The 122,383-nt window shown below is 36.8% G+C and overlaps 2 protein-coding genes across 4 annotated transcripts; both read right to left on the reverse strand.

The window, feature by feature from the left end:
- Positions 1-16,532: 16,532 nt before the first annotated feature.
- On the reverse strand, positions 16,533-92,404 carry LOC132141386 (zinc finger matrin-type protein 4-like). 3 transcript variants are annotated; one of them, XM_059550847.1, is made up of 7 exons: positions 92,245-92,404; positions 76,398-76,499; positions 66,717-66,806; positions 54,479-54,635; positions 44,082-44,306; positions 29,959-30,055; positions 16,533-17,008 (listed from the first exon to the last, which is right to left on the reverse strand). In XM_059550847.1, the coding sequence occupies exons 1-7, from the start codon at positions 92,329-92,331 to the stop codon at positions 16,981-16,983; spliced, it is 786 nt and encodes a 261-aa protein (XP_059406830.1). In that variant the 5' UTR covers positions 92,332-92,404; the 3' UTR covers positions 16,533-16,980. The 3 variants fall into 3 exon arrangements, with proteins under 3 accessions (XP_059406830.1, XP_059406832.1, XP_059406831.1); XM_059550849.1 differs by lacking the exon at positions 29,959-30,055; XM_059550848.1 differs by lacking the exons at positions 16,533-17,008; positions 29,959-30,055 and adding an exon at positions 43,816-43,956.
- A 14,611-nt stretch (positions 92,405-107,015) lies between these two features.
- On the reverse strand, positions 107,016-117,485 carry LOC132141388 (secreted frizzled-related protein 1-like). The gene is made up of 3 exons (XM_059550850.1): positions 116,739-117,485; positions 114,063-114,143; positions 107,016-108,503 (listed from the first exon to the last, which is right to left on the reverse strand). The coding sequence occupies exons 1-3, from the start codon at positions 117,244-117,246 to the stop codon at positions 108,178-108,180; spliced, it is 915 nt and encodes a 304-aa protein (XP_059406833.1). The 5' UTR covers positions 117,247-117,485; the 3' UTR covers positions 107,016-108,177.
- Between the last annotated feature and the right edge of the window lie 4,898 nt (positions 117,486-122,383).

Genomic DNA, 122,383 nt, shown 5'->3' on the forward strand with positions numbered 1-122,383 from the left:
CAGAAGGAAAGATAAGGAAATTAGAAATTTTATAGATTTTTTTTAAAGCTAGATTTATAAATTTTCTCCATTTAGGAAATTAAATAGTAAATGATTGATTGATTGCTAGAGAAAACTAGTATTTTGTGCAGTAATATGTTGTCTCTTAGCATCTGCATTCTTACATGCCTTCTTATTTAAGGATCCATGGCATCAAATCATTTAAAAAACCTGTCTTAATTGTTTCTGATCTCTTCTTAATATATGTTTTGTTTTGTTTTTTAAAAACAAACAATACATTGTAACTTCACCATTTAACTAAATCTGATATTTTGTTTCAACTGCAATTAGATCCACCAACAGGTTCTATATGGACCTGGGCCTCAGCTATGTAATGTAGAAAACTTAATAAGGGTCAGTGTTCATCTTGTCTCCTCTCACATCTAAAGACCACCTGATACTTGACAGGGCCTGTTCAAAGGTTCCAATAGCTCATATCAGCTATCCAGCATGCCAGCCGGTCAACTAGAAGCATGTCGACATGTTCCTTCCACATCACTGCTGGGGACAGTAACACAGCACCAATGCTGAGAGGAATAACTGGGCTCTGGAGCCTTTGTCCTGTATTATCCAAAGGTTATGTTATGACCTCCTTCTCTTAAAGCACAAGTAACTTTAAAATACCTCTGAAACAAGCGAATAACAAGCAGTTGTAGGCTAAATGATACCAAAACTTTCAAACTGCTAAAGACAAGCTTGGTCATTAATCTATTATTTGTTCTATTATTTGTATTATTATTTAATAAATAATATTGTATATGAATAATAGTATTTATTGATAGTATTTAGTTTTGAGAAACGTGTTCATGATGGTGATTTTAGAAACAGAATCAGAATCAGAATGAGCTTTATTGCCAGGTATGTTCACACATACGAGGAATTTGTTTTCGTGACAGAGCTCCGCAGTGCAACATAACAGCGACAGAACAAAAAACACAATAAGGAATATAAAATACAAAAAAATACAAATAGGTGGGTAAGGATTGACAATATACAAATTGACAATGTATGGCAGGTATATTAAAATGAGCATTTATGTATGTACATGTATATTATGTGGAAAAATTTTAACTGTACGCTAAGTATGTGTGTTTGGATAAATAAGTGTATGTGTATATAAATATAAATATAAGTAGTATAGTGTGTTCCATGTATGTAACATGTATATTATGTGCAAAAGATTTACGTGTACGCTAAGTATGTGTGTTGGATAAAAAGTGTAGTGTATATAAATATAAATAGTGTAGTGTGTCCCACAGTTATTATCAGCTGTTCATAAGATGGATTGCCTGAGGGAAGAAACTGTTCCTGTGTCTGGTCGTTCTGGTGCTCAGTGCTCTGTAGCGTCGACCAGATGGCAACAGTTCAAAGAGGGAGTGTGCTGGATGTGAGGGGTCCAGAGTGATTTTAACAGCCCTTTTGCTCACTCTGGATAAGTACAGTTCTTGAATAGATGGGAGGGTTGTACCGATAATTCGCTCAGCAGTCCGGACTACCCTCTGTAGTCTTCTGAGGTCCGATTTAGAAGCTGAGCTGAACCAGACAGTTACTGAAGTGCAGAGGATGGATTTGATGATGGTGGAGTAGAACTGTTTCAGCAGATCCTGTGGCAGGGTAAACTTCCTCAGCTGGCGAAGGAAGTACAACCTCTGCTGGGCCTTTTTCACAATGGAGTCAATGTGAATGTCCCACTTCAGGTCCTGAGAGATAGTGGTGCCCAGGAACCTGAATGACTCCACTGCAGTCACAGTACTGTTCATGACGGTGAGTGGGGGGAGTGCAGGGGGGTTTCTCCTGAAGTCCACGATCATCTCCACTGTTTTGAGCGTGTTAAGCTCCAGGTTGTTGAGACTGCACCAGACAGCCAGCTCTTTAACCTCCTGTCTGTAAGCAGACTCGTCACCGTCCTGAATGAGGCCGATGAGTGTGGTGTCATCTGCAAACTTCAGGAGCTTGACAGAGGGGTCCTTAGATGTGCAGTCATTAGTGTACAGGGAGAAGAGCAGTGGGGAGAGAACAAAGCCCTGGGGAGCTCCGGTGCTGATTGTACGGGTGCTGGATGTGTATTTTCCCAGCCTCACTAGCTGCTGCCTGTCTGTCAGGAAGCAGTTGATCCACTGAGAGACGGAGGTGAGCACGGAGAGCTGAGTTAGCTTGGGCAGGAGGAGGTTTGGGATGATCGTGTTGAAGGCAGAGCTGAAGTCCACAAACAGGATCCTCACATAGGTCCCCGGTCTGTCTAGGTGTTGCAGAACATAATGCAGTCCGATGTTTACTGCATCGTCCACAGACCTGTTTGCTCTGTAGGCAAACTGAAGAGGATCCAGCAAGGGTCCAGTGATGTCCTTCAGGTGGGCCAGCACCAGTTTTTCAAATGACTTCATGACTACAGACGTTAGAGCCACAGGCCTGTAGTCATTTAGTCCTGTAATTTTGGATTTCTTTGGGATGGGGATGATGGTGGAGCGTTTGAAGCATGAAGGGACTTTGCACAGCTCCAGCGATCTGTTGAAGATCTTTGTGAAGATGGGGGCCAGCTGGTCAGCGCAGGATTTCAGACAGGCTGGTGTAACACAATCTGGGCCTGGTGCTTTTTTCCTTTTCTGCTTCCTGAAGACCTGGCGCACCGCATCCTCGCTGATCTGTATTGCAGGTGTGGGGGAGAGGGGGGATGCAGGAGGTGTGAATGGTGAGTGCGCTTGATTGGAGAGGTGTTCAGGGTGGGTTGCAGGAGTTGTGAGTGGTGTGAACAGTTGTTTGGAGAGGCATTCAGGGTTGGTTGCAGGAGTTGTGAATGGTGAGAGCGGTTGATTGGAGAGGTGATCAGGATGGGTTGCAGGAGCTGTGAATGGAGTGAACGTTTGTTTGGAGAGGCATTCAGGGTTGGTTGCAGGAGTTGTTATTGGTGTGAACGGTTGTGTGGAGAGGTGTTCAGGGCAGGTGATGGGTGTTCTTTCAAACCTGCAGTAAAACTCGTTCAGATCGTCTGCCAGTCGTTGATTTTCCACAGTGCTGGGGGGTGGTGTCTTGTAATTGGTGATCTTCTTTAGGCTTTTCCACACTGATGCAGAGTCGTTCGAAGTGAACTGAGTCCTTATTTTTTCAGAATAATTCCTCTTTGCCACTTTGATCTCCTTTTCCAGTGTGTATTTAGCCTGTTTATACAAGACATTGTCCCCCTTCACGTAAGCATCTTCTTTGGCCTGACGGAGCTGTCTGAGTTTTGCAGTGAACCACGGTTTGTCATTGTTGTAATTTAGTTGAGTCTTGGTAGGAATACACATATCCTCACAGAAACTGATATATGATGTTACGGTCTCTGTGAGTTCGTCCAGATCGGTGGCAGCAGCTTCAAAAACACTCCAATCAGTGAGGTCAAAACAAGATTGTAAATCCTGCTCTGCTTCATTAGTCCATCTTTTTACAGTCCTTAATACAGGTTTAACTGATTTTAGTTTCTGCCTGTAGGTCGGTATAAGATGAACCAGAAGGTGATCAGAACGTCCCAAAGCTGCTCGTGGAACAGAGTGAAATGCATCCTTTATTGTTGTGTAACAGTGATCCAATATATTACTGTCTCTTGTGGGACAAGTAACATGCTGTCTGTATTTTGGCAGTTCACGGGAGAGATTGGCTTTATTAAAGTCCCCAAGAATGATTAAAACAGAGTCTGGGTGTTGTTGTTCTATCTCTGTGATGTGCTCAGCGAGTTTCTGTAAAGCTGAGCTCACGTGCGCTTGAGGAGGGATGTAAACACTAACCAGAATGAACGAATGAAACTCCCGCGGCGAATAGAACGGCTTGCAGTTAATGAAGAGCGTTTCGAGATTTGAGCAGCACGTCTTCTTTAACACAGTTACATCTGTACACCACCGTTCATTGATGTAAAAGCATGTCCCGCCGCCGCGCGATTTCCCCGTTGATTCTGCGTCGCGATCCGCTCTAAACAGCTGAAAGTCCGGCAGATGGAGCGCGCTGTCCGGTATGGTGTCATTCAGCCAAGTTTCCGTGAAACACAGAGCAGCAGAGTGAGAGAAATCTTTATTTGTCCGAGAGAGCAGAAGCAGTTCGTCCGTTTTGTTGGGAAGAGAGCGGAGATTTGCCAGATGGATGCTAGGCAACGGCGTTCGAAATCCACGTTTTCTGAGTCTCACGAGCGCTCCCGCTCGCTTTCCCCGTCTGCGCGTCCTCTTGAAGCGTGTGATCAGGGCAGCCGCTCCGCCGACAAGAATGTCCAGCAAAACATCAGAATAGTCGAAAACCGGTGAAATATCGGGAGATGTGTGTTGCCGAATATCCAGCAATTCGTCCCTGGTGAAACTGATTGCAGGAATATAACTAAAGACAGGACAAACTAACAAAAACACAAAAACAACTGCAGAGCACGTCACGGAGGCAGCCATCCTGTATCGGCGCCACTCGAAATGAATTTAGTTACGTATTCCACCATTTTTTAGTTTTAATGCTGAGTGACATTGAAAGAGACTGATACAGGGTTGTAATCAACATCTTGTAAGATGCAGCCAACAAATGCACCAAGCAGTGCTGTGATCAGAAATTACCATAAAAAGATGAAAGCATAGTATGACAAAGATATCGCTTTTCTTAGCGGACCATTCGAGAGACACTAGCCCCGTTTCCACTGGCGAATGAATAAGCAGGCTATTTTCATAAGCGTTAGAAAATAAATAAATAAAATAGAAATAAATGTATTTCTGTGTGATTAATTCTGAGTCCTGATAAAATAATTCATTACGATCAATGTATCACTTATTCTACTATAGTAAATCATCGATGCCTTTGAATTTGAATATTTACCAAAGCATGCAAACAAACGGCAGCTTTTATCATGTTCGTGTGTGATCGTGCATGTTCCAGTGACTTATTTCTTAGTTTTCTGGTAACTTCTCTTTGTTGATGAAATGAAGGCGTTTCGTGAGTGACGTTGTTCCAAAGAGGCGTGTAAAGGGCGTGTTTTAGTGACGCGCAGCGGAGCTTCAGGCCTTGACTGTGGAAACCCTGCGCTATTCTGGCCTCGTGCTACTGGCCCGAGGCTATTAGCCCCGCCTGGCCCGTTTTAAGCCCTGGCTCGCACTGGCCCGACAGGGGAAATGCGGCTACTCAGAGCTAATGGCAAATTTCCGAACATCTGGCCAGATGGATCCAACTGAATTTCTTGTGGCTCTGTTTAGTGTCTTTTTTACGGGTTTAATTGCACAACCTATGTAACCCATTTAAACATATGTCAATGTCTTGATTATCACCATATGAAATTGTTTAGGTTTAGAGGTAAATTTGTTGTAGCTTCTTTTGTTTTTGCCTCCTGACAGAATTAAAAAGAGGTAACATTTAAATATGGAAGCATATGGGTAGCGATATTCAATTTGGAATGTAATATGCAAAATGACAATGCAATATGTAAAATGGCAATGCATTTCTGTATTTACATTTACATTTTCCAATACATTTGTGCAACGTTTGGTGCAAAATGAAAATGAAAATTAAATTACATAATTTTCATTTGGCATTTCATACACCAGTTTTAATATGTAAAATGAATACAAATTTTTAACGCTTTATAAGTTGCAAAATCAAAATGAAAATGTATTACAGAAATGATTAGATATGTATAACATGTTCAAGCAAAAACTGTGGCAAAATTATCATTTAAATGCTATTTTTCTTAAATGCATTAACACTCACAGTCAAGACACTTCGATTGCATTTTCATTCAATGTCCCGCAATGAATGTAGCAAAATTCAATGTGCACATTGAAAATGCATTCCGAGCCGATCACGTGTCCGCCCCCTCCCGCCATGTCAATCAATGCGTGAACAAGGCGGGGCTTGCAGAAGGTCAGAGACTCAAATCTCAAGAAGAGGATTCACGTGAGAGAAGATGGATAAGACCGTTGGTCCGTGTACGTTTTGATCATTTCGGTTTATGGCTTCTATATTACATTCACAATTGTGGGCGGCGCTGAAGCGCTCCTTTCATCTGATTGGTCGTATCGCTCCACCTTCAGCACAGTCTTTTCATTCTTTCAGGCAGAATAAGAGTCAGTGCGAGTGAGGCACTGTAATGTCTGAAACCACCGCTCACTGTTAATTAGCATAATATTTGAATCCGATGATGCTGGCCACATAATTCGTGCTGCTGCGACTTGCAAGAGACCCCGTTAAATTATTTCTAGGTTATAGTATTGTATAAATATTGTCCCACTGATAAAAACAGTGCAAATAGTTCTGTCTCATTGGATAACAGTGAAGTGGAAATAAATATAGTTACATTTATGAAATGAAATTAAATAGGAATTTTGGGGAAGGTAAGTCTGGCCAGTTATACAGCAACACGAGTCAGACGAGTCTGAAGATCTGAGCTGAATTTGGTGAAACATTAAAGTTCTAGTCTGTGTCAATTACTCTCATAATAAATAATAATAATAATAATAATGTTACCCGTATTTTTCGGTATAAGTTGCATCAGTCCAAAAATGCGTCATGACGAGGAAAAAAACATATAAATGACGCATTTATACAGAACCAAGAGAAAACATTACCGTCTACAGCCGCGAGAGGGCGCTCTGTGGTAGGCTACAGGAGAACTGAGCAGCATAGAGCTAATTTTACTATTTTTATTTCAGAAATGTAACAATATTAATTTTTACAATTATTTATTAATGTCACACACACCTAGTGCCTTATGACTTAAAAGATGAGAGTGGTAATTGTTACAGACATGGAACTGTTCAGACTATTATTGATTTTTATTTCCACTTCACTTTTTTCCAAAGAGACAGAACTATTTGCACTGTATTTATCAGTGGGACAATATTCATACAATACTACAACCTAAAAATAATTTCCAGGACTCAGCAGCAGCACAAATTATGTGCCCAGCTACATCTGATTCAAATATTATGCTAATTAACAGTGAGCGGTGGTTTCAGACATTACAGTGTCACACTCGCACTGACTCTTATTCTGCCTGAAAGAATGAAAAGACCGAGCTGAAGGTGAAGCGATTCGACCAATCAGATGAAAGCAGCATTTCAGCTCCGCCCACCAGTGTGAATGAAATACTAAAACCATAAACTGAAATGATCAAAACGTACACGGACCAACTGTCTTGTCCATGTTCTCTCACTTGAATCCTCTTCTTGAGATTTGAGTCTCTGACCTTCTGCAAGCCCCGCCTTGTTCACGCATTGATTGACATGGCGGGAGGGGGCGGACACGTGATCGGCTCGGAATGCATTTTCAATGTGCACATTGAATTTTGCTACATTCATTGCGGGACATTGAATGAAAATGCAATCGAAGTGTCTTGACTGTGAGTGTTAATGCAATTAAGAAAAATAGCATTTAAATGATAATTTTGCCACAGTTTTTGCTTGAACATGTTATACATATCTAATCATTTCTGTAATACATTTTAATTTTAATTTTGCAACTTATAAAGCGTTAAAATTAGTTTTCATTTTACATATTAAAACTGGTGTATGAAATGGCAAATGAAAATTATGTAATTTAATTTTCATTTTCATTTTGCACCAAACGTTGCACAAATGTATTGGAAAATGTAAATACAGAAATGCATTGCCATTTTACATATTGCATTGTCATTTTGCATATTACATTCCAAACTGAATATCGCTACCCATATGCTTCCATATTTAAAACATTGTGAACAGCTTTGCATCTTTGTGAAAATTAAGATAAGGAGAAATCTCACTATACTGATAACCAGTCTGATTACATTTAACAGTATTGTCCTGGACTGTGATACATTTAGTCATAGAATAAATCAATCACAACTCCAAGTGAAACAAGCCATTATATTAGCCTCTGTTATTTGAACAGATATAAGCTCCTTTCCCATAATGGTTCAATATTGCGGTGGAGGAAAGAGGGCTGATGTAAAGCTGCAGTCTGAAAAGAAAGTTGCAGGGAGGACTGAAGTGAGACATGAATGTGAATGGATGTGACCTAAATCCATTACAATAACACGCTGTAAAATAAATCTGTATCTCATAAATGTATTTCATGTATCTCATAATGTGGCTCCTTAATGGCCCATGTCCTCCCTCTTATTGCTGATGGTGGATCCTACTGAAAAAAACAGAGACCGTGTACAGAGACACTCACTGCTGAGTGGAAAAGTAACAACCATTTGAGAGCAATCCCAACCAAATGCAACCACCCTCTTTTATGCAATCATAATGCAATTAGAGGAGATTTATTACTTTTTGATATGAAACATGTTAATGGGGCCATTATTTGTTATGCATCAGTTAAATGGCTTTTAATAACTAAAACATGAGCATACGGCATCTTAATTTCAGTGAAATTCAGTTTGTGGAATTCATAATCACCCGGCCAACATTACACACTAATAACATATTTTTTTGTCACCTTACATATTTACAGTATCTGTAGATTATTGGAGAGAATCCAGATGTGAATGAAGGACTGTGTACCACGGTATGAGTCTCGTAGAGATGGAGCATCTGTTTTAAATTAATGGTAGATTTCATATTAATGAAAATAATTTCCTCTTTCTCTGAAGACATATGCAAATCTTGCCCTGATATGATGAAGCCCAGGTTTATTCACAGAATATTATATGCTGGTAGTGAAATTACAGCAGGTCAGGTGTAGCTGATGCTGACTACTTCTATTATTCATGAAAATGTTCAATTTTAAAATGTTAACCCCCGTGGGCATTTGAGTGTCCAGCTGGGTTAATTTACAACAAACTGCAAATGTCCTTCACCAAGGTCAAAAGCCCTCTATAGAGAATGCTAAGGCAAATATAATTTTACATTATACATTTATATACTGTATGTGTGTGTGTCCTATTTATGTATGTAAAAATACATCCCACACAAATGTTTCAAAGCTCTGCCTGGGCTGCCTGCAACCAACCTTTCCAAAGGAGCTGTAGTCAAACAAGTCACACACACTGTATCTAATTTAACTCAATAAACCAACATTATGCCATAATGTTTGGTAAAAATACTCCAAATTAGTCTATAGTAACGCTTCCTACACAGTGGCGGATCCAGAACGTCATTAATAGGTGGGCCTGGTGAATATACGGAGGGGCCTCGGGTTTTTTAATCTTATACACCTGATTACCGGGCTCTGTATTATAGAGCTTTCACACTGCGCGCGGATGTGGTCCGGCGATCAGTTCCATGTGCGGTGCAGTGCAGAGATCGTTTCCGCACCGAGTCTATTTCTGATGGGCTGCATGCTCTGAATTAAAGTGACAGGCTGACAGTGCATGGTTCGTGGTCTAAAATGAACACAGATTGACATGAAAATATAATAATCTCACCATAAATGCGTTTAATTAAATAAAATGTAGTAATCTCACCATAAATGCATTTAATTTAATTATACTCTTTTACATCTTTTTGTTTTACTTTAGAACCGGGGTAAAGCAAGGAAAAATAAAATTTACTTCAACAAGGCGACATACTGAACAACTCTCGTCTCATTCATGGTGGAGATGAAAAAACAATTTCTTTGTGACATGCAATATTTATTGTATTAAAACTTAAATGCAAAAGAAAAGGCATGATAGTCGGCTGTTTTTGTAAATTTTAAGTTTTAATTTGAAATGTTTGCGATTTTAATATAAGTACTACATGGTTAAATATTTAACCACTTGTTTGAGCAACTTAATATAAAAATCTATATAAGTAGCGCTGAATAATACGTTGTTTAAATTGTGTTAATACGTCTATTAAAGAGTGTATATGTACAAAGAGAATCGCAATGCTGACAAACCTTTTTTTTTTTTTTACTTTTTTAATAAAAGTTTCTGATAACTTCTGGATTTGAAATACAAATAGTGAGTATGTGTTTGTGGTAGCCTACAGTCCTGGATCAGTCACGCACTGCACACGGAGTATGTGTGTTTCACTGTGTAACAGTGGCATTACGCCACTTTTAAATCGGTGCGCGCACGGACAGCGTTTGGCCGGCCCATGCAGAAAAAAAATTCACAAGAGAAGGAGCTGTGATGCGTGATAGGATCACTGGACTATTACGTGATATGCCGACATAATATTTTTATTTTGTAGCTATTTTTCGTAGCTACTGTACTAAAATGTCCTCAGGAAACTATTAAAATTAAATTATTTATTAATTCGTTATTATTAAAATTAAAAAAATAAATAGTTTTTATTAATCTGATTGGGTGGGCCACCAGTCAATCTGCCCACCCATAAATCCGTGCCTGTTCCTACAGTGGAAAAATCCATTCTTTGTTATCCTCTTACATTCAAAATACATTGACATTTTTGTTTGTAACTGTTTTGACTGTTTTTGCTTGTAAACTGTGTTTGATCTGTCTGTATTTCTCTCCTGATTCAGATGAGACAACTTTTCATTGAACAAAGCAATATTAGAGGACACGTATTTTAGCCAGAAGCAACTTTTTAAGTTAGGAATGTCCTAATGATTGATTTGTTTCTTACAAACATGCAGCTTTTCATTTTTCACAAGATGTTGTCATGTGGATTGCTTGTGAATTATTGTGCTGTTTTTATTAGACTCGTTTTGACGGTACCCATTCATTGCAGAGGATCCATTGGTGAGCAAGTGATGTAATGATGAATTTCTCCAGATCTGTTCCAATGAACAAGCAAACTCATCTACATCTTGGATGGCCTGAGGCTGAGTCAATTTTTAGCAAATTGTCATTTTTGGGTGAAGTACTCCTTTAAGGCTTTATGACAGTATAACTAGATGGAGGTGTGGTAGAGAAGATGCACTAGATATACCTGTATATGTGCATGAGAAATTACAGTTTTTGCAACATACACTATACTAGGATTTTTCTGATGTAAGTACACCTTCATTTTGTTGAAAAAATAATGATTTATTGTGTCTCAAAGATGCATGACTTAAATAAGGCATATGAGTGAATTATTAAAGTCTACAAAACCTTTGTTCTGTTACCCTGTGCTCGATGTTCATCTAAACACATACGGTAGATGCATTAAAGTATTGAAAAAAATACAGATAAAGTGAAGTGGAATGAAAAATATAGGCTATGCTTTTAGATATGTAAAGTTCCGAACACCAGCACAGCACAAGCAGCTCGAGCTGACAGCTGAAACTTGCACATAAATTATGCTGTGCAGAATTATGGCCTTCATAAATTGAAAAATTAAAGGTTGCGATTGTATTTTACCTTTAGGTGACTCTGTTCTTGAATGCTAAGAGTGGAATACTTAAGCAGACAGATAGCTTGACCTTGATTTGAGGCCTCTATCTTTCTCTATTATATTCCTGCAATAACAGCTTGTGAAATGTCTTGTGCTCTTCTTCAATTAATCCTGATATCAACTGGGATATATTATACAGAGATCCACTGCAGCTTGAGTTTGTGTAAGACTGATCCAGCAGGGATGATGGAAAGGGCAATGAGGAGAAGGAAGAGCAGTTGCACTCTGGAGTAGCTGCTGGCCTTCGAACTAATGAATAATGGATGAATGGATATTTATTCTCTAAAGCTTGAAGAAAAGTTTCATAGACTAAGCTGAATGTTTTTCACTTAGGAATTCTGGATCATTTTAGGGTTTTGGACATTTTATGATTTATTTGGTAGCGCTGAACTACTGTGCACTGCCAATGTAGTCTGGTCTGCACAGCAATTTAAAATTTTTGAACCAGTTACTACTTCCGTACGCTAAAATTAAAATGATGAAATCATGTTGACTATGTAAAAAAAAAAAAATCTTCATAGACTGCAATACTGTAATTAAAAGAAAGAATAACAAAAAAAAAATCAGCAAAATAAAACTATAATAAAACATTGTGGTTTGTTCCAGAATTAGTGTTTTGTGTAAATCTATTGTGTAAATGATTCACGACTGGTTGCATCTGAATATGCAAACATCCCTACAACATAGTAGGTAAAAAAGGGGGCTGTTTCGTATTTTTACAACACCATAGGCAAACTCTACCTGGATGACCAACTATCAGCAAAATTCCAAAATGTGCATCCAGTGCAACACTTTACTATCCAAGGAGGCCACAGGAGAGGAGTTGTGAATGGCAGTGAACACCATAGGTCATGTAATAACGACAGCTTGATGGATTACATCTGGATGTCATTTGTAGCGCACACACATTCATACTATATAACATACATTTTAACAACTGCAGAGTAATTATTTCTAAGTACCTTGATTTTGGTAGTAGCAACAGTCAAGTTCCATTCCTGAATCAGTCCATTTGGATGAATCGGTTTAATGAGTTACTCAGTAAGACTCACCTACTGGACCTATTTAGGACTGAAACAAATTTATTTTTAATATGTGAAGTAATTTTACAAATTTAACACAAATAGTTAAATCTTCATGTTTTTCAGACATGCTTTCTTGTTCTCCATCACAAGTAGCTAAAAGTGAACACATGATTGGTTCTTCATTTGCATAATTTAATAATTCTGTTTAATTCAGCTTCGTAGTGTTCATCCTGAATAAACTGTGGTCTGGTGGATCATTAAAAAGATTATTAATGCATGTTAGAAAGCCACAGAACAAAATATCTGCTACTCAGGACAAGTTTAAGTCCCTGTGCTTCCTCACATTACGAAATAACAGTGTCTTGTTGATGGTTTTTGGAGTTACGGACAGTCATGGAAAACCTTGGGGGAAAAGGGGTTAAACTAAGTCTCCTGAAGGCGACCCTGAGCTGAGTATATTGGTGCCAGGGTGTACGGATCTGGCTCTCAGGAGCTGTGTGATGCTGACTGGCACAACAGCAGCAGAAACATTGGTCCGGTTTAGCCTCTGACTGCCGGCCCTGGCTGGTGGTGGTGAACTAACATACACTGACAGACATTCCACCCCCTCTGCCCACAGCATAGTAATGTCAGAGATGAGAGAGTGAGAGAGAGAGAAAGAGAGAGATTGAGCTGTTTACAAACACACACTTTTAAAAGCAAATAACCACTATACTGCCGCAAAGGATAGACACGCACAGGGGCAATGTGGGAGACTGTCCGGATGGATGTACCTTGACAACCTGGACGTCTCCCACTGGCTAAAGCCTGGGCTTCAGACATGCTAGACCTAACTGGAACAGACAGCAGCTAATCTATTCCGCTCTTTCCTCTTTTATAAACCTACTCTATATGACTCATTCCATTTACGCTCTGTGATTACGTATGAGTATTATGGTTCGTTGTTAATCATGATTTCCGTGTAGGAACAATCAAAACCAATTTTTCTGGATTAGATGTGGGCGTGAATAAGTTTCAGGTGTCTTGTCGGAGTCTTAAGTCAGTTTATATGATTGGACCAATGAAGTTTCCTATTCTGTATGGAGAATATCTACAAATATGCATTTTTGAAACTTTTTTTTTTTAAATTGGTTAATGATCACACGACACGGTTAATAAATATATATATAGTTATAGTAATATTTCATCATTTTAATAATTGTTATTTAGATTTTTTATTTTAAAACTATTAATTTTGATTTGACATTTTTATGATTTCATTAAATATAAGCTCTTTTTGTCTTTGCAACCCCCTGCAGTTCCCTCACAACCCCTCTGGGTTTTATTCATAATGAATTTATGCATAAAGGGAAAAAATATTAATGAATAATTAAAATGTTCATTTCTGATGGCTTGGATTTTTCAGAAACCTTTTAGGGGGAAAAAAAAAAGAATTTTAATAGCATTACAGATTTAAATGAAAATTGTAATTTACAGTGGAAACAAAATTAAACAATTATTATTTTTTATTTATATTTACCGTTAGCCAGTTTTCCTAATTTGTACTTGCTGTACATCACAAAAGAATGATCTTTTTGAAAGTTTATATTTCATTTGCCAGAAATATTTGTATTTTACAATAAATAAAATAGCGCTTTTCACAATACAAATGGTTGCAAAGCAGCTTTACAGAAAATAACGTTTATACAATATATTTAGTAGTAGCTTATCAGCGGTGACTGTCAGTTAATGTACATATGGCAGAAATTTACGGAAAAATCGATTAAAGACGTAATCTAACAGACGATCAACACTATTAACACCAATTATTATATGTTGCACTCAAACATAGCAAAATGTGGCATAACCACAAGTGACTTCCATCAACTGGAATCTCAGGCCATTCTTGTTGCTATGCACCAGCAAGACATTTTGGGTCTTGTTTTCAAACTACATTCTCACATGCAGTTATTTGGTAGTGAAAAACCATCTTATGGTTTTGGAAGATTGTTTACATTATGCACATCTACACAGGCATTCTCTGTTGACTTGCTTTGACTTCCTGTTATTTGTAGCTCAACACAAAGTGGATATCCTATGAAAACACAAATGTGGAAAAACAGATACTCCGATTTATACAGGCCTCCTATGGATCTGCTTTTCCAGCACGAGGGCACAGAAGAGGTGCTTGGAGCAATGGATTATTTATGGCTTTGGTGAGATGCGGTCTATGGGGCCTAAAAGGCACTTACCTGAGTACCAAAAATAACAATCAGGCAGACGTAGATAGCTCTGTACACCTGAGTGAGACTGAAAGTACATCAAATCTTTCACATTGAACTTCGGGATGAGTTACATACATACAGAGTTACATACATACATATACATACATACATACATACATATATATATATATATATATATATATATATATATATATATATATTGTCAGGCCAGTCACAGCAGGACTCTTTTGGGATGGACACAGCTGCTTTATTACACACTGTCATACTACTTTAACATCGTCACGTAGTCAGCTCACTTTTGGGAGAATTCTCCATTTATATTCCATTATTAAAATTTCCTCATGAGCAGAATTAATGACTTGGGCCTTCTGATGAGGTGCCGCCATTGCCAGCATCACTTAATTAGAATAATCTATCTCTACGGGTCAGGATGCATGAAAGGGGGGCACAGCATTGGAATGTTTCATTAGAAAAGTTCATTATCAAATAAATAGCTTTGACTCGCAAAGAGTCTGAAGGTGGAGAGGTGCTTGGAATGAACATGGCTGTCTGAATATCGGTCCTTTGAGAGGAAAAGGAGGATAGAAAAGTGCAGCAGCTGATTGTTTTTTTATTATCAAAGGTAAAGTATCGGAAGCAGAGCGGGGTTCTGGCAGGCAATTTCATGTCATGCTGCAGAATAATTAGTGTCAGAAATGGGATGTCTAAATGTTAATTACATTTGATGAAGGCTTATGCTCGCTGCAGAGTGAATTATGAACCTGTGCCACTCCTTGCTGCTCAAATTAGGAAATAATGATGTCCCACCGAGAAATAAACCACTGAGTATATCTACTGTACATTACTTAATGAAAGAGCTTAGAAATCAAAACAGTGTAACGGAAGTGATTTGAAGTGCCTTTTATTTTTGTTTCAGACACAGTTGATCGCATGACCCAGAGCACAAAGAGGGAGAGAACAGGACGTTGCTCTCTTAAAGGGAACACACACTAGTTCCAATGAAACAATGCATAAATTGATATTTCCATCTTTGTGAAGGAGCGGTGATTGTTTGTGCACTGAATTGCTCTTATATTAAAACCTTAATATACATTATGAGCGATTAAGTCTGACCACACTTGGCTAAATATGTCATGTTTTGATCTAAAGATCTGGCCTTGATAAAAATGTTTTAAGAGTCATTTAAGAGATTTTGCTATTTCTTGATTGTAAGAAAGAATAAACATTGTCATCTTTCTGTAATAAGGACCATTATCACAAACAAATTAACCCTGTCAGGTGTCTTTATCACTTTAAAATAGTTTGTTTTGTGATAATGACGATGTAACTGTACTTACATTTACATGTTTTGAGGTGATCTGGGTTGAAATGAATCTATATTTCTCACTTGTAGAGACAATAAAGAAACAGACTATGAGCACAGAGCAAAGAATACCTAGATGAGTTGCCATAGGCAATGGACAATATGCAGAAATATTTGACATTGGAATGCAAAAACTGACTAATCAGAATTAAGTATTTCAAAGAGCTGTGCAATAAAAGGTCATAAATTCAGTTTTAAAGTAAATCTTCCAATTGTTACTTTAACAGATAAAAATACAGGTAGTGCAAATGAATAATGACCTTTGAATAACTATATTATATTTTAAAATACCTTTTTAAAGGATTAGCTGCTTGATCTTCTGAAGACTTGTATGACTTCATTCTGTTTAAAACGTCAAAAATGTATTAAAAACCAGAGCAGAAATCTGAATAGGCTCACATTAGCTTACAAATATTCTCAAGCGCCCATTCATCATACAGCTATCTACAGATCACACATACACACAACAAACACATCTAATACATTTTGTTTCAATAGAACCCTTCCCCAAACGCCCATATTTATAGGCCAAAAACACATAGATATTTGTATAACGTGTATTGTTCACACACAAACAACAAATAGTGCATTAAAAATGAGAGACATAAACATAAATTTGGATAACAGTTTCTATAGAGTGCATTCTCTTTTTATGCTAAACTGTTATGTTTTTAACTATTAATTTGGCAGATTTTGGACAAATATTGCTTAGCTGAGAAAGTGACAATGAATACAGTATTCAGTCATGCACACAACAACTGACTGAGATTAGCTATATAAACTTCTGGCGTGAAAACAGAATAAGTACCGGATGGGTGCCACTGGATGAAGTCACATCTCCTCAGAGATTCAGAGTCTGATGTCTGTGTTCAAGTCATGAGGAGGAGAGCTGCTGTAGAGGAAGGGTTCAGGATGACTAAAGGCTGACTTTAAGAGGATCTTCTTTTGCAGTCAAGTTGAGAGTAAGACAACAGCATCGGTATGAGAGAGAGAGAAAAGGAGGACAGAATAGAGGCAGAAAATCCTGGGCAAGCTGATCACAGCTTGTCTGACATCAATCCAATCATCTTGTTTTTCCTGTTGGTTCACTGGACACACAGCTGATTTTTTAGGCTGGAAAGAGAAAAATAGGTTTCAGAAGGTCAGGTGATCCAATAGGATTCTATGGTCACTGCAGCTGAGAACCACTTCAATGTAGAAACATTTAAATGTTCACTAAGCCTGTCATTTCATCCGAAAACCTTTCAGGGGTTGAAGTGGATGGTGTTTAATCTGGTGTCTCTATCTGATAGGTTTAAAAGTTAAAGTCTAAAGTCAAAACACTGTAAATGTTCTCCACACTCCACACAGAAGAACCCATCCATTTCACCCTTTAATGACAGGGCTGTAAAAAATTTGGCTGGAACAAAAGATGATAATGTGCTGTGTAGACACATGAGGGTGTTATGCCATTACACATTACTATAACTCTGACTTTAATGCTCTACACCAATGCAGCTATAGACAAAAACAGGTTGAGATCTCACAGTACAAGATAAAAGGGAAATTATGCTTGAGGCCTGTAATTTGCCAGCAGAATCATTTCTATATCTTGCAAACCATGTTAAAATCTCGTTAAATATTTACACTGAAATATTGATAAGTGACTATCGCCCTTGCAAAAGAAAAATCTTCAGAAGGTACACAGTGGAAAATTGCTGTTATTTGTCTTGTGGTTGTCAGTAAATATTCTATGGCTTTGAACTGATTTTGTACCTGGTAAAAACTCACGGATGGTCAACAACTCACGGATGAAGACATTAAATGTTGTCATCTAGTATATGTTGGAATTTGTGTTTCTTGCAAGTTTTAGGGGTCTATAAAATATGACACTATATTTCCTTTTCTGGCTAATTCAAGGGTTCTTAAAGACAAGGACACTCTGATGGCTCGAATAACATTCCTTAAAGTTAGAGAATTGAGGGCAATGTTGATTTAACTAGCAAGAACAAGAGGCTGTTATCTACAGTTCCCAGATGTTGCTTACAACAGGTTGTCACTCCAAACTCACCGAACAAGATAAAGGCTTGGTCGGCAAGCTTAAGCGAAGCGATAATGAGCTGTAAAAGCTATGGAGGTGGTATAACAAAACAACCATGACAAAAGATGATTTTGACTAAGCTAAATTCAGAGGTATAAAACTATTATTAGATGATATCAAGAGCCCTTTTAACCTTAAATTCAGACTGCTTTTAATCAGCCTTGAGATTGTGCATCTCTAACAGTATGGATTAATAAATGGTTGTATTTGTTTTTAGACAATGACCCTAAATAGGCTACTAGATCATATGAACACTGGAGTAGCCCCAGAACATGCTACAATAATCCACATAATGTTCTGACATCAATCCAACTGAAAATCTGTATTTTGTATCTGTAAAACTAAAATTGTTTTCAGCTTTTTAAAAATGAAAGCATCAAGGAGGTGAAATCAGAGACTAGCACTGTATGTGATATATAATCGTGAACTAAAGCATGGCAGGTGAAATGCATTTGATGAAGAATTTTTATTGTTGCTCATTAGGTTAAATTAAGCACATGGTTAGAGTAGCACTGGAACTGATTGCATGGAGCAATAACAGCACCAGTGATAGCACTTCAGGCTTTAATTACAACCTTAATCTTTGATGCACCATTGTTGTAGCCAACGTAATCCAAAGAACGGCCACAAAACCCTGTGAAAACACCACTTCATGTGACATTTCGAAGGACTGTGCTGAGGTTCAGGTCACTTGATACAGTGAGAGGGAGAGGACTGTTTATCTTTGCCATAATGAAATACCCCAGATGCCTCTTCAAAGGACAATTTGCATTTCAGGCCTCAGCACTAAAACCATCCTTCAATTCCAAATGCCAGGCCTCAGAGGGTTATTCACATAAATTCTGCAGTACAAAATCTTTTTAAACCAGCCCAGTAAAATCTAGAAAGACCTCCCCACCCCCTACTTATCATATACCTACTTATATATATACTTATATTTACTTTTCTATCGCCATCTGCGGTTGAACCGTTTTATTCATCAGCTCTTCTGCATGGATGATCTGGTGGTTTGAGGTATATACATGATTGCCTGTGATCACCATATTAGAGCAGATCTGTCATTTTACACCAAGACCCACTGACATTAAGAAGAAAGTCAGTCCTAAAAGACTTGCATGTGAAAAATGTTGCCCGAGCAAGTAACATAAGCTGCCAGTACTCACTCGATAATAAAATGTAGTATTTTCACCTCAAAAACGCATGTAGTGCGCATTTAATGCACAACAAAGCTAAACCCTGGATAGGCAATGGTCTCAATGGAATTTGTCGACAAAGTAAAAAAAAAGCAAGATCAAAAGGATTATGATCACACACAGGTGTATATTTATTCAGTTGCTGAGGCAATTCAGAGCCCATGTGTATTTCAATGTGTTTTTATTAGGTTTTATTGCAATTTGCTGTTTTATCAGCAGCCAAAAAATCCAAGCAATCAAATCTCGGCCACATCTGATTGTTGCATTTTTCACAAAAAGTTTCACAAAAGTAAGCTTTATCTTACTTTCAAGATGTTTCTGATTACTTAACAGGCCAAGCTCACAAGCTGATGTTTACTCAGCAGAAAACATATAGGCCTTCCTTCATCATGAGGTTGTCATACAGCATTTGACTTGTTGCCACTCCACTTAAAATAGCTGTATTAAACATGCCATCCGTTGTTAATAATTTAGTGCTGACATCCCAAATTAAGCCAAAAATAAGTAGCCTGGAGCAAAATTTTACATAATAATCTTCACAGTTTTAGATCCCACGTTCAAATGAAATTGTTGTTGCCAAACCAACGCTGACCTCCATCCACCTTCTCCCTCCCACCTTCCATTCACTCCTCCCTCTGGTGTTGTTTTCAAGTGCTGAACTTAAATATGATGGAACAGTCCAGTTTTCGCCCGTGTGGTGTTTTGTGGTTTCACTTACAAAGCAATTGAGACAACTACATTTAACAATGTTATTTTCTTTTTTCAGTTTTGTGAGGAAAATAATGTTAAATGACACAAACCTTTCATAAAATGTCACAGTGACATTGTACTTTTGATTCTGAGGCCTTTCAGTTCCTACCAGAATGACCACTGGATCATTCTTGTGCGATTTCAATTACCCAGACCTCTGAATGAGCAGGACATGGGCAGTAGGACCCTGAAAGTGAGTGAGCTGCAGTAGTGATGATTCATTCTTCTCCTAAGGCAATGCTCAAGCAGCTTCCCTATTATGCTTCTGAGTGGAGGGTGGGTGTCTCAGGATAGAGACTTCAAAGAGTCATGGTCTGATCTTCTGCAATCGCAGCTGTGATGTAAAATGGAGGAAGCACTTGGGGCATACAATTTGCATAGAAACTGTAGGATTGTGTATGTTAAATGCTACTCTTCATGTGTAGGGTCCTCAAAATGGATCAGCCCACTATAGTGATACTGTACCATTTTATAGTCATTTACATTTTACAGTCATTTAGTACATATTAAATAGTCAACACTGAAATAGTTTTTCAGAAATCAAAATAGAAGATAACATTTTCTCTTAAGTGCAGCTTTATGTTGGATAAAGAGGCTGTTTTTTGGGGTTGGTTTCCACAGACCAAGAAGCTTATTTAGAAACTTTCAAGTCTAAAATCCAAGAGGCAATCCACATAATAATGAATAAACGGAACCTTCTTTGGGGAACTAAAGTCTGTTATCTTTATTTTTAAAATTGAAGCTCATAGTGAAATGCAGAAACACTACCTGTAAATGAGAGGAGGTAGAAAATAATATGTCAGAGCCATGTCTCCATAAGGTAGTGCACAGCTCTTGTCTTTTTTTAGATCATGTCAAAGCAAGTTCAAGTTCTTTCTCTCTCATCTTTACTTCCGTTTTAATGTATTTTCCAAAATAAGGCAGAAAGCCCATAAAAAGAAACCTAGGCATTCTGAGATCAAGTTTTCATCTGATATTCCTCAAGACAACCAATTGTGTATAAAAGGAAAGAAAATGCAAAACAAACCCACAGATCACTGACATGCTGATGGGAAATACTTTTACTCTTCAAAGAAATAATTAAATGGATGAATCAACCGTGTCTGTATAAAACAAACAAGTCTATACAAAGTGTGGCTTTTCAAGATGAAGTACAATTTTTAAGGAATGAGTCATCTGAAAATGCTACATCAGGTTTTTCAATGTCACATTTAAAGCCACTTTTCTGTAGGTTTACTGGTGGATAGTGACACGATCAACACCAAGGTCAAAGATTTGAGAGAACACAGACAGACTGATTGACAGTTGCTATGAATAAAAGTCCTGTCAAACCAATAAATGTTAAAGCAGAGCTGACGAAGCTCCACCATTCCTATGAGCCTGTACAAAGGATAAGTGGCTTGGAGAATGGATGGGAGGAAAGAGTTCACTCAAAACAGAAATTTTTTTGTACCCCACTGACTTTCATTGTATAGAGAAAAACAAAGAAGAAAGTAAATCATACAGGCTTGGCATAACATGAGGGTGAGTAAATGCTATATTTTATCCTTTTAATTTACAGCTGAACCAGGAACTTTGAACACAGCCACTATTAAACATTTGTCTTCTCCACATTGTAATTTGTCAAGAAAAGTAGCGTATCTAAGTTAAGTGGAGAAGAGAGTTTTTAAATTCATCAAATTGCTTTCATTTTCTCAAAAGACTATAGTCATCCGATATGATATAAATCATGTCAATGCTACTGAGTTTTGTAAAAGCTTTTGTAAAATTAAGAATTTACTGTGATATGATATTGGGATTAATGAGACTTAAGCACAGTGTGACACTGAAATATTGTTCACCTAAAAAAAAAACACAAAAAAACGTATAAATAAATAAAAAGCTCCATGCTCTACTTCTGTATCTGTTTTTATCTTCTGTCACACAAAATAAGTCCTCATCACAATATGATGCCAAAAGCAAACAATTTAGTTTGAAGACTGTCTTAGGCCATTTGTTTAGACTGTAACAAAATCAATGCTTCATGTTTTATCGCCACTTGGAGTGTAGACATGTTTATTTTACACTGAAAAATCAAGATTACCCTAGGGAGCTTACTTCAAGTGTGAGACAAACAAATCAGCCAAGATGGTGTTTGGAAAATGGGGCAAGCGAGATTGAAGGCAAATAGCTTGTTGCAGACAGGATGAGAGTGGAATCAAAGAGCTGTCAGGTGGCTGCACGGAGACATATCCTCCTGGCTGTAAGGTTGCTGCGCTGAAGAATTGAAGGGGGAATAATGTGATGGACAGGAGAGGGACCCAGAGGAAAGAATTTCATTAACCAGCAGGGTTAAAAGCAGCGGTTGGGGTAAAGGATGGCTGGGGGAGGGGGATGGTGATGAGAAGTTATAAGGCAGGCGTCTTACAGTTTACCATTCAATGTAATGAAAAGCACCTTTAATCATCACTTCAGCTGTGATGTGTTCTATGGGCACTTTCATAACCTTTAAGTTGTTGTTTGTGACGGCTAGTAAATTGAGATTAGTAGTCATCATGTGTGGGAGTCTTTTTATTTTACTCAACCTGTTGAGGCAAACATTTACAAAACAAATTAATAATGACAGGGTTTAAATAAAAAGGTGTTTGCGAGACAAATTAAGTCAAAAGTAAACACACTTTTGTACCAAAATAATACTGAATACTGAAATACTGAAAGTCAAAACAAATCTGTATTATTAGGTATTACTATAAAAAAAAAGTACTTAAAGACTACAGGGCTTTGTTTTAAAAAAAAGATTTCATTGTGGTTAAAGATTGTAAAATCATAAAATTTCAATGGTATTTGTACCAACTTACACCAAAAAAAACACTTTTTCATTTATAAAAAATCATGAAAAATCATATTGTGAAATCAATATCGTGAATCGTATCACATCGTGAGTTTAGTGAATCTTTACAATCATAAGAGTAACATAAAGGTTCTCCATCAGAATGTTGTTAGCTCTGAGACATAGTTTATGAAAAAACAGTTGCAGTTATCAGTCAGAAGGGCTGAACACTTGTTAAGAGAAAGAGTGTATTTGTCGATTAAGAGATAAAGGCATGATTCTGTATGTAGTAAGCATGCTGTTCCTGTGTTGGTAACCTATTTGATGGATGGTGCAGAATGAGTGTAGTGATGCAATGGTAATGAGCCTGTAGGCCATGGCTTGACCTATTGATACTGGAGTGGAGGAGGAATGAGTCTTTTACCTCTTTCTTATTCTGCACATATCCTATAGCCTCTGTTGTTTCTTCATCATCTGTCCTCTCTGTGTTAATCAGGAAATCACATGTACACGAACCCTTGTGGCATGGTTTACTTGCTTGTGTGTTTATAACCAGTGTTACAAAAATGTGTATCTTACAGAAACTTAAGAATAAAGAAGAGCACTGAATCAAGAAAACAAGGTAACACTTTTTCTTTACGGAAAGATTTCCACTACTAACTAGTTTCTTAATAGTATGCACATTAAAAGCATATTGGCTGTTTATTTTGACTTATAAAGCACATATTAATGCAGGGCTCCAGACTGCATTTTGCAACCATTTTTTTCTGCCAGTGCGACAAATTTTTGTGAGCAGGTCGCACTGGCATGACCGCCATGTTGCCCAACTCATAATCTCTGCCATTTCTGTTGCATTTGAGAAACATCAATTGGCAAACGAAATGAAAGTGAAGCTAAACCGCGCTATGTTTCAGCTGCGCAGCACGGACCGTTTATCAGCTTGGACCGCTACGCAAAAAACTTGTTCAAGCTCAGAACAGCTTTACTCGGGAGCCAAAGTTGATTTCGTGACACTGTTACTGCACAGATGCAACAGTGCTGCGAGATCCAGTGAGAAGCGTTTGAGTTTGCTGCACAATGATAAAGTTATTGCAAGATCTAGTGAGAATCATTCAAATTCTGCAACAAAATCTCTGTTATATTCAGTGCTCACATACGTCAGGAAACCAGAAGTGGTAACGCTAACTGTAACCATGGTGTCGTGGTAGAAATATTCGAATGCATTATATACCGTATTTTTCGGCCTATAAGTCGCACCTGAGTATAAGTCGCATCAGTCCAAAAATACGTCATGACAAGGAAAAAAACATATATAAGTCGCACCGGACTATAAGTTGCATTTATTTAGACCCAAGAACCAAGAGAAAACATTACCGTCTACAGCTGCGAGAGGGCGCTCTATGCTGCTCAGTGTAGGCTACAGGAGCACAGAGCAGCATCTCTGGCAGCATAGAGCTCCCTCTCGCGGCTGTAGACGGTAATGTTTTCTGTTAGTTAATTTCTCTTGGTTCATGTCAAATTAATTTTGATAAATAAGTCGCACCTGACTATAAGTCGCAGGACCAGCCAAACTATGAAAAAAAGTGTGACTTATAGTCCGGAAAATACGGTAATTCACTTCAGGGTATGTACAACCTTTTGAGAGATAAATCAAGAACTTTTCAATGACTTTCACTTTTTTGTTATTTTAATGGGATGAACAAAATATAATTTGTGGTAAACAAACAAGTCAAATTTAAATAATATCAAATCATAATTATAACCAGTAAACAGCAGCAGAGGAGCACTTATTGGCTTATTAGTCATTCATTTCTACTTTTTCTCTATATTTTGAAAATATTAAATCACTATTATAAAATATCAAATCTCAAGAAATCTGATTTTGTCAGAATTGTACACTTTTTTTGTGTATGAAGTGAGAAAAGTAACAAACTTTCATTTATTTTACAACTAAATCACACATAATCACTGAAGCTGGTCAGTTCCATATGCTAGAAAAATTAATGGTACATTTAATTAGAGTGGAATATATACATTTTCTGTATATAAAAAGTATCTTTTGTACCTGATACTGTTGTTAAAGTAGAATTTGTATGCATCTTAACTCACTTAAAGCTTAGTGCTTTACAGTCACATATGTATAAACAATAAACAAAGGAAAAATAAAAAAGAAATGAACATGAAATATTATAAGTAAGTGCTCACTTACTAATGCAAAACAATAGTAATTTTATGATTACTACCATTTTATGATTGCTACCAAATCTGCTCCTGGCGCCACCATCTGAAGAACTTAGTGGCATTGGTGCCACGGCCAGTGTTGTGCCTGAACGGGTTCATTGAACGATAGTTCATGAACTCGTTCATATTTTGGGCGAACGTGAACTGAACGTGCTGTATTAATGCCTGATGAACGTTACTGTGAACTTGTTCATTCTGGTGTCTGTGAACGGCACGCTCTCTCAGGTTAACTTCGTTCAATAGGGTGCCAGATTACTATAGAGCCTTCCAGGCGAAAACCCGGCTAAAACACACCGTAAACAGGTCTTAATATGTAGCGGAAAACACCCAATCTGGCAACACCAGCCACCAATGTCGCACCGCCGTCCGCCGCATGCATGACGCGTCATCAAAAAAAAACAGCAAACGACAGCAGCATGTAGCAAGAAGGCGTATGATCATTTAAAATAATTTTATGATGTTTATGACAAGGTCGGTGAGAATGGGAGACAAAGCATTAAAGCAACAATGGGGAAATGCTGTCCCCTCAATGCTAATGTAAACCCTGGTTGGATAAGGATTCAAAATTGGATATGAAGATGAAATCTTACGCATAGCTTCATTGTTAAAACTGATAAAATAATTGCTGTCTGTGATTCTATATGGGCTGTGGCAATAATTTTGAAAAATAATTGCTCGCAGCAACGTATGGAAAAAAAGAACTATGAACTAGTTCATTTTTGGAACTGTGAACTTTAGTTCAAAATTTTGTAGTTTGAACTATGAACTGAACTAGTTCATTTTAAAATTTGTGAATTGAACTTTGAACTAGTTCATGTAGAAAGTGAACTTCCCAACACTGGCCACGGCTCTCAAATGTTAGTCTGGAGCCCTGTATTTAATGCATTATTCCACTTTACTATACTTCACATCCTTGATGAACTCCATACCTAAACTTAACAACTAAACGTAACAATGTGTTCCCTGTCACAAATGACAGAATCTTTCATAACTTTATCATTTTTTTACTAATTCAAAATAAATGCTAAAAGTGTGTTTTCTGGTGGCTCAAGATTAGGATGTTAACTTAGAAACACTCAGATGTCAAACTGTCCAATGTGTTTCACATCAAACAATTTTTTTGTAGTATACAGAGCACATCAGACAACATATCAGACAACAGTTCACTGTTACCTTCTCCATCATTTCATTATAATAGATGGAGATACCACATTCATCAGCAATAAATGCCCTCAATGAAGAGAAGGAAAAAAAGTGTCTCCCCAAATTAAAATACTCTAATTAGTGTAGATAATGCATACATCCCTTAGAGCTGAACTGAATTACTGAACATAAGGTTGTTCTCAATTTGGCAAGAGAACAATATTTGGCTTGTTGGCTGGGAGTGTGCTTGACTGAATGAAAAAAGGAAAAGGCAGGAGGCTTGATTTAGTCTGTCTGAGGAGATGTGGAGTGTATCTATTGATCTGCAGACTTACTGATACTCTTAACACAAGATGGTCATTTGTTTCACCATCCCCCACCAAGAGTGCAAACTGAATTTCCTCATTGTACATGTGTGTGTATACTGTAATTGAGTTTCTGCGTATATCTGATGATTGTTTTTATCAAATGAAATGCTTGTGAAGTGAACTCTCAAAGCAGCTCCAGAGATGAAGTTCATGTGGAGTGTCTTTGATAAGAGGTGCTCCGATTGATCGGCTACTGATCACAATCTGGCGATAATCACTTTGGCATGATTTATCTGCGGTCTCTAAAAAGGCAGATCTCATAAAACTGATTTCAAGCTAATGATGCTGTGAGAGGTTTGGCATGACATGCAGCGTCATTATCTCAGTCTCTGTCTGGCACGGGTGAAATAATTACAATTCTTTATGTAAGGTTCAATTCATATTTCTTTATTAAATAACTTTTAGTCATTTGAAAAAGTTTCTGTAAGACATAATTTCATAAACAGTGTGAATGAATCACAGCATGATCTCTTTCTCTCTCAAAATACTTATGGCTTCAAATCACATCGCATCTGCACTATAAGTGAGCAGCATGCTGCACAGCCGACACAGGAATTGTCACATGCATCGAGGCAGTTTGCATCATCACAAAAGTTTGTTTTAATTCTTGCCAGTGTTTAAACCATTCAACACTCACACGCTCTCCTGAAGACCATGCGCTCATGCACACACATATTAATGCCAGGTTCACATTACTCCATTTGCAGTGCGTATGTGGTGCATATTTTTTCTGCACTCATCTTAACAGTTTAAAGATTTCACACTGCACACACGGTTGTGGTCTGGCAGAGTGTTTAATAGCAGTGCATCTGCAGTAGTGCAGAGATTGTGTCCCGAGTCTATTTTTTGCTGCGTGGCATGCACTGAATTAAAGTAACAGCACATTGTTTGCAATAATAATAAACATGCATTGACATAAAAATGTAGTAATTACACCATGAATGCATATACACATAGGCTATGTTTTTTTTGCTAGGTTTAAAGGAAAAGAGCACTTTTAGATAAACAAGGCAATAATTTAAAGTTCTTAAAGTTCTTGAAGAGGTCAGATGATGCTTTTTTAGAGATCATTATTTTGTGTATTTGGTGTAACAGAATATGTTTACATACTTTAATGTTCAAAAAATACTAATTATTTTTCAAATACTGTACATTACTGTAGGTCCTCTATGCCCCGCCTCTCGCAAACGCGTCGTTTTCTACAAAGTCCCTCCTTCCACAAGCACAATCTGCTCTGATTGGTCAGCTGACCCAGTGCATTGTGATTGGCCGAACACTGCAAGCACTCGTTGGAAATATAACGCCCCTTTCCATTATCGCATGCTTCATCTTTCAAAATAATAATATGGTCATCCATAAAATGCGTTGCTGTTCTGTTGTAAGTAATCTTAAAGATTCCTAAATGCATCTACTTTCGGAAGACCAAATAAAGTGCTTTTGCTTTAACAATAACAAGAATAACTGCGGTTACTGAAACCACACCTTCTTTGCGTGAACACATGTGGTTGCCGCAAGCTCCTTCGTAGAATCCACCGGCCGCGCTGTTCTCAAGCCGGCCCACCTCTGCTCACTCAAGTCGGCCTCTGCTCACTCTAGGCTACGGCTCACTCTAGGCCTCCAGCCTTCGCTCACTCAATGCTGCGGTGTGTGACGCTGTTTCGTTGAGAAAGCAAAACTACTTTGTTTGGCCTTCCAGAAGAGTACACGACTAGAAATCAAGTTTATATCACGTTTATAATGGGGTTTAATGTTTATGTCTCGTCAATCACAATGCACTGGATAGCTGGCCAATCACAGCACACCTCACTTTTCAGACCAATGAGCATTATGCGTTTCAGAAGGTGGGGCATAATGGAGAAACAATAATGTACAGTATGTGAAAAATAATGCGTTTTTTAACCTTAAACCGCATAAACACATTTCAGTATACCAAATACACAAAATAATGTTCTTTTTAGCAGCATCATATGACCTCTTTAAGCAACTTAATATATAAATCTAAAAGTAAATGCAAAAGAAAAAAACATTGAATAATTTATTCACTATAAATAATTCTACATGATAAAAAGAAAGCGTTAAAAAGATCGGTATCATGATCGGATCAGCAGATACTGCTTTCTGTGATCGGTGATAGTTCTCAAAAATCCTGATCGGAGCAACCCTATCTTTGATGACAACGTGTAGTAGACAAAACAAAGCATTAATGTCTTTTCACTGATTAATATTCACAAATATTAGTCCATATTGTAATTTAAGTGTACAACACTTATCCGAATTTAGCCAAATCCTGCATCACAGAAATCATATTATATGCTGCTTTGTGTGTTTGACTAAATGTTTGTGTGACAGTATGTATTTGTATCTCAGTCAACTCATTGAGGTGGTCCACACAAAAAACAAACCACCTAGATAAGGATCAGCAGGCAGAGTTCTGAACAGTACAGCCCCAAAACATATGCTACTGGGGAATGACAGGGAAGACATCCAATATGATGGCAGAAGGTGATAAAAGGTCTGGACATCTGACAGCTATGATGGAGTCAGGATGTACTTTATATTTTTTACAGGGCTCACAGTTATAGAGCAGCAGATTTTGTCTAGTGAGTAGCAACGGAGAAGGATTTTTAATAAGTGATGGACAGCTGACTCAGAGTCCAGTCTCAGTGCCCACTAAAATCTCTATTTTGGATGTGCTCCTGTTTGCCCGATTAATGAGCCACATGTGTGTGTAAACAGAGGAACTGGGGTCAGCACCAAAATCATGGAGTAATTGCTTCAAACACGCTTGGAGCAGAGTGTTGAAAGAAGGGGTAAATTCAGAACAAACGGTCAGACTGCCAAATCAGATGACTGGACAACTGTGAGCAAGCATAAGAGGTAGTATATCAAAGGGAAAAAAACTCCACTTTAGGGATAAATGAAAGAAGAACAGTCCAAAAATTCAATAACAATCAAGGAACATTCAAAAATGCCCTGGAACCTATATGTACCACCACATCTAGGAAATCTGTCTAGTAAACTAAACTATTGTGCTCCATTTGTATTAGTATTCATATATATATATATATATATATATATATATATATATATATATATATATATATATATATATATATATATATATATATATATATATATATATATATATACAGTATATATACATACACATACCATTTTGCTTCATTATATTAAAGTGAAATGGTTTGGTAATGAGTTTCAGAAGCTTTGAATACCTTATGCATTGAGATGGACTGCATTAATATTGGCATGTGAAATTTTATGCAAGATTTAATTTAGCTATTTTACTTATTTACAAAATATAAAATTGTATTAATTTTATTCATTTTAAAAATTTTTAATTTAGCTTTTTTTTATTGCTATTATCAAAAATACAAAATACATATTCCATAAATGAAAAACAAAAAAACAACCTCCAAAAACAAGCATTTTTTTGGCATGAGGTGCACGTTGGCACTTACTTGTTTTGGTGCTTGGAGCCCTGCAGGTGTGCATGATACTGTGCCACTGAATTCAGTGTGACGCTGCAGACATCACATGTGTAGCAGCGTTTTAGACCTACACAGAAAAGAGAGACATACAAATTTGTGTTTTTAGCAAGTGCAAATACAAATGCACATAATCTAACATTACAGTCGTAGTAAGAAAATTCAGCTGTGAAATCTCATTATGTATGTCATTCAGTGACATCACCTTTACAGCATTTAGAGGACAAAATGTGGGGTGAATTATAATAAAATAACATTACATGCATAAATGCATACATGTCTTTGACTATCTTTTGTCCACGGCCTCTGCACCACACTAAGCTGAAAGCAGAGTGGTCAATAAAGCCTTATCATGTAATTCCTGAGAACAGAAGGACTAACTGGGGAATGAGATAACGCTGGTCTCTATCTCTCTCAGTCAGCCGAGGCTCAGCACGGGTCACTGCTCGGCTGTGTTTCGCAGTTCTGCCTGATCAACTCTCATGATTACCATACCCTGAGGGAATGTGTGTGTTGAGAGAATCAATTAAAGAGATATAAATATAGAAATGTCAAGCCATTTTATTTATTTATTTTTGTTTTTAAGAACAACTATGAAATTACATTGGAAGGTCTCTCCATGAAATGCGATCCGTTTCTAGGGAGTTGGACCTTTGAGGAGGCATTCCTCTGTTCTTGTGTGTGTGTGTCAAGTGACATTATAAATATTTGAGAAGGCCATGTGGCTTGTAATCCAGTTTGGGATACTGATGTTGTTGCACCCGTAAGGGCAAGAGAGGGGAAGCTGCAAACTGTGACACTCTTGTGCAGCTATGCATCTCATAAGAAGAGTGAAATTTTGCCTAAATGAAATAACACTTCACATTATTATTCAGAGGGGAAGCCACTTTAAAACTTTAAAGTTTCTCAGAATTTTAAGTAGTTTTTAAACAGTCAGAATATACTTTAACATTAAATTGAACTTGTGCTTAATTTATATTCAAAACAACCAAGAAAGCTCATTTATATTACTGATTCAAAAAATACTATACCTCAAAACTTTATTTGTTGAATTATTTAAATAAACAAGTGTATTTATTATATATGACAAAAAAGACAGAGCATGTCTGATCACAGCCTCAGCTTGCCCTGCTATAAAATAAAATTAGACAAAAAATAAAGTAGGCTAATATAGCATTCTGTCACACTTCTACTTGTTGGAAAAAGTATTCACACTGCTAAAAAAATTTAGTTAAGTTAGTAGCATCACTACTTACAGTTAGTTACTTTCCTCTACCTATTTGTGTGTTGACTCTAGACAGCAAAAACCTTGTTACTAATGCGACACAGCAGCATTTTGGATCTCTATCAGTGCTGTTTCCCGCCTGCGCCCCCGTTATGGATTAAGCGTCCCGTGTAATTGCTGTCATGTTGCACTAATGATATTGCAGCTGAGAAATTGCCTCTGCAATCTCCTCCTCTCCAAATTGAGTTAAAACCATAAACAACATTTGCAGGAGAAGGGCATGGAGAAATTCATGTTGTACTGTTGATTTATCATTATGCTTAATTTTACTTATTCTCATAGATCTAGAGTTTTCTGCCTCTGTTGATACGCGCTTGCTGTGTATTACAGCAGGTTGGCAAAAAAAAAAAAAAGACTGACAGACCAGGAGCAAAGTCTTCCTTGTGTCTATCTGTGTTATACCCAAGAGTCTGATTATTTCTGCCACTGGGCAGCCAGCAGCAGTTTTTAAAACTTGCTAATCATATCAGAAACAGTGAAACTGAAAAGCACAGCAAAAAAATGGCATTTCCCTCCACAACTTTTTAAAGCTCCTTGATACATGGTCATAAACAAAATATTTTTTGACTTCAGTAGTTTTAACATTTGTACAAGGTGTCCATGGTTTGTCTCAGGCTGAAGGCCCAGAAGGAATTTGCATATTTTTATTGTGTTTTCTGCACTAATTTTTTGGGTAGAAATTTCTGCATAATTCTATATAAAAAGTCTGCTGAGTTTTGTGGGTACCGATTCAGCTGACCATATCATCAACTGTTTAGTTCAGCTGGTATATTTTATTGGTGGGATAGATACACCCACTTGCTTTATTCCCCACACACACTCTCTTGGGTTCTGACACTGAGAGGATGTGGCAGAGCCGTGGAGCTTGTGGTGACTCCCAGCTGGCCTTTTGCCTCTCAAATGCTTTTTGAAAAGTCAAGTCACCTTTATTTATATACCGCTTTAAAAAAAATACATTGCGTCAAAGCAACTGAACAACATTCATTAGGAAAACAGTGTGTCAATAATGCAAAATGATAGTTAAAGGCAGTTCATCATTGAATTCAGTGATGTCATCTTTGTTCAGTTAAATAGTGTCTGTGCATTTATTTGCAATCAAGTCAACGATATCGGTGTAGATGAAGTGACCCCAACTAAGCAAGCCAGAGGCGACAGCGGCAAGGAACCGAAACTCCATCGGTGACAGAATGGAGAAAAAAACCTTGGGAGAAACCAGGCTCAGTTGGGGGGCCAGTTCTCCTCTGACCAGACGAAACCAGTAGTTCAATTCAAGGCTGCAGCAAAGTCAGATTGTGCAGAAGAATCATCTGTTTTCTGTGGTCTTGTCCTGGTGCTCCTCTGAGACAAGGTCTTTACAGGGGATCTGTATCTGGGGCTCTAGTTGTCCTGGTCTCCGCTGTCTTTCAGGGCAGTAGAGGTCCTTTCTAGGTGCTGATCCACCATCTGGTCTGGATACGTACTGGATCCGGGTGACTGCAGTGACCCTCTGATCTGGATACAGACTGGATCTGGTGGCTACGGGGACCTCTGAATAAGAGAGAAACAGACAAATATTAGCGTAGATGCCATTCTTCTAATGATGTAGCAAGTACATCGGGTGTTATGGGAAGTGTTCCCGGTTCCGGTTTACCTAATTAATGCAGCCTAAAAATGCTTTAACGGATTTGGATATTAAAAGCATATTAGTATGTTATGTGTAAGCCAGGTTAAAGAGATGGGTCTTTAATCTAGATTTATACTGCAAGAGTGTGTCTGCCTCCCGAACAATGTTAGGTAGGTTATTACAGAGTTTAGGCACCAAATAGGAAAAGGATCTGCCGCCCGCAGTTGATTTTGATACTCTAGGTATTATCAAATTGCCTGAGTTTTGAGAACGTAGCGGACGTAGAGGATTATAATGTAAAAGGAGCTCATTCAAATACTGAGGTGCTAAACCATTCAGGGCTTTATAAGTAATAAGCAATATTTTAAAATCTATACGATGTTTGATAGGGAGCCAGTGCAGTGTTGACAGGACCGGGCTAATATGGTCATACTTCCTGGTTCTAGTAAGAACTCTTGCTGCTGCATTTTGGACTAGCTGTAGTTTGTTTACTAAGCGTGCAGAACAACCACCCAATAAAGCATTACAATAATCTAACCTTGAGGTCATAAATGCATGGATTAACATTACTGCATATGACATTGAGAGCATAGGCCGTAATTTAGATATATTTTTGAGATGGAAAAATTCAGATTTACAAATGCTAGAAACGTGGCTTTCTAAGGAAAGATTGCGATCAAGTAGCACACCTAGGTTCCTAACTGATGACAAAGAATTGACAGAGCAACCATCAAGTCTTAGACAGGTGAAATAATGGAGCAACGCCCAGGCATCCATCAATGTTAGCCATCCGTTCCGCTTGTTGCGCTGCCCACGGAACACATGAGCAATGAAGAGTCGACCAGTGGGCAGCTCCCATGAAGTCTCTCTCATCTGTGTCACCCCTGCCTCAGATTTATTACCTTTAGCACAGAATATCCTCTGAATGGGAATAGAGGAACCACAAGTGGAAAAAATTAGATGGAATGTTGCCCTTTTTACTATACATATATGCTGTATATTATTTTTCACATATGGATGGAGATGAACACTCACTTAAATAGAAAAGTAGAATTTTCAAGGAAATTATTTGTCTATACATTTGAAATTACATTTTGACCATTTGGCTGAGAGTGTTATTCAGAATAAAAATGTGAAGTAGATTGAATGGAACAAACAGCTTCCAGAATTCTTAGAACACAATAAAGTTTAATGATGCCTTCAGGGATATTATCACCTTAGGCTTCTGGCATTGTCAGGGATCATAACACCACTGAACTGGGACATGCCCTGGGACATACTCACTTACTGAGATTCCCATCTGTCGACCCTACAGTTTATCCAAATTAAAGTAGTTCGAATAATAGTTAGACACTTAGTCACTAATCATTACACTCTAAGAGTCAATTAATTTTGCCATCAATAATCACATAAGATACCAGGACACACTCACCATAGCTGGGATTTCAGCAGACACTAATGTGTAGCAACTAGGTGCTTTAGGACTCTGCTTCAAACAGGCTTTAGCTACATATTTACTCTTTTAATTTAAAAGTTATTTGCTTAGCCATTTTTCATTTCCTTCTTTATATAAAGTGAGGTTCAATGTTGGAGTCAGCTGTTTAGAAAAAGTTTTTTTTTCTTTATGTAAAATGAATTACTATTCTATTTGAATATATTTTAAAATGTAATTTATTTCTGTAATGACAAAGCTGAAATTTCAGAAGCTATTACAGGTGCATCTCAATAAATTAGATTGTCATGGAAAAGTTCATTTATTTCAGTAATTCAACTCAAATTGTGAAACTTGTGTATTAAATAAATTCAATGCACACAGACTAAAGTATTTTAAGTCCTTTGGTTCTTTTAATTGTGATGATTTTTGCTCATATTCAACAAAAACCCACCAATTCACTATCTCAACAAATTAGAATATGGTGACATGCCAATCAGCTAATCAACTCAAAACACATGCAAAGGTTTCCTGAGCCTTCAAAATGGTCTCTCAGTTTGGTTCACTAGGCTACACAATCATGAGGAAGACTGCTGACCTGACAGTTGTCCAGAAGACAATCATTGACACACTTCACAAAGGAGGGTAAGCCCCAAACATTCATTGCCGAAGAAGCTGGCTGTTCACAGAGTGCTGTATCCAAGCATGTTAACAGAATTGTTAACAGGATTGGACTGAGGATGGGGTCAAGGCATCAAGAGCCACCACACACAGACGCAACAAAGGATTTGGCTACAGTTGTTGTATTCCTCTTGTTAAGCCACTCCTGAACCACAGACAATGTCAGAGTAGTCTTACCTGGGCTAAGGAGAAGAAGAACTGGACTGTTACCCAGTGGTCCAAAGTCAGATGAGAGCAAGTTTTGTATTTCATTTGGAAACCAAGGTCCTAGAGTCTGGAGGAAGGGTGGAGCAGCTCATAGCCCAAGTCCAGTGTTACATTTCCACAGTCTGTGATGATTTGGGGTACAATGTCATCTGCTGGTGTTGGTCCATTGTGTTTTTTTCACTACACCAGTTTACTAAGAAATTTTGGAGCACTTCATGCTTCCTTCTGCTGACCAGCTTTTTGAAGATGCTGATTTCATTTTCCAGCAGGATTTGGCACCTGCCCACACTGCCAAAAGCACCAAAAGTTGGTTAAATGACCATGGTGTTGGTGTGCTTGACTGGCCAGCAAACTCACCAGATCTGAACCCCAGAGAGAATCTATGGAGTATTGTCAAATGAAAATGAGAAACAAGAGACCAAACAATGCAGATGAGCTAAAGGCCACTGTCAAAGAAACCTGGGCTTCCATACCACCACAGCAGTGCCACAAACTGATCACCTCCATGCCACGCCGAATTGAGTTAGTAATTAAAGCAAAAGGAGCCCCTACCAAGTATTGAGTACAGTCGTGGCCAAAAGTTTTGAGAATTACATAAATATTGGAAATTGGAAAAGTTGCTGCTTCAGTTTTTTTATAATAGCAATTTGCATATACTCCGGAATGTTATGAAGAGTGATCAGATGAATTGCATAGTCCTTCTTTGCCATGAAAATTTACTTAATCCCCAAAAAACCTTTCCACTGCATTTCATTGCTGTCATTAAAGGACCTGCTGAGATCATTTCAGTAATCGTCTTGTTAACTCAGGTGAGAATGTTGATGAGCACAAGGCTGGAGATCATTATGTCAGGCTGATTGGGTTAGAATGGCAGACTTGACATGTTAAAAGGAGGGTGATGCTTGAAATCATTGTTCTTCCATTGTTAACCATGGTGATCTGCAAAGAAACGCGTGTAGCCATCATTGCGTTGCATAAAAAAGGCTTCACAGGCAAGGATTTTGTGGCTACTAAGATTGCACCTAAATCAACAATTTATAGGATCATCAAGAACTTCAAGGAAAGAGGTTCAATTCTTGTAAAGAAGGCTTCAGGGCGTCCAAGAAAGTCCAGCAAGCGCCAGGATCGTCTCCTAAAGAGGATTCAAATGCGGGATCGGAGTGCCACCAGTGCAGAGCTTGCTCAGGAATGGCAGCAGGCAGGTGTGAGCGCATCTGCACGCACAGTGAGGCCAAGACTTTTGGAAGATGGCCTGGTGTCAAGAAGGGCAGCAAAGAAGCCACTTCTTTCCAAAAAAAACATCAGGGACAGATTGATCTTCTGCAGAAAGTATAGTGAATGGACTGCTGAGGACTGGGGCAAAGTCATATTCTCCGATGAAGCCCCTTTCCGATTGTTTGGGGCATCTGGAAAAAGGCTTGTCCGGAGAAGAAAAGGTGAGCGCTACCATCAGTCCTGTGTCATGCCAACAGTAAAGCATCCTGACACCATTCATGTGTGGGGTTGCTTCTCATCCAAGGGAGTGGGCTCACTCACAATTCTGCCCAAAAACACAGCCATGAATAAAGAATGGTACCAAAACACCATCCAACAGCAACTTCTTCCAACAATCCAACAACAGTTTGGTGAAGAACAATGCATTTTCCAGCACGATGGAGCACCGTGCCATAAGGCAAAAGTGATAACTAAGTGGCTCTGGGACCAGAATGTTGAAATTTTGGGTCCATGGCCTGGAAACTCCCCAGATCTTAATCCCATTGAGAACTTGTGGTCAATCCTCAAGAGGCGGGTGGACAAACAAAAACCCACTAATTCTGACAAACTCCAAGAAGTGATTATGAAAGAATGGGTTGCTATCAGTCAGGATTTGGCCCAGAAGTTGATTGAGAGCATGCCCAGTTGAATTGCAGAGGTCCTGAAAAAGAAGGGCCAACACTGCAAATACTGACTCTTTGCATAAATGCCATGTAATTGTCGATAAAAGCCTTTGAAACGTATGAAGTGCTTGTAATTATATTTCAGTACATCACAGAAACAACTGAAAGATCTAAAAGCAGTTTAGCAGCAAACTTTTTGAAAACTGATATTTATGTAATTCTCAAAACTTTTGGCCACGACTGTACATGTACAGTAACTGAACATACTTTCCAGAAGGCCAACAATTTACTAAAAATGTTTTTTTCTATTGGTCTTATGAAGTATTCTAATTTGTTGAGAGAGAATTGGTGGGTTTTTGTTAAATGTGAGCCAAAATCATTACAATTAAAAGAACCAAAGACTTCAGTATGTGTGCATTGAATTTATTTAATACACGAGTTTCACAATTTGAGTTGAATTACTGAAATAAATGAACTTTTCCATGACATTCTAATTTATTGAGATGCACCTGTACTCTCATTCTCTGTGTCACACAATCCTTCAGAAATCATGAAATCAGAAATGCAGCCTTGGTAAACAAACTACAAACTACTCTGACCCTCTCAGTATGCCAGAAAACCTAAGCATATGTTTATATGGAGAAATTAGCATAATACGATTCTATAAAGTATAAGGTGTTCCAAATACTACATCATTTACATGGGCAGTGATCATGAGGGCAGAGGTCAAATACACAACATCCTGTCATATTCAGCACATTATAAGCCACTAACCTGTCGGACAGGCTTGAATCAGCATGTTTGCACTGTAAATAGACAATGTTTCTGCCTCAATTCGTCATCAGCTCTGCTGTGTGAATTCAGACATGAGCAAAAATATGCTAAACAACAATGAATGAGAAAAACATGCCCAGATTTGTACAGTGACACGCAGATGGCATCTAAATGGTGGGTAATTCAGCAAACACTGATCCACTTCTGCTCGAGAAGAAAATATATCAACCATATCAAATTGAAAAAGCCCACGGCTAGCGCCCGTATTTAGAAGTGCACATATAATACAACAAAATTAATTTAGCATTTTCTGATTACATTCACATACTAATAATCACAGTATCTCAATTATGTGATAAAAGTACCTTATACAGTTTACCCCAAATAAAAATGTGGTCACCATTTACATGCATGACTTTCTTTTTTTCTGCAGAAAACAAACTGACCCCTAAATGTAGCATAGTAGTAAGGATACCATCTTAGTGACAGCTGTTGTACCAGCTGTGTAAAGACACAGAGTGTAAAGACATGTTAAAACATTTTCTTTTGTTTTTTACAGATGAAAGTGCAACATAAGGATGAGTTAATGATGACAAAATTTTAATTTTGGGGTAAACTATCCTTTAAATAAATTCTGACAACTGCTGGTGCAAGACGTCTTAAATAAGATCTTTTTCATGGTTCACATTGAAGCTACAAAAAAAAAAGTTCTGCTTTTCAGGTCTTTCCAATATCATTTTAAAAACAAGAGCTAACATCTTTCTTACCAATACAATAAAATATAATTTCAACAAAGCTTAAAAGAATACAGATAACATGTCACCTTGGAATGAACTCACAACCACCAACACTCCTCGATCGGTTTAAGGGTGGCACGTACAACTAATGGCTTGTACACTGAGGCACTAGGCAGGAAGAATGTAATTGCACAGTCCTTTGGAGTGAAGACGCTGATTACCAGATGAGCCAAATTATATCTCCAAACTTGTCTTTCCAATTAACCAGCAGGACTGTGTTAGGATAGATGGAATTTGTCACAGGCGTCGCCTGACTGGCTTGGTGATGACAAAAGAAAAAAGAGCCATAATCACTTCTGAAATCATATCAGCTTGAATTATATCAGTATTCTCTGTTAAAATGAGGACAGCTTACCAATAACTGTATACAGTTTAAGTTTATGGGTGTATAAAAATTTTTAATGTTCAACTGGTATCACCTGGATAGTGGCCCTTTTTCAACAATGTAGAAAAATGTAGGAGAAGCCCTTGATGTTTACCCTCCCAAAAAATCTACAGAACACAAAAGTAACAGTTTAGCCCAAGAATACGTGCCATGCACTCACAGATATGCACACACACACACGAATACATCAGAAACTATGCAGACACAGTGCTCAACAGAAAAGCTATGAATATTTCATGATGTTGCAGTCTTCAAAGTGTGACTGCTGCCACCCTCTCTGATGCTCTGAACATCAGACAACACAGGATGCCCGGAACAGATATATGCAAACAGAGAAATATGCAGAAAAATCTAAGGCGAGCAGACAGAAGGAGAAAAAACATGGAATGGATACTGAAAGAGAGACAGAGGCAAGTGTTGTAGGTGCTAACGCTTTGTGTGAAAGATGAGCCTGCCAAAAGCAGCTCCCAGCCCGATGAATTAGACAGCAAGTTCTCCAGCAACATTTCCCTCTCTGGCAAACTCTTTCTCTCTCTCTCTCTCTAGCTCTGGCTGTTAGGTTGATTTGCCACATCATTACTAATTGATAATCACGTTGGAGAGAAGCCATCAGAGGCGTACTACTGAACGCTGCAGTGTCTGTGCTGACATTTCCTGGCTGGAGTAATGACTAGGTGACATTAGTGAGAGACCTTGCAGGGCAGACAGTGAGAACGGGCAGCCGGGGGGAAAATTGCAGACATGGTTGGCCCATCCATTTTTCCCTCCTTAACCCAGTGAAGAGGAAATATGTGTGAAAGATATATAGGGGAGGCCAGGGATAACTGTAGCACCTTGCATCAATTTAAACTGAAAGAAATTGTAAGTCAAGTTGGGGAATTAGGGCTGGGCGATAATATGCTAACGATAATTATTGCGAAACAATTTTCCTCGATAAAACGATAACAAGAGTTTGATAAATGTTCGATGTTTATGCGCTAAAAGGGGAATGAAACAGCGCTACTCATTTGAGCTGCACCACCAGTGTTGCCAACTTCTTTCAATGGAAACTAGCTGAAGCCTGCTTAAAAAAGTTGCTAAATGTCACTAGATGACATCATATGCTAATTAGCATATTCACAACGTCATTACGTTGTATTTACATTTACATTTTCTGTCCTCTCTGTGCTCACAAACCGTGTTTTAATGTAGCCAAATTCTCAATAAAAGAGTTTTCATTTATAAGTTTTACCATTTCTGTTATCAGAAATGGTAACCAACTACATAACCAACCAGCCAGCACTCCACACAGAGATCTGATCTGATCATCATCAGTCTGTCTGGAATGACATGAAGAAACAGAACAAACTGAGACAGACTAAATTCAGAAGAACTGTGGCAATGTCTCCCAAGACGCTTCAAGAGACCTACCTGCAAAGCTACCTGAAAAACTAGCTGCGCAAGTGCACATAGTGCTAAAGCTGCTTTAAACACAAAGGATGAACACACGAAATGTTGATTTCATTTAGTTAATAGAAGTTAATTGATAAAGAAAATCTATTCATGACATTATTTTTGACAGCTTCCTCATTTTACAGCATTGTTACATAGGTGTCTAAAACTTTTAACAGTACTGCAGCTTTGCAGGAAGGTTTCTTGAAGCATGTTGACGTTGCCACAGTTCTTCTGAATTTAGTCCGTCTCAGTTTGTTCTGTTTCTTCATGTCATTCCAGACAGACTGATGATGATCAGATCTGATGATGTCAGACTCATTGCGCAATCAAAAACTCTTGATTGTTACAATTAATGGCAATTAATTAAGGTAAACTGATATTTCCTACTGACATACTATAGCAAAAGTTAGAAATAACTGACTTTAAAACCATTTTTAGCTGCTGAAAATATTAGTGTTTTAATCATTTTTGCCACCACTGTATAATCAAGCTGTCGTGTGAAGAAATCAAATACACATAACATAAAGACAATGCCTGTGCTGTGATTTCAGCTATACTGTAAGCACAAGCTTTTTTCTATTACGATATTTATTATTTTGTAGGGATGCACCGAGTATTCGGCCACCGAAAGACTTTTATCACCGAAACAACACGGCCGAAATGTTATGATGACGCAAACAGAAACCGCGACCTGCACGTGCACCTGCATAGCGCAGACCACGAGCTCCCTGCGACATTCACTTCACACCAGTGGGTCTTAATAGAGAGCATTCTCTCTCTTCTTATTCCTTTATTCTCAGCACTAAAGCGTCTCCTAACACAGAGATTGAGACGGACCACGAAGTGAAAACAAAGAAAAGTACAGTCTTATAGAGTATGTTAGCACACGTCTTACTGAGATCTTTTCGGATCTTCTGCACTTAATCGCGAATGTGCTTGATCCGCATTATAAAGACCATTACTTGGATGCGGAAATAAGCCAGAGCGCACAAGAAATAATCCATGCCGCGCTGGATGCGGAGAACCCGCGTGGAGATGGAGAAGCGCCAAGCGCAGGAGACAGATCAGAGTGCAGAAAAAAAGACTCGTCTCTGCACCAGATGAGGGGCATGCACCCTCGTTGTCTGATATGTTCAGTGAAATTCTGCAAGAAAGTGCCTCAAATAATAATAATACGTTGGCTATTTTGTTCTTAGGCTACTATATATGTGACATTATATATATATATATATATATATATATATATATGTATATATATATATATATACACACACACACACACATATATATATATATATATACATATACATGCATAATATCAGATTGTAGCCATATTTCTGCTAGATTTTCTGCTAGATTCCTGCTTTAATTTGATAAAAATGTTTATTTATCCCCTGGCCCTATTTATATACACTCTCTCAAATATTTCTCAAATGTCAGGCAGATGACAAGCTCAACTGCTCAACAGCTAGATGGTTATCTGTCTGAAGTCCCCATCCCCAGAAGTGATAACCCTCCTGCCTATACTGGAGAAGTAATGCACTTTCTAGTCCTACAGAGAAAAATTTCGAATGCACTTCTCCTAAATGCACTTTGTTTTTATGAGAGTTCATTTTAAAACCTTTCTGCAGGCCAGTAGGCCTGTACATTATTATTTAATATACACATGAGTGGGATACATTTTTAGTTAGAATTTTATTTTAATACTGTGCATTGTTGCAATGTGCTTAATAAATATTTGCATAATTTGTAATTATGTATTTTTATGTTTTTTATTATTTATGTAATTGTCATTATCTTTGAAACTTTAATATTAATTTATGCAATTGCAATGTCTCAATTTTAGTAAAGTTAGTACACGGTCATAGCAATAAATGCAATTGTACTAATAATTGGCATAATTTCTTTCGGTGTTTCGGTTTTCGGCCTTGGTTTTCTCTTTTTCGGTTTTTGGTTTCGGCCAATAATTTTCATTTCGGTGCATCCCTATTATTTTGTTAAGAAAAAATGACTGGAAAAGTGTAAAGAATTTAAAAAAACGTTTAGTGTTTGTCATGTTCTCACCATAAAGAGTGGTTTGAAACCACAATTGTTTTGTTTTACAGTTAAAGGGGAAACGTGGACCGAAAACAGTGATCTCCCCTACTTTAAAATGTTACCTAAAAGTCTGAGCTTTAATGAGAAGCAGGATGTATGACAAAATCAACTCAAATAATTCATAAATCTGATAACTTTCTCATTCGGCACTCAGGCTTATTGTTTTCCATTTTAACCTTGTGCTGACAGAGTAATAGTCACTATAAGCCTGGCCAAGTCTTCAGCGTGTCTTCCATTAACAAGGCTGCTCGGAATTCACAATCCATCACGCTAAGCTAGGCATAACCTTCAGTCCAAACAAACTAAACCCAACTTCAGCTCAGTGTTCATCTCAGTCTCACAGCGCCAATCTCTCTGAAGCTTTGATCTGTACTGCATTGAGTCCCTTTAGCTCTAATGAGTTGAAACATCCCATGTTACTTAATAGTTCTGCTAGGAGGTGGAAGCCCTCACAGCAATGACTGCTGGCCTGGTCTCTTTCCTTCTCACCTGAGAGAAAATGTATTTGTAATTGATATTGACATAATGTGAGCCATGAGACAACGGGAGAGCACATTCTTCATCCCACAGAGATTAATAGCCTGTATTGAAGTCTCTGGATGAACAAACCTATTGCTTTTAATCTCTTGGAGCCCAGGCTGGAGAAGAGGCAAGGGAAGTAAAAGACACATTGAGAAGTTTTATTGTATTATGTGAGCACTTTCAATAATCTATCGAGGAAGTGAGCCCCATGGCACCAACTACCTCTCTGAGTTGGGAATAGCCTTCAATAAAAAAACACTGTGAAATATAACATGAGCAACATAGGTCAATCCTTGTGACCTCACAGTTTGCCATTGAGTTCTCATACCTTGAGTAACAAAGTCATATAAAAAATTCACACAACTCTGAATTCCTTTTTCAATTCAGTTACTTTTGAAGACCGCACAGCATCAAAAGATGAGTGACATAATTGTGCTGCGTGATTGGCAAGTCTTACAAAAAATAAATAAAAATAAAACTGAAGCCAGACACAGTTTATAGGCTTTAAATAAATAAATAAATAAAACACATATTTGATTAACACTGATCAAGTGACACTCAAAGAGCCTGAGTGCTACTTTTCATTTTAATTGCTATGCTGATAATATAATTTGTAATGATTTTATTTAATAAGAAAAATGTAAAATAGATCCATTTTGAAGAATGGTCTCAGACTTTTGGACCCCATTGCAAATACTTCTGGGGTTGGTTGTTTCAGTGAAACATAAATTACTTTACCTTTTAATGGCATCACACCTAGTCATTTCAAGCTTAATTATATGATAATATGAATTATATATATCATTTTGCATAACCAATTCATTTCTAGGCAGTTGCACTGGCCAATATAATCAACATTCTCATTTCCATCAAAGACCTGCGGGACAGTAAAACAATACAAATCTTTTATCATTCAGTTCAGTTGTTCATTATCTAATGAACTAACAGCCAAATTAATCATGCAGCCATAAACAGCCATTAACAGAGAGTTTAAGTCTGTACCTTTCATCTCTCCCATGTCTAATGTCTTCCCTAGTTGTTCCAGTAGATCTGCACGTGCTGCATTTTTCTTGTGCTTTTTGCCGTCGTAGTGTTGCTGTGCCATTCCAGGATTGTTGAACCAAGCATTGCACAGCTGACAGTAGCGATCAGAATCCCGGTGCTGACGGGTCGAGCTCACAGGTGAGGTTTCTGACGAGGGTGTTTTCACTGGACTAGGTGTCACCTCTGAAGAAACCAAGCAGAACAAGAATTAGAATGGAATAATGATTTAAAACATCATTTATTTAATATTTTACATATTTAAAAGGGTCATGAACTGAGAAATCAAAATTTCCCTGATCTTTTGACATACAAGGTCATTGTACTATAAAAATATCCTGTAAGTTTCAGAACTCAAAACTTTCTTGTTAGTCTTAAAACAGCTTATACTGAAGCCAGTCTGCCAAAACAACAGGCTTGTGGAATGTGCTTTTTATGACGTGATAGTGTGGCTAAATACTGCCTTCGCAGAAGAAGATCCACGCTTGCTTCTACATCAATCCCTGTTTAGCCCCCAAAACAATTCGCACATGTATGGTAAATAACATGAGAAGCAAATGCAGGTCTACGGAGCCACGAACATGACATGCAGGAAAAAATATTAGGCTAAATCGTGTGCACGATTTACTAATTTGTTCCCTCAATGTACTAAAACGTGCACACGATTACTATTGCGTTCCCTCGATTTACTATTTCGTTCACTCGATTTACTATTTCGTTCACTCGATTTATAAATTGCGTGCACAATTTACTAATTCGTTCCCTCTATTTGCTAAATCGTGCGCACAATTTAGCAAATTGAGGGAACGAAATAGTAAATCGAGGGAACGCAATAGTAATCGTGTGCACGTTTTAATACATTGAGGGAACAAATTAGTAAATCGTGCGCACAATTAATTTATTTTTTCTTGCATGTCATGTGCGGGGCTCCATACAGGTCTATGCAGAAAGCAACTATAAAGATGGCTCAGAAGACAACAAGACGCTGTAAAGTGCCAAGTCTTTGAATCACCTTCATACTGACCGTAACGTTAGGAAAGAGTGGATGAATTTTATTTTTAAATAAGTTCCAGATGGCGTCAGTAGAACTTGGTCCTTTTTTTCACTTCAATTTACCGCAGATTCCTTTACAAGGGGATTTTCAAAAAGACTGAAACTAAAATGCTGTGCTGACTACTGTATATTGAATCCGACGGTAATGTTTTTATTCAAAATGTTAAAAATATTAATAACAGTATAAAAGTGGACAAAATTAAAAACAAAGGCAGTTTATGACCCCTTTAAGACTTCAGATTTGAATACAATATCAACATCTGCAGAAGTTTGGCAACCAGGTACAAGATGGTAAATTAGGTAGACCACTATATAAAGCTTTATGCAACAGCCAAGATTCGATGCTCTGTGTGGGACATCTTTTGATATTCAAGAATCCTGAGAAAAAAAAATATAGTATAGATGGTTATATTTTAATTATATTGTTATAAATTATTTATATTTTCCATTCAAATTTCATTCACTTGCAACTCTACGGTTTCAATCTTTCAGTGATATGAATATGCAACAAAAACAGAAATTTTTCTTATTGCTGTTTTAGAAGCTTAACATGAAGAATATTCTATACATTTGTCACAACATGGTTTTCAGAAGAAAAAATGTTGTAGTTAGAAGAGGTGAGGGTTAGGACTAAGGTTTTACAGTTTGTGCTGCTTTGATTCTACTGCTTACATCACAAGGGGCACACAATTGGTTTTAAATCATGTAATGTTGCCATTTCTAACAAAATGATCTGCCAACTGGCAATTAATTTTGTTTTATTCACTTGCTAAAGCCAAGTTTTACTCTCACTTGGCGCTTTAAGTGTATGATTTTGAACCCTAGTTGCAATCCAGATAGCTTGAGGATTTTTGGATTTTCTGTAAGTACAAGCTCAGAAAGCAAAAGAGAAACTCAAATAACAAATTATTCCTAGATATATGATGACATTTTATGTTTGGATAACCCAGTGAAACAAACAAAAGTATGTCTTATTCTTGTTAACTTCAGTGATTCTAGTCAGAAATTATTTCTGATCTTGACAGCAACAACCCAATTACTGAGATTTTATTCAGCATTGTGTTTGGATGTGTTCTCTGCTACATAACTAACAAGCTGTAGCCAGTGTCTTTATAAGGAAGATGATGCTCTACATTGTTTCTGACAGTCCTGCATTTGACCAACACACACAAAGCAAGCTTCTTTACTCATTTACTGTTCTGTGCATGGATGTGCAGCACCACAGAGCAGACAGAATAAACACAAAACACACCATAATCATAATGCCAGGCCAAACAATCAGTTTTAACACCTCAGTGGCTGTCCACTCTGCCATGGACAATGTTTACAAAAGCTCTTTTCAGCCTTGACATCACATCCAGTTTTTTGGCAGAAGGGAAAATTAGAATGAGCCACTTCATGTCTGTGTTTATTAGTGTTCATAAGTGTTATTGAGCAGTGAGAGAGAATTGACCCAGTATCTTTGACAGAGTTTGTTTACATTTACACTGACTGCCTGTTCTTCATTCCTATTTGCAACTTTATTTATGATTTGATACATAAGCTACATTAGTAATGTCTGCAAAATCTATGACAGGGGCTAAAGAGACTCCAGATAAGCTTCCTACAAAGGTTTGATTTATTAGCATATCTGTAAAAACTGGGATGTCCATGAACAAAGAGACGCGTTGAAAAATATTCTTGTTGTGCCAGGAAATTTAAACCCTGCCAAAACATGTGGATTATTCTTTCAATCTGTTTTTCACTCTTCTTTTACATTCTTTCCAGCGGGGGTTGATAAAAGTATAATGCATGCTTTGGATGGGACACAAAATTTAATTTAGGCAATTAACAACCACTGCTGCAGAAATTTAATTTGATACCGTAAATTAAAATTCTTCATGAGATGAAAATTTAAAGAAGATAAATGAGCTGCCACGAGAGTGGGCGACAGTACATGAGCAGGCAACTTCATTTTGAGAAAGCTTAATCTAGTTTATTTTTAACTGACGGTCATTCTCTGTAAAGAAATGTTGTTTATTGCAGGGCCTATGAGTTCTTGGCACAATGAAAGACAATGCACTTGCATTAAAGCCATTAAATAAATTAATACTGCATGAAGTGTGGTCATACAGGAAATTTACATAGCATTTTATGTGTGGCAAGGCTTGGCGCTCTATGAAGAACAAACTTTAAAAATGCAAAGCAAATACAAATTTAATAAAAGTGACAGTATAGTACATAATGTGTAATTCATAAAACTCCCTTAAGCCCTGGCTGCCGTTATTGGTGTATCTGACAGACTCTTGCAGTATAACACTATGGATATTAGCAGAATCCGGCACTGAAACATTGGAGTATTGATTTACAAGCTCAGGGGTTTACGGAGTGATATCCATCAAAATGAAAAACGGGAAGGTTTCTGGTTTCCTATAAACACAAGACAAAGACCATCCCTATACAATATAAGATAGCTGTGATTTATTTTAACACAGACATTTTTGCACAACTCAAACTTTTTGACATTATTGACTAGATTATTTGCACTTGTTGTGTTCGTTGTTCCCTTTGAGCCATGTGTCTCATGATGAGAACTTACTAGCAGTTCCTTGCTTTAATAGTGAGTGCCTCAGTGTTGTGTGTGTGGAATGGAATGAATGTCTTGATTTATAGTTATATCTGTGTATTAAAATGCCATACATTTTACACCTGTTTCACACCGCAAGCTTGAGCTTTGCATTAACTTCATGTCAGTGTATATATGTCACTGCTGCTGCAGGATCGCCAAAGTATTCATAATGGAAGCGTATGTACAGCGCCAGAGCAGCAGCTCCAAACCTTCATTTCTCTTGACAACTATAAATTTGTTTTTAGAAGTAGGTCAAAAAGTTTTAAAGTCTTGAAAGTTTCTTAATTTCCCCCGCGTTCATGGTTGCAGTGTGAAACCGGCCTTATTCTGCACAGACCCTCATTATAAAACACTGCTCACATGACATCACACAGTTCATGTGTTTGGTGAAACATTCTAAATCTAAATTATTACAATCGAAAATAACTCTTTTCTTTTTCATATATTTTTTTAAATGTCATTTATTCCTGTGATGGCAAAGCAGCCTTTACTCTAGTCTTCAGTGTCACATGATCCTTCGGGAATCATTTTAATATACTCACCTGGTGCTCAAGAGACATTTCTAATTTTTACTAGCAATCTTGAACAGTTTAACTGCTTAATTATTTGTGTTATACATTTCCTCAGGATTATTTTGGGAATAGAAAGTAAAAAAGTAGCATGTATTTGTAATAGAAATCTTGTGTGACATTATAAATATCTTTATTGTTACTTCTGAATAAAAAAGATTTACTGACCCCAAACTTTTGAACAGAGCTGGGTAGTAACGGATTACATGTAATCTGGATTACGTAATCAGATTCCAAAACTCAAGTACTTGTAATTAGAGTAAACTACTTTTTAAAATACTCATAATCAGACTACAGTTACTTTGTATGGATTACATGATTACATTTTATTTACACAATGGCAATAAGTTGTTCACAATTAATTGATTCTCCTAAATTTCCTTTTTTTCTTCCATTTTTAGTCTTTTTCAAAATTCATGTTTGCAATGTAGCTATTTTTTTTGTTTTTCATTGATACATTCATATGCACTTCTAGTGTTTTATTAGATTAAATATTTAACCTAGCAGTGATATTGCTGTGAATTTCATGTTTTTCAATATTGTTTTTTGTAATGTAGCTGTTTTCCAAATGTACTTAATTATAAGTAATTAATTATAAGTTTTAATCAGTGTTACTAGCAAACAGCAAGGCACATTAGTGTCAGTATTTTGTAAGTATTAACTGTCCACACATTGCACTTGAAAAAGAAGCAATTGTGGCTCTTGTTGGTAAATTAAATATATTTTGTGGAATATATTGTTTCTTTGTATCTGTCAAAATAGTACAAGATTAGGCTAATTCAATATATGTGCTATCAAATAAGGGATAACACAAATGTAATCCAAAAGTAATCAGATTATGTTACTAAAAATGTGTAATCTAAGAGATTATATTACAGACTACAAATTTTGTCATGTAATCTGTAATCAGTAACTGATTACAATTCATAAGTAATCTACCCAGCTCTGCTTTTGAACATATACAGTATACTACCGTTCATGAGGACAAAGTGGCAGTGTAAAGTCCTTCCAGAAATATCACACAGCAGTTCACTGGGTATATTTAAGCATATTAGCTAAAACCTTGAGCCTCACAAAAGAGATAAAGGATAAATGAATATATTCCCCGGGAATGTCCTCAATAACACCATCACTCACCATCACTATAGTCTCTCAATGCAGATGGCATTATCTTACCCAATGTAATTACTGCAACCAGACTTCTGCCTTAATAGTCCTTCTGTATTGCCTAAATTAAATTTGGTGCCACAGGCCTATGACACTAAAGTCATTCATTACCGCTATCGCAGTTTTACTTAATGTTCTCGTGGTCACCAGGGGTGGCCAAAACCTTGTTCAAAACTGTTATTTCTTGCTCTTTAACATTATTTCAGTGTATCATTAGCACCTCACTGCCCTCTCCCCCACTGTGCCTCTTATTCTCAAGCTCAGGGAGGAGCGATGAGCATATCTGTTCCCCAAAAGACAGATACATCTCCTTCCCTCCATTTATTTCCTGCCCTTTGTCTACTGCAGCATAAAAGCACTTTAAAATCACTTAGAAGGCTCCAGAGTATCCCTAGTTAAGGAAAGGCTATATATATACAGTAACTGAAATTGAATTAGGGACAGAGGATGGGATAGCAGGTCGAGAACAGTGACAAACAAAAAACAACAACAAAACGTTCATATAATGCACTGCCTGAAATCATTTCAAGTCTCTCACATTTTAAAAAGTTCAGATCATGGCCACAGCTGCAGTGAAAAAGATTCACCGGTAATGCGTTTCCTGTCTTCTTTATAACAAACAATAGTCTGACACCAGCAGGCAGGAGATTTCAAACATTAATGAGATTCTGTGGGAGGAAATAACAGAGAAACTTCAGGTAATTCCAGGTGACAGTTTAGGCAATAAGGGAAGAGTCATCTATCAGGAGATTTACTGCAGGCACAAAGACAGCTACTGGATTTGGGTGACATAAAGATGGAGAGGGACTTTCGGAGAGATCATTCATCCAAGCAGAAAGCCTGCACAAGTCATATGCACAAGCCTTTGCATGATTTCCTAGCGACAGCTGTTGCGTGTTGTTAGGTCTGAAACGACACACTTTTATCACATTTAACAGTAGGGGAAAACATGCAAAGCATCTGATATATTTATTAAGCGAACATGCAAGGTGATGTGTGTATACCTTTAGAAATGATTAATTGTCAAACTTCATTGCTGTAGACTCCATGCAGGCCTAGTTATGAAGTTTATGCTGCCTTCACATGTTACTTGATTTATCATAAAATGTATATTGTTTCTGATTCTCTTGACTGAAGTTGCACATAAAAAAACAACATAATTATGACATTACTTTTTTCCAAATACAAATTTCTAAATACATTTACACATAACAGAAACCATTAGATGAATATTTTAACATTTTTACCCAGAAAAAAAAAAGAAAAAAACCTGGGAAATTAAAATGTAACAGAGAAAAATTCCATTGAAAATATAGCTACATTTCTGTAAATTTAGCTTGTCTTATTTACATTCCCCAAATACACAAATCATGCTAGAACCTTATAAACAGCATCAGTGCACAAAAAATGGCACAAACCACCGAATGTGCATTTCACATGCAATCTTATCCTAATGCAATGAAGGTGTTGAGAGATTCCATTTCCGGATCAACCAGAACAGGATCAAAGGATTTTTTCTATCTTTCTTTTTTTTTTAAATCCTTGCAGTTATCCGCTTCCTCTCTAAAAAGTCCTCACTGGAGTTTCTGTCAAATTTTCTCACTGCTGAATCTCATCCAGTTCCCTGCTTTTTATAAGCTGGGAATTTTTGACCACAAATATTTTACAAGATAACAATTTTCATTAAAAAAAGCTTTTTGAAGATTCTGAAAGCCTAAAATTTTTTTATAATTAGGTAGTTTGCCCAGTTTCCACAATTAACTGTTGTATATCTAGACTAGATACACATTTGCACAAACAACATAGAATTTTCCCATAATTACTAATGGCAAAGATGTTTATTGTAGTAACAGGATGCACAGGCAACCAAACCTGACTGCAAACTACCCTGCTGAGTAATTTAATAAGATGGATGTAGTACCCTTAAATGTCATGTAAAAAATAAATAAATGTACATGTAGGTCAATACACACGGCCTTTCAGTGGTTTCTCATTTGTCTTACTGAATACAAAAGAGGAGGAAGAACAGGAGAAAGAGAAAGGATGTTTTGTGTTATAAGCTGATATCTGACTGAAACAATAGTGTTTCCCAGGAGGTGAGCTGGGCTCAGGTCACTGGCTTCACTCTGTCACGTCAATTACAGTATGTGTGTTATGCAGAAATCAATAAGGGTGGCCTGTCAATGACCTGGGTTTATTTCACACAAACTGCGCTAGAGCCACTAACACATCACACAATACAAGCTTACTTCTTAAAACCATCATCATTTAAGTATTAAATTACTTGAATGCATGAGTATTTTTTAACTTGATATATTAAAATAGCTTAAATTATAAGTGATACAATGACTTGAAAATACATCTTCTAGTTTCATTTTCTAAAATTATGTTGACCTTTTTTTTGTTGGGCTTAAAGTCACAATGTGACTGTGGTAATGATTTTTACAAAAAGCCAACCTAGACTTCTGCTGTTTTATAAGGCAAGGTTAGTTAAAATCAAACAACAATAATTATATTTACAAATGGTATAAACATGTTTTCGGAAATAAAACCAACATGAATACAAAGATTGCATTTCTAAGAAATCAAATAATCCTTCTCTCTAAAAACACCAGCCCTTTTTTTGATTACTGTGAACAAATGTTGAAGTGGCACTGCAACATGCTTACAGTTTGTCCCCAGATTGCCAGGACATTCAAGTGAACTCCTCTCTGCTCAGTTAAGCTGGGCCTGAGCTAGTCTGTCTCAGTATGCCACATGTCAGAGGGATTGATGGTCTGCCTCAATCCCCTCGGAGTGGGACACAAGCCTCGTCTGTCTCTAGCCATCAGACGCAGATGGCACAGCTAATGATGGCATCAGTCAGTGACAGGAAACACGGGAGGAACAAGCAGAGAGAGAGAGAGAGAGAGTGTGTAAAGGAAAGACTACAGTGGTAATTCATTTTAAGCCAGATATGCTACACAGCCTTGCATTTAAAACCAGACTGTGAAAACAATGAACCTATGAATTTTAAATCAACATGGCAACACACAAGACCATTAAACAATCATTTGGACCATGAGGTTAAGTAATGAATAAATGTGAAATCATTTTCAAAGGTTTGGTAAGATTCAGGGTTGTAAGCACAAGAAGTGTATTTCAATAGTAATATTAAATAAAAATATTATAAAAAATAAATAAAATAAATGGTAAATATTTATTGTATTTAGACATTTAATAATAATAATAATAATAATAATAATAATAATAATAATAATTTATTATTCGTTTTACTTAGATGTTTTAGAATAATTAAATCAATTTTATTATAATAAATTTGTAATATTTGAAAAAGCATAAGCAGAATTATTATATGAATAAAATATTAATACATTGAAATGAAAAGTATATATATAATGACAATAATAAATATTATTATTTATTTTATTTAGATATTTTATAATAAATATATATTTTAATAATAATCAAAAAATATGATTACTTTTTATTTAGATATATTTTTACTTTGTTTTTATTATAACAATTATGATTGTTTTTCAAATTTCAAAACACAATATAATAATGAAATCAATGTAAATATAAAAATACCTCTAATAATATTAATAATGTATTATTAATTTTTATTTAGTTTTTTTGTCATTATTTTTTTTATTATTACAATAAATGTGTAATATTTGTGTCAGCATGATTACAATAAAAATAATAAAATATAAATACATCAACATAAAATATTTTTATAGTAATAACATTAATGATTATGATAATAAATATTACTAGTTGTTTTATTAAGATATTATATAATAATAATAATAATAATAAAATATTATTACTTTTTATTTAGATGTATTTTTATTTACTATTTTTATTATAATTATAATTGTTTTTCAAATATTAGACATTAATTGTAATAATAGAATCAATGTAATCATAAACATAACGAAATATAATAATAAATACTTCTAAATATAATAATAATATTAATAATAATAATTTTATTTAGATGTATTTTATCCTTAAATATATTTTTTATTATAATAAATGTGCAATAATTGGCAAATCATAATCAAAATTATTATAATAAAATACATCTAAATAAAAAGTCGTACTTTTTTATACTTTATATTATTATTAATATTAATATCCCACAGGATACACAGTGGTTTTCATGCACCAGTCTGCCTTGCATGCCCAATAGATTACATCAGTTTGACATAGATAGTGGACAGACTGTGTGGCTCCATCTCAAGCGTTAGAATTGTGTAATTGATCCTAAACACTGGATGTGATGTGGTGGGCCTCCTAACTATGCCATATGTGGCACAGCTGCCCAGCGAAGAGTGTAATTAATAAACACATTGGGCATTTGGAGGCACAGCCAGTAGAAAAGCTGGTGACTAATGGATGCTGAACGGAACTGAAAGCCAGTTTTGCTCCTCATTGGCTGAAATGGAAATGACACATGAAGCCTCTCTCTACTGTACACACTGTATATCCTTTGTGCATCCTCCTACAGGCGAAGGATTTCTGAGAGCCCACAGATCCCGAGTGTTTCCTGCTCATTGCTATTGTGCTGTAAACAGGTCAGAAACCTAACATGCACAGCAAAGCACAGCGTGACAGAAACCTAATGCAAGAATGAACACAGACATAAACACAAATATGCAGACAGTGTGACAAAAGTATTCTCAAACACACTGCTTTCACTCGGCTGCTTCTGTAAAGCTCATTTTACAAAGTCGCAGACAGATTCTTCCGCCTTTTTTTTAGGTCAGTTACCCCTGTAGGCAAGTAGGTGGTGAGCAATGATGTGCAGTGCAAGACTGTGAGTGTCCGGCTCGTTCAAACGCATGCCCTGATCCTCCAGCCACCCGCGGTCATCTCCGACAGATCTTCTTACACATAAACACCTCCCTAGAGAACTTTTTAGTGCTACGTGTGTTTGTGTGAGCAACACGTACCTTTGGCTGTTATGGCAGGCTGTTCCCCCAGCAGAAGTTTGAGCCTCTTAGCATGGATCTTGCCTTGGTAATGAGACTGCGCTACCACCGCTGAAGTAAAGGACATGTTACACAGTGTACAGCACTTGTTCTTATCCACATCTCCCTCCTCACTCCCCTGCAACACATCAGACACATTTATCATGGTCAGAAAGTCAGATGGAGCAAGGGAACCCAGTTAAAAGAGGAAATCGAGAGCTAAGCACAATATTTCTCACAGTAGATTTTCTCCTCCTACCCCCCAGCAATGCTTGAGGGTAAATGAGCAACAAATGTAACAGAGAGAAGAATGAGAGCAAGAATGGGGGAAATGTCTCGGCTTCTTTGGGATTGCTTATGTGGTTACTGGTGGGATGCAAAGGTGGTGATTTAACAGTAATGGGGCCAGTTTGATTGAGCTATCACAAGCAGAAAGTTAGGCGATCACCCACTGCCTGCGGTAAAATCTATTACATGCTTTACATCTAATACAAGATACGGAATCTATGGAGCCATTTCATGACCGAGTTCATCTTCCTTGTGATGCATTCATCAGTATTTGCTTGGGATGAAGAACCAATAGACTGTACAGTTTCTCATCTATACCAAAAAGCCGACAATTACCAAACAGTATATGTGACTGTGCTGGCAAAATGAGTCGGAATGCACACAGTCTATTTTTCAGCTACAGACAAAAGAAGTGAAAAATCTCATTTATTGTCAAATTAGGTCTGGCCGATATGGGCAAAAATTTATATCTCTGTATTTTTTGGCCAATTTGCAATATATATATATATATATATATATATATATATATATATATATATATATATATATATATGTGACGAGTGGGGCGGGGCCGAGGGATGTGGGAACACAACGAGGCCGGTGAAGTGATTGGGAAATCAGCGACACCTGCGACCCACCGCCGGTCTCGAGTCCCACAGAGGAGATGGAAGGATATAAAACTGGAGCGACGACAGTGAAGGACGAGAGAGGACCAGGCCTGGGCTTTATTTTAGGTTTTGGTTTTATTCGGTGCGCCTCAGTCATCCGTGAGGGGCTGATGCGCTGTTTTGTGTTTATTTTGATTATTAAAGTTTCATTTGATTGTCCGCCGGTTCCCGCCTCCTTCTTCCCAAAGATTATGGAGTTTTTATTATTACAATATATACACCATCTCATTTTTGCCTTTGGATTAAAGAAATCTGTATTTAATATATATTTATATTTCACTTACTGCCCGATGTTGTCCAACAAAACAATATATATTAAAGGCCAGGAAAACATATTGTTTCAAAATATTGCAGTTCACTGTATTTTTGATCAAGAATAAATAAAGCAAAGCTGTATTATCAGCTGATAACCAGAATTTTGTCCTCTACAACACCCCTCACTGATATCCCAACTGTTACTGTATACTGGATTAACCCAAAAAGGGCTTTAACATCACCAAAACGAACCTGAAGTGATGTCTTTCTTTCATTTTTTTCTGTTGTTGTTGTTGTTGTTGTTGTTCATTCTGCTAACTTTTCTCTCCTCCTTTCCCTAAAACACTGTAATTTTGTTTAAATTCCACTGTGAAATTTTCTAGTCTTTGACCTTGTTAGATGTTCCTTACAGGCATTGTAAGCTGTTAACTGTAATTACAGGAAGAGACTTTATATTGATAGTAATCAAAAACAATGGTTGCCCTACAGCACAGATTCCAGCTCTATGAATAAAACAAGGAGCTTATTTGCATAGATTTTCCAGCAATTTTGTTCCATTGCCACACAGAGCCTTGGACCATAGGAAGGGCAAAATTATATGACACATGTGGAGTGAAAACAGGCTTAAGTTGCGTTCGGAGGCATTCTTACACAAGCATGCAAACACACAAACTCACTCTGTGTCTGTCTACCTAAACTTAGACAACAATGAGGTCAGTATAGAAGTAAGTTCTATACATATGGAGATACGTTATCAGATATACTACATCAGCCATGTTGGTTTTGTGCATTGCATTGAAGCTATTTTTGGTCGGTAGGTTGGCCTGCAAACATCCACTGTTTCCTCTGTAAGTATCATAGAAGCCAAGCACCCTCAGTGTTAATGGAGGGAGCTGAACACGCAGCACACACTGACACGGCACTTCTCCAAATGACCTTGCTCTTTGCTTCGGTACAGTATGTGCACTGTACATTCAATATATCCATTACCACATCACCTGCTCTGAAAAGAAGAATCTCCCACACAAGTCCTCATATAGTGCATTCAGAATGCTGTGCCCTTTGTGTTACAGTGACATTCACAATGAAATGGGAACATAAAATCACTGACAAGAGCAAAACATAGTGACTCTGTATTAAAAGCTAATTTGATAAAGAACACCGGTGTTAATGACTGTCATCTGCAAAAGGGGAAGGTCACCATGCTGCAAATTTGCATTGCTCGACCAATTACAGCGTTTTAATGGGGTCATATGTGGTGCTAAAAAGAACATTATTTTGTGCAATAAAATGTGTTTATAGCATTTAAGGTTCAAAAAGCACATCATTTTCCAAATACTGTACATTATTGTTTCTTCTCTATACCCCACCTTTCTGAAACGTGTCGTTTTTTTACAAAGCTCATCAGTCTGAAAAGCGAGGTGTGCTCTGATTGGCCAGTTTTATGTTTTAGTGCTATGTCGCGACGATTTCATGTCACATTTTTATTGGTTGGTCAGCAAATGTGGATCATAGCAGCAAACACACTGTGCAATGATCATGCTGTATTGCAGGCTATCTTTGGTTGCAAGACGTGACAAAAGCCTTCTTTGAACCTCTATCACTGTATGACACAGGACCACCGATTAGAGCCAGGATCACAGAAATTGCTGTAATTGTTTTACAATGCCAATATTTCATTTGGGACAGCAAAAAAGTGTGTAGTATGTTTCTGATTTTAGCTCCAAACTGCTACAAATCACACCTCCTTGGAAGTTTCTAGTGATCCTGAAGATCTTGATAAGCTGGATCAGGTGTGTTTGATTAGGGTTGGAGCTAAATAGTGCGGCGCTATGGCCCTCCAGGAATTGAGTTTGAGCCTTAGGCCAGTGGTTCCCAACCACGTTCCTGGAGGCCCAGCCAACACTGCACATTTTGCATCTCTCCTTTTTCTGACACACCCAATTCAGGTTTTGGAGTATCTACTAATGAGCTGATGATCTGAATCAGGTGTGTTTGATGACATGGTGACATGGAAAACATGCAGTGTTGGGGGGCTCCAGGAAAGTGGCTGGGAACCACTGCCTTAGGCCATGCAGACTAATTTTAACTGACAACCAAATGGTTGATTACTTTGGGATTAAAGTATTTTGATGTGTAGGCCAATCAATTCTCAATGGAGTGTTGAACTATATTATTTTCATACTGTCTTTATTCACTTGGAAATACATCAGATCATGGAAGTGAACTGTGCCATGTTAACAATTCATGTTGTCTTTTAGATAAATGAAAAATAAATGTATATATTTAAACATCAAATCCAGAGTCTAATGCACCCACAAACATGTGCGTACATTAATAATATTAATAACATTTGAACTGAAAAATGACATCCAGGGCTCTTCTATAGGAAAACACAACAGAAAACCCCTGACTCAGCTGTATCCCCCCAGATTTAATCTCCAATGTGATTTGTCAGATATGTGTGGCTCACGTATTCTAAAGCCATGTGCAAAGCTGAAGATAATTACACGTCTGAATATACGTCTACACAGCAATTCACAGCCTGTCACTAAGAAAGTCGCATTGCTCTTCAGCAAAATGGATTTGTGTCTATTTTCATTCATGCAATAAAATAATCTTTTTATCTGAAAGCAGAAAATCCACTTTGCAGTCAATACAAAACAGTGTTTTCCGTAGAGCTACTCACAATAATGTCAGTGCAACTTCAATAAGCAAACAGGCAAAAAGATAACTTGTTGTCCCTACATATTGTGGTGGGAGATGAGAAAGTATTTTAAATAACACACATCACTTAAACAGAAAATAAACATTTTGCACATCTCTGCATTTCAAAGAACTGCAACTATGACCTATGAACACCAAACTAATATGACTTACATCCTTTTAAACAGGAAGTCAGGGGTGGAGGACTAGGAGGAAGATCAATACACAACGCAAAATGAATATCAAAATAAAAGTCATGAATTAAAATATTAAAGTCCAACACAGTAGTCAACATGGTCTTTAACGTTTTGATACTTAAGATTAATGCTTGTTTTCTAATATAACCTATTCACACACAACAATGAAGCCTCTTTGCATTCAACCATCATCAGCTTCAGCAATAGCTAATCTTTTATGAATGCATGCATGCACGGGTTTTAGCTTTTATTGACAAAGACAGTTGATGGCAGACAGGAAATGAATTTTTGAAATTAAGATTTATACATCATCCGAAAGCTAAATAAATATAAGCTTTCCATCGATGTATGGTTTGTCAGATAGGACTATAACTATAACTACAACTATTTGAATATCTGGAATCTGAGGGTGCAAAAAATCTAAATTTGTCGAAATTAAGTCCTTAGCAATGCATATTTCTAATCAAAGAAAATGTTTTGATGTATTTACAGTAGGAAATTTACAAAATATATTCATGGAACATGATCTTTACTTAAAATCTAATAATAATAAAAAATCTGATAATTTTGCCCCATGCAATGTTTTCTGGGCTAATGCTTCAAATCTACACGTGATATTCATAATATTCAGAAGTAAAATCAGTAGTTCCCACAACATCCCTGGAGCTGTCAAATGTATTTTACATCATCTGGCAGATTTTGCTGACAAATACCATGCTAAAATAATAAACAATGTTCATTTACTTATATTACTGACGCTCTAACTGCATTTCCATGAACTTATGTCTGGGACTGTATTAAAAACATTTAGCTCAAACTGAGTTGAAAGCAAAATTGAAATTAGTTAGTCTGTTGTTTTAGTGCTTCATTTATGCAGTAGTCCAGCATTTTGCATATCTCTGCTGTATCGTATAAAGTCAATTCAAAGTGACAAATGACTGCCTATTGCCCAATTAAGCAGAGACAGAACTGTTAAGGGTCTGACAGGGTTCATCAGGGCTGTGATGGAATAATCAGGAGGCTGATAACCATCTGATTGGAACAGCAGTACCAGCCTGGGGGAAAGAGATGCTAAATTTGTCATTTCTGTTCAAATACCAAGAAGAGAGAAGGAGATATGACTGTATACAAGAGATCAGCGAAACTCAAATGGAAAGAATAAGTGCGTTCTTTTATGTATATACAAACTATGTTATTTTATATTTTGATATAAATAACTATAATATACTAATAAAATTTTAAGAATATCAAACTGCCAATAAACTAATGACAAAAATATAACAACTGTAACTAATTCTATATACAAAGTAATAAAAAATAAAAAGTCAATTAAAATAATATATCAACTGTATATAATGTAAGAAATGCACATAAGTACAAAAAAAAAACAGATAACAGTTTTTAACAACAATTTTTTTTTAATTGTGCATTCCAATTGTTCTCAATCAATCTGCAGTAGGATTATTATTAGGTTAAAAAAAAAATGCAGCTAACTAACACAATATAACACAATAAAACATGGAGTTATCTGTATTTGCAAATTAACTCTTCGAATATAATAGAAATACTGTATGAAACCCTGTATGTAATAATGAAAACTGTATGAAATAATTTGGCTTGGGAGCAATAGTGCAATGACAATATCAAATTAATCGCATGACAAAATAAACACTGTCACACTATTATTATGCATTATTATTATTATTATTATTATTATTATTATTAACTTTCACACATTTTTTCAAAAGCCATGCATTTTCTTTTTGTTAGGTTTTAGATCTGATGGTTAAGCCTGTGCACACATATATATGATCACAAAGCAGAATATATTTCTCTGAACAATGAAAGACCTCAATTCAGCACTCAGCACTGTGTCTGAGGCTTGCAGGCAGTGGTTGCTGGTGAAAGCGCTCTGGGGGCTTTGCAGAGATTGCTTTAGTGCAAAACCTTTTGAGACTTAATTATGTTTACACCGTATATATGGTTGCTGTGCAGCATGGCTATTGCTTTGTGGATTCTGAACGCTCAAAACCAAATGTTACAAGCACAATGTGCTATTAACTGGAGGTCAATTATGGATTACTCACTTATATTTTTTACTGTTTACTGCTATTTCTTCCAGCAAGAATGGAAGAGTGTCCACTTTGAGAAAGAAACACAATGATAGAGAAGAAAAAAAAGGTCAGAGAACCCATTACTCAGTCTGGTCTGTGAGAACAAAATGCTATGCCAACCAAGGCAAGCACAGTGCTGTCACATCCTATCAGTCAGGTTCCAATGGATACTTCAAAACCATCCCCATATTTGAGGCCCTTATCTTGTAAGCCATAGTGTAAATATATTAAATTCTTACAGCTTCATTCCTTAATCAGTAGGCAGTACTTATTAACACCGGAAGATACATTAGATCTTAGCTTTTGAAGACATACAATATCTATATTAACAATTTCAAATCTGCATTACCCACATTAGTGTCTCAGCACTGTTTTTGACAAAGCAAAATACCATGTCATAAAAAAGTGATAGACAGGTTTCGTTTTCTGTCAAAAAAAAATAAATAAAAAAAACCTTGGCAGGTGATAAAGAGTCAAATCAGCAACAGTGTTGACATTGTTAACTAAAACTATTAAAATATTTTTGTTAATTTTAAATACAACATAGCTAAATAAGTAAAAAAAAAAATAATAATAAAATGATAATACACAACTGACTGCATAACACTGACTAGGCAGCAAGAGAGAACAGAGCAGGTTTAAACTGGATGAAATTTTCACTTTTTGTGTTTTTTTTTTTAAATTTTTCTGGTTTCTGGTGTTTCTGCCAGCTTCAAACAGCTGAAAAGAAGACATGCAGCCAGTTTTTTATAGGCTGTCTGAGTCGGAAACGGTGTCATTCAGTGCGCTGGAGCTGTTTTTGACAAGGTAGAAAGGGTGTTGTGTTACACACATTTTACAGACATTTTATGAAGACCCTAAAGAATCTGTACTGCTGTATCCCTCTCATGCTGTCTGGACATTCCACACACAGTCACTGATCTGTCATTAACTGAGTGAAACAATGTCTAGAACAAAAGCTGAAGATCCAGGCTCGAGTTCCAGCTCACTTTCTTCTCTCTACTTTCATTCTTGTCCTCCACACATGCTCCGTCTGCCCTGCTCTCCCCTGGAAACATGAGCCCCAGCAGGGGTTGATTTAATCACCGCTAATTAAATAGGAGTAAGTATCCGATGGGCTATTCAATCAGTGCAGAAGTTGTCCCAGGCCGCTAATTGTATCCTCTGCCACAGCCCTTGCATTGAGTTACAGTGTGCTGGATACTTGGGGAGAGCTTTTTAAAGTGTCCTTAGGGGACCATGTAGCTATTAGTAGCTGCTGCAGACAGCTGATTTGTGTTAAGCAGATGGATGTGACCAGTGATCTCCTGTACGATCTGATGCTGCTTTATTAGGCGTTGAGAGAGCAGAGGACAGCTTGTTAAAACTTGGCTGCTTACTGACTCTTTAATGCAGGTGTATTTTAGTTCTCTGCTGGTCAAGGGCCAATTTACCCTAATACAACCCTGTGCCCTAGGAAAGAATCTAAAGAAAATGCAGGCAGCACTTTGTGTGTAGCTTTGACTGACAGGTACTGTACAGTTGGACTGGTTGACAATATAATGAAAACACTTATCTTTAATAATCAAGCACTCCCCTTAACATTTAAACTCTAGAAGGTGTAGTTTTGCATTTTTAAAGAATGATTTGGAAAAAAAATGTCCACACAACATTGTTATTGAAGAAATCAAGAAAATCAGTATGTCTAAGCTTTTTACACTGAAGCAAAATTGCTGGCGCAAAACTTTCAGCCGTTAGTTTTTTTGTTTTGTTTTTTTTTCTTGCTGTGGAGCCAAAAACATTACAGAAGCATTCACACAACAGTAGTCATGCAGAGTTCATTGATCTATAAATATCAGAAAGAGCAATGTAGTGGAAAAATAATTGCTTTTAGTTCCAGTCTATTTGCTCGGTCCCACTGTGAAAAGTGCTGATTTTGACTGAACACCTCCTGACTTGATCACGTTTATAGGTTAATGACAGAGAAAAGGTACTGTAATCACAAAAATTCCACATCTTGCACTATATTTTTATAGATTTTCAGAAGTACATGAATTTATTAGTGATAAGAGAGTGTAAGAGGATTAACTCAATATTAAGTGGGGAAACCTACCCTAAACATTCAAATTTAATTAATTCAAACTGAAGACTTAAATGAACAGTTCTCTCTCCCCACTAAAAGTAACAAATTGAGTTAATATGATTCACATGCTATATTTCAGGTCTCATGGAGTCATATGATAGTTTTGTTTGAGAAACAAACTAAACGGAGGTTTCACAGCTGGTTTCTATAGAGCATTTGTCTGGGAATCTGGTGAATTTTTCACTTTAAGGCATATATGAGCATGACAATGTCTGACATGTCAAATTCTGGAGGTGAGCACATTAATTATTGCAGTTAAAAACCAATGAGTGTTTAATATACAGTTAATAAACAGCCAATATGCTGGTAATATGCATGCTAATCAGCAGCTAGTTAATAGAGAGAATTTTTCCTTTCAGAAAATCACCTTTAAAATTGTCCAAATTAAGTTCTTAGCAATGCATGTTACTAATCAAAAATTAAGTTTTGATATATTTACAGTAGGAAATGTACAAAATATCTTCATGGAACATGATTTTTACTTAATATCCTAATAATTTTTGGCATAAAAGAAAAATCTATAATTTTGACCCATACAATGTTTTTTTGGCTAATGCTAAAAATATACCCCAGCGAGTTAAAGGGGTCATATGAGTTTGCTAAAAATAACATTATTTTGTGTATTTGGTGTAATGAAATGTGTTTATGCTGTTTAAGGTTAAAAAAAACACATTATTTTCCACATAATGTACATTATTGTTTTTCCTCTATGCCCCTCCTTCTGAAACACATTGTTTTTTACAAAGCTCATTGGTCTGAAAAGCGAGATGTACTCTGATTGGCCAGCTATCCAGTGCGTTGTGATTGGCCAAATGTTTCAGGCGTCTGACAAAATTTTACGCCCCTCAACATATACTGGTATGGTGTGTCCCGATCAGAACACCAGCATGACAGGACAAAAAACAATAAAACCCATTATAAACGATGCAGTTGTTGCATCCAGTGGGGACATAATTACTGATTATAATGACTAATACTGTCTTTTTACACATTGCGTTGCATATCGTGCCACGTAAACATAAAATAATGTCTACATTTGTGATCAGAGAAATGACAAACAGAAAAGGCTTGCAGCAACCACATGTGATTACCCCGGGCTGGACTCCTCTTCGTCCACGGTAAAAGCCGATCTGGCGTTCCACAGCACGAAGTTGATCAATTTCCTCAGCGACCAGCAGGGATCAGCTCTAGGCATGATGAAACGGATATCATGCTCTTTTGGAAAGCCAAACAAAGTTTCACTTTCACAATGAAACACACAGCTTCTCCGTAACATGGCGCCAGCGGCAGAAGCGAAAATAAAAGGTACGCCTTCTTTCTTTGCGTGAACATTTCGGCAGCGTTTTACAAATCTTCCCACACAGTGACACAGACATGTGGGGCGTGTTTAAACGAGCCATTTTAGGGGGGGGGTGTGGACAATTCTTAACTTTTATAAAGAATATCTCTTTATATATATATATATATATATATATATACATATACGTATATATATATAAAGAGATATTCTTTATAAAAGTTAAGACACGTATATATATATGTATATATACATATATATATATACATATATACATATATATACACATATATATATATACATTTAAATATATATATATATATACACATAAATACACATATATATATATATATATATATATATATATATATATATATAAAGAGATATTCTTTATAAAAGTTAAGACACACACATATATATATATATATATATATATATATATATATATATATATGTGTGTGTCTTAACTTTTATAAAGAATATCTATTTATATATATATATATATATATATATATATATATATATATATATATATATATATATGTGTGTGTGTGTATATATATATATATATAATGAATCTTTATTATAAAAGAGTGGTTCTATAATATTTTGTCTGGTGTAGACACGTTGTAAGGAATTGTTAGTTGTTTTCCCTTATAAGGATTCACGTTTTGGGCACACCTCCCCCAATCCCCTCGACTAACATCCCCATCCCCCACGTTCGCCCCTGCTAATGTCATCATCCATCGCAATGTTTCACTGTAGACATCGTCTGATGTCAAATTTGAAGACATCGCCCAAACCCTATTCCCTACACAGTAATTGTATACTAATCACCTTCTTTACTGTAATTCTCTACCAGTGTCCTCACCTCATTTGCTTGTCTAATGATGTTTATAATTACTGTGACCATACAGAATATCAATAAAACATATACAGCATTCAATATAATTTAATTCTAACCGCATCCCATAGCTGATGGCTATGATTTTGCATTCTCTGACTCTCGCATAAACATTTAGATGTGCATTTGGCCTCCTGCGGTGAGAGCTTTGTTGGTCTGGAAGCTCTCTAAAGAACATGTAACATCTGCAAAAACCACAGGCATCATAGACTTTCTTTGCCCAACGGAGAGTGCAAAAAGGCTGATCCCAGCAACATTCACACATCCTTGTGTTTATGAACCCCTCTCGTTGTGTGAATAGCCCATCAAACATGGCAATGTTTTATCCTACTGAGAGAAGCAGAGCAGACAGACTATCATCTCAGTGAGACTCATCTCAGAAGATGGCTAGAGTTGAGTTAGACTTTCTTAAACTTTCTTGTTTGTTTCTTAAATTTAATTGACCTTCATTTAAAACCTGCTCCATTCTTAAACCCAAGTATAAACAAACATAAGATCAGGTATTAACTCAAAGTAACAATGCTGTACAAAATGTGAATCAAAATTGTCTCTTTACGATGGACCGATGTGCTACAACCCTTGAGTCACCACTACAATCATCCATAAATAGGGCATTAGAAGTCACTCAGTCCACCCAGGTCCAATTCTCGTTATCAGCATAGCATGAACTATGGGCAAATTATAAACGTCTTTTTTGCACCCTTGAAGGGCACTTCAGGAAGAGGACGCCATTTGTAGGGATGTTCCAAGTGAAAGTGAATAACTGAATGCCTTCTAAAAAACTAACTAAAAAAGTACTAAAAAACAACCAATATGTTAATAATAGGCATGCTAATAAACAAGTAGTTAATAGTGAGAATTGGTCCCTATAAGAAAGGGTTATCAGTCACTATAAGTACTTACCACGCTAACAAAGATACTATGAAGAAGGTTCTCTAACCTGGGCTTGCCTGTAAGACTTGATATTAGGGGAACTAGTTATGACTTCACTCATTACTACAATCAAATAATCCTAGCTATAAACAAATGAAAAACCATGCCATAAAAGTTATTTTAGTGTCTATCTATGTACATGTCTGACTATTTTTAGCATCTTCTGCAATGAACAACACATTTTCATTTCATTGTACTCCAACTAGCTATTTTTAAATGCAAGAACACATCCTACATGAACATCCCTTTAAAATAAAAACAAAATTAAAAAAAATCAGCTAAATAACACCTAAATCATGTCATGCAGAAACTAAAGTGCACATTGAAATTCTATAGCAATGACTAACATGGCCGAAAATGTGATACATTAATATTAGCCAAATTGTCCACAGATGCAGGTTGATTCTTTGTTATTCAAATGTATTAACTTTGATTTCAAAAGAAATTTGCGTCATACCTATACAAGTTCAATCTATTTGTATCAATCTATTTCAATCTAATATATATTAAAGGTTTGCATTAAAGAAGTTATAAAAATGAAGTGCTTTTAATGGGGTTATGAAGCATATTATTGTAAAAAAAAAAAAAAAAAAAAAAAAAAAAAAAAAAAAAATAGGTTTAGCACCCAGATCTGTTCAAAGAATGGTTCAGGGCAAGTCATTTATTAATACATTACAGAGGTGTAATTTGTAAAAAAAAAAAAAAAAAAAAAAAAAGATTAGGATGAGATACTCACGTCATCTGTTCTGAGCTTCTTAGCTGGACATCCACCATCTACTGGATGCAACATATAATACAGACGCACTTTGTTTGCATGTTTCCGGCTCTGAAAAAGACGAATGAGAATGTAATAAGTGTTTATTATTTTTGTATACAATCAGATGATTCTGCAATCTTAATATTATAAGAGCATAATATGATCTCATGCATCTATACCTTTATTAACTTTTTATATTAACGTTTATTAACGTTTTTATATTTTATGGTTTGTCTAATCAAGTTTACAGTGCTGGGACAGACTAGAAAATTTAGTAATTGTGAAGAAAAAGTATTCAATAAATACCAAAGAAAGATGAGCTGGAGCAAGACCTGAGTGAGAAGTGAATGGCAGTGCCATTCTCACACACAGGCCAATAAATAATTACTGTGGTTGGCGTTAACTGAGTGTGGAGCCACAAATCTCAAACCCATCAATTACTTAGGTTTGACTGCACAGCTTTCAGAGAGTGGGCCACATCAATTCACTTCTCAGTTTACCTGAAAATGATGTTGTTTGACAAGAGGGTAATTGAACTTCAACCTCAACAGAAAGGAAAGAGGCAAAGTGTGGAAATGAAGGACAGAGAGTGACACTGAAATAATCTGAATTGAAAGCAACTCAATTTCTTTTGAATAAGTGAAAGGTTTTCAGTCTGCTTTTCTTGGACTCTCAAAAAAAAAAAAAAAGACACATGGACCTGGATGAAACAGACCTGACTGACTGCAGATGAATGTGGTTCAAATATATGATCTGTCATCTTGTGTTTGGAGATTGCCTGAGAGAATCTTATTAGGCTGGTCCTCCTAGTTCTCCCCTCAAGAGAGTAAATATGAAATGAGACGGATGAAATTTTAGATTTATTGAGAATGCTGCTGTTTCAGCACCTGAAGTGTGTGCAAATATAAACATATTTCTCTTCAACCTCTTCAGCAATAATTCTATCCACAATCTCTTAGTTTCCTATAACACCAGCATGCAGTAAATATGCAAATTTGTCTGTTTGCATATATTCTTGCCTGTCAGAGTGTAATAGTCAGTGGGATAATGTTTATGGACACTTCTATGAAGTACAATGTAAAGGGATAGTTCACCAAAAAAATTGAATTCTGTAATTAATTACTCAGCCTCCATGTTGTTCCAAACCCATAAGACCTTCGTTCATCTTAGGAACACAAATTAAGATATTTTTAATGATATCTGTAAACTAACCCTTTAAGAAAAGAAATCTAAACAGCCACTCAAATAAAAATACCATCTTCCAGTTCAATTTCTTATAGTATACCAAGCTATTAAAAAAAATAATAATAATAATCGTTAAGGTGCCACAATCCAACAGATGGTGCTGAAAAATAAATGTTGTAGCTATAAATTTTAATTACTCATTTGCATCAAATAAACTAGGTTATCAACATGCCACAGATTCACTGCATATTATATTCCAAGGCACTATATGCATCCTCACTATCTGGCCTCTGGTTCCTTAGTCACTAGAACACTAGAACTAGAACACTAGAACATGTTTGGAAGCAGGAATACTATCACAGAATGACAGGAAACTGAGTGGGATTTCAGAATCATGCCAAAACCTCCTTGCACAATCGTATGCACTATGCTGATGGAAGATTTGTAGACAATCACATCACCTCTGTAGATTACAAAAATAAAAGAAAGAAGAAAACTATAGTAGGAAAGGTTATTAGAGCTTCTTTTTGTCAATTATTTTGTAAACATTTCAAACAAACCTTCAAACATACTTTAACATGACCACCTTTCAGCCAAACATTAAAAAACATTAATAAAAAGATAAAATACTGAAAAGTACTAAAAAAAACAGCTTTGAAATACTAACAGACACAATTCCATTAGCATGAATACAAGACAAACCAAACACTGATTATCTATATATACGGAGATGAGAGGGTCTGTATTACTTACTATTGGAGAAATCGTAATGGCTAACTTTGATCACGTGTGGCGTAATAACCAATCACATTACAGCCTTGACGTCATTTAATTTCAGTCAAAGTTGTGCAAACCTCAATCAGTGTTTATGGATACCATAGGAATGAATGGGAAGTGTCATAAACTGGTTCCCACCAGCTGCAAAATGTCTGTGACTTCTCTTATCATGGTAAACTCTAAAAATAGTTTAAACCAAAAGTATTGTTTAGTGTAAAACAAGTTGAAGATTATCAGAAGGCTGTTGATTCATTAAATGATAAGCCGTTTCCTCTAAAAAGCTTTTTATTTATCGTAGTGAAGCCTCTCCTCCATTGACATCAATAAAAAAAAAAACGGCCTCGGGTCTCCTTTCCCAAGTACTGTCAGACCAAAAGCATTAGCTTTAGCTTTAGCCATTGTTTTTTTTCGGCTAATGGTTGCAGGCATGTCTTCTAGTGGCTTTGAACCAAACACTTCTTTACTGGTAGTAAAAATCCTGAGCATCAAACAGAAAGACGTGACTTGACATTCTGAAATCGTTGTGCATGGTGAATCTTAAATGGGGATCAAAGTGTGGAAAAGTGAGTTCATTAGCAATCAGACTTTTGAGTATGGAAGACTTTCTGATAGACCCAAGGACTCTTCACATGATAGGTTTTCATGTTTTTTTTTTCTGACAGGCCCTCATCCAATTTTCATCTGAGCTTTACAAGCCTTTGTTCTGTGCATTCTTCTTCCAATTTGTTTGCCACTCCTCTCCACTTCTAAGAGCTAAAGGAAGTATCAGGAGAGACAATGAAGAATTATACTACCACAAGATAATCTGTAAGATCCTCAAAGCATAGAAATCCACTGCAACTAAATTTAAAATAAAATGCTTTCTTCAATAGATGGACTGTGCTTTGTGTCTTCAATTGTTATTTTACCTGTTTAGAAATTTAATGCGAAATAAAAATAAGAACAAAGCATCTTTATACGCATAAAAAAAGAACATCATTAAAGGTCAAATACAACAATTATTGTATTTTGTTTGCCGTTTTTAATCTTCTATAAATATATGCCCATTTTATCTTCATGCTGCAGACAACAATTCCCCCACTGTTATGGCTGGTTTGACCTTGCAAACCTGTAAAGTTACCGCTGTGACAATGAATCAACAGAAAAACATTTATGGTGCAATTATGCTTTGTGGTGTTTGTGCAAGAAAAGTTATATATTCCCTTTACTATAGTTGAGTGCTGGACAATGGACAATGTAGCCTTTGAAAAACAATAAAAACTCTAAATAAAATGATCTAGACTGTTGGCTTGGCAATGCATTTGTTCTTAAATATCAGCAGGCAATGGATTCATTATTTTGTAACTGTACAATATGAGACTACTAAAAAACACAATTACTGGTGCCTTTTTCATGTGAAAAAATATAGTTGCATTTAAAAGAGACGCTGTGATGAGAATCACGTTGATTGGTTGGCCTGATGCATCCCAGTTTTATTCTATCAAGTTTTAATTAGCACTATCTTAAGAAGCGTCTGAAAGAAATGATTTCAACTCTTTATACGACTCTAACGGCTGTTAGGCCAACAAGAACATCCCGATTTAGCCAACTGTACAGGAGCTAATTGAGGAAGCCAAATTTAGAGCCATATTTAAAGACATTACTTATCCTCACTGAGATAATAACAGAGTAGATGTGTTTAATAGAGATGTGCTGAATCAAAGTCAGATCTCTCACAGCTCAGCGACAAATTTAGCCGCTCACAATACAAGATTCACATGTGTAAGGCAGCCTATATCCTACAGCATGAGGCCATTCAACCTGACATTTTTCCTGACTGATTTATTTGTTTGTTTTTGATCACACTTACTCTACTTTTATGGAAGCTGATTTCCACCAGAATGAAACATGACAATAGAAGAAATAAAGTCACACTGAAAGATATCAAGTCACGATTTGGGTCACTATTACAACATTTTTATACTCTGCTGCAGAAGGAGGTATATATTAATTACATTCATAATTAATATATACAGTACTGTTCAAAGTTTTAGGGTTGGTAAGATTTTTTTTGTGTGTTTTTGAAAGATTTCTCTTTATGCTGATCAAGTCTGCATTTGATTGAAGATACAGTAAAAACATTAACATTTAAAAAGTATTATAATAAATATGTATTATTTAAAATGTAAAATAATTTTCTGTTTTAATATTTAAAAAATGTCATATATTCCTGTGACAGCAAAGCTGAATTTTCAGCAGTCATTACTCCAGTCTTCAGTTTCACGTGATCTTTCAGAAATAATTCTAATATGCTGGTTTGGAGGAAAGAATCAGTCAACATACAAGCAATACACAGTGGTGAGTATTTCCTGTATAAGTATAATTATGCGCATTACTGTTACATGAAACAAGAAACGTTCATCTGTGATTATTGTCCTTTAGTCCTTAGTGTGAATAAGGAGTCTCATTAGAAACAAACTCACATGGACAATTCCCATCTTGTAGAGGAGGATCCAGGACAATGAGAGGGTGGTTTGTCCTTGAACGCTGATAATATCATCATGACCAAATGTAAATAAAAGTCTGCAGTCTTCCAGCTTTCCACTATGCTGCTCATACATATGTAAGATTAGAGAACTCTGATTGGAATTGCATGGATGAAAGACATAAGCCAGGGGCACACAAACAGATGGAATGAGAGCGGGACAACAAAAAGAAATCAAACAGCATTGCGCACCAGAGAGATTAAACTCAAAAGGAGACACAGGCCACAGACCTCGCTTACTGCTTAAAAAACACCAGATAACTTCTGTTTGCTTTTGGTTACACATACATGATGTCAGTAACGGAAATGTCGAAAAACAAGTCACCTTGAAGCATGGTGTTATCAGTCATAACAGCAAAGCAATATGCTTAGATTTAACATTAAAGGGATAGTTCACCCAAAAATGAAAATTGAGTCATTAATTACTCACCCTCATGTGACCTCAGTTCGTCTTCAATAAACTAATTAAGGTATTTTTTATTAATTTTGATGAAAAAAAGGCACAAAAAGTATTCTCTTAGTTTTGTAAAATTACGGTTAAACCACTGATGTTACATGAATTATTTTCCCTATGTCCATGCTACGATTCTGGATCCTTGCTGTCTATGGAGGGTCAGAAAGCTCTCGGATTTCATCAAAAACAAAAATCTTAATTTGTGTTCCGAAGATGAACGAAGGTCTTACAGGTTTGGAACGACATGAGGGTGAGTAATTACTGACAGAATTTTTGGGTGAACTATCCCTTTAAAAAGATGTTTGTTTGGAGCTCAACGATAACATTTATCATACCTTTACTTGTGATAGTCTCACAGTTTTAGGTGAAAAGGTATGGCATAATCTTGAACACAAAAGTGGAGTGATTTGAGGACTATAAAATGAAACCCAATGCTGGAAGTGCTATTCCCGTCCATGATTGTCTTTCTGCATTATTAATGTCCCTTTTAATACAGCTGCTGTTAAACTGTTTAGTTCAACTGCCTGGATTTACTCTCTCTCTCTTCTCCAATCTGTCTCTCTCTCTCTCTCTCTCTGTCTTTGACTCTCTTTCTCTAAGTCTTTGATGTTTCAGGAGTGAGGATTAAAAGCTCATTGCAGAGGAAAAATTGTGCCCTCACCCCTCAGCATAATTTCTAAAACCATGACCTGAGTGCTAAAGCCTCTGTAAGTGTTACAGCTTCTACGTAAAGTTCATAACCCCTTCCCAATAAAATTAGATTCATTTTCAATGTAAACACTAATTATTTTGTTTTTAAATTAAATCGAATGCCAAAATTGTGACAAAGCCCCTCATTAGTTCTTCTGAATGCCAGAAAGGATTGAGTAGATTATGTAAAGATTCCAAATACAGAATTTAGTAAATGAATCATGTAAATAAAATGAAAGTTTTTGTGATTTGTATAAAGTTTCAGTTTATTGATTACCCTTAGAGTAGACGTCAGACCCTTTATGTTCACGGTTTATGTTACATTTCATAAGAATGCTGTTACTCTGTTCTTCATGATGCAGTCTGTTTTTTATTTTTATTTTCAAACTTACTTCCTCTTTTGCCGCTGCAAAGAAGTTGAGCATCACGAGTGATAAGCTGCAAATAAATAGTGATTGTCCAATTATTTTGTATGTCACATAGCACTTTTTGGTCTTTCATAAATGCTCTAAGAAAATGCTTAATTAAAAAGATGGAGAAATGTGACTCTCTAAAGTGAGGGTTCAATCTAAAGTGAAATCTGAACTTTAGTCACTATTGTTTTCTATGATCAACAGTCTGTGGATATTTGAGCTCACATCTGATGCACTTTGGAACTTGTCTGAAGTGAGACAGAGAATGAGAGACAAAAAATCTCTTCCACAAATATGTGTCTCCTTTCCACAAAAAATAAAAATAAAAAATAATAAAATGTCAGGTGGATACACAGCTGATAGTCCTACTGAATAGACTGTTAGAATTTGTATTATGGCAAGAAAAAAGCAGCTATAAGTACAGGAAAACGAGTGGCCATCATTACTTTAAGAAATGAAGGTCAGTCAGTCTGAAAAATTGGGAAAACTTTGAAAGTGTCCCCAAGTTCTGTCACAAAAACCATCAAGCGCTACAAAGAAACTGGGTGATTCTCACGAAATCGTAGTTTTAAAGATTTCATATATGACATTTAAAAAAATGTTTGTATCAACAAATTTTCTTTTTAAGCATTAAGAGCCAGGTCTGAAGTGTCGGTGACCATAAATTTAAAAAAGTTTTACTGACAGTTTAACAACTTTTTGAACATATTTTCCAAAACATGTCCTTAAAAATCTCATTACCATAACACTCTGAAATGTCCAGTGCCATGGGGAAAAATAATACATTTTAACATTTTTAAAAATGGTTTATTAACAGTCATGCACAGTTACTTGAAACTCTGAAATAAAATATATTTTTATGATAACATTTTTATGTGATTTTCAATGATTTCTCTCTTTACCGCAACACCTTCTGCATTTTGCAGCTAATTTTAAAAAAAAAATGTCATTAAAAACTGAAATATTTTCAAAATTATGTGGCAAACCTGAAAGAACATAATGTATAGATTCTGCACATACATTTAAAAGCAGACTACTATTTTTCAATTTCTTAAATAAATATTAAAAGAACACATGTTGCGGTAATGATACATAGGTTACGAAAATGAGGTTCATGATTTCGGTAATGATAATAGGCATATTAAGTATGTGGTATAGTCGAACAAATAATATTTAATGTAGAAAATAAATTAGATAATATTGGCATAAATTATTTTGCAGTGCTTCAAAACTAGATAACATAGGGTAAAAACACCAGGGGCCATTTTCACAAAATATTTTAAGACTAAATGTTGCTCCTAACTCCTCATCTTTAGGACTCCTAAATTTGTGTTCTTAAAGTACTTCACAAAGTGTTTTTATATAAAAATCAGCTCAGAGGATAAGTTAATTCGAGTCACCAGCCTCAGAAATCGTAGGTTAACAGCAGCTCAGATTAGAGACCAGGTCAATGGCACACAGAGTTCTAGCAGCAGACACATCTCTAGAACAACTGTTAAGAGGAGACTGTGTGAATCAGGCGTTCATGGTAGAATATCTGCTAGGAAACCACTGCTAAGAAAGGCAACAAGCAGAAGAGACTTGTTTGGGCTAAAGAACACAAGGAATGGACATTAGACCAGTGGAAATCTGTGCTTTGGTCTGATGAGTCCAAATTTGAGATCTTTGGTTCCAGCCACCTAGTCTTTGTGCGATGCAGAAAAGGTGAACGGATGGTCTCTACATGCCTGGTTCCCACCGTGAAGCATGGAGGAGGAGGTGTGATGGTGTGGGGGTGCTTTGCTGGTGAGACTGTTGGGGATTAATTCAAAATTGAAGGCATACTGAACCAGCATGGCTACCACAGCATCTTGCAGCGGCATTCTATTCCATCCGGTTTGCATTTAGTTGGACCATCATTTATTTTTCAACAGGACAATGACCCCAAACACACCTCCAGGCTGTGTAAGGGCTATTTGACCAAGAAGGAGAGTGATGGGGTGCTGCGCCAGATGACCTGGCCTCCACAGTCACCGGACCTGAACCCAATCGAGATGGTTTAGGGGTGAGCTGGACCGCAGACAGAAGGCAAAAGGGCCAACAAGTGCTAAGCATCTCTCGGGGAACTCCTTCAAGACTGTTGGAAGACCATTTCAGGTGACTACCTCTTGAAGCTCATCAAGAGAATGCCAAGAGTGTGCAAAGCAGTAATCAAAGCAAAAGGTGGCTACTTTGAAGAACCTAGAATATGACATTTTCAGTTGTTTCACACTTTTGTTATGTATATAATTCCATATATAATTCCACATGTGTTAATTCATAGTTTTGATGCCTTCATTGTGAATCTACAATTTTCATAGTCATGAAAATAAAGAAAACTCTTTGAATGAGAAGGTGTGTCCAAACTTTTGGTCTGTACTGTATATATATATATAGATATATATATATATATATACATATATATATATATATATATATATATATATATTTCTACATTAGGAGCATGACAGCATTTTTCATTTAATGCCTGTGGAGGTTTGCAAAATTTAAACAAAATCAGCAAAAATATTTTGCTTATTAGCAGCTTTTAGTAATTTACCCAGCGGCCTCAGATGCACCTTTTTCCACTAAAGACTAAATTAGTGATGCACCAAAACCACAACTATATTTATTTAGCCAAAATTTTAAAACAAAAATATTATTTTGGGTCATTTAACTGTTCAGGGTGTTGTTCACATGTGATTATTAACCAGTCGTGTGGGATTTGTTTTTCACAAACGTTGTTCTTGCCTCACTTTTGGTCATGATGAAGTACAGCCACATGCTGACAGGTTTACTTGTTGTAGCTTATCCACGTTTGGAGCAGATAAAAGACATGATTTAAAAGCGGCAACCATTTCTGGTTTCTGTCAATGATTGGCACTCCAAAAGTACTCAAAAACTTTTTTTTTCCAGCTGAATATTTTCAGTTGCATTACTAACTGAAGCACTGAGTTCTTGTGCCAGAGTGTAGCTTGATATGACAGCCAGAAGTTAGGATTCAATGCAATCAATTTAGATTGCAGATTGGGCATTGGCAGGGGACAAAGAGGCTCAAAATGTCTGCATCACTCAGTCCACATGGGACAATCCAGGCAGTAACACACTCAGCACAGACAAACAAAACAAACCCCGAATTAATATTTTACACTGATCAGCATACTACCTTCTCCTTGCACTCTATGCCTGCCTGGACAGATACATTATGTTGCCATCTGGGCCTCCTCAGGTTACAGCTCTGTTGACGAGTGGCCATATAACTCACCGTTCAATGACCACAGGGAAACATTCTGCAATACAGCTGTTCTGCTAAAGTATTCCTCACAACACAGATCAGAGGACATGCACACAGAACCTCTTATGAGTAATCATAGAAGATGTCCAGAAAGCAGGTTAGTAGCTATATTTATTGCTGCAGTATATTTACTAGTTGCCAATGTGTCCTTTAAGACACTTAACCTCTGATTTCTCCAGGGGGGTTGTACCTATAAATACACTTTGGATAGTAACATCTAAAATGACCGACATCAAACTAACAAAAATGCAGGGAGAGATTTGCACGTACAAGCAGACATGATGTAGAGAGAAAGCGATCTCACCTCATAATGTGCCACTCTCTGTGACTCTGAGATGAGCTGAGCGCTGCACACTTTGCAGTAACTGTCTGTGAAAAGGCCTTGATCCACCTCTGTTGACTTCATCTGAACAACAACAAAAAAAACTTTTATTATATTTCAGCACTTTATTATACGCTTCCATCACTAAACACTTGTGAATTTGAAAATGATAGGAGTCGAAACCGCTGCATGTACTGCACTGCTATTTGGGAAAAACAGTGTCATGAAAATGTGTCACATGAATTATTCATAAAGACATGTTGTTTCTGTCACTTTAATTATTTCAGCATGCGTCACACATATAAAAACACCGAACCAGCATGAGGACATGACATGTCTCTATTAGAGCTGCAGTTCACTCCCAGAATGGCTTATAAACAGACTGCAGGGGTTGTAAAGCAACAGATGAAACCTTCATATGACCTTCATGTGATGAAGAAAACATTTTGCAATAACTAGAAATGCTCGCAGATTATACATTTTACTTTCGGCAAATGCTAAGCTTTACTTTAGATCGAAATTTTTGTGCAATTTATTTGTGTGGGTCCCGGGTAATGAAGGAACTGGTCACTCTGTAGTTGCCCTTTGCGCACACTGCCTTATAGACCAATTAGAGTGTTTTTATTACTGCCAATTACTAACAGCTGCAATGATGTGGAGACCAGGTTTTTAAAAGCCTACAGACTATGTTTGAAAGTAGATGACATGCTGCACAATTGATTATTGATTTAACAGACAGCGGGTTTGCATGAAGGCACTTCCTAAGAAAACTCAGAAAGTCACAGGCCAAAGAGAGGGGTAATACCTGGAGAGAGTCTGCTTTATCACACAGACCCCTGCAAGACTGCAAACTGTATGTTTGAAACTTCTTGCCCTATAATGTGATATCATGACACTTTAAAAGTTATTTTGAGGTTTTTGGTGTTGTACTTGAATGCTTAAAAATTCATTAGACCAGGAGCCTTGTGGCAAAATTTAGTTCCTGAATTTGTAATTTAACCGAACACCTTAACTTTGATTGGCTAGTTTGAGTGTTTTAAAGTTCCTGTAAGAGAATCCAGTTCACCTGATGGCTATTTTTGTGATGATCTCGGGCAGCTACTTTTTATGTAACAGATAGAATACAAAATGCAGCTGCTTAATCTAATTGAAGCCGAGATAAAACAGAAGTAGCAACAGATCTTTTCTTTCGGTATTGTGAGTGAAAGAAATGATCGAAAGAGTAAAAAATGGATGCATTGCAGATCTGAAAGCAGTTGATTATAAGAAAGGCATGGGGTTTAAGCAGACTAAATGAAAGTCCGCCATACTTTAGTCTTGTTTCATCAGAAATTAAAAATTAAAGGATCAAAACTTTTTTTTTTAATGGGAAATGCATGGATGAATCATTCACATTTAGATCTATAACATGCATTTTAAAATATGGGTGAATTTTTATGCCAGCAGATTAAGACACTGGGATTTTCACATTTTGAGAATGGCCTGATTTGCCTAATGCTAATGACTGCAACTTCTCAAAGACAGAATAAATAAACATACTCAATAGTTTCCACATAGTCAGTTTTCTACGCTAATTCATGCATACATAGGAATCACATCATTACCATATTCAAACTATTCAAATAAAATTATTATAATCTTACATTCAGTAGCTCAAATCTATCCCAGGCTGTTGCTAATCTAGATATTTAGAGCTTAGGTAAATCTTCAGTAGTGCTCACTGCTCAGTTGCGCATTCTAGATTTTAATTTCAGATTCTAACACTCTGCTGCTCTCATACTTTATGAGGGAAATGTGCAAAGTACTTTGCTGTTTTAAATTGTGATGCAGCTGCAAAACCATACACCAACATTAAGGATACTGTCCATGGTTTTTCAGCTTCCTTTTGTTTGTGGCCTCAGTTTACCCATCATCAGAGAAAAGGCAACTTTCTCCAACAAAGGACTTTACACATGCTGAATTCAGACAACAATTTTGCACAGGTATTCCAGCAGCTTAAGTTCGCAGAGATGAAGATTAAAAAAATAACTATAAAAGATAACCAGAAGAGAAGAGAAGAGAAGAGAAGAGAAGAGAAGAGAAGAGGAGAGGAGAGGAGAGAAGAGAAGAGCAGCCAAAAGAGGGTGTGGGGAGAGGAGCTCACTCTCCCTCTCTGAGGAAACTGTGCAACTGTACAAAATACCATCACTGCAGCCCAAGCTCCATCGTGCTCATGAACACATACATACAGTACACACACCGCAAACATCTAAAAAACAATTGCATTATTAATCAGTCTGCTTAGAGAGAGGAATGGGGCTGACAGAGTTGAAGAGTTCCCCCCTTACTTATTTGCCATGTTAATGTGATTAGAAGACAAATTTTCCTTATTTCCTTTCTTAATAAAATGTTTCTAGCTTTAGTGTGCACAGTTTATCAGTGTATGTTATTCAAAAGCTTTTTTCATAATCTTTAATCAAAAACCTTCTTTGCCACAGCTGCTGTCACACAACATGGATCACAGAACAAAAAGCACTATACAAATAAAAATAACTTGACTCGAACTCCTCTGCTGATAAAAACAAGAAAGTCTAGAACAGATTTTCAGACTGCCAAGGACCTTGAGACTTGCATGGAAAGCTTTAATAGAAATTTCAGAATTAAAATGTTGTATTTATTTATTTTTGTAAAAAAGTAGTACAACCGTTTCCAACATTATTTCTTGAGCACCAAATCAATAAGAATAAGAGCTAATTATAAGAATGTTGGAAACACTTTAAGTATAGGGACCAATTCTCATTATTAACTAGCTGCTTATTGGCATACCTATTCTGCATGATGATATTCTACATCCCAAATCCTACCAAATACCTAAACTACAGCTTATTGAGGCAAAAGTCATAGTTAATGGTTTGTTAATGGCGAGAATTGCACTTTATACTTAAAGTAAAGTGTGATCAGAATATTATTAAAAAAACATTATAACAACAATAATATTTATATATTATACATTGAACAATAGTGTGTTTTATTACATTTTCCACTGAACTGTATTTGTTAATGCTTTTTCATGTAGTCCATCTTCTAAAGACTATGCAAAGCCGAGTGAACAGATACCGTCCATCACTCAAACTCCCAAGCCACACACGACTGCATTGCACCTTAGAAGACAAAATATAATTTGGAGAAATACTGTGCACGTGTTTCCAAAGTGAGGAGCATGCATGTGGGCTGCTGTAGGAGGTGCAGAGAGGGCAGTGCAGTGGGTGGCCCTGAGAAATGTTCTGGCTGTCAAAGGTGTGCTGAAATCAGTGAGGGGAGGTACTGAGCTGGACGCCAGCTGCTTCAAGGTCTTCTTCTGTCACTTCAGTTGAAGAAAGTCCCGACACTGCAAAAACACTTTCAGATCTCACTCACTCTTTAAAACTGAAGAAAATAACTGTCGCTCTGCTCATAAACTCCATTCCAGCTTGGTGCTTTGGATTCTTTGACCTCGACCTTAAGGCCAAAAAGTGATATTCAAAACAACAGCACACTTATTCATGAGTATACTGCATTTGACTGTTTTTCCAGTGATTTATAATAGGCTCAAAAGGATGCAACCAAAAACAGCAGCATATTAACCAAGTCAGTACATTTCCAATCCCTGCTGGTGCTTTAACAGGCATGCAAACACATCAGTGCTGGTTGCTGAGTAATGTCCTCATGTCCTACTTGAGTTCATTAGCATTCTGAGGCAAAACATCCCAATGCACAGAGAAAAGCAACTGGAATCAGAGGGAGAGTGTCTATGTGTCCTCTATACTAATAAGAAGAATTACCATATGCAGCAGGTAGACATGGAAAAACACAACTTTGTGGTTTTCTTTGTCAAAACTGACTGATTATTAATTCGTTTTGACACTACAATAATTTCATTGTTTTAATGACTATTAATAATACTGACTAACTATATAGTATACATGCTACCACTGAAAAATTTGGGGTTGGTAAAATGTTTAAAATCTTTGATCTTTGTTAAGGTTCTTATGCTTACAAAGGTTGCATTTAGTTAACCATAAAAGCTTATTTGATCAAAAATGCAGTAAAATAGTAAAATTGTGAAATAATAATATCATAATAAAATTACTGTTTCATATATATATATATATATATATATATATATATATATATATATATAATTTTTTTTTTTTATGTAATTTATTTCTGTAATGGCAAAGTTAAATTTTCAGCAGCCATTACTCCAATTCAGTGTCACATGATCCTTCAGAAAGATTTTCTGCTCCATAAATATTTGTGAAAATAGTTGTGCTGCTTAATATTTTTGTGGAAACAGTAACATTCTAAACTCTAATTGCACTTAATAAAAAATAAAAATAGTGACCCCAGGCAGAAAGAAAGAAAAGAGAGCCTTGCACTGCTCAGCATCTGCCTGTTTTCATCTGCTAATCTTTCTAATGTTGTGTTGTATTCACACAGTTGTTCAGCCTCCCTGACAAGGCTTTGAAACTACCTTTGAAGTGCTTATGGATAATTCAGAACCTGTGTACAATATGTGCAGAGATAAATAATGAGAGGAAAACGATGCTATTTGACTTCTCACCAACTCCACAAACAGCTTCATAAGCCAAATGCTGGGTGGGATGGGTCCATTCCAGACCGCTGATGGCTTCCAAAAAAAAAAGCTACAGAGGAGATTCTTTTACACAGCTGATGTTTCGATGCACAAAAACAAAGTATCTCTCTTTGCCAGACTCATGAATTTTGGATGCATCATGGACATGGGCTGTTATGTGGACCTAGTACAAAATGCTTTTTCCACCATCCTACAGAAGACAGTGGTGTTATGTGTCCAGAAGATGGGGAAAACATCTGCTGTCATGTGCAGAGGAGCAGTGATAGAATTTACTGAAGTGTGATGAAGAGATGCGACCTGTTCCTGACAGCAGATAATAAATTTGTCACAGTGGGTGATTATCATGGGGTAAATTAAGATGGCTTTATGTAATAATATGGCCATGTTACAATAACCCAGCATCTAACTCATTTAAATGTGGTGTTGGTTGGTGAGCTAGATCTGTTTGCAATCAACTTACAATAGAAACTGTTACGTATCTGCCATTTTAAGCACGTCTTAAAACAACACAAAACGTAATTACTAATTCACTTAAAGGATTAATATTTATCCACTTATTTCCCTCCTCACCTCTGCAATTATTCCACTGCTTCAATGTCAGTTCATTTCTCATAGCAAAAACATTGCTTCTTGCTACTTCCCTGTGGCCAGCTGAAGGTCAAACGTCATTATCCTGTATTGCTTTAATTGGAAGTCGGGCAACATTCAGATGGGCCTCATATGAGCAAAAAAACATAAAACCAGAAAGACAGAAGAACTACTAATTATCTGAAAAATAATTTCTGTGGGAAAAAATAGTACAATAAAATAATTATCAGACTTATTGTATCGACCAGAATTTGAATATCATTGAATCTTAACTATACTTATACTTAAGTATACTTAACTTAACTATAACTATAAAATCTTTAAAATTATGTAGGCTTTGATACATTTCTCTCATACTTTAATTCAGAGTTTAAGATATTTTTATCTATTAACTCAGAATCTACAAACAATCCCTCACTTCTCTGGGAGACGACTAAAGCATACATCAGAGGCCTTGCCATTTCATACTTTGCAACCAAAAAAAGAAAGCAGTTAGAGAAAGAGAAACACCTGGAGTCAGAATTAAATACTGCCACTAGTAGCTACTTGAACGATCCCTCCCCAACTTTGTTAGAAAAAATAAGTGCTGTGCGAACCTCTTTAAATTCATTGCTAACTTATCAGTCTCATTCAAATATATGTTATTCAAAGCAAAAATTATATGAATGGGGTAATAAACCTAGTAAATATCTAGCATATTTAACAAAGTCCAATTCTGACTCACAATTTATTACTTCTATAGTAGACCCCATGGGAGTGCGTTATTTTGATCCTATTATTATTAACAATATTTTTAAACAGTTCTACTCTGTTCTTTATCAGTCTCATCATTCTTCCCAAAAACATGACTACATGATATCTTTCTTTGACTGCCTAACCCTCCCTGTCGTTTCAGAAGAACAGAGGGAACTTCTCAATGCACCTATTTCAAGGGAGGAAGCTATAGTCGCACTCCATAGCTTGAAGTCTGGTAAATCTCCTGGGCCTGATGGCCTTGCATGCGAACTCTATAAAGAATTTGAGTATGTGCTTCTAGACCCTCTTTTAGCTATGCTCAATCATTCATTCTTGACTGACAGGTTACCCCCCTCACTCCGCGAAGCAAATATTTCTCTCATTTTAAAAAAAGGCAAGGACCCAGAAAATTGTGGCTCCTATAGGCCAATTGCTTTACTTAATTCAGATTTAAAATTGTTATCTAAAATTTTAGCGTTAAGATTGGAAAAGGTTCTGCCATATATCATTCATGAAGACCAGACAGGGTTTATTAAAGGCAGAAGCTCCACCCATAATGTCAGGAGGCTTTTAAACATTATTGAGCTTTCCCATAACCTCAGCTCTAGCTCTTGTATTTTATCCCTAGATGCGGAAAAAGCTTTCGATTCTGTGGAGTGGCCGTATCGGTTTTACACCCTGGAAAAATTTGGCATTGGTGAATATTTCATTAAGTGGGTGAGAATACTCTATAAAGATCCCCTTTCCGCGGTTATTACCAATGGTCATAGATCTGTTAATTTTTCCTTATCCCGGGGTACAAGACAGGGCTGTCCCCTCTCTCCATTGCTCTTTGCGATAGAAATGGAGCCATTTGCTCAGAGGATAAGAGAGAGTGCAGCTGTGTTGGGGGTGTCTCTGGGGGGTAGGCGGCACAAAATCTCCTTATATGCAGATGACGTGTTACTCTTTCTTTCGGACCCCAAGACCTCTGTACCAGCGGTTGTTGACCTCATTCAGGAATTTGGACAATTTTCCGGGTACAAGATTTTTCTAAATCAGTTGCCCTATTTATAGGGAATAAGAAATCCCAAAATCAACCTTCCTCTTTTCCTTTTAAATATTCAGAGGAAGGTTTTATTTATTTAGGTATTAATATAACCCCTACTTTTAGGAAATTATACAAAGCTAATTTTACACCAGTGCTCGAAAAAATCAGAGATGATTTGACCAGGTGGATGACTCTCCCTCTGTCTTGGCTGGGACGGGTTGCCATGATAAAGATGAATGTCCTACCTCGGCTACTATACCCTATGCAGATGATTCCTATTTTACTGTCTAATAAGGTTATAAAAGAGCTTAATGGGTGGTTAAGTTCATTTATCTGGAGCAAAAGAAAACCCAGGTTGAAATTATCAAAGCTTCAGCTCCCTGGTGCAAAGGGTGGTTTGGATCTCCCAAATTTTAAACTGTATCAGTTGGCTTGCCAGCTTCGATTCATTGTTGAGTGGCTTAATGAAGATCCTAAATCAGTTTGGCTTGATCTTGAATCTTCACAGTCTAAATGCCCTTTGCAAAACTTACTATTTATCCGTGATTCTAAGCTGAGGAGAGCTATGTGTGATAACCCTTTAGTATGTAATACTCTTAAGGCATGGCGTGCTATTCAAAGATTAGAAGACAAGATCGACACAACCTCTCCTCTGTTGCCAATCCTGAACAATCCAGAGTTTCTGCCAAGTACTATGGACCTTGGTTTTAACCTTTGGCTGGCTAATGGTATACGTAGGATTTGTGATTTATTTGAGGAGGGATCACTATTGTCTTTCGATATTTTAGCCTCAAAATATAATTTACCTAGGCAACATTTTTTTAGATTCTTGCAAATTAGAGATTACATATTCAAAAATACTACACTCACTTCCAAATATTCACTTTCAGTAATTGAGAGGATGCTTTTAAACCCTCCTACAAAAAAGTTGATCTCCTTCTTCTATAAAGCCCTATGCTCCTATTCTACAGTTAATACCTCGCACCTCAGATTAACATGGGAAAGAGATCTTGGGGTGGTTATCTCGGAGAATGATTGGGAGATGGTTTGGTCTCTAGCCAATAGGCTTTCAGTTTGCAATAGAGTAAGAGCCATTCAGCTTAGGATTCTCCACAGAATACACATTACGCCTCTTCTAAGACACAAGTTCAACTCCGCTCACTCACCACTCTGCCCCAAATGTAAATCTAACATAGGAGATTATATTCACTGTGTATGGGATTGTCATGTTATCCAGACCTACTCCAGAATCATAGCTCAATTGAATAATATCTTAGGTTTGGCCTTGGATCCTGACCCTTTGTCTCTTCTCCTGGGTTTCCCATGTAAGCTTATTTCTAATAAGCATAAAAGACGTCTTTTTGACCTGTTAACTTTTGCTGCCAGGAAGAATTTACTTTTGTCGTGGATCAGCGATAAACCCCCCTCTATGAAGGGATGGCATTCAGTTATTAGAGAGACTATTCCTCTGGAACTCCTAACATCTTTTATTCACTCTACGACTGATACTTTTACTCGCACTTGGACACCTTATTTGGACAGCATAAATGCCTCTATTTCTGATATTCTGAGGTTTGGTATGATATAGTGCCTTCAGATGATCTATTACTCTTCTGGTCCTGTTGCACATTTCTGTTCACTGTAGAATGCCTTGTTATGTTATGTATACTTTTGTGTTTATATTTGTTGTATGTCGGGCGATTTGTTACTTTGTTTTGTGTTTGTTTAATAAAAAAAAAAAAAAAAAAATTATGTAGGCTTTGAATATCATTGAAGATTGAAGTAACACATTAAATTAAACATAAACATTTTAAAGAATATAACTGAAATAATCATAAACCAATAATTTTTGTTTTACAACTGCTCAAAAGCAGCATTTTTTAGTCTAGCAAACTCATAAAATTATACACTCAAACTGGACAAAAAAGAAATGCATTTTTGTGATAAATTTGGGATGTAATGATTAACCGCGAGCTGGTTGAAAATCGATTCAAATATGTGACTATTGAAATCGGTTGAGATGAATTAGTGGTAGGAGTTTATATGAATGCATGTCTGAGGAGAATTTAATGTCTTTAGAAAAGTTTAGACGGTATTTTTTCTTTACATCTTGCCTCTGTATAATGCATATTAAAGTTCATAAGCGCAGCGCTGTTTTGTTTACAGTGGAGACCAAGAAAACACTTTAAGTGCCACGTGATGGCAGAGAGTGAATATGCGGCTCATTCAGCTTGTCTGCTGCTTTCATGCAGATATTTTAATGTAGACCTATAGTTTCACAAAACTGAAGTCAAACCATTCTGTTTTTGCTTCAAATTTTGAAATTATACAATCTAATTTAGATTAAAAACTGCTCATGTTCCATGTATGCAGAATCTTTGTTTGGATAATGATTAAAATTCAGTGGTTGCCTCTAATTTTTGTTTATATAAAGAGATTTATTTTGTGTTACTTATTTATTTGATTTGGGGCTTGTTTTAAAATTTCTATTTAGGTTTGTTATTTACATTTACATTATATTTATATTTTGCAATTTAGCAGGTCGCTTTATGCAAAGCGACTAACAAATGAGGATAATAGAAGCAATCAACACCAACAAAAGAGCAATAATATTCTACATTAGTATATTACATTATTATAGTTATATTTAAATTTCACAAAGAAATGTGCAGCATTTTGTCCAAGCAATTATAAAAGGACACATTTAATTTATAGTTTGTCTAAAATCTTATTTTGTTAAAATAAATAATAATAATAATAATAAAATTGTGAATCGAATCAAATAAAATCGTGAAATCAGAATTGTGAATCGAATCGTGAGTTGAGTGAATCGTTACATCTAGGGCTGTGCAATTAATCGGAAAAACGGTTCGATTTTGATTTTGGCCTCGCACCAAGACATCTTTTTGTTTGTTTGTCTGAAATTCCGCTGGTCTCTACAATGTAGATGCATGTCATAGCAACCTTAGGCCTAAAAAAAAAATTTGTTTGGTTCCGGTTTCCGACCGACCCTGTCAATTTATGTGCGACCCAAATTTATTTTATGAGACTGGGGAAGAACGGTCTTTCACACATCGTTAATTAAATTACAGTTTCCTTTAAATGCTGTTTTACACTTAAGTAATCCGTTAAAAACCATTAAGTATTGCATCAAAACCCTTTAACTGTCAATTCCTAAAGTGAGCTATAACTTAAGGTTTGGAAATCGTAACATTAAGAGAAACACGGGGGGAGGGGGGAGTAAACAATATATTGCGGAACAGAGAGGGCACTGACAACATGCTGACAGACAGGACATTAACATTACCAGCTTACTTTTAATATGAAACAAAGTCTCATTTGGTTATTTCACATTTCAAATGTGGTTATTTTTTAAAGAAATGTAAACAATAAATACCGTTTTGTGGCTCTTGAATGTGTCGAACAGATCGCTGTAAGTTAGATCATCAGTTAAAACTAACTGATCGTCTCTTGCTTCTAGTTAATTTATAGCATCAAAATCAAATAAACCACATAAATGAACATAACAAAGAATGTTGTTTGACTACAAAAAGATGTCTGTACACTCCGTTTTTCAAGTTCAAATCCTCCATGTTAATCTACTATGAGATCGCCTGACAAACTCCCGCGAAGGCTTTTTGTGTGTGTGTGCGTTTTGCGTGTCTATGGCAACAACAGACTTTAAACGGGAATACAGAATCACTGTCGTAAAAGTACCGGTACACACATTTAAAATCAGCGCGCGCGTGTGTGTGTGTGTGTGTGTAAAACTGCCACTGGAGAAAAAAAAAATAAAAATCAAAAAATAAATAAATCCCTACCGACCAATGACCTCAACTGACAACCAACCGGAACCAAACTTTTTTTTTTTTAGGCCTTATTAACAGGAAATACATTTTTGATATGTATCACTATCTTTAAATAAATCACTCATATAAAGTTTTGGTCATATGGCCCCTTTATAATCGTGTTAAATAATTGTGATTACAGTATGTGACGAGTGGGGCGGGGCCGAGGGACATGGGAGCGAGGCCGGGGGAGTGATTGGAGATGAACTACACCTGTTCGACCCACCGGTCTCGAGGCCCATGGAGGAGATGGAAGGATATAAAACTGGAGCGACGACAGTGAAGGACGAGAGAGGACCAGGCCTGGGATTTTAGTTGTGTTTTGGTTTTTATTTTGCACGCACCAGTCGTCCGTGAGGGGCTGGTGCGCTGTTTTTGTGTTTATTTTGAAATTAAATGTTGTTTGATTGTCCGCCGGTTCCCGCCTCCTTCATGAATATGAAGGTTGTTTATCATTACAGTGGTGCCGAAGCCCGGGAGAAGGAGGGACGCGCTGCTGAAGATCCCTCGCCGCTGTGGTGAATCCGCGGTGCCAACGAGCTGGCGAGGAGTGTGCCGCCATGGACGCTCGAGGCGGTGGGCTGGAGCGAGTTGCCGGGGACGGGCGAGCTCGCTACCAGCCGCCCACGATGTGGAGAGACGGCTGCCGTCCGTGAGGGAGCGGAGGAGTCGGCGCCGTTCGCCAGGTGGCCGGAGCCTGCTGCCATCCGCCGGAACGGGGAGGAGCAGGGAACGGGGGACTCCTGCAGGCTGCCCAAAACCGGAGGAGCCGTCGCCGTCCACCGGGCGGCGGAGGAGTGTCGTGCCGTCCGCCGAGGGCCGTCCAGTGCCACCGCCAGGCACCGCGGAGGAGATCGCCCAGCTGGTGGAGGGCCGAGCAGCGGTGCGTCTGGGAACCGGAATTTTTTTTTTTTCTTTTTTTCCTCTCTCCCCTCTCTCGTCTCTGTCGCTCCTCCTTCCATCTCCTTTTCTCTCGCCTCGTCTGTCCTACCCCCAGGTTCCCGCAGGTCCCCGTGAGCGGCCCTCCCGGAGGGAGGGAGGGGGGGAGTAGAGCGCAGTCTCGGGAGTACCCCCCGGCCTGCGAGGGGCGATGGGGGTATGTGACGAGTGGGGCGGGGCCGAGGGACATGGGAGCGAGGCCGGGGGAGTGATTGGAGATGAACTACACCTGTTCGACCCACCGGTCTCGAGGCCCATGGAGGAGATGGAAGGATATAAAACTGGAGCGACGACAGTGAAGGACGAGAGAGGACCAGGCCTGGGATTTTAGTTGTGTTTTGGTTTTTATTTTATGCGCACCAGTCGTCCGTGAGGGGCTGGTGCGCTGTTTTGTGTTTATTTTGTTATTAAAATGTTTTTGATTGTCCGCCGGTTCCCGCCTCCTTCTTCCGGATGAATATGAAGGTTATATCGTTACACAGTATTAACCAAAATAATTGTGATTATGATTTTTGCCATAATCAAGCAGACCTAGTTACAACCCTACAATAAATTGTTTAATCATACAACAGTGTAACCTGAATCTTTATCCAGTCTCCAAGTTTTTCTCCAAATATGGAAACACGATTCCAATGCTGTAATGTAAGTTTAATAGAAGAGTACACACCTCTTTCACACATGAACTATGAATCAGCCTAGCCCAAAGCAAGGCAAAATATGACTTTTTGATTTAATTCTACACACATCATGTTTTGCGATGTTTACTTGTTCATTGGAAAACAGTTCAGAACATGTACTGCAAGATTCTCTAACCGACAGTGCATTCACTGCGTGTAAGGACGAAAATCGACCTTGAACACCGCCATTTGGTTATGCATTGTGCCATTTCATTTAGAGCTACCTTTTTTGCACCTTTAATATCTGCAGGGTGCTTTCAACGCCAGCGAAGAATATACACCCTCACTGTGAAGCCACATGCCAAACTGTCTTACTCATTCTAGAAAGGGGCTTTTTTATCTGGACCATGTATTATAAATTCGATTAAATTAGAAAACTCATTTTCTTCATCACACTAGAACCCCATGGACTCCAACAACACCTGATAAAATGAAGGAATGGTTCATATAAAGGACACTTTCCTCACTCCTTCAAAGCTAATAACCCTTACTTCCGATAAACAATATAAAAAAGTGTGATATAAGCGGTAAGTTTAGAAAACAACTGAATTTTTATTACAACCCATTATATAAAATAGATGACTAGACAACACCATATTTTCAATAAATAAGAACATGGAATTTAGGAGGTTTTTAATCAGCATACGTATTCATGGTGCATTGAGGAATGCTAGTATTGCTGTAAATATTGCTGGGAGTCTAAACTTCAGCTTTGCTACTTAATGCCTGTGAGCAGAAATGGAGATGGATTGTGAAAGATAATATCACATCATATCCCTGGGCTTTGGCAAGGCATTTTCCTCTCCATAAGCTTCTCCATAAGTGTGGGTTTTGTCCCTCCCAATGGAAAAACAGTATTGGAGAGGCAATGGGCTGTCACTTCTGCCTTGGGTTGCTCTGATTATGGAGACAGAAGATTCTTCTTCTCTTTTTATGTTAGAATAAAACTTTTTTTAAAGGTATGTCTCAAAGAGTTCAACTGCTTGTTAATACAAATGATATATGCTAAGATTTACATCAAAGTCTAAAAAACAGCTATTTTAAAATCTCAGTTATTCCGATTTTATCACAAATTCTGATGTAATCAAGGCTCTCCATTGCTGTGGATAGGACAGTCCACAAAGATGAACCTCAACAGAATGTGAACTGTGAGTATTGCAGGCATTTGCACAGGAGTCTTGGGAAAATAAAAGGTTTAGTCTCAGAGGTAATTCAAAGGTGATTCTACACTTACAGAGCCACCTTGTGGTGCACTGATGATTTTCTCTGACAGTTTAAACAAACCAACCACCCACCTTGTGTAATTAATTGCCCCTAATACTAAGAAATTGGCTTAATTTTAAACACTTTGCATGAGGCAGGGAGGCTCACGTGTGAATGCTGATGGGAAATAATGTTCAAATGAGCAAACTTTGAAGTTGTTCAACTCCCTTATCATTGAAAACCACCGCAGGACGGTTCAGACTATGATGCATCTATAATGAATGAATGCAATAAGAGTGATGCTGTTATATCTGGCATTCCTCTCCCCTTATACCATTTCCCACTGGCTAGCTGGCAAACAAGAGACTGCTAATTCGTAAACGCCATAATAACAAAAATTAAAGATGAGCCTCTTTTCTCTGCACAGAAAAAGAGTGTCAAAAAAACATCAATAATTCACATCTTACTCTCTGTCTGCTCTCTCCTAACAACTGTTTATTAGCCCACTTTGAAAAGAAAACTTATCATGTATTTCTCATCTTTAATCCTAAATGATAATTATAGAACTTAATACAGACAAATAGACAAGTTCAAACTAAAGGAATAAGATTGGGCTCTTCACTAACTATAGCAAATGTAATCTGTAGTGGACAAAGTACATATCCAGGGTTAAAGAAAAGGTAAGCCACTTATTACGAATAAGACATCTGCTTTTGTGTCACGTATTTGCACTCCAAGGAATATGAAAGAGAATATTAATGCTGCCATTGTTCTGCACAAAGATGATCTAAGCAGCACCTGGAGGAGAAACTTTAAAGGAACAGACTCATTTCAAAGGCTTAATGTACAAAAAAATAAAATAAAAATGGTTAAATACTTATATAAGAAAATGCTTAATGCATTATTTAATTTAATAACAATGACTAGAAAAATAAAACAAATACCAATAGCTGTTCTTCAGTTCCTAAAAGCAATACAAGTCACATTTATGTATATGATACATTATATGCACACTGTTTTAAAGCAGCTTTACAGTAATGAAAATAACTGTTAATATTGTTACAACAAGTGTTCCTGTAGCTCAATTGGTAGAGCATGCAATGTAAGTCGCTTTGGATAAAAGCGTCTGCTAAATGCATACATTTAATTTAATTTACAACTGTTAATAAAAATACTATGAAAAAAAACATGCATTAGAATACTTTTGATTACTTATGTGGGCAATTGTGCTTTTATGGAGTGTCTACTAAACTTACAAAGACTGTAGAAATGAAATGGAAAAAGTTTATAAAACATTCTGCTTCTTTTCTTTGTTTATTCAATGTACTGTACAGAACAACCTGTACCCTAAATGTAAAGAAAACCTGTTTAAGCAAGATCATTCAATCAACAAGGATTCTGAAATGAAATAAATAATATAGGCTATGCACAAAACTAAACTAATTGGCTTTGCAAAATTGTTTCAACATGTCTCCTAGTAGGATACATAAAACTGCAAATTGTATTAAGTCTAAATCAATTGGCCGTTCTCTTGGCTAGATAAATGACAGGTAATAATCCCACAATTGCCTAAGGCACTACAATAAATCCTAATATATTCAAGAGGTGACACTACTACAATCAAACTGTCTCGGTAAATTACACAGATCACAACAGGTGAAAACGAAGATCAAAGCCCACTTGACTGAAAACTGACACTGTCTGCATCGACGAGGTTCTCATGACTGTACAGTGATACATAATTGATCGTTTGCAGTAAATGAAACAGATGTGAGATTGACGAAACCGAGAGCAATCTGTCAACAGTGCCTCGTGCCACAGAAATGTAATGTGGCAAAACAAAAAGCATAAGAAAATGATACTGATGAGGTCTCTCAAATGAAACGGCAGGTATGACACTATGAAGTGTATTAAACTGTTCCTGTGTCCCTTAGCTATCAAGTAAACGTCACAGCACGCAACACATTCATCGAATTCGCGCTACAACTGGCTTTCGTGCGTCACAGCGTCACGAAATCAGAGAAAGTGTAACGCTACCATTTCATTTAAGAGTACGAAGTATCCGGTATACTAATGTTGTTAGTGTGTTTAACAAGTATAACCAACAGTATCAAGAGAAGGGTTAGTCTGGAGCCGCGCGTATCGCCGCTAAACAAACTAGCACGGACTTTGACTTGCGTTTTGATGAACATACCTGTAACTCTAAGCTGTAGTCCTCGTATAAGTGTGTCGGGTATACGGTCAGATGGTGCTGCACTTGGAGAGAGAAGGTGTAATCCATTGACTGTGTGATGTGGGCGCGTGTGTAGAATAGAGGATGCTCGTGTACAGCTGCCTGCGGTCCTTTAGTTCAATTGCAGAACGTTCTCCGCCCCGCCGTCCTCCATTGGTTGGATGGCTGGAGTAGTTTTTTTCTTTTTTTTGTTTTTTCTTTTTCATTTTTTCTCCAGTGGTGGCTTTACAAGATGGGATTTAGTGCACAAATGACAAGGATCAGAGACAAATTGAAAGATAATTGTAAAATAAGCCAGCAAATGTATTTTGCTATTATACTAGTCACTTGTAAAAACATTGAAAACAGACCGCAGCAATCAGTTCTGCACCTGTTTTATTACATTTTACGTTATTTACTAAATAAAGGAATATTTTCTGCAATTTGTACTCCCCCAGACCAAGATATAGACGAGTTCGTTTCTTAATCAGAGCAGATTTGAGGCCTTACGTTGTAACACTTTATAATAAGCCTATTTGCCATCTATATAGTTAGTTCATGGTTTATAAACTGTAGTTAATTCATTAATAGACTTTTTACAAATAGTGAGTTCTTCATGGATCATCACTGTAATTAACCAAATATTATTATTATTAATTAGTTCATATGTAAAGAGTTATAGATAATGCTTTGTTAACAAGTTATTAATCATAAATAGTTGTAAATTTAGATGAGGTCACGGAAAATGGGAAAATTTAATTGATTAAGTGCTGTACACCAACCTAGCTACTTTTACATATAGTACAATTTGTACATACTGGTTTTTACAGTTTACAAACTATATTCTGTCCCTTAACCCTAAAACTACCCATAACAGTAAGTTGTATACAGTTTTTGTACAGTATAAATAACACAGATGAACAGTCCATGCATAACCGCATATGCAAATGTGTGTGTGTCCTAAATTATCTTTTAAACATTTTAAGCAACACTGAATATGAATGCAACTAATGTTCAATAAAGTTTGTTTTAAGTAATTTTCATGACCTTATCTAAAATGAAAACTACTCAGTCTTTATTAGCAATTGACAATTCCTTTACTATTAATAATAAGCAAATTAATAATAATAATTTTGGTAATTACAGTGAAAACACATGAAGAACTTACGGTAACACTTTAATATAGGGACCAATTCTCACTATTAACTATTTGCTTATTAGAAAGCATGCCTATTACTTACATATTTGCTATTTATAGTTCTTATAAAGCACATATTCTGTTATTACTCTGCATCTAGTTCTTATAAAGCACATATTCTGCATGACCATATTCTACATTCCTAATCCTACCCAATACCTAAACTTAACAACTACCTTACTAACTGTGGATACACTTTATTTTAAGGTGTCTTTGTTACACCAATAATCATTGTGTTTAAACATTCACACTGAAACTGCATGGCTAGATATTTCAAAAGTGCATATGAAGAGAGAACTGTAGGAGTACATGTGACTATTGGGTGTTACATTTTCTTATTTCGTATTACTTTTTTCAAAAAAAAGCTGATGATAGTGAAACGATAACACTTACAATAAGGTATCATTTGTTAACATTAGGGAATGTATTAACAAACTTAAACTAACAATGTACAGTATATTTTAAGCTAAGATATATACAAAAATTACTAAATTAGCCAATTCAAATACCATAAAAATACCACAAATACTACAGAACTAGCATAAAAATATTATTAAAATGTGTTATCATGTGACACGAAAAATCTTGGATCTCTGGAACTCCAGCCCCTTTTTTAAACTTTTAGGCTTTCTATAATGTTTGCTCACAAACTTTTACCTCATTTAGTTTATTTATATGATTGTCATTTATTACATCACATATCCTCAGTTCGATTTTTTTTTTCTTGGGCACCAGAGGGCTTCTGTCTTTTTGACATAGTAGTAATTTATTTGTGAACATCTATCACAATCAGGTAACTGATGTATGTACTGTAGAAGTGCAGCTGTGAGGGGGGATATTTATCAGGCATTGAACCAGGGGTGTCAGGAGAGCAATAAAATAGTTATGTTTTTGTGGGATGATCACTTTTTTTTTAAAGTATTGGTAATAAAAAAAATTAAAAGTAGAAAAAAAAACTTTTCGCATCCCTAGGGATCGACGCCGCAATTAGAATTTGCCTGTTCCACCTATGGCATGGGCCGGCCCTGGTTATACATATCATATATTTTATCACTTTAATTAGAAATTACACAATTAATATGGAAACACAACGAACAATACTAAACAGATATTTAGAATTGTTTTTTTTATGTGCTGACAGTCAAAAAAAGTTCTAACAATTGAAATGCATAAAAATTATCTGTAAAAAAAATTTATATTTTGAATTGGATAATCAAAAGTTGTACAATTGGTTGTGGTGATCATGCCCACTTGAACACAAGAAACACATTCATGTACAGTAAGTAGACAAGTAGTCAAGTGCAAAGATTGGAAGTGTAGGTATTGCAGGCCTTACATCTCTGCAATTTATTTATTTATTTAATGTGAAGTGGACTATTTTTAAGTAAATTTCAGATAATATTTAAGTAAGATCATTCAAAATCAGTTCAAATCAATATTTAATTGAATAAATCAATAATGTCAACTTATTTATTTATTTCTTGATCACCTTGTTGCAATTGTTTTGCAAGTTTATTTATTATTTATTATTATCCTGTCATACATCATTCACCACTGTAGTTTTTATGGTGAATTTCTGTGAGCTACTGTTTGTTGTTGTTGTTGTTTTTATTATTATAATTTTTATTGAACTTTTTTTGAATTTGAAAAGTTTTACAGCATTTTCCTATGAATGAAGTCCTTCATCTAATAACAGACAAAAAAAAAAAATTACGTATGCCCTGCATTTTCTTGTGTAAATGTTTACCTTGAAAAGGTTCTGAAGAAAACATACTGCATCTTTTAACTCTGAAAAATCCATTGACCTTCGAGTGAATTTTGATTATGATTTGAAGTGATGCCAGGCGAAGTAGTTCATCAGAATGACACTAAAGAGGATGTGGCCTTAGGCTAAACTTGACTTTGAGATCCTTTGCAAAACAGCAAATATTCCCTTTTGTTATACTATTCATCAGATAGATGGCCACACATCTGTTCACGTTAAATTAAAATTTCTTTTTGAAAAAAAGGAAAAAGATTCATATTGTAATATACCCATCCACATTTAAACATGCCCAACTGATTTTGTCCCTTCTGCTCAACATTGTTTATGTTATGACGTCTACTCATTATTGACATAATTATCTCAATGAACGGTATTCTGTCATTAGTGTTTCTTGTCTACATGGTTTATTAAAGCATAAATGCCTGAAAGGCTGCTTTATCCTGAAAACTGCTCCACTCACGTCCTGTGTCTATAGAGTCACTCAGACTCAGATCTCATTTTCAGGTCACCATGTCTGGTAACAAGTCAATCCAGACTTGACATGAGCTGTCACACTCTGAAAATGTGTGAGCATTCACCCAACAAGCTTCAAAACCCCACATAAACCGGGTTTGAAAGGCTGTGCTCCAAATTTGTGAGGTGTATAATGAAGGCAAAAGCACAATAGAATAAATGTTAAATAAATAAAATTTATTTATGTGTTAGTTCCCCACTATTGTTGTGTATATACACATATGCACCTGATATATCTGGACTTTTATTTCTTGTCATTTTTGGCACCAATGCTTCTATTTGAATAAATGGTTTGACCATTTAAAAGGAACAGACAACTGTCTGCATGAGGAAGGGAAAAATGTCTTGAGGATTCAGTTGTGGACAGATTAGGAGCACAAAGGCGTTTGCAACTGACCAGCTGTTATTGTTGTGGTCTGAGTCTCAGACAGACTGTTTAAGAACTGTCTGACGCATATCGCAAACAATGAAACTTCAAAAAAGAACTTTGCAAAATCACAAGCTTAAATATTACATTTACATTTATGCTTTCTAGCAGATGCTTTTATCCTTTTTTCCAGATACAGTTAGCTGGATGCAGAAGTTTTAATCTGACTGCTAGATTTATCGCAGTTTGCAATTTTCATAGTAAATGGGATATCATTGAGCTTAACTGCACAGTATGTTCAGAAAGCCATGAACTTGTGTGAGATGATGGCTGAATTTTCATTTCTGGGTGAATTTTCATTTTACTCACAATTCATCCGAGAATAACTAAAAAGATTTTAAGCAAACCGTTGATGTCTGGGCTAATGTAATAACTGAAAGAGCTGCATATCTTAAAACATCAAAAAGGAGCATTACTTTTTAAAGACAATATGTGGGGTTGTTCATGTTCGATTCATTCTACGCCAAAATACTTAGAAGTACAATTCCCCCATGTTAAATAGAAGGTTCTTATTTATATCAACCCAATCATAGCAATCAATAGATTCCTTTATTACAGTAAAAAGGCTAAATCTGAGTTCTAAGCCTAGTTCTCTTTCTCAAAGAAAAAATAAATATTGTGAGATTCTGGGGAATGCCTTGGAGAAAAATCTCCTGTGGATTGTATATTCTATTCTTCCTTTCTTCTTCCCCTTCTAGTCTCATAGCTGGCTGCATTCAAATTCCCATTGGCTCATTCACATTCTCTACAGAAAATCTAGGTAAATAGGCATCTTGAATTGGAAAGTAGAAGCTGATGGTTACTGCGTGACTTTCACTGTTCAATGGCCATCTCACAATAAATCACAAAGGCAATCAAAGCATTCATGGCAGACTGAAACGGTAGTGCTGTGTTTTTTATTTTATTTATTTTTTTATAATGTTTCTAGACTGCAGATGTTACTGAACCGATCGTCCTCTTCCCTTGATTTGTTTGATTACAGTGAAAGCATACACTGTGTAGGCTACAGTGTGTGAGAAGGCCTAAATGGTTAAAGCAATTAAAAACCCTTTTTAAACAGAGAATATAGAGAATGTGGGATAATGCGGTTCATAAATTAAGCTTAAATAAATATCCATGTGAAAGCAGATAACATACAAGTTTGGTAACTTAGCTAGTCATGTTTTGTATTTCATCCCACATCTGTGCCATGTTCTGGAGCTGGAGTGAGAAACAGTTTCTTAAAACCAAAATAAGTTTGCCCATGCCTCTGCCAGATCCAAATGTAACATGTCAGGACATAGACTTTAGACCCAGCCTGTGGTCCTTTACAGATGACACCCATGACCCTGTCTCTTGTACTTTTCATTTTGTCATCTGGGGGTCATTAAAAAGCCATGCCCACTGAATAAAATAAAATTAAATCTACCAATAATTTCCTGCTGATACATCATCCTTTAATTTTACAGACATTACTCTAAAACATATACAAACAAGTAAAAAAATATATAATAATAATAATAATATGAATGCAGTGCATTGTGCCATATTTTTAAAGATTTTATAGAGTGCATCCTTGACTCAGTATTAACTAGTTTTGGATCAGGAAGATCTGGTTTTGAGCAATTAAATATAGATTTTATTGAATGAAAAGTATTATTTATTCGCTAATTTTAAATGTAAAAGCTGTTAAGCAGGGTTAAGCAACTATACATAAAAAAAACTTTTTATATATTTTAGCATACGAGTTTATAGGATGATTTTCGGATCAAGGTTTTTTTTTTTTTTTTACATGAAAATAGAGGTTTTGCCCATTGCACTGACAATGTGGTTACTAAGCTCAGTACCAAGGCATTTATGTCAGTTTTAAAAGCAGTTAACTTATGATACAGGTTAAAGACTTCTTGATAAGAACAAGAAAAGAGAAGATAACATGAAGAACAGGTTTGCTCTTTCATTCAGGCTTTAGGCAAATGCACCTCAAAAGTTAAACTAATGTTCTGCTTCACAGCCACTGCACAGCTTGCTGCCTGAGCACACACACGCACACGTTTTCACACATGCGTGGATACGCACATACTCATACCAGTTTCCATACGGCTGTGGCTGACAGGGAACCAAGGTCACCTACAGTGATGTCACAGCTTCTTCCTTAGGCAACTCCAATCCCCCAACACAAACACAGAGAGAAAAAAGAGGAGAAATGGGGGATGGGAACTGATGGGCTATCAGTCCACTGGGGACATTTTCTATACGGTACATACAGATGGACATGCAGTGTGACAACTGATACAGCAATGGATTTGATCCCATTTTTATCCTTCATGCTTTGTAACTTAGGATGTAATGCAGGATTTAGCAGACTGTTCCAGTGAATATAATAAAGCATTCAATAATAAAGACACATTCAACAAACTGTCATTTTGCATTTACTTTGACACAAAGGTGTTTCCTATGGAAGCTTAATGAGAAAAAAGTGTCACAATTCTTAGTTTATATCTCGCAATTCAAATTGTTTTCCTCATATATATATATATATATATATTCTGGATATAAAAGTGGAAATGTCAAGAACTGTTATACAAGGCACTTTATTTATATACAGCAGAAAACTGGCGAGTGCTTTAACCTCAGGCTAAAACATTTACAGTGATGTCATGTTCAATGTAACCGCAGGTGTCAAGACCTCTTCCTGGTGATGCTCGAAGTGTTTCGGGCTGAGCCCAGACCAGTTTTGTTGTTTCCTTTCAAATGGTTAATGTCTGGATAAGGGAAGCTAGTCTAAGATAAGCACATGAAAGCAGCATGAAGTGAAATTATTCAGTTTTCAATATAAACGTAAGATGTCTTATGGTTGAATCAACTGGGCTGTCAGTCACGTATGCACAGGTATTTTTAAAGTTTGATAAGTAGTAAGGGTGAATGAATACGCCCAAGGAAAGGATGTGAGGAGATGTGATTTTTTCCCCTCTGACACCATTCCAAGTGTACATCAGTAGTGTAGTAGAATCAGGCCCTTGCGGAATTGAGGTCGTGCAGCTGCAAGCTCTTGTGTGCCACCATTGGTGATGCTGAGGGTTCTAAAGGACAAGGACAGCCTGTAGTGCTCTGTGCCAGTGTTCAAGGCTAATTAAATAAACATATTCCTGTGTGCTTACTCTTAAAAAGAGCATTCATTCCTTCCTTTGTGTTTTTGCGGACATGAACCGCTTCTAGAAATTTTGTTGTATTCTTGTGGTAGAGCAATTGTTCAGAGGTATATTCAGAATTTACCACAAACATTAATTTCATTTGTACTTCCTTTTCTTATAAAATGCAAAAATCTGGGTTATAGTGAGGCACTTACAAAAGAAGTGAATGGGGACACTCTGTACATGTTAAAATACTCAAAAGAATAGCCACAAGACATAAACAAAATTTAATGTGAATTTTTTTTTTTTTAATTGATTGGTTTATGCTGCATATGCTGTCTTGCATTTGTATGTCTGCTAGCATTCACTTGAGACTCTGCAGCACACTTTCAGAATTTCTCTGAAACCCTCATCCTTCCCCAGCTCCACCTGTATAGATCTGCTATGGTTTATTTTATATGCTATTTGTTCAGCAGCAGTATGTCTTAAATACTCACAGCACCGTATCACTGTATGCATTGGCAGTAGCAATTCCTGAACTTGCTTGCAGCAGCAGCAATAATCTACAACCACATCAATAACCAACAGCAGCAGCAATTCAGCAGCAGCATAGCATATCTATTCCGTCAAGACCAAATACATTAACACTTTTAAATCCATCACCATTGTCATTGTCAGAGTTGTCATGATTGAAATGCATTTTCTCAAATTTTTTGACTGACAATGTCACCCGATATACTTTTGTTATCAGGAAAAAATAAATAATGTTTGCAGAGTCGGCAAAAGAGGCAGAAATCCTCCTCTAATCTTGATAATAGCCTAAAACATACCATATGCAATTGCTTTGTATGATGTAGGCCTACTGTATACTACAGCACATCAACAATACAGTGTGTTACTATACAGACATCTTTTCTTACAGCAGTATCTCAAATCATTGTCTCCATAAAGTTATGAAGAGCATAAGAGATTTGAAAACACTGTGGGCAGAGAGGACCAGGGATATTCATAAAATCTGCCCACAAACACCCACAGATCAATGTGCCCAAGAGCAAATACAGCATCCATCAAACTACACGCATGAGGATGTGCTGGCTATGGTGGAGATAGATTATGTGTATAGAGATCAAGTACTATTTAGAAACAATTATTTGAATTCCTCCATTAAAATGTTACCTGGAAACTGTAAGTTCTTCTTTAACTGGGTAAACTAAATGTAAAAGTCCAGGGCCTTTTCGTTAACATCAAAGTGGGCTGTTGCAAACGATTTTGTCTCCCTCTTGTGGTGGACTGGGAAAATATTGATTAACTACAGAAAGTCATGACTAATGGTGGTAGTCAGGGGATGAGAGGAGGAAAACTGGAAGGAAGAGAGTGGTTAGTGGATTACCACAATAAAGTATAAAGGGCTTCCCACTTCGCACTTCATTTCATATAATTTCATTCCAAATCAAAGCTCTCACTTTCCCGAAACCATATTTCTAATCTGACTCCATTTAAAGAAAATCTGGAAAAAAAAACATGAGCTGGAAAACTGAGTGAGGCATTCTGGGAATGCGTGGTGCTTGCAATTAGAGAAGGCATTCAGAGCCAATGAGGTGCTGGCAGAGAAGTGCATGATGGGAGCCAGCCTTGCCCAGAGGGATGGAGAAGAGCCAGTGACTGTGCTATTAGTCTTGGAATCCCTCTTCATCACATACTTGAGCTCGGAGCAGCGAGAAGTCCCCATCTTCCTCTCAGAGGGAGTATCAGTTTGGGGTGTAAATTTCCAACAGTGTCTCACCTCCTTACACACTGGAGATCACAGTACGTGAATCATAGTGAACAATGACTGCCTCGCCTGTCATGCCAGAGTAGACAGTTTTCTTTTCCCCAAGTTTGTTCCTGGCCTGGTTGACATTTATATAAATACAGTATAAATAATCTGCAATTAGTAATCACCATGGGGGTGTACTGTATAAACATTTTTGATGTAACACTAAGTTAAAAAGATGTGTCTGCACACAGATAGACTTTATCTATACAATCAGTAAATTCTGACTGTATAGATATGAACCTTGAGACAATTTTGTTCCACAATGAATACATTACTGCAATTCTACTGGATTTTCTATAGAAAGTCCCTGTATAACAGTGCACAATGAATTCTATAGTGAGGCTGAGCTTGGCTTTTAAGAGTGATATTAAGAGATAAAAGATCTTCATTTTCCACAGGCTATCTGCATTCTGTTCTGCTATCTGCTGAAAAGCTATGTCAATCTCCACTTTTCTCCAACAGGGGGAGACTTGAGACAGACACCACGGTGGGAGTTCTGGCAAACTTGGGGGAAACTTAAGATTCTCCAACAGATACAATCTCCCTAGCATTATGTTTTATGTTCTTTTTTTATTTATTTACTTATTTTTTTTATTTATTTTTTTTTAAATAATGTTCTGTCAAATAAAATAAAATAAAGTCTTCTGAGATGGGTTTCTTTCCTCAGTCTCTCTCTTTTTCTCTCTCTCTGACTAGCCATAGGCATTTGGAAAGATGATAGTTCTCCATCTCCAAGTTGAGCACAAAGAAACATTGTCCAGGAAAAAATGCAGGTATGACTCTAGTTGGAGCTCATTAGTTTGAATGTATTATCAGTATATTCTTTAATAAGAAAGTCATTTTTGGGTCCTTCTCATAAGATGTGTTCAGTAATGTTTCATTATGTTCTAGATCCAGCTGGAACTTTACATGCACAATGAAAAGAAGAGACAAATTTATAAAATACGGCATAGCTGAACTCATAAAGGGATAATTCACCCAAAAATCATCCCGTCAGTTTAAACCCGTATGACTTTCTTGTGATTAATATAAAAACAAATGTTAGGCAGGACACCCATGATCCTATTTGTGATACAGTTACATGTTAAAATGACCAGGGGCTGTCAAGCTCTAAATATGACAAAAATATTTAAAATCAGAAGACTTAAAATATACAGTAGCAAAGGAGTCACTATTTACTCCAACTTATCTCTGTTTGTGTTCCATTGAAGAAAGAAAACCATACCATGTTATTTTACAAAGAACCCAATGTGTCAAGCAAACATTTACATTTTACGTGTACCAGAAAAACATACATTTTCAATATTTAAATCACAGAAGTGGTTCATTAATTTTGACAGTCATGAAGATGCATAGTCCTCTATCTGACCCAAAAAGCTATGTAAAAGTAGTCTTTCAAAAGGACCTGTCCATCATTTTGCACTAAAATAACCTGCACATTAACTATAGTGATTCTCGAGAAAGTGCTGTAGTTACTTTACTGGCACTATACACACAAACTAATGATGACTGAATGATGGAATGCACAGTTTGTAGAGCATGTACATTTATGGCTCTGTGTGCGGCTGTGCACTGTAGTCCGAGTGGGTTTAATTGTGTTTACAATATGAATAAATGTGTGTGCTGTATATGCCTGGTATAAAACACATTCTAACCATGACTCACCTCCCAAGCTCCACACTAAAATGAAAAATCAAGCCACAAGTGTGTTTCTGGTCAACGTTTTGCAGTCAGTTGTAAGTGGGAGCTGGGGGAGAATAATAAACAATAGTGGTCTGAGGTGCCCCAGGAGTAAAGCTCCCCTTGGCAGATCTGGGAGGCGCTTTATAAATTAGAAACGAGTCTAGCAGCCAGGTGCACCAACAATAGCTGCCTGAGCTGCTTAGCTGGCAAACCCCATCCTCCCACACCCCCACACTTACACTCTTTCAGCCCGCGTTTCTCTCTGAGCACCCCCTCTTCTTGGTGTGTGAGGGGTCCGGGACAGCTTTGCGCACTTGCGTTCTTCAAGTCCCGCCAGGAGACACCTCTAAGAGAGAAGGGAGTTACAGAGAATAGCAAGTATGTCAGTTGCATATTTAAGCCAAGATAAAGCTGCTTTTGTTTGATCATGTTTTGTTCTGGCAAATCATAAATTATATGGCATATATGTAATGTACAATTACATATATTACAGTTCCCTCAGACTGAAAGCTTTAGTGTCGCTCGTTTCAATAAAACACTCAACTATCCTGTACATTTATGTCTCTGCAGTAATGCTACTATTTTAATTTCCCTGGTCACTTAACACTTCATTACTCAATGTAATGTTTATGGCTAATTTAAAGAGAGTTCAACCCCTTAACCTTCATTCCCTGTCTGGTTTTTGGAATGCTTAAAGGTGAACGCTTCAGGCTGTAAATTACCTTTACTTTTAGGGTTTTGGTAAATCCAAAGGAATCCAACAAAAGCAACACAGAACACTGAACTTTCAACTGAAAATCCTGCACTGAGGAAATTTCATTTTTTCTTTCTCTTGAAAACTCGACGTCAGTACACAGGAAACTGTTCAATAAAACTCTGGGTTTGCCAAATTGCGTCCTTTTTTCCAGCAACAAGAGACTAGACTCTAACAAATAATGGAACATTAAGAACTACTAAAACATTCTTATTAAATAGCTATTTGTTCCACAATCTATAGGATTTAAGGTGGTTTTAAATTAAGTATCTAATTTTTAAGTATGACATGCATTTGTGATGAGGATATGACATTATATTTCACAAAGCTGATATGTTTATCCATTTATTCATATCAATTTATACTCTTTTTCTTGAAATTTTTATATTGTATTCCTATCAAGCAACAATGAGCATTAAAACATAAAAGTGATAGACTAAAATATTTTTCACTAGCTAATATTTGTGATCATTGGCAATGTAACAGACAGTTTCCTGAGTTACATTATTATTTATTCAAGTCAGGAATTAGCAATAAAATGTAGGTCAAAAAAATGGCACCACTTTTAAGATTGACATTTTGTTGGGATCCTCATATTGAGCTTGTCATGGGTTGTTTACTTTTGCTTCATGTGCTTCACCACAAAACTATCATTGCCAATCTGTTCGTAGGCTCCAAAGATTGTCTACATAATTTGATTTAACAAAAATGTTGAACTCTTGTCATAGAAACTGAATGAATGATATACACAAGAGAAAACATTTTTTTCTTTTCTCTTCTCAGGTCAACTGTACCAAGGCATGACCAAAATCTTCACATCTAGGAATTCAGTCGGATCAAATGAGTGTGTCCACTTATCAAAATATCCAGAGTTGCTGGAAAGATCAGACCTCCCACGTAGCACTAGAACTCTGTTTTGGATCCATCTTAGCCACTGCATGAAGATAAGTAGCACTTACAGTTTATATTATGCTTTTAAAATTTGCAGATGGTTTTTTCCAGCTTAATCAGCATTTATTTATTCAAGACGTTGCCTGTTATCTATTCCTGGACATTATGAAGCACATTCCTATGTGAGAGAGGAGTCAGAGACCAAAGGTGACTGGGAAACGCAAAGCACCTTAGCATTCTTTGATGCAAACATTTTACATAAAGTAATCATAATATCTGTAAGGAATCTGAACCATCTCCCTCAGACTGCTTCATGAAAGCACTGACTTTTAAGTATCATTTTGGTTTTGTAAATAAACGCGGTACAATCAGGGGCGTAGGAACGGCCTAAAAAGTTTTTTCTTTTTTTTTTTAGGTTTCTAATTCCATCAGCCTTTCTTCACTGCCTGTTAAACATCTGTCAATCAAGCGTCATGAATCAAAATGCATGTTTTACATATTAAACTGAACATGGGCTGATAGTGGTGTTTGAGACATTACTGGTCATTCTGTGTGAGAAAAAGTAATAATGAGATACCCACTTACACGTCGAAGACATCTCTATTTTGCTCACGCCCTTTTCTTCTGGAAGCTCGCAAACTGTCAGCAGCTGAGTGTCTGTCTGTCCTGCCTTATGAATATTAAACAATTTGTTCATCGAGCTGACGTCAAAACGCGGAAAAATGTGAGTAGCTACTAGCCAATAGGATTACCGTTTGTGCGTTAGTCCCGCCCTCAAACAAGGTTTTGCACCTGAGTAGTCTATGTAAGATAAACTAGTTGCAATACCTTCAAATGACCAAATGGCAGAAATGTAACTCTAACGTACCACCTACTTTATGGTGTGTCGAGCTTTTTGCTTTTTGTATAGTTTATATATAACAACAAGGTAGTATATCATAATACTAATTATTTAGATTAATTTTAAACACACAAAACAACCTGTTATATGGATTATGCATCTAACTTATTAGCCCACGTTTTTTCTTGATTAAAACCATGATGTTTGTCTTAGCATATTTCCATAGCATTTATTGTTATTCAGACTCCTCTTGCTGATGTTTTGCAATTGTAAACTCTAATAAACCCCACGTGGATTTAGCAAATTTGGTCTGCTAACAAAAACTAATTAAAAGCAGAATGGTGTTGTCTGACCTTTGGAAACAGAGAGAACGTTTTAATCAAAGATTGTTTCCTAAGAAGGCAAAGCTGCATCCTGACTTTTTCCAGTCTTTTGAAGACAGCTGCAGTAACTATGACGGGGATGAAACCACATCTGAAATACATTTTGCAGTACTAGGTCATTTACTAAAACCATATGTCCAAAGATTGGTCTTGGTATTATTCTTGCATTTTTCATTCTTGTAGGTTTTTCTGTTGAGATGCACACAAAAGTAATTTGCTTTTATTTCTTACCGGCATTAACAGGAACTCTGCATTTATTGCTATATTACTAATAGTTCTGTGATTGCACATCACACCAATCAGTCTGACTTGTTTCGCTGACTGATTTAACATGTTAGTTGATCAGTTGATGTGGTTTATTGTTACCTTAAAAGTGAGTCATTGTGCGCCAAGAGTGCTAGGCTAGACCACAAAGAAAGACTATTAAAATGTATTACTTATTTTCAGAGCATTCACTATCAACATTAAAATGTATCACTTCATATGCCATTGTTAAAACAGCTCTGTCAGCACCGACTGATGTGTGTATAGCTGGTATGGATATGCCATCATCCAAGACCAACTTTGTGAAATCAGTTTGACAGCTGAAACATAAAAGATTTGTTAAAGTTATTGTTTCATATCACAACCATATTTAAACAAATAAGAAAAGCATGCCTAGGTTGGGATTCTTCTCAAAACACTACATAGATAAAATGAAGCATAAAAACAACAATTATCTGTATTTGGCAGTCATGTCTGAGGATGCAGACAGTTTGATTAACTCTGACAGTCTATTGTACTCATCCATGCAATAGTTTCCAGAGCATGGCACATAAATCATCTGAAACATGGCAGTGAAACCGGCGTTTATTGAACTTGTGCTCATTGTTGATATAAGACTGTTGCAACATTCCAGACAAGATTAACATGCTCGAAAAACATGCAGTAAGAATGAATACTGCATTTTATTATATATTTATACATTTTGAAGTCATTTCACTTTGTGAATAATTTATGTTGGCCACAGTATATGTAGTCTTTTCTCTCTGATTATGTACCAGTCTGTGTTTGGCCTGAACTTTCCAGCTGCTACCTGTCATGGCATAGCCCTCATTATGAAACGTCCCTCATAGTGTATCATAGTTCACAAAATTCACAGATCAACTCAAATCAACTAAGCAAAATAAATGAAAAATAATCTGATTGTGCAAACTGAGTTTTGTAATGGTGTGATTGGGAAGTTTTTTTTACATATTGACCACTTAAATTCTCTGCATTGGACATTGACTGTAAATGACCATGACACACACACACACACACACACACAAACATATATATATATATAACACTTTGAATAACTAGTTTAATAAAGACTGGTGTGCAAAAGACATTAACATTTTTATAGTCTTTATTTTATATTTGTGCTAGAATTTTATGTTTAAAATGATTGGCAACATAAAAATGGGAATTGAGAAACATTTAAACTAATAGTGCTATGCCACAACAAGATTATAACTTTTAAGGAAAACAGGAAGCAACACTTCAGCACTTCAGCATTTCAGACAAAACTGTGGACTAAAATGTCAAGAGCTTTGCAAAACCTCCTTTCACCTTCGACGCTAACAGCATTATGCACTAATTACATTAAATTGTGAGATTACATGGAAAAATGTCTTGTAGCAATGAACATTTGTATCAGTATTGTTTATGGTATATGTTATTGAGTAGGCTACTGTTCTTTTATAATAATTTTACTAGTCAGAAAACAGTTTGTTCTACAGCAGATAAAGTATAGGCCTATGTATACAATAATCTATTATCAAACATGTCTATAATCAACTCAGTTATATGGGATTGGGCAGCTCAGTTTGTCATAAAAATGGCTTTAGCAGTGCAATAAATGTTATGCATATACATCTTGCCAGTAATTAAGCAAAGCAGACCTCTTAAACTTCACCAGAGTTAACAGAGAACTGCCAAACATGTTTGATTACCGAATGGTTCAGGTCACAGAAAGGTCTGTGACCAATGCACATTGCAAAATAATGTTGTCTGTTCAACTTGGAGTAACTCCAGCAAAATAGACTCAATATGCCTAAAGAAATGGCTTATATGGTATGTAATTTCACAGTGTACACAATTGTATCAATACATTTCAAAGACTTTTGGCAGAGAACAATGCTTCGAAAATCTGTTGTAATATGTTTCTTAAAAATTTTTAAAAGAAAAGGGTTAGGGTTGAATTGCAGGTGAATTCTGATCATTTTACAACATATTATCAACAGTTTTAGATATATACAAAAGTGATTAGTTGGTTGTGGTGGAGAGATTGTCTACTGTATCTTTCATTATCTTTTCAGTCTTAAACAGCACAGATCGAAGACAAAACACCTCAAGTGTTTGATCTATAAAATACATGGGAAATATATATATATATATATATATATATATATATATATATATATATATAGTACATGAACAATGGAATAAAACAATATTACGCATTGCCTGGATGTGCAAGTTCATAAAGTAAGTGGGAGCTCTAAGAATGCTTATTTGAAGACCTTCTCAAAGGCAGGACACTTGTGGCTTTTGAGTTTTTTCATGGTCTTTTTTAACTCCTTGCTGTTTTTGTCCCACTTGTGAATGCCGGTGAGAAGGTACTGTTTGTCCACCTTGCGTCCCATTATAAGGTACATGTTTCCAAGATTTTCTAGCTGCGTGCAGGGGCAGTCGGCGCCGTTCTTCAGGTACAGAGTGAGTTTCTTCAGGTCCTTCTTCTTCAAAGGGCCCAGCTTTACAGGTTTTTTCCTCTTCTGCAGGATCACCTTGCGATCCGAGTTTTCCCGTTTGACTTCCTTGATCTTGGTCTTTATGGCTAAAGAAAACAGAGATTTGGATAAGGTTGAGAATATGGATAAAGAAAAAATTGAAAACTGTGATCAGCTTTCTGAAACTTCTACAGTGGGTGGAGAGGAGACTGAAGATTACATCATCCTGCCAGTAAATATTAGTTTTTGATATTTCTTCAAATAAAGCCTTGTGTTTATTTCCATAATGACATGTGGATTTTGAGCTGCCTGGAAAAGCCCCCACAATGTTTTTAAACTGCTCCCACCTACTTCCTCTGTTGTGGTCTATAATATTGCAAAGCTTCGTTCAATCTTGCATCGTATCCCTGAACTGTGCAGCATTTTCTGATCCACACAAAGTAATCTAATTCCTCAGGCCATATGCTAGGTTCAGAGAGGCCAAGAAGGGTTTGGGTTGCAAGGGGTATCGCTGACGGTTCCCAAATGTCCAAGGCCATAAAAGAGAGATTAGAGTGCTAGGTAATGCAGGGGACAAAAAGAGATGGAGGAATGGAGAAAAAATATGAGGAGAAGGTGTAATCAATATCAGGCCTGTCTTCTCTGCCAATGGTCTCAGGGCAAAGCCATCATGATACTGGTCTCTCTGTCATGAACACCGTCAAGTTCAAGAAAAAGCATTGATATCCTTGCAAACCAAAACCGCTCTCATTGCAATATTCTTTTCCCAGGGGGCAAGAATGTCCCAAATTGCAGCTTCACTGCCCTCTGCCCCTCTAGATGTAACTGGATACTAAGTTTTGTTCCTTTGAATACCTCTCTTATAAGCTTAGGGCAATTAGTCAAAGGAAGTTTTCTAGATGGATATATTGGCTGTAGGTGGAATGGTTTCCCATTCAACTGCATTTCCACTGGAAAAAAGCACTAAAATAACCAGGGATGCACTGATAATTAAAATTCTGGTTGACAAGCCGAAAAATAAATAAATTAACAATAAAAACAAGAATAACTAATTTTAAATGCTAGAAATGAATTTAGCCATCACAACTTAATGTGTAATATGAAAACAGATGTTCATTTTGTTATGTGCTAAAGATCAATTAAATATAAATAATTCATCTTAAATTTTAAGATTAATTTTAAGAGACCATTGTTGGACTACAAAGGTAATCTAAATGTAAAATGGGGGGGGGGTTAGCATGCCATTAGCAATTAAATATTTAATACCAATTGATACTGCTAAATAAAAAACAATATCTAATATCAACCTACACAGCTCAGCATACAAATATAGCTAATAACTCATATGGTGTATTCATAAATGTAACAGAAAATGGTTGCAAAATCCTCTGCAAAGATTTCATAAAATGATGTACCTTATCAGACTCTTGACTTTGGGGAAAACATGGGGAAATTCTGTCTGACCATTTAACTCCTGGTTTAATCTTACTCCACATTCTTAGATTTGCCTTAATCTGTCTGATCTGTCAGTAAACTCTCTTTAACCTGTTAATCTTTTCATTTCCTTAACCTTCCTATGCACGAGTCAGCTCCACGGTGGTCTTGCCAGATTGAAACTTCAATGGCTGTTCCTCCCTCACACTGCCTCACAGGTGATTTTTTTTTCTTCTGGGTTAACGATGGAGAAACATGCGGAGCATAACATCTTATCAACTTCAACAGTCTAACATCAGTGACCCACAAGTGAACTTCAGGCAGTCTGCCACCTACAGAAGAATTTGGTCCAATTAGCAGACCAATCCTGGAGACCTGTGGAAATGAGCAGACATCGGGTTTGAGATTTACTGCTAATTATGTTTTAACAACCTGATCAGTCTCCATTGGCTGTCATTGAGCAGACCACAATGAAACTAAATCCTCCTCATATCCTCTTGAACCTTGACATATATATATCCTCTGCAGCCTGGAACATGAAAAATATATTGCTTGCTTATTGCCAAGGGAAGTTAAAGTCCCCCATGGGGACCCCATTTAAGTCATGAGAGCAGCTCTTCACACTGTTACACTGTTATTCAAAGTGCTACATGATGAAATGCATTTTAGTCAGCATCCCACAACCTCATATCTCACACCTCCTCACTTCTAATTGACTCTTGCAGAAATAAGACAGTTTTCCAAGTATTATTAGTGCACATGGAAGGGATTACAGCTTGATCTGAAGTCTATAAAGGAGCTTAGTGTTTGATGAATTAAAAAAAATGGTCTGAAGGTTAAAGAATTATCAAGTCAGGCCGAGTCTTGCCTACCTCCCACAACCACTTTATCTTAGTCCAAATCCCACTTTAATTCCACCGTGAACTCCATTTGCACCCTTTGTTTGTGAATTTAATCCTTACAAATGCAGGTACATGGGTACAGCTGAAAACTTTCAGATGTAGCTTTACAGCTAATACGTGTAAGACCACACTTTCCGAAAAATAACAATGGGAAAGCTATAACAGGGTTAGGCTCACTTGTTCTCTGTAATCCAGTGTCTTGAAAAGGGCATGCCACAATAAAGCACCATATAAATCAAGCCGTTTGAGATGCCTTTCCAATCTTCCTCGTAGTGATAAGACACTATCAGTAAACGAGGGGGTGCTGACTGGCATACCACACTGCAAATACTTCACAGATAGATCTGCATCAGTAAAACCAGTATACTGAACCATGTGAGGATAGTAAACAAACACTGCGTGCCAAGATCACACATAATTGTTGCATTCACACAACATACTACAAAAACACGAAGCAGCCACCATTTCTAAACACAGGCAGTGGATCAGATTCTAAACACAAACCCAGGGCAGATAATGTCTCAATCTCAGATGGTCCAAATAAGTACTTCATGCTTGAAAGCTCTGGTAAATATTTGATAAATAAGATATAAACAAAGAAAGCATATCTCAGAAATCGTGTGGTCACAATCAGTGTTCTTTCCAAACTGAAATGAATCATTTTTGAAAGTATTTACATTTCATATGTGAAAAACTATGCTTTAAAAACCTTTTAACCTTTGTCCCTGATCTTTGACCTGGCTTCCTCTGTCGTTTTGGAGACATGTCCACAGTCAGATGTAACGATGTCATAAAATCAGTAGGGAGAGTTTGGGCTGAAACAATTCACAAACATAGCACCTGTGGCTCGGGGCTGAGCTCCAGTTAAAATGGTGCTTTTACTACAGTTTTACTACAGGGAAGCTGAGCATGCATCACTGAACACGGGATAGACAGCCAACTTAAGTTTGTTAATGCGGTATTGTTTTGGAGATACAGAAAAACAACGTTTTTCTTCTGTTTCCATATTCTTCAAATATCTAAACTTTAATAGGATTTTCTGAGTATCCAGGGCTGTTCAAAATTACTTAAAGCAATACTTCACAGTGTGAACCCTGTCTTCATTCACTGTCTGTCTCTGGCAATATCCCGGAGAATTAATGTAGTGCTGAGGTCACAGAGAGAGTGTCAGTGGGGTCGGTTTACATAAAGCTGACCAGAGAAAACGGCAGCTTTCCAGAAATAGCTTACCCATTTCAAACACTGAATGAAACTTTATGGTTTTGTCAGAGGCTAACCAAAACCAGCTTTTGTTTTCCTCTTCAGAAGAAAGCAGGAAGTCACTCTCGCACTGCTCTCCTTTTGTTGAGGTAACTCCTGCTGTGATTGGCCTTAATGGCTGCAGTTACAGGCTCATTCAACAGTCCTTGTTGTTAACCATCTTCAAATATAAATGTGCAGACACACTGAAAATCCAATAACAAGAAATTAAACCCAACAACAATCTTAAGATTAGGGAAAAACACCACCAATGTACCAAAAGTATGAGTCTCTTATGTTAACTAAGGCAGCATTTATGTGATCAATAACAACATCAACATTGTCAAATATGATTAATATTATAAAATATTATATTATAGAATATATTTTTATATATTCTAAAATATAATGTATGTACATTTAAAAAAAAATTAAACTGTGTTTATTTGAAATATTTTGTAATGTGATAAATTTCTTTACTGTCACTTTTGATCAATTTAATGCATGTTAAATGCATGTATTCATTTCCTTTTTTTTTTAAAATGTACTGACCATCTGAATATTGTAACAACGTACAGTTGTTCGAATACCGTGGGCTAACTAGAGCTAAGCTAGACTGTTTATTTTAACCTAACGGCTAGCAGGGTGGTAGCACCTACACGGCGCGACTTACTTTCGCTAGCGGGGAGAGCGAGCACTCGCGTCCCATACACCGCACGACCATGAGTGTCTCTGTTTGTGAAGAGTTATCAACAAACCAGCCAACAGGAGGCAATAGTGTCTGTTACTCTTTAATTTCAGAACTCAATATTCAAACTTACACTGGCAAGGCCATATCACAAGTCACTCCCCTACACATCTCTCTCCATGACGGTGACAGTCACCCCTTTTTATAACATGGCAGTAAATGAACCCGAATCAACTCAAATTAACTTAGACATGAACATGTATAACATTACTAATAAAGGAACTCAAACATCTTGCTTAAATAACTCATAATTGAACGTTAAACAAATTCCCATGATGCACCTGGCTGCCAGTGCTGACTTACGGGTCATTACAATATATTATATCAGAAAAAGCGCTAAGCATCCCAGACATGTAACGTGATATATATAGAATGGACAAAATCCAGTAATAATGAGAAGGAAATTGTTGGTAATAACAACAAATATATACTGGACACTCTAGTTTACTCCAGTGACCAAAGAGCAAACTCAGACTTAGTCAGTGTCTGCCCAGAGGTCAACCCCTGGGCTGTTGTCACATTCAGACAGGAGAGCAAACATCACAATTTAGAGCTGTTAGTAACAGCCAAATAAAGACTTTAGGGCTTCTGTGAATTACCTCAATTCATTAGTTAAACAGTCGTGGCCTCTCAAAAGGTAATCCAAGCCATGACATAGATTTACATGGGTTAAAACATTCTGCTGCTGCTATTTTAACTGTTTAAAACCATTGCATTGTACTATTAAAAGTGGATTTGGCAGTCAAGACAGTCAAATATGTGCAAAATAACAAAATCGTGATCCAGTAACTCTAAAGTGCTTGAAACTGTCCCAAAAGCAGTGTTAATGGACGTGAAATAAAATATCATTCTGGCACTCACCATTCATGGCTAAAGAAAGTTATGTCTCAACATGATGACTTAACACTGGTGAAAGGTTAAAACTTAACGAAACTGAAAGATTTAATATACCGGTAAGCAAGTCATTATATATTTAAAAAATTAATTGCTATGGTTTCCGCTTCTGGAAGAATAAAGTTTTCCCTCATTATTCTAACCCAAGACCATGAGAACTAAATTTAAGATGAGCAAAACATTAAACTACAGGCTGCTGCTGGGGAAGCTGAAAGAATAGGTGAATACCTTTGGGTTAAGACTGTGTGGTTTTGGCTGTTCTTTCAAACTAATATATATCAGTCTTGGATCTCTTTCCTGCCTACTCCATTTCCAGAATACAGAAGATGAGAGGGGAAGATGGGCTGCAGTCTTGGCACGTTCAGTATGTGAGTGCAAGATACAATGAATGTGCATTTTTTCCGTGCGTATAGGCATGCGTGATGTACTCTATGCACTGATGTTCTTACCAAATTCACTGGCACACATGTGCTCCAGAATCACATCCGTTTTCATTTCATTGTCACAAGGAGGACAAACTGGAGAGTATCCTAAAACAGAGAAAATGCAGTCAGAGAAATTCACCATCGATATCAAAATACGGAGTAATTCTGACCAAATGTTTTTATTTTTCGTCTACTTTGGTGTTTATCCCAAATTGTTTTTGTGTGTGAATTACTTTGGAAGGTTTGCAACTGGCTTTTAACAGCGGGGAACCAATCACAGTGCAGTTTTCTTTCAAAAAGAAAAGAATCCAAACTTGTTCAACTTTCTTTAATTATCTCCCCGTCAGGCAGGCTACGGGATTTTCTCCTGGCTTTCCTCTATTTTTGGAAGAGCCTGTTAGACATTCTGTGCTTTGAATTGTTAGTTTACTTCTTTTGTTTGGCTTGCTTTTCTCACAGCACTAAAATATTAGAATCAAGCCTTTTTACATAGACATTAAAATGTTTGCTTGTTTCTTTCTCTGCCTGTCACATGGTAATTTGACATGAACGAATTTGATCTGCAGAGTTTACATTTGTATATAAACCACTGTTACAAGTTGGTTAGAAAAAGGAGGCACAGGACAACACCCTAATAACTGGGGCTGACTGTAATTAGGACAACTATTGTTCCACAGATGCCTCCCTATAGTCATTGAAACAGAGAAATTAACCCTTGAAAGTAAATTCTCTTAGTACCTTTTAAGATTTAAAATTAAATTCTAAATTCAAGCATTATAATCTACTTCTGTAAACTTTTGTCTTTATTTATGCTATTTGACAAATTTTGGTTTTTCATTTGCATCTATTTAATAAATTATTGTGGAAGTTGCACTTCAGTTTTTACAGCTGTTGGCAAGGAATTTTAAACGTTTTTAAAAAGCCCCATGTTTTCATAATGTAAGCTGTCAGTGGATCAAAAATGCAAAAACTACTATTTTAAAGCAGTGCTGCATTTTTGTATGGTGATGTCGGCAGTAAACTTAAACTACCCTGCGGAGAGTTTCAATTTCAGTGGCTCTTGTTGAGTGTTACTTTCTCCACATGTATTATTAGCACAGAATCACAAGAAAACAGCGGACAAATGGTTAGAGCTAATCCCTGGTAGAGAGTAGGAAGAGAGGAAATGCTTTCTTCTCTTTAACCCAGCACTGCTTGAAGCTTACATTGAGTCGATATGTGAGGGAGGGTCTAATGTATCTGTGGCATTGGGTTCATCTGACCGTGATGCTGACAACATGTGATAACAGCTGACGGGATCTCTGTGGGATGCTTATTAATTGAACTTCTCTGGTATTCGGACTTCCAAGCCACCATGCTAGTGATCTCTCACTCAGGACTGTGCGTCACTAACAGCAGGCTAGGGCAGATGGCTGAAGTCACAAAAGTATCTTCTCTCAGTGTGGTACATCGTTCTGGCACAGTCTGTTCATTCTAAAACACCATGCTGTAACTTTTGAAATGGAAATTCCCTTGTAATTTATGAGCCATCTACATAAGCTAGTTGTACTTTCCCTTGTCTGGGACATACGACTATAGGGCCTGAGTGTTTCCATAGGGAAAGTCTGACTGGTGCCAGATGCCCTGACTTACCTAGTAAGACAGTCCGCATGACTACAAGAAGATACACTATAACATACCTAATTTGCTTTCAATTATAGGGGAGGTTTTTAACAGTATGAGTCTTTTTAAGAGTATGGATATGTATTTATTTTCTAAACACTGACAATTAAAATTTTCTGCTTTAGTGCCGCCAGTAAATAAAAGCAGCTGTTCAAATCTCTGCCTTTGTCTGAACTAAAGTACTATCCTACTACATTACCTTATGAATAAACAACAACAGAAAAACCTTGTTATCAGGCACAGTGGGGAAGCCTGGCAAAGTTCTTGCTAGTGTCGTATTGAAATAGCATTACATTTACTGAAATAATAGGGTTAATCCTGAATACAGTGACTTATTTTAAGTCATTTTACAAAAAGAAACTGCACTAAAGAAAAGTATTTATTCTCCAAATTAGGTGCTGCATTTGCGAAATAACACCAAATAAATAGATATGTACTGGTCTGTTGTTGGAACACATCCCAGTGTTGTCCTGTAACTCAGCTAACACCCTGAAATCAATTGCTACCAGCTGCTAAACAAGCAAAAACTCAGATATTCATACCGAGAAGCCCCATCCCGTGTGTCCTCTACAGATGTTAAGGTAAGGAACGTGTTACCTAGAAATGTTCCCAAAACTAAATCATTTGTCAAATCAGACACAAACACAAGGTATTGGGCTGAAGGCAACAAAAGGTGTGATAAGTCTAGATGAAAACCCCCAAATGGACACCAGTCCCTGAAATAACATTGGAACTGCCGTTAAAAAGTCTAGGTGTTACTTCTCACACACAGCAAAAGGGTGAAAGGTTGTAAAGTACGTAAAATTATACTAAATGTATACAGTAGACATTGAAACAGTCAGTATAACCTTACGTGTTTATCAGCATAAAAAATAAATTGATATTTGCAAAATAATTAGAACTTTTTGCATGTCAAAATATGCATCTTGGTACATTTATTTGACAGGGTTTTGATTAGCCAATAGCTACACGTTTATTTTAGCGAAATCACACTTGATTTAAATGTATACATTTCCGTGTTAAGTAATCTGGACTTACCAGAGGGCTTCGAGGCCTCTGTGGCATTGGGGGCACTGATGCACACATCACCTGTCGGAAACTTCTCGCAAGTGAGCATCTCAGGCCAGGGGAACCCAAATGCTTCCATGATGGGTGTGCAGCCATCACGCACATTTTCACAGAGCCAGCGGCAAGGGTAGATGGGCCTCTCCAGGCACACAGGCGCAAAAAGGGAGCACAGGAACAGCTGAGTGCCCGGGTGGCAGTTCTTGTGCACTAGGGGCACCCAACTCCCAGCCTGCTGTTTGACCTCAGATATACTCTCGTGCTCCAGCAAGTTGGGCAGCAGCATCTGGTTGTAGCCCACTCCATGACAGAGCTTCAGGTCTTCTGGGATGTCCATACACTGTGGAGGCTTGTCGTAGATACGGCCGTTATTGTAGTCTCCCTTCCAATCATACACATACTCAGATGTCTGGCCCAATGAGACCATTGGCATCATCAAGATGATGATCCTCAAAAGCAACAAAGATGCAAGGGACTTCATTGTGAACTCCTGGTCAGGATCCCCAGTCAATGCAGCCCCCAAAGCCGTGATCCTTGAGTGAAATGAAGTCCTCTTTGTCTAGAAAATGAGGAGGGAGAGCCAAATACCTCTGAATGTTACAAGACTTTGCAGTCAAGGTATTGAAGTTGTGGAAACTCCACCTCTGAAGCCCCGTAGCTGTTGCTGACTCACACGGCTGAGTTGCTTCAAATGCGCTGCGCTCGAGACCAGGGGAGACCGAGACCGCGTCGGCGACCAATAGGAAACTTTCTGCACCTTTTGCTTCTCATGTGTCAATCAAAGTATTCAATGACCCAGTGAATGAGCCAATATCCCCGCCCGCCTGCGTTTCTCACTCGCCTTCTGTGGAAACAGATCCTTAATAACTTCATTTCGATTACATTATTAGAAGCATTGAAATGCATGAGGAGTAACTCGCTGAAGGCTCAATATAATGACATTTACCATATTCTGAAAAGCCGACAAGAGCCATTACCTGAGTATAACGTGAATGCATTTTTAATTCCATGCAATATAATCTGCGTGGAATAATCTGGGCTACGTAATACTGATTTTCTTGTTAAACCGTCATATAGGTATTCTTTTCACAGAGCGAGCGTTTAAAGGTGTATATAATTTAATAAGACTTTATTTGCTCTGCGTTCGTGGTCTCATTTGTATTTCAACGAGCCAAATTAAGTAAAAATGTCAAGTTTGAAATCGCACGACGAATGTTAGCTCTGTTGTTTTGCTAATCACATTGGTTGGTGAGATAATGAAGTCTGAAGATAGCTCAGGGCTCATTACCACCAAACTCCCGTTGTCAAGACATTTTATAAAGCAAGACGGTCATTATAATGTGCTCAGCACCGTTTAACTTCAACTAAGAGTAAGAAAACGTTAGAATACATGCTAAATATTTTCTCAACTCTGTAACGTTAGAAAATTAGGAAGTTGTCAGGATAGATAAAATGTGTGTACATTAAAACACATTCAGTCAAATGTTATTTTCCTTCTTAGTTTATTTTTAAAAGACGATTAAACCACCACAAAGCGGGTGATACTCCTGGTAATTATTATTATTTTTTTTACAACAATTAATTGGCCATCGCTATATAACTTAATTTACTTTACACAGCACAATATTAACCCTATAAAGCACACTCTATCGTTTGTTACATTAATTTCTAAGCCCTCTAAATATCTTCTGGGTTGTGACTGAGATTTCATACTACTTTCTTGAAGTAAAATTATAAAAATGTCCACCTTAAGGTTGTGGCATGTGTGTTTTTGATGGAAATTGAATAAAGTAAATGCAAAATAGCTTTTATATTATCAGTTTTTCAAGATAAGCATTTAGGCTACTGATCATAAAACTAAACATTAAGATATATTCTCACTAAGATTTATTATTGAGAAATGTAAAGTGACAACTTATATTTATATGTATTTTATGCAAGTAATCAGAATTCTCTTCTAAATCTTTTTAGTCATATAAATAACAAACTAATTGATTCTAATCTACTAATTGTATTCATTTTTATTTATTATTATTTGGGCCTCTAAATATAACAGATTTTTACAACCATGACTGTTATTATTGTAATTATAGGTGATAATTACTGCTACCAGAATAAGTCCAACTGGTGACACTTTTGATTTTCAACTTTTGACAAACTAATATATTAGATTAAATATGCTGACTCTGTATTTGTTTATTTACTTCAGCAGCCTTCAGGAAAAAAGGATAAATTACGATAACTGATATCTAGTTTGTCAAAATGATTGAAAGAAACACCATAGGCTTCCTTTCCACAAACACTACTTATGCATAATCTCTTATAGCATGAAACAGGCTACTATATGTTTCTATGAATTTGGAGATTGCACTGAGATTGCACTTCATCTGTGCTAAACTAAACAACATGAGCTACATGATGGTAAACCTATCTGAAAGATATAGGGCTAAAACAGCAAAAGTGTCAGGAAAAGGGAGTTCTCGCTTATCGGAAGAAACAACGTGAAGCCCTTAACAGCTTTTCGACTGAAGCATTTTTCAGCCAGCACCTTTCCAGAGAATTTCTTGGCCGGCGGGTTGGCTGGCCTGGGAGCTTAGGGAGTCTCTTAAGCTGAATAAATGAATGCCTTTTCTGTTTGTATAGCCTCTGGTATAGGGAGGAAAAGGTTTGATCAAGCTAATATCACACAGAGAGATTCCTGCATGAATGCTAATTGAATGGCTGTGAGTGGAAAAGTGACCCAACAGTAGGCCTCTTAACATAACATTTAAACTTACAAAGCAAAACTGTGGTGGTTGTATTGAGTGCCCATTGGACCTTATGCAAAGTGGTTTCCTCAGCCACAATAGAGATCATTATCAGTAAAATGCGCATGCGGGTACACGAAAGGTCTAAGCTTATACTAACCAGAGCACCTAAACACAGCAACTTTCCTAATTTAAAGGAGAATGGATGGCTAGATGCATTAATGTGATGATGCATAATGGGAGGTCTTTGTCTCCCGTTTGTAGAGTTCCACGCCCATGTGTGAAAAGGAAGAATTCTTAATTAAGTTACTCAACAAATTGCATCAGGACTTATTAAACCTGTGTCACAAGCATTCCAGAGTAGCTCATGTGTTCTGATAAATTGAAAATACGCATGCCACTTGATTTACTCACAGCTTATCCCACTTTAATATAATTAAAGACTAAGGCCTCATTTAAAATAATGTTGTCCTGACACCTCCTGGGGAATTCACAAGATTGTATACCACATTTCCACATTTTACACCAACCTGTGAGTGCTTGTCTGCATGTGTTGCAAAGCCAATGACTAACATGTACAGATAGCTTAAACTTTCATGTTGAGATGAGGAAACCGAGAGAGAGAGAGAGAGAGAGAGAGAGAAGGAAATAGCCATTCTTACACTCCTGTTGATTTAGGCTGAGAGATTCATTTTTTATATGTCACATGTCAAGTTATAAAACATGTTCACACTCCATCATCACTCAGTAGGGAGAAAGCATTCAGCTTTACCATAGAGAAATGGATTCTGGTTTATTGCTTGTCTCTCAAGGCTCAGCTGGACTTGAATCGGTTGCTTTATTTGTTTCTTTGTTAAGGCTTGTCAAATGAGTTGAAGCAGAGTGTCATCCTTGTGCCCTTTGGGGGTTGGCTGCTCTGTAAATCTTTAATTTTATGGTTTAAACTAGGCCCAAATTACTAATTAATTATAGCCAACTCTTTCTTAGTCACATTGATTGCCAAGGTTTGATCATAGCAACCATTATATTTACAAACAAACAACTAGTTTATGTAGGAGAATGTGGGAGAAGGAAAAAGTAACTGCATAGTGAAAAGGAAATAATGACAGTTGAGCGTTAGTACTCAAAAACCCCTTGAATGTGAAGCCATATGAATCTTATGAAGAGGACTCAGGACCCTCAAGCTGCTTTGGGTGATGTATTTTAAGTTGATCTTTGCAGGAGACAGCATTTAAAATATTCATTTTTAATTGGGCATAGCAATTAAATGCTTTTTCTGTAACCCACCATAACATCTCCAGGGCTTTTCGGAATAAAGAGACAATATATCCACCACACTGCACCGCAGACTTTCAGAAAGTTTGCCAAAAAGTAAAAGATGGACTCACAGACATTCGCAGTGTTCTCTCCAGCCACCGGCGAGGATGACAGATTGATTTGCACTGAGGAGAAAAGAGGAAAATGTGAGGAGCAGTAAAACAAACATGCTGTTACTTTTCTTTCACAGCTCAAAGCCAAGCAAAAGCAGAGAAAATCCCTTTCCTCTGAATACATTTAGGAGCCTGTACTGTGAAAGAAGTAACATTATAACTGATAACCACTCTAGTCTACCAACCCCATTTTTTTTTTTTTAAAGCAGTGATATCATAATCTAACTTTACAGGCATGATTACCATCTTGCATTTAATTAAATCAGCTCAGATTAGATGTGGGCATTTTCTAAATTTTATGTCCGTTTATAATCACAATACAATGACAGCATGCATTATAAACCAAGCCAAATGGAGCATAACAATATGACTGCATTTTATCTTCTAAGCCACTTGCAAGCCTTACCTTGGGCTTAAATGGTTATTATAATTTTGAATATTTCTTTGTAAAACAGCGGTTTTCGGTAAATGGGTTGTATATTGTTAAAAAAGGGTCACAGACAATGGGGATTAAACAATGTTAAATACAAATAATAAAATTCAACCAACCAGTCAGGATAGCTAGGCTTATCATAAATAAAAGACTTATCTGAGTTTTGAGTTATTAGCCTACATCTCTCAATCACAGCAGGCACTCATATCGAAACAGTTTTACACTCCAAAGAGCACCGCAAACTGAGCTTTCACCAAATCCATGTCAGAACATCTTAATAAATATGGGGAACGAGTTTGTGACTGGGAGGGAATGCTGGAGCTCAGAGCCATTTTGACATCCATCTGTTTATAATTACAGGAACCTCATGCCACCAAAGAACACACTTTTTCCCCGTCTGTATTTTACCACCAAAACATATTTTCATCTGTAAATCATATTCAGCTGGTTTGTTGTTTTATTTCCTTCTCCCATATAAGTGCTTCAATATTCCTGAGGGATTTTTTGTTTAATCTGATTTTAATGGGACAAACTTTCAAAAGAGTATATGTAAAGTGACGTGACATTCAGCCAAGTATGGTGACCCATACTCAGAATTTGTGCTCTGCATTTAACCCATCCGAAGTGCACACACACAGAGCAGTGAACACACACACACACACTGTGAACACACACCCGGAGCAGTGGGCAGCCATTTATGCTGCGGCGCCCGGGGAGCAGTTGGGGGTTCGATGCCTTGCTCAAGGGCACCTAAGTCGTGGTATTGAAGGTGGAGAGAGAACTGTACATGCACTCCCCCCACCCACAATTCCTGCCGGCCCGGGACTCAAACTCACAACCTTTCGATTGGGGGTCCGACTCTCTAACCATTAGGCCACGACTTCCCCCATGTGGTTTTATATATATATATATATATATATATATACATATATATATATATATATATATATATATATAGTTTGTCTTTTTTAATTTCCTTCAAAAATCTGTTTTGATCCATTACATGTA

Source organism: Carassius carassius, chromosome 5 (genome assembly GCF_963082965.1).
Source record: "Carassius carassius chromosome 5, fCarCar2.1, whole genome shotgun sequence".
NCBI classification, from domain to species: Eukaryota; Metazoa; Chordata; class Actinopteri; order Cypriniformes; family Cyprinidae; genus Carassius; species Carassius carassius.

What these genes read in the sequence shown, in the direction of transcription:
- LOC132141386 (XM_059550847.1), bottom strand. Translation starts at nt 92,331, where the DNA reads ATGGATTACACCTTCTCTCTCCAAGTGCAGCACCATCTGACCGTATAC. An exon ending in AGAAGCTCAGAACAGATGAC is followed by an intron (nt 54,636 to 66,716) that starts GTGAGTATCTCA and finishes GATGTGTTGCAG; the next exon opens with GGGAGTGAGGAGGGAGATGT. An exon ending in GCCTGCCATAACAGCCAAAG is followed by an intron (nt 44,307 to 54,478) that starts GTACGTGTTGCT and finishes TGGTTTCTTCAG; the next exon opens with AGGTGACACCTAGTCCAGTG.
- LOC132141388 (XM_059550850.1), bottom strand. Translation starts at nt 117,246, where the DNA reads ATGAAGTCCCTTGCATCTTTGTTGCTTTTGAGGATCATCATCTTGATG. An exon ending in AGAGGCCTCGAAGCCCTCTG is followed by an intron (nt 114,144 to 116,738) that starts GTAAGTCCAGAT and finishes TCTCTGTTTTAG; the next exon opens with GATACTCTCCAGTTTGTCCT. An exon ending in CATGTGTGCCAGTGAATTTG is followed by an intron (nt 108,504 to 114,062) that starts GTAAGAACATCA and finishes TGTTTTCTTTAG; the next exon opens with CCATAAAGACCAAGATCAAG.